Here is a 144,179-nt window from a genome sequence, read left to right on the forward strand (position 1 = left end):
TGGAATTCCAGGCCTCTGCAAAAGAAGGGTGCGTTTTCAAACAGTTCTCCAGGCTCTGCATCTAATATTCTATAGAATGTACTCTCTAGTAAACATTAGTAGACACACATTATGTACACATAGAGATATTGCATACATAAATATATATGATCTACAACTATTGAGCAGTTTTAAAAACTATGTGTTTTGTGTATTATATTAATATTATACTTAATATATATGAAAAAATTTTATATATCTTTTCCCAGGATAAGAAGCAAACAGTCCTGGAATCCTGAAAGCCCAGGAGCCAGCCACTGTAGGCTGTTTCTGCACAGCCACACCGTGTGGAGTCCACTCTATCTTACCCAGTTGAACGGGGCTCAGAGGAGCAGGTCTGCAGGTGACGCAGATACCTGGCAAGGATCTGGTTCTTGGGTGACTCGAGGGCAGCTACTACATACTGCGCAGTCAAACAAATGATTGAGTACAAGGGGTTTGGGTTGTCATGATTAGAAGGTCATGGTGCTATGACAATCTTAAACACGTGTCCTTTGTTCAGATCACTGGCCAGTTGGCTAAGCAGTCAAGGGAAAACTCTCCTCAGTGCAAATGAAATCCCCTAAGGTCAACATTTTGCTGTAAAAAGAACTAAAGTAAGACAGAATATCTGTTGCCATTTTTATGCCATGTTCTAGTTAGTTTTTAGTGGCAATTTGACGAAGCCTGTAGTCATCTGATGGGAGAGCCTCAAGTGAGGAATTGCCTAGACCAGAGTGTCCTGTAAGCCCATCGTGGGGGATCGATTTCATTATTAATTAATAGACGATGTCATAGCCCACTATGGGTAGTCCCAATTCTAGATGGGTCCTGGGCTGTATACAAAAGATAGCTGAACAAATCAGAAGCAACTGTCCTCCATATTTTCTTCCTTACATCCCTACCACAAATTCTCTCAAAGATGAACTATGACCTGGAGTCGAAAACCAATAAATCCTTTCTTCCTGTGATGGTTTGTATATGCCCCACCCAGGGAGTGGCACCATTAGAAGGTGTGGCCGTGTTGTTGGATTAGGTATGGCCTTGTTGGAGTAAGTGTGTCACTGCAGGCATGGGCTTTGAGACCCTCATCCTAGCTGTATAGAAACCAGTATTTGACTAGCAGCCTTCAGATGAAGATGTAGGACTCCCAGCTCCTCCTGCACCATGCTTGCTTGGATGCTGTCATGTTCCTGCTTTGATGATAATGGACTGAACCTCTCTGAACCTGTAAACAAACTCAAACTAAATGTCCTTTATAACATATGCCTAGATTTTGATGTCTGTTCATAGCAGTAAAACCCTAAGACACTTCTCTTTGATTGCCTTTGGTCATGGTTTGTCATATCAACAGCAATAAAACTAGATTTTATATTAACTTTCAAATATCACTTAGCTTCCCAACGAGAAAAAATACTATATAAAGTATAACAGACCCAACAGGCATGTTGATTACAAGCTGTAAACAGACTGTCTTCTGTGGGACCAAAGAACTTAGATTCATGTGAGAGTTCCTCAGTCAGCATAAACATGGATTGAGAACACAGAGGAGTCATGTATGTAGAGAAGCATTCTGGTTTCACTCTCTTACTGTGACAGATTCTTCAACTGAGGCTCCCTCTTCCTGGATGGCCCCTGGTTGTGTCAAGTTCATGAAAACTAACCAGCACAATCTAACCCTTGTTACACTGACACAAAAACAAATCACTATTAAACCATAACCTTTCCTTTCCTGTTTGTCCCCAAGATCTCATGTTGGTATTATAATATAAAATACAACACAACTTTAAAAGTCCCACAGTCTTTTAAAGATTCTGATGCTTTCAAAATTCAATCTGAGCAGATACAGAGACCCACAGCCAAGCATGAGGTGGAGCTTAAGGAATCCCACAGATGAAGGGAAGAAAGGATTGTAAGAGCCAGAGGGGTCAGGACACCAGGAGAGCATGGCTCATAGAACCAACTGAGCAGAGCTCATAGGGGCTCACAGAGAATGAAGCAGCAATCATGGAGCCTGCATAGGTCTGTGTTACGTCTTCTGCCTATATGTTGTGCTTATTCAGCTTGGGATTTTTGTGGGAGTCCTAAAAGTGGGGGTAGAGGGGTGTGTCTGACTCTTTTTACTCCTTTTGAGACTTTGTTCTACTGGGTTGCCTCATCCGAACTTGATATAGGAGTATGTGCCTAGTCTTATTGTAACTCGTTGTGCTATATTTGAAAGCTATCACTGGGAAACCTGCTCCTTTCTGAAGGGAAAAGGAGAAGTGAATCTGGGGAAGAGAGCTGGTGAGGGAGGACTGAGAAGAGTAGAAGGAGGAAAAAAATGTGGTCAGGGTTCATTAAATGAGAGAAGAATAAATGAAAAGGAAACTTCAATCTGTCTCTAAAAGCCCAAAGTCTCTTTAACTGTAGACTCCTCTAAAATCAAAAGCAAGTTAAATACTTTCTTATTGAAAAAGAGAGAAGCCGAGTATAAAAACAATCTGACTTATGTAAAACTGAAGTCAGCAGTGAAACTCCAAATCATGTAGTTCACTGCCCAACATCTCCTGCTAGCTCATGACTTTCTGGGCCTCAGGGGGCAGGGGAAGTCGCAGGTCTTCAACTCTGCAATCTGCAGCACATATAGCTGGTTCTTAGGCTCAGACTGGCTCCTCTCTGCACTTGCCACTGTCTTTGACAAACGTCCAACAGTCCTGGAATCTCCAGTATCCTGGTGTCTACACTGTAACTGAGCCTGCATCTTCACCAGTAGTCTTTCTGGCCTCTGGGGACCTGACCCTGAGACATGGTCTTGAATCCCAGCTGCTCTCCATAACACCCTTAATATTTCAACTCCCATACCTCTGGGATACTCTCACATGTTGTCAAGTTCAGCATCTAGTTTCAGATGCAGCCTACACACACACACCACACACACACACACAGAGAGAGAGAGAGAGAGAGAGAGAGAGAGAGAGAGAGAGAGAGAGAGAGAGAGAGAGAGAGAACCACAGCTTCCGTGTGCTGACTTTGAGAAAATACTTCTCAGAAGATTCCGTCTCGATGGTGTTGGTCTCTTGTCAATCTTAGGTGATTTTTTTTTCAGCCCCAGCTGAGTATCAAATACCTATTCTTAATCCAACTTATCATATGAAATACCCCCAATAAAGTCTTAGCTTCTCTCTGAAACTTCGCAAATTAGGACTCTATTGTCTAGATTTTTCTCAGTGTTCTTGTCTTCCAGGATTCTGCAACAATAGCTCAAGTAAGCTCAGAGATCCAAAAATATCCACAATCCTCCCCAAAACATAGTCAAGTTCATTGCGGAAAAGTCCTATTCTTGATACCAATTTCTGTCATTATCTTTTTTTGTGTGCTATGAAAAACAGCAAAAGAAGCTCAGGGGGAAAAAAAACATTTATTTCAGCTTGCACTTGTAGGTCACAATCCATCCCTGAAGGAATTTTGGACTGGAACTTAAGCAGGAACTTTAAGCAGAACACACGGAGGAGTGATGCTCACTGCCTTGGTTTCTGACTTGCTCATCTAGCTTTCTTATACAGTCAAGGCCTATCTGCCTAGGGCTGGTGTCACTTATGGGGCTAGGATCTACACATCAATCAATCATCAATCAAAACAATCTCTCACAAATGTGGCGGGGCCAATCTGATCAAAGAGATTTAACTAGGTTCCCTCTTCCCATGTGACTCTGAGTTGTGTTAAATTCACAAAAACTAACCAGAGCAACAGGAAACTCTCAGAAGAACGAGAACAGAGTATGAACAGTGACCCAAGCTCCAAGGCACAGAGACAAAGTGAGGTAGCAATGGATCCTTAATAGGTGATGTGGAGAAGGCTAGGAGTAGGCAGATAGGCGCCACAGCCTTCATGAGGCTGGGGCTGGGAATCTAAAATGTGTGTCTATCTCAAGATGGTGTTGATACTCTACTTGGTTGACCTGCAGGGTGAGATCCCCTGGGAGCAGCCAGGAGCTGCCCGCCACAACCTGAAAGGCCATCTCCTGAGTGGAATGCCATAGTACTAAATGTGATCCAACAGAACAGATGCTCCATCAGTGGTCTTTGTAAAGAACTAATGGGAATCTGGGAGAAACAGATCCTTCCAGGTTTTCAAAAAAGAGACTCTGTCCCCCAAAGGACAACAGAAAAGTATAGGATGTACACTGCATTGCTCAGACCGGATTGGGCTATCAGAGATCCCAGGAGAATGAAAGAGGGTCTGGTGATAGAAATTGGCCTTCAGTTCATCAGATGCACATGCTCATAACTTAAAAACTGACTAAATATAATATTGGGAGAGTATCATACTGCAGTGTGTCTCAGGCAAACTCTGGACCCCCAGTTCTGGTGCCCAGATCCACATAAGATGATTTTGTAGCCCTAATATGGCTTCTTCCTCTAGATTTTCTCTGTGATGCTTAATCAGCTGGGGTACGGAATTGCTGGGCCTGCTAGAACAAAGTACCAAGATGTAGACAGTTTAGACAATAGCTGTTATCCACAGAGCACCAGGGGTGGCAGGGACATGTGAAGCCAAGAGTGGGCAGAGCTGGTTCCTTCTGAGGACTTCCCTTTGCTTGAAGACACTGTCTTTTCCTTGGGTTCTCACTCAGTGGTCCCATGGTGTGTGTGTCTATGTCCTGATCTCCTCTTCATCCTTAATGATACCAGTCATGTCTGTATTAGGCAATCCTACCTACATGACAGCCTTTAAACTTAGTTATCCCCTTAAAGCTTATGTCTTACAAATTCAATGATCCTTCAGTACACTTGGAAATGGGTTTCAAGACTCCCCACTTGATGTCAAAATCCTCAGATGCATGTGTCCCTTGTGTAGATAGCATGCTGAAAGCCATGACATCTGCACATCATCCTGTAAATCTTAACCTCTGCATTACTTGCAATGCCTAATATGATATAAATACTATGCAAATGACTGTTATATGTATTGTTAGGGTGTTGTCTTAGGATTTCCATTGCTGTGAAGAGACACCATGACCAAGGCAAGTCTCATAAAGGCAAACATTTGATTGGGGCTGGCTTGCAGTTTCAGAGATTCAGTCTATTATCATCATGGCAGGAAGCATGACGGTGTCCGTGCAGACATGGTACTGGGGAAGCTGAGAGTTCTACATCTCGACCTGAAGATGACCAGATTATTCCCCCAAGATAGCTAGGAAGAAGGGTCTCTTCTGCGCTGGGTGGAGCTTAAGCATAGGACTTCAAATATCACCCCCCACAGTGACACACATCCTCCAACAAGGCCAACTTTTCTAACAAGGACACACCTCCTAATAATGTCACTCCCTGTGGACCAACCCTTAAAACATGAATTTATGAGGATCAAACCTATTCAATCACTACAGGTGTAATGACAAGTATATGTGTGTGTGTGTGTGTGTGTGTGTGTGTGTGTGTGTGTGTGTGTGTGTGTGTGTATAAGGGCTCCATGTTTTTTCAGTACTGGGAACTGAATCAAGTACTCACACATGCTAGGCAACACACTATCACTGAGCTTTTTAAAGCTCTCTTTTTAAACATCCCTTTTTAAAGTCTGAGACAATATTACTAAGATGTCCAAGTGTTGTACAGCAGTTTCCTCCCAGACTGAAACATTCCATCCTGCAGAAGGAGGCAGAAGACAGCTCAAAATAGCTTCATGAAGTCCCTGTCACTGACCAGATTCCCTAGGCCTCTCCCTTCAGAGTGTACAGAGACTCTCACTGTCAGACAAACCGAGCAGTAAAGAAGACTGACAATGCACCAGCTGCCTGCAAGAAGCAGAAACCAGAAGGGATGCTGGATGAGGTTTAGACCAACAAAGTCACTTGAAAGGAACACTCTCCAAGTTGGTGAGTTGCCCGCACTGTGCTCCAGGTTCTTAGCTTTTGTAAACCGTCATCCATGCTGGGGTGGGCTTTGGTGACGTAGCCGTCCTCGAGGAGTCTTTGCTACTGTGAATAACCTCTCACCCACATCCTGTAAGTAATCCCAACAAAATTCATTGGTTCACCAAGTTCAGTCTTGGCAATATCCATTCTTTTGGTCCATCATGTGCTCCATATCTAGGATGAGTAATGTGGGTTATGTATCCCCAGGAAGTCTTGTCACACAACAGCACGCTGCTCTTGGACTTAAACTGTAGCTCATGAAGCCCTTGAACTTGAGATCCTCCTGGATAGATAGGATCATAGACCTCCACCACTGGACTGTCAGATCCCATTTTAAAGAAAACTTCCACATCTTTCAGCTTCAGGACCCCAGCTGGTGCGGATCCGGGCAGGCCCTGTGTGTGATGCCACATTCTCTGTGAGTTCACATGTTTGCTAGCCTGGCTGTGTGTAAAAGGTCTTGATTCTTTGGTGTCCTCTACTTTCTCTGACTCTTACACTCCTTCTGTTTCCTCTTCCACAGAGTTCCCTGACCCTGAGGGGATGGATTTGATGGAGAAATATCTTTCATGATTGATTATTCCACGATCTCTCACTCCTTACGTATTGCCTGGCTGTGAGTCTCTGTATTTGTTCCCGTCTGCTGCTAGAGGAGGCTTCTCTGAATCTACGAGTATGGAAGAATGCCATTCAGAGTCGTTCTATTTCTGTGTTCCTTTAGCAGAACAGTATTTGGTTTTCACCTATGGCCCTGGCCTACCTAGTCTCAGGTACTTGGCCACCCAAGTAGTGTTGGGTATGGGCTCCATCTCTAATCAGATATTGGTTGGTAACTCCTATAACGTCTGTGTCACTACTACACCAGCCTCTCTTACAGGCAGGTCAGGATTTTCAGGATTTGGAAGGATTTGCAGTTGAGTTGGGGTTTCTCTTTCTCTTTTTTAATAGTCTTCAGAGTACCTTCCAGTACCATGACGACTACTCTGTAGGGGTGAAGGTCTCTGTAGGTGCCTCAACTTCTCTATGTTCAATGAGTCATATAGGTCTTATTTTTAGCAATAAGGACTTACCAGGTTTTGGAGAGCTACCAATAGCCTTGCCAGTAGCCTAGGTTGTCTCAGGGTTCCTGTGGGACCCCTTTGGCCAAGGACTTGACACCTCATTCCTAACCCAAAAGATAGTATTCCAAGTGATAGCCACTTGCAAAGGGAAACTTAGCGTTCTAAAAGGAAGCCTCACTGAGGAAACAAAGCACACTTCAGGGAGGAGGTCTCATGCCCAGAGATAGATGGTCAACACAAAAGGAATTCAACAGTATCTTTGGAGTCTCTTTGTCTCATAATGTTGTCAGGAGATACATATATATACATATATATATACATATATATATATACATATATACATATATATGTGTGTGTGTATTTTATATATAAATATAAAATAATATATATTATGACTTCTGGGTTGGGATTTTTATGGGATTTCTCTCTCTTCTCTCTCTCTCTTCTCTCTCTCTTCTCTCTCTCTCTTCTCTCTCTCTCTCTCTCTCTGTTTGAGGGTGTGGGTGTTTCTGCATTTGTATGCATTTCTTATGCCTTTTCTTTGGTTCTTTTTCTCGTTTAGTTGTTTTGACATATTCTGACTTGTTTCTTATTTATTTTTATTGTATTTTTTATTGTTTTTTAGATGTCTCTTTGTTTTCTAACAAGAGACAGGAAGAGTGTGGATCTGGATGGAAAGGGAAGTAGTGGGGGACTGGGAGGAGTAGGTGGAGGGGAAACCTTAATCAAAATATGTCGTATGGAAAAAATTATTTTCCATAAAAGAAAAAAATTAAAAAGATAAAAAAATTCTAATCCTCCTTTGGTTGAGCTCGTGAATGCAGTAATGAAGGCTCAGCCATGAAGTCACACCCTGAGTTATTAGAAGCTAAGGCCACAACATGTGACTTGAGAGGCACAGCTCAGCTCATGAGAAGTGGTCATGTGAAGTGACTCAGAGTGACGAGACACTGTCCATCCTCACTAGAAGCTCGGATGAACGTTGGAGTCCTGCATCGGTGAAGCACCAAGCTGCAGCTGGGAGGTGCAATAGTTGCCACAGCAAGGCGTGTCCTTCCTGTGTAGTCACAGTCCATTCTCTAAAGGATGTCTGGCCTCATCACAATGACCTGCTCTAATGAGTTCGAGCAAGATTCAGCCCTGCGGTGTCTGGCTGTTTGCACCAACAAGCTCCCAAACGCCGAAGGCAGAAACGTGCTGAGAACTGACTGTCTGATGAATCTTTTTTGTTTTGTCTTTTTGTCCCCTGTTGCTTCGGTAAAACACCCCCACAAAGCAACATGAAGGGGGGGGTCATTTCACTCACAACCCCACACTACAGCCCACCATAGCAAAGAAACCATAGTGGCAGGAACTTCGAGGAAAGGGTCCGTGCATCCTCAGCCAGGATCAGAGAGCGATGGATGCCAGCATACTGGTGCTCGGCTCCCTGTCTCCCCATTCCGTCCAGCGCCCACCCCAGGACGGAACGCCGCTCCCATTCAGGGAGGCTCTTCCCACTTCAGTTAACCCAATTAAGAAAATCCTCCACGGATACTCCCATGGGCCAACGCGACCCAGACAGTTCCTCGCGGAGACTCCCCGGTGCTTCTAGGTCCTGTCAAGTTGACAATTGAAATTAACCATCGCAAGCCTCAGACAGATTGCTGCTAAGCTTGGGAAGGATGTGTAGGAGACTTCCTGGCTCTCCACAAAGAAGGCCCACCTTTAGCCCCTTTCCTTGGCACCATCTGTGGCATCCGCCAGGCAGAGACTGCTGGACAGGAGCTCACAGAACCCTCTCAAGATCTTCCTTTCCAGCTGTCCTTGCCACACTCCGTGTCTCTCTCTCCCACCTCCCATTTCTGGTTACGGTAATTGTTGTCTGAGCCTTCTGGAGCAGTCAATTAGCGGGCCGGTTTAGGATAGTTGGTTTGTTAGTAACTGAGAGAAATCAAGCCCTCATTGCTGGGAATCCTTGTAGCTTCCGTCCCTGTGCATCAGGAAATACAGTTAACGGAATGGCGAACAGACTTCTCAGGGCACATTCCCCATCCCCCGCCCCCATTCTGGTTACAGTAATTGCTGTCTGAGCCTCAAAGGCCAGAACTCGTTTTTCATCTCATGCATGAAGAGTTTCCATCTGATTGATGACAGCTACGGAGCCCTTCCTTACCCACGGAGCTGCACTAATTTGCAAGCTAAAACAATATTAGCGAATTGCTAATGGCCCATGAAACTGCAGCAGAGTCCTTAAGTGCTATGCTCTGAGCTCTCCCACCACTTCAGCTGCATACCTGGGTCCCTGTGGCTACAGCAAAAGGAAAAAAAAAAAAGGTCCTTGCCCAGTCACTGAGGCAGAAGCGTCATTGCAGCAAAGTCCTGGGCAGGGCGGAAACAGCAGGTGCATGGGCAATTGCTTCCACAGCACGGACAGGCGCTCCAAAGCTAGCAGGCTGAGATTCTGAGTGGAGTGAAAACTAGCTCGGCATTGCACATGAACCAACTGGAAAAGTTGTGGGCATGTGTTGATGGCAAGTCTACAAAGGAGGACCTGTGTTGCTCATCACTGCCCCGGTCACAGCCTGGAACAACACATCCTGCCACGGTGCTACCGAATGATATCTTCAATGACCCAAGCCTGGATGCTCCACCAGCTGGTGAACTTACGGGACCCATTGTCCCTGAGCCACAGAGGATGAGAAAGGATGTCACACCGGGTAGTGGGTGATGGCTGGGTTGGCAGCAGGCTTCCTGGCAGAGGATTTTGAAGCTTTGGAAACACAGCATGTAAGAGACACAGGCTCCAAGGGGGCTAATGACTTCGGAACAGCAAGGTCAAGAAAGCTGCAAAGTGTGACCATGAAGTCCGGGCACTGTGAATTTAAGTGATGTGCTAAATGGTGTTGGGAGACAGGAGAGGCTGCCTTCCAAGTCATTTTCTGCATCATGGAGCTCTTTGTGCAGAGGCCAATACTGCTCCAAAACCATGCAAGGGCTCTGTGCTGGCACTCTCTTCAGATGGACAGGCTGGAGAATAAAAATAGCGCTGTCCCTTTACAAGCGGACTACAGTTTATGCAGCTATAAGGGGCCACCTATTCCTCACCCTGATCGTCCTCTGACAGATAGATCACCCCGAACCCAAGTCTACTTCAGGAAGACAAAATCCACATCCCAGAAATGACAAAAGAGTTTCGCTCAGATCCCGAGAAGGGCATTGTAAAGAGGTTTTGTAGAGAGTTTAAGAGTGTGTTAAACCCACAGAAACACTGATTTGAGGGATTGACTGTGCAGAATCAGGTGACGACATGGAGAAGGGAGATGGGAGTTTCTTCTTCCTGCTAATGTATAACTAGCTCTGGTCTCAAAGAGGCCAGAAGCTCAAACTAACAGGAGCCTGCCACCCTAAGAAATCCCATGCTTCCAGACTGAGCATGTGCTGTGCAATGTGCCCTGGAGCCCAGACCCCTCATACTTCCCCGTAGCTGCCATCTGCACATGGCCAGGGATGGGTAATACAGCTCCATCTTCTGCTCAGGGAAACATCGTGGGGAGCACAGGAGTCAGAAACTCCCCTAGGAGCCAACCACAGCAGAAGATAAATGCTGTGTGGATACCCTGTCCTCAGATGCCTAAAGACTCTGCTTCCTGGATGGTTCGGTTGCCCTGTCATTGACCCACAAAGGTTGGAGAGGGCTAGTGAACGTCCATGCCTTAATCATTGCGGGTTACTATATAGTAAAGGTGCCATAAACTTGATTACTAAGCAACAGTCCCTGAAGCTGGTGGTCCAAGATCCAAGTGTTGGACCATTGGGTGTTTGGTACAGCTATTTTCTGGTTTACAGTTAACAACTTCTGAGTCTGTAAGTGGTATAAGGAGAAGAAATTATGATCCTCTTGTTTAAAACATTCACTCCATCCTCAGGACCCCAAATGACCCACCTCCTAATTCCATCATGACAGGGCTTAGTATTTCAACACGTGTATCGAAGACACCGACTTCCTGTCCACAATAATGATGGTCCTGAGTCAGGGTTCCAGAGACTGAGCCAGCAGCTTGATCAGGTAGTAGGCCACCTGACCCTCACTCAGGCAATTCCACACCCCACAATCACATCCCTTCAGCCCCAGTGGGGCTAGAATTATCACCCTTGTCATTCTTGATTAATGACATTAAGACAAAGCCCAGATGTGTTTGCACAGGGCAGATGCTGTAATAAAAAGGGTCATTTACTGAGAGCTGCCTCAGGCCAGGAGACTCCATCACACTTTTTTCTGACTTAATCTATCACAAACAAGCTGGAGATTATAACACAACTGTCTCTATTTTGCTGCTGAGGACATAGAGGCAGGCATGTGATAGAACCGCTTGCCAGCATCCATCTGGTAGTTTAATCTATATGCGCCAATGCTGGGGGTATGTCTCTGGGTCCAAGTCTGCAGGATCTGGCTGTCACCATGGCTGGTGATGCTGTGCTCTAGCACCATCCTTGTGGGCTGAGCCAATTAGCCCATGGTGGTTGTCCCCCTGATAAGAGCCCATGTGGTTCTCTCAGTTAGAAAGCTACTGATGCCCATGCACAGTCTCCCCAAGGGAAAACATTGGGGCTTCACCAAGGCTTGAGGGGACATCTGCAGAACGCTGGGCAAAGATTACATCCTCACCTTGAGCTTTTGTTCAACAAACATGCATGGTCCTGGATCACAGATGGGGAACAAGGGCAGCTGCCCAACGGAGGACTGGACATTCCCAACATACTCATGTCAGGACCCGTGGGGTCTGGTCAGCATCTTTAAGATCAAAGTGTCACTAGTTCCATATGCACAGAAAAAGGTATTGTATGTCAAAGTCTGAACTGGGATAGGTGCCCTAGGTTGCAAGTACAAAGTACCACAAGTCAGGAAGTTTAAAGGAAGAGCGGTGCACTTTCATTGAGCTGGAGGCTAGAAGTTAAAATGAGATGTGATTAGTCATGCCCTTCTGGGAGAACTGAAGGGTTAGGATCCCTTCTTCCTCCTCCAGTTGCAGGTGGTTACCAAGACCTCTCAGCTTATAAGTCCATCACCCCACTATGTATTCAATGGCTTCTCTGTTTCTTTATGCTCTTTGAAGAAGTTGGTCACTGGGTTAACACCTCTTGCATTTGCAATGGTATCCACAGCATTGGCAAAGACCCATTTTCAAACATGGTCGTGCTCCCAGGAGCTGGGCACTAAGATGTCAACATATTTTCAGATTCACCCCATGATACTATTGAGCATGCACCTGAGGTGCACTTGGAACAACTTTGACACCTGTTTTGAAGTCCCATGATCACACATCACCTTGTCCTGCTTCCATTTAAAGCCTGTCGCATGGTGCTTTCTCCAAAAGAATGGCCAGCCAGAATTAATTGGCTATAAAATCAACAACCTCAAAGATCTGTGTGAATCATATCAAAACTTAATTCAAATGATGAGGAATTTAGTTAATTTAGACAATAGCTTAGCTGCTACCTCCTGATGAACGAAGATATAACACATGTTTGGATATAAGATAAATCCAAGAGTTGGGCAACATCACAGAAATAATATCTGCCCATAGCCATCCTGCCATTTGCAACCTGCTCCTCGTGCAATCTTAAGTCTGCTAAAGACAGTGATGGACAACAGCTCAACGGGACTGAGCCCACTCATTCATCCTTTCATTTATTCAGTCTGATGCCACCTGCCTCTTTGACTGAATAAACCATACAGGACCTGGGTCCATTGCAGGAAGAGTGAACCAAGGTGGTCATGGTGGAGCCTGCATGAGGCAGGGAGGAGGATGGAAAGAGGAAGAGGAGGAGGAGGAGGAACAGGAGAAGGAAGGGGAAGAGGAAGAGGAGGAGGAAGAGAAGAGAGCGGCAGAAGAAAGAGAAGAGAAAGCAGGAGCGAGGAGGAAATGGTGGCAGAAGCTGGGACACTTGGATTACAAGAGATATCATGAAATTTGAATATGGACTCTGTGAGCTTATGTTTAATCCCTATTAATGGGTACAGAGAAAGTAGAGGCAATCCAGCCATGCTGTCCATCGGTGGGACTTTTATAAGAAGACTGTGGCTGGATGGAGTTGCCAAGGTCAGATATTAGTAACCTTATAAGAGATAAAGCAAGCAGAAGGAACACTACACACACACACACACACACACACACACACACACACACACACACACACACCTGCTGCTTGAAGATACTGCAAACAAGAAGGTCCCCATGCAGGGACCAAACTTATGAGGACTACACTCTCTCACAACCTCTTTCTGTGATTCTGACACATCACAATGTAGCCAGGCACTTACAGAATAGGAAAGTCACAGGGTCTCAGACCCTACAGAAAGCGCTGGTGATATTTAAGGACTTTGAAGTCGTGGGGGTTGGACAGGAGTCAAGACAGGGTAGACAGGGGTCAAAACAAAAGGTGCTGGCTGATGCAGAACAGGTCACTATGTCAAGTGGAGAGTGGCCACTCGAGGGCAGCTCTGCCATCATAAAAGAAGCTCGGGCCCAAAAGGGAGGCAAGGGCCCCTCAGAAGGTTCTGATTCAGGGGACACTGGACTGCCCAAATACACATGACTGCCCTAGAAAAGAATCATTTGAGATGCCCCAAAAAATGAATGGAATGACCCAAAATAAGCATCCAGGGGCTGGAGAGATGGCTCAGTGATTGAGAGCAATAGCTGCTCTTGCAAAGGACCCAGGTTTGATTCCCTGGTGCCTGTAACTCCAGTCCCGGAGATCCAGTGTTCTTTCCTGGCTTCCTCAGGTACTGCACACGCAGTCATTTATGCAGAATGACACACACACATACACACATAAACTTTTTCAATGAAAGTCAAGTCATACCCATGCCCCCCCAAAAAATCTATGAAACCTTTATGAACAATGATCTCGAGGAATCACTGGTAAATTTAATCCAAACACACCAAGACACAGAACAACCCCATGCAGGACTACTTCAAAAATGAAATATAAAATCACAATAATGAGCAAGAATGGGCAGAATTTGGGGGAACACCGCCCTCACATGTAAAAACTAGAATTGTCAGGAATCAGGAAGGTGTTTGGGCACCGGTCATAGAAAGCCAAGGCAGAGGGGGAGAAAGCCCTCAGAGTCACAACTAAGGCAGGGAACCCACATCGCCAGAAAACCAACCCAATTCAGGCCACAGATGGGACTTTCAAGAACACGCAAGCCTGGATCTTGGAAAATAACTTTCTAGATGAAGCATAGCTCGAGAAAGAAATCAGAATTCAAAAGTGCTAAGAAGTAGCATGTTGGTGGGGGTCAGAGTCAAGGCAATGGGATATTTTGAGGAAGAGTGTTGAGCCTGCACCTGGAACTAAAATAGAGGGAATGGTGATGCAGAGATTATAAAAAGAAAAAAAAAAACACTAAACAGAAATATGCCAAAGACACCAGGAAAGAACAACACACTTCAAAGAACAACACAGAAGGGTACAGGCATTCCTGACTTGAGACAATCAGGTAAATATACGCTGTTTTGATTGTTCACTGTCATGTAGACACAGTTGTGCAGCAGATCTGTAATTTTGCCCTCTTCCTGCATCATGTGGTACATCACCCCTATCGGCTGGGCACTGGCAGTGAACTACAACCCCAGTCAGCCCCATAATCTCAAGGGGACTAGGTGAGCCCCCACAGTGCTGGGTAGGATGTTTCACTGGGTGAAGACTCTCAACTTAACCCTGTGATAAATTTACCAGGTCAAAGCCCACAAATCAAGGAGGGTCGGTATAGTGACGCTGGTGTTCTGAACACACAGATGAGATAAACAGCCTTGCGATCTGACAAGGCAAAAATAATAATAATAAAGGAAATGGAAGCCATTGGTCTGAAGTGAGGAATGGGGGTGGGGAGGGAAGGCAGCTGATGACGTCTGATGGGAAGACAGGAAGATCAACGTATGGACAACATGGTGGAATCTATTTATAAACCCCCGTCAGTTTCCAGAGCTGCGGTATGACTTTGTTGGTGGAGTGCTTAGATAGCAAGCCTTGGGTTTGTCCTCAGCACTGCATTAGCCATGTGGGTTGGTTAATCCAGCATTATGGGGGTAAAGGCAGGAAGATCAGAAGTTCCAGGTCAACCTTACCTACATAATAAATTCGTCAGCCTGAACTACATGGGACCCTGCCTCCAAAACACAAACAAACAAGAAAATCACAAATTTTTCACACTTTTCACAAAGCCAAAACTAGCTCAAGAGAATTAGAAATTCTGATACTTTTGAAACTATTGAGCTTAGAACGTTTAGGGCTAGAGAGACGGCTCAGCAGTTGAGAGCACTGGCTGCTCTTTGAGGCACCAGGATTTGGCCCCTAACACAAGGTGGCTCTCAACCACATGTAGCTCTAGTTTTAGGGAATCCAACTTCCTCTCCTGGCCCCCATGGGCATTGCACACGGTGATTTAAGACATATGTGCAGGCAAAACGCCCATACATGTACATTTAAAATAACAAGCGAACAAAAAATATCTTTAGTGTCTTCTTAAAAATATCAGATCTAGGTAATTTTTGAGATAAATTCCTCAGCCTTCTGCATTCATGACAAACCTTTAACAGACTAGAAAATAAATCACATGCCTCCAAATCCTGTCAGCTAATACCATTTTAAAGGTAAAAGGTGAACAGTAAAAATCTCTGACCAAGAACACTAACAGAAAATAACTCAGTAATCTATTTCGGCATTACTGCCACTGTTCATTCTATCCAAGGAATTCATGAGTTGGTTTACATAGCAAAAAATACATAATTATCACTCAGTAAATTCATCTAGTTAAGGGGGGAATAATTATCCTAGCATGGGCAAAACAGCACTTCATATAATCCAGTATTTGCCCATTCTTCAGCCCACCACAGAGGAGAGCTCTGTTCAGCAGGCAATAGAACAAAAAGAGTAATAATCAACTCCAGCCACAAAGTTAAGGTGGTTAATTTGATGACTCTAAGACTCCCTATGACCGCTGCAACTGTTAACATAAGACCTGCTCTATCGGCAGTCAGTCAAGGAGGTCGGAGTGGCCCACAGGGCCTATCCCTTACCTCAGAACTACTAGCTACTGATAGGTGCTTGGAGAAGGAAGACAGCCATCCTTTCCTGTGTACCTATGACTGAGCCAACCAGACTCCAACAGACAATTCACGGTCACTTCGCCCATGGTTAATCTCACTGAGTCACCAAACAAGGCAAATACCCACGGACACAGGGAATGCTTCGTGGTGGGGCTCTCGGGTGTAGCAGGGAGCTGGGAGTGAGGATGGTCTCACGCACTGTGTACATGTGTGAACATGTCTAAGGGCAAATTTAATGAACGAAAATATATGCACGCCTGTCTAAGGACACCACGAATGATGGCAGCGTTGTAAACCCAGAAAGCTCGCAACAGGCAGCTAAGAGAAAGAAATATGGAAGATACACCTGCACCAACATGGAGAATCCGGACAGCTGGACAGGAGAGGTGACCTCTATGTTTCCAGACTTACCTCTCTGTGATTCTGTAGCAACGCTTTGGTACTTAAACCTGAGCTTCATGAGTAATGTACGTAGCTGACCAAGAGGGAGTTTGTTGACTCAGGATTTAAAATCCCAGCACTAACTTGAACTTGGGGTCTGCGTGATCCAATGATGCCGGTGCTCGGCATCTCAGAAAAGCAGTAGGAACTGCCAAGCGTGGCTCTTCACATGCCAGCATTATGGAAGGAGCTTCCAGATCAACACAAGCTATGGGTTCCCATCTGTACCCGGAATATTTCCCACCCCAGGACAGTGTGGCTGGGATCATTACACAGAGAGCCAGTTGTCTCTCCTCCCCGGGCCTGGGATTAGATTAAATGGTTAGTGTTAAAGAAGGAGAGGAAGCAGAGGAAGCAGAGCCAGCTCATAGCTGGGCAGGAGAATGAGTCACACAGAGGCAGGTAGGAGGTAGATAGGTCCAGAGACAGACTGGACAGGATGCAGAAACAGGATCGTTTCGGCAAGTCCCTTAAGTATCCAGGAAAGCTTTGTAAAATCTGAAATAGCTACAATTGCAGAAAAACACTTGGCCATAAAGTCAGTGAAAGCAACCCACATTACTTCTTCCAAAAGCAACAAAACTCGGGCGGGAAGATTAAACAAGATCTGTAGTCTGAGAAACATACGCGCCATCTATGTATGCACTGGAAGGCTCAGAGTTTACAAGAAAAACATTCCCTTCAAATTACTCCAACAGCCTTTTTTAAAAAAAATGGATACCGGAAATCTGGTGTGGCACCATTCTGTGAGGGCAGAGTGGCTCTAACAAGAAGAGCCTGCCTGTACCCAGGGTTATCAAGTACCCAGCCCCCAAATGCCATTCTTCCTTACCAGCTCGATAGGCAGCCAGAGTACAGAAGGTGTCATGACCTCAGCACACAAAAGATGAGTCCTGACATCGGGGGACTAGCGCCCCCGTGGTCTCGTGATTACCTGCTCCTAAAAGCAGTGACCAGTTATGGCCAAAGAAATGGACAAATCTACAAAACTGGTCCTGATGGTGCCATAGGCGGATTCTCGGCCCCCTCTTGCCACACCGTAGGGCTCACTTATAGCTCTCCTATGGACCTATGACGGCTGACACAGACATTCATTCCCTCCTTACAACAAGACTATTGTACCCAGCTCTTTGGGCTATGTCATGATTGGTCAGCTGAGATTGGAATTCTCTGCCCCCCAAATCATCCAGACACAGAAACTAACTAACCTTGAGATCCCTTGTTCTAAAACGGCAGTCCTCAACCTGTAAATTGAGACTCCCCTTGGAGGTCAAACAACCCTTTCACAGGGGTCACCTAAGGCCATGGGCAAACACAGATATTTCCATCCTGGTTTATAACAGTGGCAAAATCAAAGTTATGAAATAGCAACGAAAAAATATTATGGTTGGGGTCGGCATAACATGAGGAACTGTACCAGAGGGTTGTAGCATGAGGAAGGTTGAGAACTACTACTTTAAAACAAGCCCAGGATGATCCAAACAAAACTACCTCCTGACACCTGGTCCTGAGTTAAGGCTGACTTTCATCCCAGTCAGACTAGTCTCTCTTACTGTTCTCCCTCTGCTCTGACAACTTCCAGCCAAACTTGCTTGTAGATTTGAAATGTTCAGGGATGATGGAATGAAAAAAACAAACAAACCAAAAAAAAAAAAAAAAAAAAAAAAAAAAAAAAAAACCACAGGTCTCTATCTTACCAGGGGCTGTGTTGAAGGAAACACATCTTCCCTCTGCCCTTCAGCAATGGAAACAAACGCGTTATCCAGGGCCAGCACAGGGAATGTGCTTGTTGAATGCAGTGCTGTGTACCACACAGAAGCCAGTGTAGGCTCAGATCACTGATGAATCTCACAGACCCAAGCGCACACAGGGTGACAAGACCGGTGGGATGCACACATCGGTTGGATAGTTAGTAGCCTTCAAGAGCAACATGCCTCCTTAGGTATTGGGGCTCACCCCGGGCACACTACTTGTCCCCACAAAGCTGGGGACAGGTAAAGACAATCACATGGTCTCACAGCTCCCGTTTCTGCCCACTGACAACACTTCCTGCTTGTAAGTGGTAGGTAAAAGACTCAAAGACCTCCACCGTGAAACGCGGACATGATTAATTGTCTTTAAAGTCCTAAATCGGGGTTGGGGATTTAGCTCAGTGGTAGAGCACTTGCCTAGCAAGCACAAGGCCCTGGGTTCGGTCCCCAGCCCTGAAAAAAATAAAAAATAAAATAAAAAATAAAAAATAAAAATAAAGTCCTAAATCCTTCTCTCTCTCTCTCTCTCTCTCTCTCTCTCTCTCTCTCTCTCTCTCTCTCTCTCTCTCTCTCTCAGAATAAAGGAAAGGCATGGAAGCCACTGTGTGGTTGTGGAGAATGCAGGTCAACCCCCAAACTACTACAAGTGAAGAACCCTTCCAAAAGAAAATGAATGTTCTAGAATTACAGCTTCTCAGCATGGCTCCCTGAAGTTCATCCTTTACTTCAGTCCTGGGACAGCACCCAGCCGAGCGCCTCTCATAGGAACATTACTGTGTACATTGTAACAGGGCTAACCAAGCTGTAAAGTTTGCCCAAGTCTCCTCGCTCTCTGATGATGCTGTGCGGCTCATGTGCTGAGAGCCACCACCTCCTACAGCTCAGGAAAGCTTCAGCCCTTGAATGGGGATTCCATACCCAGGCCTGCCCGTGAACAGCCAGGTTCTGAGAGCGAGTGTCTTAAAAATAACCAGCTTCCACTGTTTTCCAAATCTGACCGCTTCATTATATCGGTCTGCAGCTCTTCGCTTCACTTGACATTCCTACCCTCATGCATATGACAATACCTCCTCTCCGCAGCCTTGCTAGCATTAATAAAACATGGCTAGCCTTTTAAAGCAGCATTCCCTTCGAAGAAGCAAAGAGGAAAAGCAAATGTGGAGCTCGGCTTTTTATTCGATGATGTCTCGATTATTTAAAGCCGGTTTTTAGAAATATGCCTTCCATCTTTCTTGTGGTTGGTTATTTATAGGGCGTGGTTATTTTCTTAATCACTTCAGGAAAAGTGAACCTAGAGAAGGGTGGGGAGGCTCCTCTGGGGTCTGGGGGGAAATTTCTCAGGATTCTTGTCGATGGGAAATGCCTGAGATGCTACTTCTCCATCCTTCTAGCAACCTAATTTCGCAGCAGAAAGCAAGCACGCTTGCCCTTCCCTCTTCCTCTTGGAAAACAATAATAAATTCAGTCCCAGCTTTTAGTTTAATTCCCTCTGGGGAAGTCGTGCGAAATGTGTAGTTTCTGGGTCTCCTCCATTCACTTTTCATCTCCTGTTCTGAGACTTGGATTCGAGCATCTCCTCAGGCGTGACGGCTGGGGCACCACGGTGCGAGCTGTTCCTTGCCAGCCTGTTAAGAGTGAGCAGCTGGGTTCAACTGTTAAATCATTCTCTTCTTCTCCAATATCAGATTCCCTCTCAGCCACCCAAATTTCTGTGAACTTTGGGCTCAAGGCTAAGAGCATGTTTTAGGTAGGCAGCCTCCAGGATGTTCTCAAAGTCTCTGTGGAAGTGGTTCACATGTGTGTGTGTGTGTGTGTGTGTGTGTGTGTGTCTGTGTCTGTGTGTGTCTGTGTGTCTGTGTGTCTGTGTGTCTGTGTGTGTGTGTGTGTGTGTCTATGTGTCTGTGTGCATCTGTGTGTGTGTGTCTGTGTGTGTCTCTGTGTCTGTGTGTGTGTGTGTCTGTGTGTGTCTGTCTGTGTCTGTGTGTGTGTCTGTGTGTCTGTGTGTGTCTGTGTGTGTGTCTGTGTTTTTGTGTGTGTCTGTGTGTGTGTCTGTGTGTGTCTGTGTGTGTGTCTGTGTGTGTCTGTGTGTGTACATGTGTGTGTGTCTGTGTGTATTTGTGTCTGTGTGTCTATGTGTGTACATGTGTGTGTGTCTGTGTACATGTGTGTGTGTATGTGTATGGGTGTACTGTGTGTGTCTGTGTGTGTGTGTCTGTGTGTCTGTGTGTGTCTGTGTCTTTGTCTGTGTGTGTCTGTGTGTCTCTGTGTGTGTCTGTCTGTGTGTGTCTGTGTGTCTGTGTGTGTGTGTGTGTGTGTGCATGTGTGTGTGTCTGTATCTATGTGGCTGTGTCTGTCTGTGTGTCTATGTGTCCATGTCTGTGTTTGTGTGTTTGTGTCTGTGTGTCCATGTCTGTATCTGTGTCTGTGTGTGTGTCCGTGTGACTGTGTCTGTCTCTATGTGTCTGTGTGTGTGTGTGTGTGTGTGTATCTGAGTCTTTGTGTGTCTGTGGAACCATAGCTGCTGAAGACAGCAGCTTCTATAGTCACTGGCTCTAGAGCAGACAGCAAGTGGGACGCTCAGGCAAGGCGCCCTGGTACACACAGCCTCCAAATGGAATTCCACTGGAGTTATTGGCTCTTTCCTGGACTAACAGGATGCAGCCCTTCAAATGGTTGAAGGTATCTGGATAAAGCTTTCTCTGCACCCCCTGAATAGTATTAGAGAGAGACGCTGGCCACAGAGGATGTCACAGCGAGGATAACCCATAAACTCTGCAGCCACTCATACATACACACGTGTGTGTGTTCATGTGCATACAGCTCTGCCTCTGGGCCAGCCAGTCTGCCACCAGCCTCCTGATGTTCTTGGCCTCATTAGCCATGACAAACAGTGACTTTCATGGGTGAGAAAGATATGACAAGTGGCCTGGGACGAATTTGACAGAAATTCCATACTCAACTAATTTTCCAACAGAGCAGTAACATGACAATGGTGGTCTAATTAGGACACTGGCCAGCGTCTTTCACTGGCTCATCTGAGACTGTTAGGGTTACGCTCACCACCAAGGCCATGAGGCCATTCTCCACTTGCCCTTTCACACTGGTGACAACCACCTGTCACTCTCCACAGCGTGATGCAGGTTAACTATTTCATGCACAGGAGGTAGTGAGTTAAGAGGTTCCGTCCAGTCCATAAGTGAATGTCCAATGACAATGATCTTGTCATGCTCTCTTGGACTTGCCTGCCACAAGGCCTTCCCAGTCCTGAATCTGTCATCTGAGTTCATCCTTCTAGGAGACAGTGAGGGGCAGGCTTCCTTGGCCTCTGTTCCACAGTGTGGACAAAGGGGAGGTGTCTGTGCTTACAGCCATGCATAACCTGATGGGACTGCCTTGGTGCACGCATCCAATAATGGCTGAAATGTCTGCAGGCTCCTGTGAACACTGCAGCTGAAGGCAGCCTGTCAATCGATGCCTTCTTCTTCCTCCTCCTCCCCTTCCCCCTGTGCTCCCTCCCTCTCACCTCCTCTCCTTGCCTTCTTCTTTAGCATGTCCTCCACAGCATATCTCCCAAGTCTAGAGCCCCTCTTCCTTGACACCCTTATCCTGTCTCGTGAAATGGTTCACACTAGCAGCCATGTTTTGCTTGCACTTTCCATACTCCGTGAAGAAAAGAAAATGAATACAGGTGGTTGCTTCCTTCCACAGTTGCCTGCTAGTGCTCCTTAGCCTCCCCCCAGGTTCTGTAAGTATCTAGCATGGACCAGTGGGGAGACCACCTGACAGCAAATGTTCCAGGACCTTGTGGACCCCTGACTTCTCTCTAGGAACCTCACGAACAAACCCCGACTTGCCCAGTCAACTCTCAGAGAGCTGAGGAGGTATTGCACTAAGCTCTCCCTCACTCACAGGAAGCGAGCTGAGGCTTGGGGATGTGGACATGGGGAAACAGTTTTCCAGCATTCTCTATTATTTGTGGTTAAGCATCTGGATGCTGGGGAGTTCTGAAGTTAGGGAACTATGTCAGGGCAGAGTGATCTTAGAGACAGCATGATGCAGAACCCAGAGAGAGGAACGCACAGGCAGGGTAGGGCAAAGAGGGCTTTGAGACAGGATCACAGGGAACCCAGAGAGACAGACACACAGGCAGGGGTAGCCTTGTGTGATGTAGACTTGTCTCCATGGAGATAATAGGCTCTTAACAAATGCAAAATCTTTCATTTGGTCCCAAGGAAGAAACTGTCTGCATGTCCAGCATGCCCTCTGTTCCCTTCAACAGGGGTGAGCACCATGATCCCGCATCCCTTGCCTTATACGAGAGCCACATCCCAATCTTGGTTGCTTCTCACAGGGCCCTTGGTTCACTTTCTGTGTGGCTCTCAGAGTCACTTAACAGAGACGCAGAGAAACAGTGATTTACTCCACCCGAGGATGCCAAAGAATTCATATATACAAGGGAAGCCATGACACTACCAGGCATGGAACTGCCTTTGTGCACACATCCAATAATAACTAAAATTTCACTTTGAGGTTTATGACACACTTGGTGGCACTGAAGTAAAGAAGCTTCTAGAACTCCTCACCCACCGTTACAAGAAGCCATAGGGAGCCACCATATTCACTCACAAGCGCATCGCAGGGGCCCATGACTTTGGGCCCGCCTACCTCTGGGAATCCGCAGAGCAGACTCGGTCATGGAATAAGAACAAAGGGATTTTTCAAAACGGAGCACAAAACAAGCAATCAGTCTTCCCCAGGGAGGAGCTCCTGATCGGTTATTGGCTATCTACTACCAAATGGTCAGCCCCAGAAATATGTACAAGCAGGCAACAATTAGTGGACTTTGCGCATTGTATTTATATGTAGGTCTTTAACATTCATATATAACAACAGTGGTTACCAAAGAGAAGGCCTTAAATTGAGAAGAGGTAGACACAGGGGGAAGGGGGCTTAGGAGGAAGGAGGGAAATAACGCAATTATATTTTTATTAAAGAAAGAAAGAAATGCTATATATATACACACAGAAACCTGAGCACAAAATATACATGAATAGTCGCAGGGTTGGGATAGGAGTATTTTGGCCTTTCAAAATCACTGGGTCCCATGCTCAGGCACTAAACTCTGGCCCCATTACTAACGCCATGCTGTGCTTGCAGACAGGAGCCTAGTATGGCTGTCCTCTGAGAGGCTCTACCAGCAGCTGACTGAGACAGATGCAAATACTTACAGCCAACCATTAGACTGAGGTCAGGGACCCCTCAGTTGGGGGAAGGATTGAAGGAGCTGAAGTGGAAGACGACCCCATAGGAAGGCCAACAGTATCAGCTAACCAGATTCCACAGAACTTCCAGAGACCAAGCCACCAACCAAAGAGCGTATATGGGCTGGTCTGTGCCCCACCCCCAGCACATGTGTAAGAGGATTGCCTTGTCTGGCCTCAGTGGGAGAGGATGCGCCTAATCCTGTAGAGACTTGATGCCCCAGGGAAGGGGGATGGGAGGCTAAGGTGGGTGGGCGGGTGAGGGGGTTGGGGTAGGGAGCACCCTCTCAGAGGCAAAAAGGAGAGGAATGGGGTGAAGAACTCTTGGAGGGGGGACCAGGAAAAGGGGCAACATTTGAAATGTAAATAAGGCAATTAAAAGTTAAAATAAAATAAAAATTACCTGGGTCCAAGGAGAGGGCTCAGGAGGTAAAGACAACTGCTGTGAAGCCTAATGATTCAGGTTCAACCACCAGGCCCCACCGGGTAGATGGAGGGAACCAGCTTTTTCAAGTTTCCCTCTGACCTCCATATATGTAACATGTTGCACATGACTGTACCCACACACACAAGCTTTTTTTTTTAGAAAATGATGTGTTCTTCTAAGAAGTTTTGATATATATATATATGTATATATATATATATAAAGTGTATGGCTGTGTGTACTAATACTAATGTGCACCTGGGTGCAGGTGCATGAAGAGGCCAGAAGAGGGCGACAGATCCCCTGATGCAGGTTCTAGAAACTATATTCGGGTCCTCTGAGAAAGATTTTAATCACTGAGCTATCTCTCTCCAGCCCTGCCACCTGACCATTGGAGAATCCTGTCACGATCATTAGTGTCTCATTAACAGCTCAATTGTTGCTTTTCAAAAGTAGATGCAAACTGAGGAAAACACACTCAAAGGAGAAGCATCATCCCACGGGTGTGCCTTACGCCCGACAGCATTTCACTCTGGCAAGTCTTACAGCTATTTGTTCAGAGAAATCAGGTGATCTTCACAGAATCAATCCCTAAGCATTTTTCTGTGGTTACACTTGGATTCTTTAAAGAATAATCCATATCCCGTTTATTCGTCCTTGTCATATAGAAGCCCTGAGAGTTTTGCACCTTGACCTTGTGACATGAAGATAACCTGCCCCCTCTTCCTCTTGACGTGGTTGCATTTCTTGCTTAGCTTTTGGGGACTTGCAGATTCCCAGTTCTGGGGGAGGCACTGGTCATGGCCACAAGCCTGATGTTAACTGGGAGACCCCCAGTTTGTAGTAGGCTGAAGTTCTACAGATTAATGTGGTTCTGTGTAGGTATGAGTTCAACTTCGTCCAATTCTTTTTCTACAGTTGTTAATAAAATTAAATTCCTCCTCTCCTGTGTTCTGTTACTAAGATGAATAGTTTGCTAATTTTATGTGGGGTGTTCTTGGGGTAGGGGTACCCACGTGTGTGTCTCGTGCACTTACCTGTATAGTCATGCGAAGGCCAGAAGAGGTTACAGGGCAGGCTACCAAGAGTCTCCCTCTGTGGCTCTACCCATTTTTGTTTAAGGCAGGGTCTCTCGTTGAATCAGAAGCTTGCTGTCTGGCTATGCTCTCTAGCCAATGAGCTCTCAGAATACACCTGTCTTTGTACCCTCCCAGGGCTGCCATGTCCGGCTTTTTTGGGGGTGCTACTCATCAAACTCAGGGGCTCATTCTTGAAGAATTCCTGGACAGTCCCAGCTATTAGTTTTTAAGCATTGAGCCCACTCTGACTTCCTGGATGAGAATCCCTTGTCCAATATGGACTGTTCGGATGTCACATTCTGTAAGTTCTTCTTGCTGCTATATGTTGGGTCCCTTCTACTTCCGCCACCCTGGAATTTACTCTCTGTCTTTGATGGGGTACCAAGGATTTCGACGATCTCAGGAGACAATTAGATGCATCCTTTCCCCCTCTGTGGAACTGGGGTCACTCATGTCAAGTACTCTTTTAAATTCACCCACGTAATCCCAAGGGTCTAGAAGGAGGGTTCATTTGTTTCTTTAATGGACAGTGTACTTGATCTCAGAAGCCTCTTGCCTTGTTGGACATATATAAATTTCCCTAACATAGCCATGCATTTTTTTTCCTATCATGGTTCTTTTCTTTTTCTGTAGAATATTTTTTATGTATCATCAACCCTTGGCTCATATTTTATTTATCTTCTCTCCTTAAGTTTGGATTTCTTTTTTCATTCTCCGTGTGCTTATGCTGAAACTCAAATTACCAATTTTAAACAATCTTTCTTTTCTACTAGTAGCACTTAAAGCTACGAGATTTCCTCCAAGCCCTGATTTATCTGCACTCCTGGAATCTTAATACTTTTATTTCTCATTTTATTCAGTTGAGATGGGCCTCAGTCTCTCATGTGGCTCAAATACTGTTCTAGTGCGCTTGCCTATAGCTTGATGCTGGTCTGCACTCAGCCGTCATGGCCTCCAGTCATGGTTCCTAGACCCACAGACCCTGACTCTGCTTAGCCATCTTACTCGGAGTTTCCCATGGTAGAATTGTCTTATTTTCCACTTTCTTGGTGGGGTTTTACACAGAGATACTCATTGAGACCACACTTTCCTTAATTAGTCGGGTTATTCAATGTCCTGAGCACACTTACTGCTCCACTGACATTTCTGTCTGAGAAATCCAGCTCCTGAGCTCTCTTTCCTACTGACTCCTGCATGCTGTCCCCTTTATGCAAGTCTATGCTGTCCCTCTCATGAATGTCTAGCTCTTTCCTTGAGCATGAAGGACAGTCGACTGAGTGCTTCGCAGGCACCACACTGACTTCTGTTCGACACTGAGGAATGCCGGGTTTTCAGGACAAGTCTCTCAGTACTTGCCCTCCCTCCTCCCTTGAATCCGTGCGGACTCGGCCAAGTGCATTTTTGTAATGGATTTAGAAGAGCACCAAGTGCCTCCCGGCCCTGTAAGCAGACAAACTTCAGCCTCTAAGTTGCCTGGCCTGCACATGGGACTCGGGATCTCTGTAGTGTCATCTGGTGAGCAGAAGAATCAGCAGGTTCTCCCCACTTGGGCTACAACTCTGGAGCTGCCAGCATCATGAGCCACTTCCCTGTTCCACTCCCCTGCCCGTGACTCTCCCTCAAATAGACACTTGTGCTGTTGTGTCTAGCGTGACTCCCTACATGGAGGAACCCTTGGCTCCCCCAGTCCCACCCCCAGGTCACTTCCCTCTGTGACACACACTCCCAACCCTTCCTCAGCCCAGAGGTGCCACCGCTATTCACAGGCCTCCAAGTGTTTCGTAAACTGTCCCCAGTAAGCAGGCTTTTGTGTTCCCTTAGGGGTAGATGTAGGGCAACCTGAAGACACGCAACTGGGTGACCCATGAGGTACTCGAGTGTGCAGGGCAGGGGCAGGGTGGGCTCTACGAAACTAAGCAGAAGTGTGCCCTGCAGAGGCGTCCTCCTTGATTTGGGATGGCAGAAACATCTCTGCAGAAGACAGGTCAGAGGCTTCGCTGTGTGCCCTATGCCTGTGGACCTCTCTGGTTACACAGAGAAATGAAGACTAACTCAGAGACACAAGCAGGGCAGTCCAGACAGGTAAGGATGAAGGGGAAGCCACAATCCAGAGACATACTTCCAGCAAAGCCACACCTACTCCAGCAAAGCCACACCTACTCCAGCAAAGCCACACCTACTCCAGCAAAGCCACACCTACTCCAGCAAAGCCACACCTACTCCAGCAAACCCTCACCTACTCCAGCAAAGCCACGCCTACTCCAACAAGGCCCCACACCTCCTAGTAGTGCCACTGCCTGGGCCAAGCATATACAAACCATCACACAGTAGAGGAGACACCCTCAATGGGATGTGGCCTCAGGAACTCACAGAACAAGTGCTTGTTCTCCCTGCCAGACTCTGGCAGAGGAACCCCTCCATCCACCCTCTCTATCTGCCCCCTTCATCCCCCCCAATTCCTCCAAACCCTCCCTTCCCACACCCCCAGCCCTCCGCTGGGAGAAGATGGAAGGAAACCTGTTCAGATCCATGGAAGCTGCGTCCTCCCGGCTCCCAGCCGACTCTTGAGCAGCTGTTGAGGCAAAGCTTTGGTCTGCTGGTGACACATGGCAAGTGGATGCCTGAGAATAATTTCACACACAAAACAACAAACCAGCCACCCGCGGTTTGTCCCGTTTCCAAACTTGAAATTCACAACAGAGGCTGTTTAGGGTTTTAAGTGGCTTCCTTTGAAGCAGTCGCTCATTTGGGGACCGGAAAAAAAAACTAGCCCACCATCTGGGAGACTGAGATTAAATGAAGCCTTCACCAAGGCAAGGAAGGGTTGTCCACAATTAACCTGAAGCCAGTCTTGCCATGGAGAGGACCATGGGTCCAGTTTGGCCAATGGGATGCATGGTCAGGCCTGTGGTGCAGAGGTCAGAAGCAGTGGCAAGTCAAGTAGGCACTGGGAAAGGGCTCCAGATGCACTGGGATAGCCCCAGCCTCCAACTGCCACGCCCAAACTCATACAGCCATACCTGCCCTGCCCGGCCGATCTGGGCTCCTCAGTGTGCTGGTGCTATGTGGGAGAGTCTGGCCTCCAAAGGTAGTTCTTATGGATAACTCGGAGGCCCTAAGTGAGGGCATAGAGTCATTAGGGCAGCAGAAACCTGTCACACCTCATTATTCAGCTATTCAGCGAGTTCATGCCTCTAACTCAGCCTGCTTCCACATCCCTTTGAAATGCTAATTTTCTGATTAATTACACTCCTCACTTCTCCAGTGGGTCCCCACCCCCATCCCCAAACTTCAAGAGGCATCGTTCTGTTCCAATATAATGTCAGCAGCACTCTGTCCCACATTCTGGGTAAAATCACCCTGAGACACCGCCGGGCACATTCACAGCCAAAAATGATAGGGCTCTCCTAGGAGAAAAATGAGCTGAGGCCCTTGAAGGGTTTACTGGCCTGCTGTGGACCCAGCAGGTCTGTCACCCTGCTATGAGCCTGGCCCAGGAACAGCTACCTTCAGTGGTTGATACTTGGGGAGCATCGTCTGTCAGAAGTGGGTCAGATGATGCTTGTGATCCAAGGCACCAACTCAAGCCAGACTTCAGCTTGGCTTTACTTTCACGTTGATTTCCAATAAAACTACACTTGGGCATGCGTGGCAGGCACACTCTTTTGACAACTTCCGCCATACCATTGATGGCACTCAGGGATAAGGCAAGCATCACACCCTCACTCTGGCCAGCCTACCCTTTAAGAGAACATCTACCCAGCGTGGGAACTGAGCTCCCACAGAACCTCCCAGGATTCCCAGGTGGTCACAGGGTGAGAATCAGCAGTTGCGTGGGAAGTGGAAGGAAAACACAGGAGGAAGCAGCACAGCCTCAGAGAGGACCGTGGGTTTGTACCATGACTGTTTTCTGCTTTACCCAAAGATATAAATGTTGCCAGGTAGCCCTTAGAACCAGCACTGGGCCGCCTCATCTGCTGAACGTTTCTAGCTTTTCAGATACTCTCTGGGCTCCCTACAAGTTCTCCCTGGCTCAGGAAGCAGACCTAAGTTTGATATCTTACTACAAATCGCTTACTACAAATCGCAGCACTCGGGATTACTAAGGCAGGGGGATGTCAAGTTTGAGATCATGCTGTAGCAAAACTCCACATCAAGAAACAAAACACCAACTAGGAGAAAATAAATAAGTAAAACAACTCAGGAAAGACAGCCCTGGAGACCCAACCTCCTGCTGAGCAAGACCCCTGAGGGCTCGGATCCTTCTCTCTGCCTGCGCGTTCATCCCAGCCCTGGGATGCAGATGCTGCTTCTGATTTGCACCCTAAATCATAACTGTAATCGTCCTGCTTTGCTAATGAATGCAAATTGCGAGCACTCCTATCGGAGATCAGAGCATTCCAGCTTTTTCTAAGCAGTCATCCATCTTCCCTGCTTGCCTATTGGACATCCAGCTTCCTCACACAATCCCCACGAGTGGCAGCCAGCCGTACATTCACCTCCCCCTGCCCAGCAAGGTCACCGATACCGCCTGGTCAGGAGAAACACCAGTGAGTTTGCAAAAGCCAAACACAGATGGCATGGGAGGCAGGAGTGCATTGTGAAGGGTCTCCCTGCTTGCTCTGGGATTGTAGTCTAAATGGGGGGCACGCCAGGCTGACCAGGCTGCAGGCTGGCATGTGTGCCCCTCCCCAGCACTGTGAGGTATGGCTCAAGCCAACAGGCCCCAGTATCCAGTCACACTGGAGGGAGGGATGGCACTGAATCCCAGCTCTGTCCTTTCTGGTTGAAGGTAAGGTCACATCTGAAAAGCTCTGGTCTCTGACTCCGGCTCCCTGACAGATCTTCAAAGCAGGAACTCCCTCAGACTGGCCCACGGCACATCAGCACAATGTGTAAGTGAGGCTTCTGAGCCATGTATGCATCAGGCAGATGCACTGTCCCTGTCCCTAGAAGGTCCGAGGAGCCATGTTTCACTCTGACATACTTGAGACAACTGAGAGGAAGATGTAAGAGACCAGCAACAAAAGGCCAACCCTGCTCCCTGGCATCAAGACCCAGTCCCCCTTCAGGCCCAAGGAAGCAGGGATCAATTCTTATCTCATCTTTTCTACCTCCTGGACTTACCCCCCCCCATGGTCACTTCATAAACAAGACCAACCTTGGTCTTCAGAGTGCAAGAGACAGGCAGAGCACTGGGGCAGGCTCAACAGGGAAGTAAGGGTTCAACACATATTTCTACCTATTGACCCATGCAGCTCTGCCTCCGGTGACGTCAGCTTCTCCGTATTCTTATAGCCCATGTTCTTAGTGTCCCACTCCACCCTCCTCCTCTTCCTCTTCCTCATCCTCCTCCTCTTCCTCCTCCTTCCTCTTCCTCCTCCTCTTCTTCTTCCTCCTCCTCATCCTCCTCCTCCTCCTCCTTCCTCTTCCTCCTCCTCCTCCCTCTTCCTCCTCCTCCTCATTCCTCTTCCTGCTCCTCTTCCTCTTCCTGCTCCTCTTCCTCTTCCTGCTCCTTCCTCTTCCTCCTCCTTCCTCTTCCTCTTCCTCCTCCTCCTCTTCCTCTTCCCCCTGCTCCTCTTCCTCCTCCTCCTCCTCCTCTTCCTCCTCCTTCCTCTTCCTCCTCCTCCTCCCTCTTCCTCCTCCTCCTCATTCCTCTTCCTGCTCCTCTTCCTCTTCCTGCTCCTCTTCCTCTTCCTCCTCCTTCCTCTTCCTCCTCCTTCCTCTTCCTCTTCCTCCTCCTCCTCTTCCCTCTTCCCCCTGCTCCTCTTCCTCCTCCTCCTCCTCCCTCTTCCTCCTCCTTCCTCTTCCTCCTCCTCCCTCTTCCTTTTCCTCCTCCTCTTCCTGCTCCTCTTCCTCTTCCTCCTCCTCTTCCTCTTCCTCCTCCTTCCTCTTCCTCCTCCTCTTTCCTCTTCCTCTTCCTCCTCCTCCTCTTCCTCTTCCCCCTGCTCCTCTTCCTCTTCCTCCTCCTTCCTCTTCCTCCTCCTCCTCTTCCTTTTCCTCCTCCTCCTCCTCTTCCTCCTCCTCTTCCTCTTCCTCCTCCTCTTCCTCTTCCTCCTCCTTCCTCCTCCTCATTCTCCTCCTTCTCTTCTTCCTCCTCCTCATCATCCTCTTCTTCCTCCTCCTCCCCTTCACATCTCCTCCTCCTCGATCTGGAGATGCCGTCAAGAACACACCTACCACAGCCAGCAAGAAAGAGGAGAAATGGACCCAGGAATCAGAGTGCCTGCTAGGAGAAGGCAAGGTTCTCCCCTGTCGGGGCTGCCTGGGGTTTCAGTAGACATCCTACAGGGAAGGTGGCAGATGCTGAGATGCCCCGGTCATGTGTGGTTCTGATGGCTGCTCTGATAGCCTTTGACTTTCATTACCAATCAACCTGGCTGAGGGTTGGGACTGGAAAAGGTCCAAGGTAAAGATCCCGTGAGCTGCAGGGTGGTGGTCAGGACAGTGTACAGAGGCCTCCACAGGGGTCCTAGTTTATTGACTTCGGCAACTGTATTGTTATTTCCAAGGTTTCCAGCTGCTTATTGGGGGGGGGGAGGTAGTATTGCTGTTTCATGGATGGGGTACACTTTTCCAAACACAGTAGGGGTAGCTGTCAAAACTCTCCCACCTCTTGCTTACACTCTATAGCTTACAGCCCAGGGCCCTCGCCTTAAATATTAGGAAAAAGAAGAGGGAAATCAACTCTCAGAGCAAGGACCTGTCACTTCAGGCAATCAGTCCCAGTCATGCTAATGTCCCCACCCTGTGCACCCATGTCAGTGAACATCTCCAGGAACTGCTAGCCTGGTCAGCCTCCTCAAACCAGCCTGTTCATCCAAGGTTTCCACCAGAGATGGTCTGTGTCCTGGATGGAAAGAGCATCTGAAAATCTGTCTACACCATTCACATGAGCCCCTTTCTCCCTTCTGCCCATGGTTCAAGACTCACTGGGTACTATCGCCTCCTACATAAGGACTCAGGGGTCTCGTTCAACTAGGTAACAGCGATTCCTTAACAAAATCTTTCCCCAAAGTTCCCAGTCCACCAAGAACCCCCTCCTTGTCCACAAGTTCGACAATGCATCCGCACACATGAGTTCTCTGGTGAACCCATCACAACTAAGTTCACAAGGAGAATCTGTGTCCGGTCTCAGGACATGAGAACACTTCTGAAGGACAGTCTATAAGTAAGAATCAAGGTGTCCACACAGATAACTCTTCTGGGCATGAGTTGAACCAAGTAAATCACAGACTACCAAAGACGTGGGCCCATGTTTCAGTTTCTGTGAGAACCAGAAGTTTGTGCAGGTCTCAGAGCACCAGCTTTGTCTCAGGCCTCTGAGCTCCAAGCCACCTCGGCCCTGGACTTGCTCTGGGAAAATTCATCTACCTGCCACCCAGGTCCTGGTTCTCTTTGGTCTGCCACATTCTTCCTGGTGTTGGTCTGAGTGAGAGTGTCCCCCAGGGGCTCAGGCATTTAAACATTTGCTCTCCAGTTGCTGGTGCTGTTTGGAAAGGTTTAGGAGGTTCGATCTTTCTGGAGGAAGTCCATCACTGGGGGAGAGCTTTGGGGGTATATAGTTTGTCCCCGCATTTGATTCTCTCTCTCTCTCTCTCTCTCTCTCTCTCTCTCTCTCTCCCTCTCTCTCTCTCTCTCTCTCTCTCTCTCTCTCTTTCTCTCCCCTCTCTCTCTCTCTCCCCTCTCCTCTCTCTCTCTCTCTTCTCTCTCTCTCTCCTCTCTCTCCTCTCTCTCTCTCTCTCTTTCCCTCTCTCTCTCTCTCTTCTCTCTTCTCTCTCTCTCCCTCTCTCTCTTCTCTCTCTCTCTCTCTCTCTCTCTCTCTCTCCCCTCTCTCTCTCTCTCTCTTCCTCTCCTCTCTCTCTCTCTCTCCCTCCTCTCTCTCTGCTCTCTCTCCTCTCTCTATCTCTGCTCTCTCTGCTCTCTCTCCCTTCTCTCTCTCTCTCTCTCTCTCTCTCTCTCTCTCTCTCTCTCTCTCTTTCTCTCTCTCTCTCTCTTTCCTGCTTGTGGCTGAGGATGGAAGCTCTCAGTTTCTTGCTCTCAGGCACCATGCCTACTGATCGTTGCCAAGGCCTCCCTACCAGAATGGACTCTTGGCCCGCTTCATTCTGCAAGTCGCTTTGGTCATGGTGTTTTTACCACAGCAGCAGCAGCAACAACAAAATAACTAATATACTCACCGAATCCCGAGATTGGTTACAGGTGCTTGAGGGACTCCAAAGCATGGGTCTCACTTGTCGCTTGGTAAACTATCACCTGCAGAATGCCCTGGCGCATTGTAATGAAGCCTGTGTTGGTGTGAAGCTGTCCCCATCCTAGGGGCAACAGTGAGTGTCTGTGAGCAGCAAGTATCTCTATCTTACCCCAGAACTGCCCCAGGAGTCTACCCGGGTCATCCTTTCCAGTACAGGGACCCCAGGCATGTGCTGCTTCACCCGGACTTTATGTGGGTGCTGGAGATTGAACTCAGGTCCTCATGCCTGAACACTGGTAACTTTACCCACCGTGTCATTGCCCCAGCTCTTCCATGCTCCCTTCATTTCTTAGAACAAGAGCGCCACTGTTAAACACTCGAAGCAACAGAATAAGCAAATCGGCAACAGCACAGCCTGAGAATGAAGGCCAGTGTGGACTCACCTGTGGCCACCCCAGTCCAGATGGGAGCCATGGAATACATCCCAGCTGACCCCCAGGTGCTGTCTGCGGAGGCCCTTGACCCCCGGCAGGTGAAGTGGCCTTTCACACCCTGCGTATGCGAGATACTTCCATCCCAGTGCCTTCTCAGAGTCTACTGGTGGTTCTTCTGCTCCTAACATTCCTAGCCGTTTGTCATCAAGGTCTGGATGGTTTCTGTGTCCAGCCACACAGCTCTCTTCTCTCTTCTTCTTACTTAGGCAGTATTAGGAGCAGGGTCATGTGTCCTAGTCGCTCATGTGACCTCAAGCAGGGAAGCTCCCTGGCTTTGAGTTTCTTTATCTGCAAAGCAAAACCCTTAGCACACGTAGGCTCTAAAACTATAAATCTGAATAACAGAAAAGTGACAACCCAGTCTACAAAGTGCCAGTGTTGGTTGTTCTTGTCACCTTGACAAAGGTAAGAGTCACCCTGGAAAGGGGACATCAACTGAAGAATCGCCTCCTGCAGACTAGCCTGTTGGGCATTTTCTTGAGGAAGTTGATGTGGAAGGAGGGCCCAGCCCTAGGCAGGGTCATACCTGGGCCGGTGGTCCTGGGTCGTCGTGTAAGAAAGCAGAGTAAGCCAGAGGAGCCAGCTAGTAAGCAGTATTCCTGCACTGGTTTCTGCTCCAAGCTCCTGCCCTGAGTGAGCTCTTGCCTTGGCTTCCCCGAACAATGGTCAGAACCTATAAGCCAAATAAAACTCAGGTCGCTTTAGTCAGTGTTTTATCACAGTAATTAAAAAGCCAGCTAGGAGAGCAAGCTTGAGGACTTGAGTTCAGTCCCCAGCACCAACAGAAAGACCCAGGCGTGACGGCATGCACTTGTAATCCCAGCACCGGGGAAAGCTGGGACGGGAGTGTCTCCAGTTCTAACTGGTAGGCCAGCCCAGCCTACTGGATGATCTCCAAGCCCGTGAAACTTTATCTCCAAAAATTAAAAGGAAGAACACCTGAGGTTAACCTTGGTCCACTACTTACATATACATATATGCACACATGCACGCACACACACACACACACACACACACACACACGCACACACACACACACGCACGCACGCGCATGCACGCAAGTACACACAGGAGTGGGACATAGGGGAACATGCACACACATACACAAAATAAATAAACAATAAAAAGGTTTTATAAGAAAACAAAGAGGTGGCTCTGGACACAGCAGAGGGTCCCTCTTTGTGACCCCAGCTTTCTTCCCTGCCCAGGCTCACAGGAAGTGTTACCCCCGGGGAGTCAAGTACTAGGCGCCACCATGACCTCACCCCACGCACCTGCTGTCCTCTGTGAGAGAGGAATTCAATGGGCCTGCTGAGAGTTAGGCCCCAAGATTTACTATTCTGCACTAGAAAAAAAAATTCTGCTTTTACAAGCACAATAAAAATGCAAATTCAATTATAAACGAATCAAAAGAAGATGCCAGTCTTTCCAAAGTACAACCCCAGTTACATTCCTCGTGAACGCCTCCAAAGACCGCCTCTAAAAATGTTATTAGACCCATGAATGTCCTGGACAATTAATGGGTTCTCTGCCTACATTAAGCCAAATAACAGCATCTCACCGGTCAAGAAAAAGACGTTTGTGCCTTTTGGCTACAATTAAGTCCGAGGCTGGGTTTGCACTTCGCTTTAATTACTAATAGATTAATCCAAGCCGAAACGACGATCTGTAATTAGCATTTTGTTGATTGATTTGTTGCAAAGAAATGACCCTGGTTCTGTTTTAGTAATCAGTTTATAGCTAATTGGCTTTCTTTCATTAAGATATAAAGAGCCACCCATACAGAGTGGTCAAGGTGTGGGGGTCACAAACATCAGGCAAGCTGTCACTTGTCCGCGGTGGCCTTCTTTGATTTTTATGGAAATCTAATTATTGAGTAAATTAAGAGATTTGACCTCTGAGGAAAGGCTGTCTAGTGACTTCCAGACATTGGTCACCCAAGGGGAAGGCCAAGGACGAACAACGCTTGGTTGTGATGATGTCATCTGTGGCCCCAGGGAGATGTGATTTATCGTTGACAACAGTGACAGATCTGTAGACAGTAATTAAAAGACTTACCACACGGCTCAGAAAAAAGCAAAATATTCAGAGATTGCAATTAACTCCTTGGCAGGGACAAAGCCTAATTAGGTGTGATCCTTCTCTCTCCAGATAAAAATAATCCCCCAAGAAGTAAAACAGGGAAGAAAAGTTTCATCTTCTCTGTGGAGGTCGGCTGCTGACAGATGGGTTGTGCTCCTTGCCGCGTCTGCATGATGACCACCAGAAGTCTCCACTGGAAAATAATCACTTGGTACCGCCGCATCTTGGCAGTCCCCTACCTTGAGGACTGTGGGACCAAGGAGAATACTGTTTGCCTCAGACAGTAGAAAGCACTTCCTGACCCAATCCTAAAGGGAAGCTAGTGTGGGACAGGATGCTCCAGGGGGCCTCATCCAGAGCCTGGGCCACCAGTTCAGCACCAGCCTTGCCAGGTCTGGGTCTGCCACTTACATCCAGTGGCCTAGTTTCCTCCACTTGCAAGTGAGTGAGTTGTCATTTTCTCCTATTTCTGCTACAAGTGCCTGGGGTTAAAACAATAATATGTTTTCCCTCCGGTGATGCCTGGAGAGGCAAACAAAACAAATGAAACATCCCTTTGTCCCACCAACTGGAGTGCCCAGTGTGGGGAGGGGGCATTATGCAAATTATCGAAGGGGTAGATAAATAAGTGACAGAAGAGTGAACCAATCAGAAGGCAGGTTGGCCCTTCAGTCCTCAAACCCTTCAATTCCATGCTTTTCTGAGGTAGCCTCTCTTTGGCTCTAGAAATGAGGGACTCAGTTGAGTAGAGAGAGACTGTTGGATGAAGCTTGGTTCCTACAAAATACAGAGGTGTGAGAATTCAGGGGAGGAGATGTCCAAGGGCAGGAAACGAACGAACAAGACTCGTTCTGGAAGAGCTGCTATCCTCCTTGCCCCATCCCAACACCACTGTTGGTCCGACTCTCTGGCCAAAGCACCTGCCTGCCCTATACAGCCGCCCCCAATGCCAAACCCAGTTCATATTGCATTACATCCTACAGTCAGGGAGAATGCCGGGACCAGAAGGCTCGGATTTCAGGGGAGCAAACTCAGGCTTCCTGTGTGAGGATCAGCACAATGGCCACACACAACATGTGTCACACCATGGAGGGCCAAGTAGCCTCTGAGCTGAGTTGGTGACAGTAAATCAGCACTCCTCAGCAGCTGGGCTCCCCGAGTCCTGGGTTGGCGGGGCCTCGGGGTTCTGCGCAAGGACATCAGAGGGGCTTCATACAGGTCAGCCCTTGACGAGGTGGCTCTTCCTAAACTGATGTCAGAGGCCTGAATGACCACTTAAAAAAATGAAACATAGAGGGCAAGAAATAGCACAGTCATCTCCCCAGCCCGGAAGGAGCTGAGGAGTCTTTAACATCCAGGCACTGGCCCAGCCTTAGAGGGAGGAACTTCTGTGAGCTTTTAGTGACAGCCTGGAGCTACCCTGCACACAGGGTTGGTGCGGCACATGCAGGAGGTACGGGCACTGAGCCCCTGGTGGCCACACCTGTTGTTCTCCCTCAGTCTATAAGGTCTCGCCTATCTTCAAGCAACGATGGGCACAGGCCAGGCCTTGGTGGAGCAGCGGGGCAGCATCTGACATGTTCACTGAACAGACATCGAGGTCATTGTCACATAGGGTGGTATCTAAGGCTGTGTTCTCTCTGAGTAGCCCTAAATGGACAGCTCACCAGGGAGCCTTAAAGGAGAAGACGCTGGCACTGAAGTGAGGACATCTACATTTGAAAAAGAGACATCCGCATTAGACAAAGAGCACACGCTGGGTTGAGGCCAGCATCGCATCCAATACAGTTGGTATAAATGAAATATCCATAAGAGATATGGCTGTAGACGATATAAATTAGACAGATATAGCTGATACAGATAATATAGACATAAATGATGTATGCGACATCAATACAAACGGCAACGACAGGTATAGCCGTATGCAGATATAGATTACAAAGATGGTATAAATAATGTGAATGATACAGATATCAAGATATAAATGACACAGACGTAAACGTAGGTGACAGATGATAATGCGCATAGATGACCTAGACATACACATAGATACACATTATACAGATGAAAATGGATATAGATGTAGATTATATAAGTGTAGATACAACTAATACAGAAGTATAGACAAACTATTCATCCCTGGACCTACGGCAACATTTAATCTACCTATCCGACACAGTAGGGGATTTATAACAATAACTAGTCATAAAACAGAATAACGGATCACCAAATCAACACGGAGGCTAACACTAAGTAGGATAAGAGAGTTCCTTGCACACTGCACGGAGCAGCCAAGCTCCTCCCTGAAAGACAGGAGAGCAGTGGGACAGCCGAAACAGCATTAACTCATTGGACAAGGGGGTAATTCCCACCAGGGCCCGGTGGGAGGGGCCAAGGTTTCCTCCCCTCAGGCAGAGCGGTACTCACTTTAAAAGTTACAAAGTACTTTCCGTTCGATATTTTCAGAGCCCAGTTGACTTTGTGCAGTTGAATTACCACATAACAAGGCTGTAGTGTGGGCTGCTCCACCACCACCCTGTAGGTCTGGTCTTTCCCTGCCATCCTGTGGCAGTTGGTGAGTTCCTCAACAGCGCCGCCTGGCGGTGCGAACAGACAGCCCCCACTGCATGTCTATTTTTTGCTTTGTTTCCACAACCCAAGTAAACAGGCGTTTCCCATCCTTGTTTTTCATAATGCTCTTGTTAGGAAAGGTTGCTAACATCGTCATAGATTTTTCAGGAGCCATTCATACTGTTTTCCTTTGGATCCTGGGGTGGACTTGGCTCATGTGAGCTGCTGTCTTGATTTTCTTTTTCTGCTCTGTTTAAACATGGCTGTGTGTTTTATTACTGGCCCATCTGCTCATTTGCTTGTGTTTCTTTGCAGCATCCTCACAAGTGAGCCTACAACGCAGATTTATTCTTGTTTTATTTTGGCATTTGTTACCTTCTGCTAGGTTTAAGTAATAAAATGTAAACTTCTGGGTAACAACTTTTTTAGATTTATTTACTTTATCTTACATATATGGGTGTTTTATACACACATACACACACATGTATACATAGAGATGCATACATACATTCATACATACATATATACATACATACATACATACATACACCACCTGTATGCCTGATGTACAGGAGGTCAGAAAAGCACATCAGATCTCCTGGAACTGGGATTAAAGATGGACGTGAGCCACCATGTGGGTGCTGGGAACAGAACCTATACATCCTCTGGAACTACAACCAGTTCTCTAAGCCACTGAACTGTCCCTCCAGTCTCAAAGTATAAACATTTTTCATAAAATAATTTTTGTCTGTGAAATAAGATGAGTTGTGGGGGAGATCTCAATAGTTCAGCCAGTTCTGAGCCCAAAACCCTTCTATGCTGGCGAGGACTCGCCCTACAGCCCTGTGACCATCGTGGCCCGGCTCCAGAGGACTGATTCCTCTCAGCCCTTTCTGACAGCTTGCTCACAGGCTCTGATTTTCCACAGGCGGCTGAAGACGTAAGATCTTCCTCAAAGGCGTTTCTCTCTTCAGGCTCGCACAGCTGCATCCCGACACTGTGCACTGTAGCTCAGCACAGGTCTATCCCTTACGACATAGCTCAGCGTCCCTTACAGCATCTGGCCCACAGCTACAGGTGGGATGGGCTCGAAGCTTTTGGGTTATCTTTTCTGATAGAGCTTTTGCTTTTGTCAGATTTAGCTTTATCCTCTGAGAATGGACTTTGCCTGTTTAGGGGTTATTCCTCCTCCTCCTCCTCCTCCTCCTCCTCCTATTCCTCCTCCTCCTCCTCCTATTCCTCCTCCTCCTCCTCTTCTTCTTCCTCTTCTTCCTCTTCCTCCTCTTCTTCCTCTTCTTCCTCCTCCTCTTCCTCTTCTTCCTCTTCCTCCTCCTTTTCCTCTTCTCCCTCTTCCTCCTCCTTCTCTTCTTCCTCTTCTTCCTCCTCCTCCTTCTCTTCCTCATCCTCTTCCTCCTCCTCCTCCTCCTCCTCATCCTCTTCTTCCTCCTCCTCCTCTTCTTCTTCCTCCTTCCTCTTCCTCTTCTTCCTCTTCTTCCTCCTCCTTCTCTTCCTCCTCCTCCTCTTCTTCTTCTCCTCCTCCTTCCTCCCTCTTCTTCCTTCCTCCTCCCTCCTCCCTCCTCCCTCCCCTTTCTCCTCTTCCACCTCCTCTTCTTCCTCTTCCTCTTCTTGTTTGGTTGGTTTTGGTTTTTTGGGATTTTTTTGGCTTTTGGTTTTTGGTTTTACTCTCCTAAGACTGGGGCTGAGTTTCTTGTTTTTGCTAGCCTGTTTTTCTCCATTATAGTTGAGTCATCTAAGATGTGTCACTCGGCATGTTCTTCCTGTGACACACAGGCATGAAACGAGGGCTCCTGTCCCTTTGTATAATTGAAGTTAAGCTTACTCATCTGACTGGCACACAAGAGCATAGAAACTATGCATGTTAAAGGCATACCATACGATATTTCCGCACAGGAATACACTGGGCGAAGCATAAATCAAAGTAAACCTATCCATCTCCTCAGACATCATTTGTGTGCACTGGGACACTTGCAAGCCTTCTGGCCTTTCAGGATGAATAGCACACAACCGCCTACAACACCTTGCCGAGCTTCTGGCTCCCATCCAGCTGTACTCCGACACCCACTAATCTATTCTTCCTCCTCTGCCCTCTCTTACTTTCTTCCTTGACCTTGGCTCACCCTTTTGAACTGCCTCATCAGCTCAAGGATTACTATTTGCAAACTTTCACCCACTGTATCAGTCAGAACAGATGAGGCTTGCTGTAGTAACGAACAGGACCCAGACCTCGGTGCTTACTTAGCATGGTGGGCTTTAATTGCCTTCTGAGAGAAGCCAGCTTGCTGCGGGTCACCACCCTGCTAGGCTACTTCAGTTCCACAAATCACCACGGTGAGTACTTTGTCCTGCAACCACTACAGGTGGAGCCAAGACATGAGTCCTGTAATGGCTGGTCACATGTCCCTGGAAAGAATACAGCACCTCCTGCCTCACCCTCCCTGCTTGATGTCACCAAAGTAAACCACCGGGCCAGGCATTCTTTTCAACATGGGACACAGGGGAAGTCCAGAAAGACAAGAGAACAGGCATGTGACATCACCACGTGACATGGTTATCTCTATGCCATTGCTTAGGATCTGAAGCACAGCCTGGCTTTATTACATGATGTGTATGTGTCCCCCTGAGGATCTCATCAGTTTGGGTACGTTTTTATGGTGCTATAAAAACCCACACTGATGCCCAAGGCATGTAACCACTCTATTCTGCACAATTATTTTGCAACAACTTTGCATTCTGTATCATCTGATAACATCTCAGCTCCCGCATTTCAGATCGCAATGACCTATGGTATCTTTGGAGACCCCTTTATTTATTCTCTCATTAACTATTAACAGCATTTCACCTGTGTGCAAAATGTATACGGAAATGCTACTTGGCCACGAGCGGTGCACAGTAACCAGTTAATAAAGAGACTATCACAACAGCCCAAATGCTCCCTGTTCTCAACCCCCCCACCCCCGGAGATACATGACATCATAATTTTCATCCGCTCAGCTTGGTTTGGGGCATCATGTGCATCCTATTTGCAAGGTCAAGCGCACTGCTGAGAGCTGTCACAGATCATTCTACTGTGAGCATATTTACCCTTATCCAAGCTCTTAGTTCCCTCTACCACTGACAGGCCTCCAACAGCGTCCCTTCTTAGCCTTTATAAAGAATACTGCTCTGAGCAATGCTTCTAGAACTGGGGTCTTACAGATGGCACCAGTGAACCTTTCTACTGTCTCTATCCCTAGAAATAGGCTTATTGGTCCCAAAGTATGCATTCCTATGTGAGTTCCCTGTGCTTGTAGCACCATGCACTTTGCCGGTCCTGGTGAGAAGCTGACTCTCTGGAGCCGCTCTAAGACTCATACTTCCAACCATCAGGGAAGTCCCCGGAAGATAAATCTCCCCACTCGGGTCATCAACAGTCAAACCCAAGAAATGAAGTGCAAAGAATGCTTGTTGGTCCAGAAGGTCACAAGAAAAAGGAAGAGGAGCACATCTTGATAATTACGACATATATGTTTTAAATTTTCTATTTTAGGGTGTGTGTGTGTGTGTGTGTGTAAAATATGTGTGTGTAGCACACACGTGTCATGGCCATCATGTGCAGATCAGAGGACAACTTACAGGAGTAGACGCTCTCCTTCCACTCAGGTCATCAGAGAAACTCAGCAGGTATCTTAATCTGCTGAGCCAAATCACTGGCTCTCTGACTTACATACCTCGGAGATAATGCATCCAATCAAGAATATGCACAGCCTAAAATAATCTGAATGCCCTGCAAATTTTATACAACTTTGATGATGTAACACTGAAAGATTAAAGACTGAGGGTAGAAGCCACGTACCATATGAACACTAATCCAGGAAGCTCGTGTCACTCCATGTTAGGCGAGAGAACTGAAAACAAGGAAGACTAACGGGAAACAAAGGGCATTTTTGTGGTGATGGAAGTGTTTGTCTGCTGTATAACTCAGTTCCAGATGCAGGTGCCTGCTCTAATAACGGTCAGCCAAAACTATCGGAAAAAAAAATACAGGACTAAAAATCAGGCTTAGCGAATCAACAGAGTCTGGTAGGCCTCTTTAACAAGTCTCTGAGCAACCAGAAGTGAATCCTTTGAGGAAGTAGCCTCGGGGTGGACAAGCTAAGACCCAGTGGTTGGACTGGCCCTCCGCCTGCCTTGTAAATAAAGTTTTGTTTAAACACAGCAGCGTGCATTGTTTATGGGTTTCCAACGGCTACTTTTGCACTATAGTCATAGAGTAGATTTCCTTGACATCTCCATCTGTCAATGCCCCCCCCCAAATGAAGGCCTGCAGACCCAGTTAATGAAGAACAAATGTCCTTGGTGACATTGTCCTCTGCGAGTGTGCGGGGTCTATGCCCGGCATAATCTTCTCCCTTTCTGAGACATAATAGACACTTTAAATATTTGCCAAACAGACCACGTGCACCATAAAGATGTCTCTGCATGCCCAGGAGTAAAATTATTCTAAGTGTCATTTTATCTACAGGAGACTTAACCTAGGAGTCAGTAAGTTACGGATACGGAGTTGGGGCTTAAGCAAAACACTACCGAATAGCCCACAGGTCAAAGAGAATTAGAGAATATTTCAAACGGAGGATAATGAGATGTACTATAGAAAGAGCTAATGTTCAGAAGGGAACTCAGACCCTAAAAGATTCTTAATTCCAAAGAATGGGTGACAGGTCAATCGCCCGCCTCCACAGCCACTCGGACAAAGAGTGCAGAAGCCAATGAGAAGGAGAGAAAGAGAAAACAGCCAGGCACGGGAGAGCATTCTCCAGGCCTGAGCAGGCTCTGTGTAAAGTCTGCTTCCACCAGCTCACCAGCACGGGTAAGACAGAAAGGAAAGAGGTGGTTCAGCAAAGCAAGGCTGAAAGCTCGCATCTCCGCCACTGACCCGGAAATCACCAGGCAGATTTGAGGAGAAGAGGTGATGGGCACAGGCAGCCTCACAAAGTTTGACAATTTGGATGAAACAAACAAAAGAGAAAAACAATTTCTGAGCACCGGCTACTAGGCTGAGAGAGAAAGAAATGGAGAATCTGAGGCCTTGCCTACCGGGCAGGAAAACTTCCCTTGCAACTCTGCCAGGCGGATAGCTCCTCACTCCTTCAAAGGTAGGTAGTGGCAGGAAGGTCCCGCAGCCTCCCCAGGAAAGAGGAAAGGGCTATAAAGAAGGCGTCTGGTCCACTTGCAAAGCAGAGAGGCCACAGACCCATTTTTCTCAGGAGTGCCGGTGAAAACTCCTAAGCAGGATATTAGTAAATTGAATTCTGCAGTTTGTAAGATGCATCATGATCAAGCAGGTTTAATTCCAGCGATGCAAGGGTAATTTAACTTTAAAGGAATTAATTAACGCACTCTACCCCATTGACAGCAAAGGAGAAAATCCAGCCCGCCGCTGTCTCCACAGAAGATGCAAGGCTCACTCCATAAGGCTCGGCCTCGTTCTTGTTAAAGGCTCTTAGCTAACTAGGGATTGAAGGTAACATATTACAGGCGCCTGGTAATTAAGGCGGCTTGATACTGCTGCAAGCATAGAAAAGAAGCTTCGATTAATAAAGCGAAGGTCCTAAACACTCCTTAACTTATGACAAAGGTGACCCCGTGGTGAATAAAGACGTGCGGCCTCTTCACTAAATGGAGTTTGATCGATTTGAGAAGAAAGTAAATTCTTACTCTTCCTCCAAGTCACCCTCAAAACTTCCTTCCAGATGAACCAAGATCCCGGTGGAAAGACAGGACAGAAGCTATGGAGAAGGACATGGCAGAATATTCTGCAAGAGCTTTAGTTGTGCAGAAATCTGTAAACTGTCCCCAAGCCACTCTGAACAAACAAAGCCAACACCCAGACACGGGGTAGACACCAGCACAGCCCTTCCACCAGGAGCAGGGAAGCCTCATGAATAAGGAACTCACAATTCTGCATTGGCCAGAGGCCTGGGGCCAAACGGAAAGAACCTGAAGGACTAAGAAAGGAACAGCCAGAATGCTATTCTGAAAGAGCCCTTCACAAAATAACATTTGCCTAAAACACACACACACACACACACACACACACAAACACACACACTCACAAACACACACACACAAACACACACTCACACACACTCACACACCACACATCACACAGACACACACACAACACACAAACACACTCACACACACACTCACACACACACAAACACACACTCACACACCACACATCACACAGACACACACACAAGCACACAAACACACAACACACAGACACACACACAACACACACACTCACACGACACACAAACACACGCACAACACACAAACACACTCACACACACACACTCACAAACACACACACTCACAAACACTCACACAAACACACACACTCAAACACACACACACTCACACACCACACATCACACACACACACACACACACACACACACACACACAGATCCTTGGGTTTGTACATCTCTAGAGGAAAGCGACCCTGAGACACCAGCGCCTTCCCAGAGAGCCACCACACCATCACACACTAGACAGAAGCCACAGCCCCTGGACTCTTGTGTGCCCTCCAGCAGGCTCAGCCTCTTTGAAAACTGTTTCTGGGAAGTTCCAAAGATCAAAACATGCCTTCCCCTCGTGTGCACTTGCTCTGGGTACTCACATGACCCTTGCACATCCCTGCCCCATGACTCAGAACAACATTCACAAGAGCTAGCCCTAACGCGTCCTAGTGCCATGGGCACACCGGGGGAAAGGCCCAGAAACATCAGGAGGTACTTCAGCAACAGGGAGCAAACACCTGCCCTGCACACAGCGTGCGAGAGCTTCCAGATCGAAGCCAAAAGTGCTGTTGTTCCACATCAGGTGTTTGAAGAGCAGGTGTGTGAGAGACAGTAGGGTCCCTGTGTGGGGCTACAGCTGTAGGACCATGTGAACCGGCTTCTCCGGTGATAAACATGCTCCTCTCTTACCTAACTGGGGCTGTGTCTCTGCTGCCCTCTATGGACCCTCCCTGGCCACTCACTATAAAGACTTTTGCAAAGGCCAAACATAAAGAAAAGACACTTTCTACTCGCTCTTGTGTTGTGGTTTGCCTTGGGGTTTTCTCTGAATTTGTTAAATAAAGGCAAGAGCGTGAGATTTGGGCAGAGGTAGGAGTTGGGAGTGAGAGGGGGATTAGATTCAGAGGTTAGGTTGACAGTTGACAGTTGGAGACAGTTGAGCGAGTGGAACCTGAGGAGGGGGGGGTGAGGATTGACAGTTGAGGGAGGAGGGGTTAGAGAGGGAAGCCAGGAGGAAGAAGAGGAGGAGTTGGAGAGACGATGGGGAACTGAGAGGAGTTAGAGGTACCAGGGGGGAGAAGAAGCTGGAGACTTGGTAAATAAAAGGTGCAGGGATGAGTAATTTGGGAACTGGGATTAGGACAGTGTAATGTGGATCTGCCAAATCTAGACGCTGGATTGCTTTAATGCTAAATGAGTGTGTTTTTTTTTTAAGAAAGAGTCTCAATTTAAGTAAGTGTGGCTGGGCTGAGTTTATGCCAAGATATCCAGCAGATATCTGGGGCACTGAGGTGTGGAACCCTAGCAGGGAAAAACACCCTGAGGGAAAACATTCCACCCCCGGTTTTCGTTTATACATTTTTACTTTTACTTTATTTTTATTTATTTACGACAACATATGGCGCCCAACTAAACCATTAGAACTCAACTAACCTGAGATAAAAGTTTACTTCCCTCTCAACCCCAGAATAGGCAGGAGTACTAGTGGATTGGGAATTGACTGGGTCTGGAGGGTCTACGAAGAATCGAGAGGACTGCACGTATTCTGAAGCAGAGGGAGAAAAAGGTACAAGGGGCTTCAGATCAGATACTACTTTGATGTAAGAGAGATATATAACTTTATGATACTTAAAGATGAGAAACATAATGAATATCTTTTGGGCCTTATGGAATGATATTTTGAATGGTCTGACAGTTGAGAATTTTGAGGAAAAAGACACTTTATCATTTACCAGTATTGCAATATTCATTCTTCTGATTTACTATATCTTCTCAAAAGACAGGGCCCTAAATAACAAATTTCTAGCTTTAGAACAGAAGATACAGGTAATTATGGAACAACATGAACGACAGAAAGAGAAAATTAAATCTTGGCAATATAGCCTAGAAGGAACACTAGAATTGAAGACACAGAAAATTATAGATCAGAATAAGAGACAGAAAGATGAAAATGAAAGTGATAGACAGAAACTAGGAAGGATGTTAGAACAGAACATACAACAGCACACAGCCCTAAATAGCAAATTTCTAGCCTTAGAACAGAAGATACAGGTAATTATGGAACAACATGAACAACAGAAAGAAAATTAAATCTTGGCAATGTAGCCTAGAAGGAACACTAGAATTGAAGACACAGAAAATTATAGATCAGAATAAGAGACAGAAAGATGAAAAATGAAAGTGATAGACAGAAACTAGAAAGGATGTTAGAACAGAACATACAACAGCTCACAGATCATACTGAACAGCAGAGAGAAAGTAATGAGGTTTGGAAGCAAGACTTGGAGAATAACTTTTAAAATTAATCAATCAAAAGATAATGGATAACAAATTATTAGAAGTACAATATAAAAAAAAATTCAAAGTGTGGAAGCAAAACCTTGAACAGAGAATTCAGGAACTCAAAGAACAGGGGGAAAGACAGAAAGAGAAATATGAAGCACGGATACAGACTTTAAGAGAGGAATTTAAAATTACAACTAAAGAAAAAACTCAGGTAGAGACAGAAGATAAAATTAAGGAAAGCCAACCTAAGGTTTTTAGGAAACAAACTTTAGTCTATCCAGTTAGTGTGCAACAAAGGCCTCCAAACGATGATCATCCACAGGGTTATGAAGAATTTGAATGGCAACCCATGGATGTATTAGAATTAAGGAAATTTAAGGAAAGTGTAACTAATTTTGGAATGCATTCGCCATTTGTAAAACAAATCTTAATTTCTTGGGCTATTAAAAAATAGAGTAATCCCCAAGACTGGAAAAGATATGGTAAGAGCAATTCTAGAGCCTGCTGAAAATTTGCAATGGATTTCATGGTGGAGAGAAGAAGGAGGGAGATAGCAAGACAAAATAGAGCTAGGGCAGAGAGATTTCCACAGATCAACTGCTTGGTGAAGGCCGCTTTGCTGAAGTAGAGGTGCAGGCTATATATGACGAAGAAACTCTGTCATGGTGTCGATTGTCAGCCTTAAAGGCCTGGGACAAAGTCGCAGAATCAGGGAAAAGACTTGAAACATTCACTCAAGTCATACAAGGTCCTAAAGAAACCTTCCCTGACTTTTTACAAAGGCTTACCTCAGCTGTGGAAAGGAGTGTATCAGATTCAGCGGCAAGAAAGGCGATAATTGAGTCTTTAGCCTTTGAAAATGCAAATACCAAATGCAGGGAAGTAATTAGACCACTAAAGGCAAGGTCCGCACCAATAGATGAGTGGATTAGATATACAGCTGATGTTGGATCTTGTTCTCCTGATACTACATTGATAGGAGAAGCTGCCACTGGACAGCTAGAGATGACCCAAGATTTCAAATGTTTTAATTGTGGTGAGCAGGGCCATCTCAGATATTACTGTAATAAAAACCAAAGTGATACAAAAAAGGGACTGTGCCTCCTAGAATGTGTCAAAGATGTGGCAGATATGGACATTTGACTAGGAAGTGTACAGCAACAACAGACAGATGGGACCGCATCCTGACAAAAAACTCCCAAGGGGGCCTCTAAGGCCCCAATACCAGGCAGGAGAGTTCTCCTCCTCAGAACGATTAAACAACAAGACTTCAAAACGAATATTTTGGCTAACGTCTATAGAGGACCAAAGGCCAAAACTAAATATACTGGTAGATAATATCGAAATTGAAGGAATGGTTGACACTGGAGCAGATGTTACCATCATCTCTCCAAAATCTTGGCCCATTAGTTGGCCACTTCAAGGAGTGGATATGCAGTTTCAAGGTGTTGGCACTTTATCCCAAATAAAACAAAGCATCAGGTGGCTTAAATGTATAGGACCAGAAGGTCAGGTAGGAAAATTAAGGCCATACGTGGCTGATATAGCCATTAATTTATGGGGAAGAGATCTACTACAGCAGTGGAAAACTCAAATTAATATCCCCTCAGTTTCAGGTTCTGGCCCTAAAATTCATCAGACTCCTAATAAAAACTTTAAATTAGTCAGGGAATGTTATCAAGGACAGTTAGAGACTGTCCAAGCTGTCCATAAGCAAGATACAGCAGAGGCTGACAATTTAGTGCTACCCCAAGGAGCCACTGCTGTTAAAACAACAACAGCCTTGCCACTAAGGTGGCTGACCACCAACCCATCTGGATTGATCAGTGGTCCATGACAAAAAAAAAACTACAGGCATTAGAGCAGCTAGTCCAGGAGCAGCTGGAGGCTCAGCATATAGAGGAGTCCACCAGCCCTTGGAATTCTCAGTATTTGTCATTAAAAAACAGTCTGGCAAATGGAGGGTATTGACAGATCTCAGAGCAATTAATAAGATTATTCAGCCGATGGGTTCCATGCAGCCTGGGATCCCACTGCCTTCTTTGTTGCCTAGGGAGTGGCCTATTATAGTGATTGACTTAAAAGATTGCCTTTTCACTATTCCTCTACATGAAGGCGATAAGGAAAGGTTTGCCTTTTCGGTGCCTACCCTTAATAGAGGTCGCCCCATAAAAAGATATCAATGGAAAGTCCTTCCACAAGGAATGTTAAATAGCCCAACCTTGTGTCAATATTTTGTACAGCAGCCATTAGATATAATTCGCAAAAAATTTCCCCAATCTATTATTTATCATTACATGGATGACATTTTATTGTCTGATTCAGATATAAATATCCTGGAAAGAATGTTTGATGAAGTAAAAAAAAAACATTACCATGCTGGGGATTACGAATCGCCCCTGAGAAAATACAAAGAGGGGATTCTATTAATTATCTAGGGTATAAAATAAGTGTACAAAGAATTAGGCCACAAAAGGTGCAAATCAAAAGAAGCAAATTAAGGACACTTAATGATTTTCAGAAACTACTTGGAGACATTAACTGGTTGAGGCCTGTGATTGGCTTGACCACTCAAGAGTTGAGCAATTTATTTCAAACACTACAAGGCGATAAAGAATTAAATAGCCCAAGGAAACTATCAGCTGAGGCTGAGAAAGAGCTAGCTTTGGTAGAAAGGAAACTGCAGGACGCACATCTGGATCGTATTGATCCAAAGATGGCCTGCATATTAGTCATCTTGCCCTCTACTCATTCCCCTACAGGAATTCTCATGCAAAGGGAAGATTATATCTTAGAATGGATATTTTTAGCACATAAACAGAGTAAGAAACTGAAAACCTACATTGAGAAGGTCTCTGAATTGATACTTAAAGGAAAATTGAGACTTCGACAATTAGTTGGAATGGATCCGTCTGAAATTGTGGTACCTTATACTAATGCAGAAATTAACTCTTTGTGGGTACAAAATGAACATTGGCAAAGAGCATGCAGTAACTTCTTAGGAGACATTAACAACAAATACCCTAAAAGCAAAAGACTTCAGTTCATAAAACGAACTAACTGGATCCTCCCTCGTATAGTAAAGGGAACTCCAATATCTGGAGCCCCTACATTTTACACTGATGCCAGTAAGTCAGGGAAGGCAGGATATAAATCGGAAAATGTAAACAAGGTGACTGAGAGTCCCTATAAGTCAGTTCAAAAATCTGAACTGTATGCAATACTCATGGTGTTGTCAGATTTTCGAGAGCCTCTTAATATAGTAACTGACTCTCAATATGCAGAAAGGGTTGTTTTGCACATAGAGACTGCTGAACTTATTCAGGATGATTCCGAATTGACATCACTATTTATTCAGCTACAACAAAAATCAGAAATAGGAGTTACCCACTATATATAACACACATAAGATCCCATACAGGTCTGCCAGGCCCTCTGACACAAGGTAATAATGAAATTGACCAGCTACTGATAGGAAGTGTACTAGATGCTTCAGAATTTCATAAAAAACACCATGTTAACAGCAAAGGCTTAAAGAAAGAATTTTCTATCACTTGGCAACAAGCCAAAGAGATTGTGAGGCAATGTCCTACTTGCTCGTTATATAATCAAACTCCATTGCCTACAGGAACTAACCCTAAGGGTACCCAAGGAAATGAAATTTGGCAAGTGGATGTTCTCCATTTTGCAGAGTTTGGTAAGCTGAAATACATACATCATACTATAGATACATATTCAGGATTTCAATGGGCAACTGCCTTAACGTCAGAAAAGGCCGATTCTGTAATTACACATTTGTTAGAAGTTATGGCTATAATGGGAATACCCATACAAATTAAAACGGACAATGGTCCAGCATATATCTCTAACAAGATTAAGCGCTTCTTTGACTATTATAATATAAAACATGTTACAGGTATACCACACAATCCTACAGGACAAGCGATTGTGGAGAGATCTAATCAAGTCTAAAGGAGATGCTTAACAGGCAAAAAAGGGGTCAACAAAAACTCCCAGAGATAGGATACATAGTGCTTTATTAACCTTAAATTTTTAAATGCTGATGAACAAAAACAGCACAGCTGCTGAAAGACATTGGATTGTGGAAAAGACTACTGAACTAAACCAGCCTGTTTATATTAAGGATATTCTGACGTCAGAATGGAAAATGGGAAATGTGTTACGCTGGGGAAGGGGTTATGCCTATGTTTCTACAGGAGAAGAAAAGCTGTGGGTTCCTTCCAAGCTGATAAAAATCAGAAATGACAGGGGGAGACCTCCTGAAGTCCTTGGCAACACAGAAGAAAAAGGAGACTAAGACGATCAACAAATAGGTGATGTATATATGAGGTTTTTTAGGTCTCCGTGTATGAACTGGCTGAGACTGAAATGTCTATAAACAGCCAGTGATATTTTGAGTGCAAATTCCTCATAACTTGTAATACGTATGTATTACAAAATTATGTTACGGTTTGATTATATGATTAACCTAACCTGAAAAAAGGTAGTCATTTTTTTTTTGATCTTTATTTACTAAACTGTGCACCCTGCTTATCCCATTTGAAAATGCTTATAGAACTATATAATGCTTGTAAAGTTTTGTGTGCTGCAGGATGAAGGAAGAGAAAGATAGCTCTGAAATGATACACACTCTGGGATGCTGAGATTCCGGTACTTTCCAGTCCAACTTCGTGTTTGATTCTCCCTTAATTACACTGAAGATGCTTGATTTAAAGGCCTGCTTTCAGAACTTTCCCAGAATGGACATCTTACTTATCCAGCCCTTCAGACTGTCATAGTCAAGATGTCAGCTAAGCGATGAACTTTCTCAGCACAGAATGACTGGCAGGCAAATCCCCGCTAGCTCTACTTCGACAAAGCCAACTTTTCCTAATACCCCTTGGGCCCCAGAAGGGAATTCTTCGCCCCAATCCAGCTAGAAGCAGACAAGGAAGATCGTCGTCCCATTTCCTTATGTTGGGGTGGATGGTTCTGTTTATTTTAAGAACTGTGGATAAGTTTTCTTTTAAGGGATACAATACAAATGTAGCTTTGGGCAGGGGAAACTAGAGAATGTAAACTCAGGGATTGCTACTTTTCCTTTCCTTTTTTGTATCCTTCTTAGATATAGTAATACATAGAAATTAGAGAAATAGACAAACAGATAGATTGGCAAACTTACTCTTAAACAAAATTTTACCGCTATATTTTACATTGATAGAAATGTTTGTAATTGATACAAAGTTGAAGCTGTAATCTTTTCATTGGTATAGAATGCATTTTACACAAATGCGAGGTTTTCAATGGTATACTTTCTTGTTGATTTATAATTGAGATTAATATTGCTACTTTAACATGGGCATTGTGCCTCCACTATGCATCTAAGAATACAAGTCTTAGACCCGGTCCTATAACTGCTGTTATACATTATTTTTAGTTGATTAACCAGTACCAGCTAAGGGTCAGATGGCAAGGTTATGGTTCTAAGTCAGTTTAGATGGGTTTTGTAAATACTTCGATTAGAGAGGGCCAACGGTACTCTATGCTTAACAGTTCAGAAACGCCTATGTAGATAGGAAATCTTCAAGGGCATCAGAAGTCCAAAGAATAACCTGTTTATGGACATTTCTTCATCTAGATCATTTTACTGGAGACTGGCCTGCCCCTGACAGGGCCCCTTATACTCGAAGAAGAACTTGAGCATCAATGAAGTTGCTCAAATCGTGGTAACGAATACCACTGAGCAAATTGCTTCAATTCATCTACAGACAAGACACTGTCCAGAAAGGGACAAATTATGCAGAATAGTCGACTGATAATCTCTGCCGAGGCAGGGTGATCAGCCCTTCAAAATCTGCATTGATAAGGTCTGTCAGATGATCCTGGGCCAGAAGGCTGAAGACTGATGCTCCAGCATATTAAGGAATAAGGGGACTGTCCAGGTGATCAGCAGTCTTTATAAAATTGGCTAAGCTTGGAAGCCATGTTTTGTGCTTCCTATGTTTTCAGGTAATATTAATCATTCTTGGATTTCTGATGTGGTTGGAGACTAGTAGTCTCATAGACAACCCGAATGGTGTAGTATTGAGAAAGATGATAAATCTGTTAGAGTAGTTTTAGGGTGGCATAGGATCTAGAACCAGGATATAGTCAAGTATAGTTTTTAGTATAGATGACATGGTTAATGAACAAAATTGATGGACTGGGTGATCAGCGTATTGTTGGTTTTATAAATTGCAGAATGGTAATAATGATGCTTAGTTCACCTATGTATAGGAAAAAAAAGTTTTTTAACTGGACAAAAGGGGGAAATGTTGTGGTTTGCCTTGCCAAGATGTGGTGTGGATAACATGGTTGGTGAACAGAGTTGGTGGACTGGGTGATCAGCATATTGTTGGTTTTATAAATTGCAGAATGGTAATAATGATGCTTAGTTCACCTATGTATAGGAAAAAAAGTTTTTTAACTGGACAAAAAGGGGGAAATGTTGTGGTTTGCCTTGGGGTTTTCTCTAATTTGTTAAATAAAGGCAAGAGCGTGAGATTTGGGCAGAGGTAGGAGTTGGGAGTGAGAGGGGATTAGATTCAGAGGTTAGGTTGACAGTTGACAGTTGGAGACAGTTGAGCGAGTGGAACCTGAGGAGGGGGGTGAGGGATTGACAGTTGAGGGAGGAGGGTTAGAGAAGGAAGCCAGGAGGAAGAGGAGAGGGAGTTGGAGAGACGATGGGGAACTGAGAGGAGTTAGAGGTACCAGGGGGGAGAAGAAGCTGGAGACTTGGTAAATAAAAGGTGCAGGGATGAGTAATTTGGGAACTGGGATTAGGACAGTGTAATGTGGATCTGCCAAATCTAGACGCTGGATTGCTTTAATGCTAAATGAGTGTGTTTTTTTTTTAAGAAAGAGTCTCAATTTAAGTAAGTGTGGCTGGGCTGAGTTTATGCCAAGATATCCAGCAGATATCTGGGGCACTGAGGTGTGGAACCCTAGCAGGGAAAAACACCCTGAGGGAAAACATTCCACCCCCGGTTTTCGTTTATACATTTTTACTTTTACTTTATTTTTATTTATTTACGACAACACTCTTGCTCCCTACCCTGAGACCATGTGCACTGTGACAAGTTCCCTGGCTGTTCTCATGTCTTAGCTCCTCCCACAATGCAAAATGGAACTCCTCTAGGATCTCTCCACATCTCCCATTGCCTGTGGTGGGACCCTAAGGTCATGCCCATGTTTCCACATAAGCAGTCGGTTTGTGTGTAATTAGAACCTGCCTGCAGACTGTTAGATAAACACCGTCTCTGATGCCACCTTCCACACGGAGCTGGTGAGGGGCAGCCAGAAGTTCCCACATCTCTCAGCTGGTTTGGAAAGAGGAATCTTGCCTTGCTGTTCCAAGGAGGACAGGATCCCCATGCATTTGCCCAGTACATGCTCTGGTTACCTGCTCTCCAACATTTGGGAACGTGCTTTCTACCTTTACAGCAATGGTGCTTTCTCCAGGATGCAGGAAGGAGCAGGATGCAGATGGCAGCAGCGTCTATCCTGAGGGAGGTGCCAGGCCCAGCCTTCCGGGATCCCAAGGCATTCAATGTATAAGCACCTTCCACACTCCCCTGCTGGCCTCTTTGCCCCCTGCTAGACATGAACACACACACACACACACACACACACACACACACACACACACACACACACCACTGATGACCTCATTGCTGTGGCCATTTAAAGGTGAAATTAAATGGATTCCGAGCATTCGTAACAGATTGTAATAGGACAGACTACCTCTTAATGATAAAGAACGCTGATGGAAAATATTTCTTTGTAAAGTGAGCGGATGCGTGCGGGGAGGGTTTGTAGAACACAAGAGTGGATTTTATCTACTGAATTAGAATGAATATTGATTGCGCGGCTGATAATTAATGATAGCAATTTTTGATTAAAAATGAGTTCATTTAGCAGACAAGTGGAGTGTGGTAACATATTATGTCTAAAAATAGCTCTGAGAAGAAAGGGTCCTTGCTACACCAGCAGGTTCACAATGAGAATGGAGCCCTGAGGCTCATGCCTGTGGGCTTGAATACTGCATTTCAACCCAAGCCAAGGCCTGCAGGGGGCGCGTCTGCATCTTCTGGTGAGAGCTCAGGCTGGTAGTGCTACAATTTGACTCCGGGGATCCTCAGGACCCAGGACAGACAGAAGCCATTTCCCATTAGTGCTCCTGATGTTACTTGAACTCCTTTCCCCTGAGGACCTGCACAAATACAACACAATGGAACAGCAGCTCTGTCAGTACCTAGACCTGCTGACCTGGGTGGAGCCTTGCTTCTTGATCCTGGGGCAGTTTCATTCACATATACATTAAAAAATAATAAAAGAGAATATTAAATGGCTACCCTGTTATGAGGCAAGGGGATGAAATGGATCTTCTGGTTCAGAACCGTGAAAACAGGGACAAAACAGGAAAACTCCATGTATCACTGCAGTGCACACAAGAGAGTTATGACAGAGGTGCCCCAGCGGAGACCAGACTGGGGACAGTCAGCCCAGCAGGAGAAAACAGAAGTCAGGGTCACCTCTGCCCTGAAGCCATATGGTTTCAGCTGCAGCGTTTGGGCAGGGGCAGGACCCTGACAGTGGGAGAAATCAGAATGCAGCTGTCCGAATTGAGCTAGGGCATTGCACAGGGCAAGGGGTTAGTGAGAAAGCTAGAGAATCACGGTGCTCACAGGCTAGGACCACTTCTCCAATAAGGCTCTGGGTAGAACAGAATAAAAACACTCCCTGTCAGGTTCCCACTCACAGAGGCTCCACGTGTCAGCAGCCCCTGCACAAGCCGGTTGAACCTAGAACTCACTGGACAGCCTACTCTTCAGTCCTGAAAAGACCGGGTATACAAAGAGAGCTGAGCTGGCCCTGCCACCAAGCAATTAGCAGAGGCCACACAAAGCTCACCCGGAGGCCTGCACTTCACACGTTGTTCAAGAGAACATTAGACTATAATTAAAAGTCACCAAACTCTGAGAGAGAGAGAGAAAGAAAAGCCACCTCCGGTGAGTCAAGGGAAGAAAGAAATGCAAAATCAGGGCAGCAGAACCTGAGGACAGGAGTCCCGATCCAAACTCAAACGTGGGCAATGACAGGAATAGCACAGAGCTGAGTGCCAAAGCCATCGGGCATGTACAGGAAGCACGGTGACTCCAGATACATAAACGCAGAGACACGCCCAGGGCCACACCCAGTGGTGCTGCTAGGTGACCTGCCAAATCCCACAGCAGTCACAGAGGGCGGAAGGAGGTGACTCCAAGCAACCTACGATCCTCCAAGCAACACAGACAGCCACCAAGACGGAGCGGGAAACCACAGAAGTATTTTTGATAGGGAGAGAGGAAGAGGGGGGTATGTTCAAATGAAGCAAAGCAGAGCTAGTTTATAATCAACAGACCACTAACTATTCGCCAGGTGATTCTGAGCAGGAGGAGAGTGGTACCTACAGCTGAGACAGAAGATACTGCTCAAGGCTCCACAGATACCCACTCAGAAATACCTCAGAGATTTGCTGCGCTAGCCTCAGCATCCCCTCAGCCTGCCCCTGGTGCCTCCGGAGTTCCTACCATCCCCGTGCCCAAAGATGTAGAGAGAAAGCGTTTTAGCAAAGAAACCTCCATTTAAGCATGCTTGTCCACCAGCCCCCATGCTTGGTGCCGTGCTATCTGTCTCCCATCTGCCCGTGGACAACAGGGCGCTAGGTTAACAACTTCGTCCTGTTAACAACTACCTCTGTTCCCTGGCACTTCCTGGGTGTGGAAAGTCTCATCTTCAAAGGGATTCGCTATAAAATTGATACTCACGTACCAATTATAACAAACCCAAATCCAAACACTGTGTGCACTTCCTCCAGACTGACCATTCATGAAGACCTAGGCCTTAGTCTAGACTCGGGAATGGAGTCCTAAGAGCCAGCCTGAGCAGACTTCCCCAGGTAGCAGGGCAACACAGTCCCAGACGCACATGCGCAGATGAGTGAACCACACATGGCATAGGCTGTGAGCCTCCCCGCCAGCTCCCCACACTCTTCCCATATCAGGACCCAATATGTCTGCGCTGTCTCCCATGATCAAACTCCTCCAAACTGAGATCCAACAGAACTTACCCAGAGCCCTCCAGAAGACAGGTTGAGAATGTGAGCATGCGCGATCCAGGCATCCTCACATCGGGGTGAAAGGTACCATCCGGTGTCACATCCTCAGCAGCCTAGAAAGCAGGCAGACTATCACTGTGACTTCTATGCTTGTGTATGTGCACTCATGCACATGTGCACACACTTGCACATACATGTGCATGCACAGAGAGAGAAAGAGACAGACAGAAACAGGAATGGGGGACACATAGGTACACAATGGTATATCATGATGTCGAATCCATACTGTGGCAGCCCTTCCAGTGTGCTCTGCCAAGCTGAAAATAGAGATGACAAACTATATGGGTGGGTTGGGTGAATAGCTAACTGGATAGGTGAATGGGTAGAAAGGTGGATGGATGGATGGATGGATGGATGGATGGATGGATGGATGGATGGATGGATGGAGAGCAGGCTGGGTAAGTGTGTGAGTGGGTTGGTGGATAAATAGATGGATGGATGGATGGATGGATGGATGGGTGGGGAGTGTGTTGAGTAGTAAGTAAATGTGATATTGAGTAGATGGATCTATGTGCTTAGATGGTGGTGAATGGACAGATTAATGGATAGATGAACAGTTGTGTGGGTGGAATAATAGACAGAGAATTGGATGGTACAGTTCCTGTTACTGGACTGGACTGATAACAAGGACTCACTAGCCCTGGAGGAAGATACTACTTTCTGTGGAGGTCCCAAAGGGTTCTTTGATCCTCCTTGATGTGGTTGGAGGTTCACGGAGAACACTTATCCCTGTTGCTTTTGACTTCTGAGAACCTCCACACCATTCTCAGTACACATTGCCCTTCCCTTTGCCTGAGTCTCTTGTTTTATCTCTGCTTGTCTATGATTCTTGATGATTTTCGTGGCCTTTGCCCTTCCCCAAAAAAGTCTTTCATCTCATTTCTAATTAAGCATCTCACATGTACCCGGAGTTCTGATCTAAGATGGGGCCCGGTCAAAGGGTTCACTGCTCTCTTTCCACAAGTGCCCGTCAGCAGCTGCAGGTGCCAAGGGAGGGCTTGACTGGTGAGGGGGTGCAGGAAAGAGAGGGGATGCAATTAATCTGGACAGGCTGAGGTGCAGCATCCCCCGATCCTCTGTCCCTCTAACTCTTCTGTGTGCACGTCTACCGTGGATGCTTGGTCACTCTTGTATATCTGGAGTAGACCGGGTCCCTAGGTATGTTTGTGCATGCAAATGAACTTTTAAAATTCTTTTTCTGTTGTTCCCAAGCAATTCAATCGCTTTTCTAGGGGAGAAAAGGAAAAGGGTGCATGAAGGAAGGTGATTAGGAAGCTATGAAAGAAATCGTAATGAGGTGAGACAGTGAATGACCCAATTGGCTTTGAGGATGGAGGGCTTTGCATGGTACAGGAGCCAATTTTTCAGGAGGTATCCGATAGATACCGCAAGCAGATCTGTGCATCCCGTGTGTATGCTCCCATGACCCCTGGTGGAAGTGGTTCACAGATGTCAGGGGAAAGCATCTTCCAGAAAAAAATGGGAGACTAAAAGCTTAGGACTAATTGAGAAACAGGCTTTTTGTGTACATCTCAATAGGGAAATAGTCAACTGATTCTCTCTGTTCTGCATCAGGGATGGGCCATTGCACATGGCTTTCAAGAGAGCGTTAGGAGAAGCAGCCCTTCTCCTACCCTAGAGTCTCTCAGCCAAAACCTCCTGCAACAGAATCAATGAGGTGCAGGCTTGTCCAGGCTTGGCCAAAGATTCTTTTTCAGAGGCTTCCTGCCTTTTTCCACCTGAGATTCTGGGCAGAAACAGTCTCATGGGTGGTGACCACTGTGGTCAGAGATGCTGCACCACCTCCTCCACTCTTGTCTGTATGTATGTGTACTCACACATGTCTGTGTTCATGCATGTACACATACCTGTGTGCGTAGGTACCTCTCTGTTTGACTTCATGTGGCATGATCAAGATGTACCTCATGAAGAAAGAAATCTCTGGCAGAAAGGGGAAGAGTCCTGAGGGACACTGCAAACAGGTACCAGTGAGCAGGGGGCTACAGCATTTTATGTATTAGGACATCAGGAAGGTTTATTAGTAAGGGGTGACCCCTCCAGTTGCATAAGTGTACACAATCCTAAAATGTCTTACATGCCAATGGAGATGATTAAAGTAAGATTGTTAGGAAGGCTGGCTTGTACCCTTGAGACCAACAGATAGCACAGCTCTGTGAAGCCCTGGTACCTACTGGGTCTCAACTACTGAAGTGTATCAGTCAGACTGGCAGGCTATCATCCCTGCTCAAGGAGGTATTCCTAGACCCCAAGCGTCAAGAGTTCCTCACACCCTTGTCAACTCAGTTGAGTGGGGGATGCTAAAACTTGACCATATATAACTCTGTCATTTATCTAGAAAAATTGTGTGACCATAGAATGTGGAGCTGGGGAGGGCTGGTCCTTTCTAGGCTTAAGGTGACTGGAAACCATGACATCTATGTGCCTGAAGGATATATGGCAGTCAGTAGAGAGGGACTCCAACCAGCCAGGGAGGGACCAAAATGTGCTAGATTTAGTAGCCCCTGAGATGGCTCACAGGACCAGAAGAGTAGCCAGTCATTCAGGATTCCCTCGTAGGTTACTACAGTGAGAGTCAGACCCAAGTGTTGTTTTATATAAAAATAAAATCATAATTCTGGGTGGTTCAAGGGCTGAAAAGGAAACCATGCACACTCTGAAAGAAAAAGTACCCAAAGCAATGGCAACATTTGTGCTCATTCAAAGGTCACACGCCATAGAAATGAGAAGAGAACGCCAGATTGACCGCAGCTTCACATGCAAAGGGGATCAGGGTCACTAACCTGGGAAGTGTCCTGAAAAGTCCCAACAGAAACACAAGGACAAAGACACACCACAGGAAAATGTTGAATATGAAGCAAGATTCTCTCAAGGGAGCTGAAGGCAGAAGGCTCTGTTGGAACACGGGAAGTTTTCTCACAATGGGAGATCCATGGGGGCCCCAGGCTGGGTGCTCTGTGGAGACAAGCTCTAACCATACTGCCAGTCTAGATCCAATATCCCCTTAAAGTGAAGATGTTTTTTACTGACAAGCCCACTGTTGGAAGCTTACTTTAGATGTGTTTTCACGTGTGCACAGACCTTTGTGAAGGCGGGCCTTGCTACAGCATCTCCATCGAGGAAGGGTCATCAGTATCCCCCAGTAGGGAAACTGCTAAGTCAATTACTGTGTGGACCTCCAGTTGTGATCCATGCCAAGTCTACACAGACTGCTCTGGAAAGACACTCAGCATATGTTATTAAATGATGACCATCGTGACATAGAATACTGAGCTACTCGAATAAAAGTGTGCTTTTGGACATGCGTAAACATGCAGAGGTGTCCCATCCTTGCCAAGAGAAAAGCACAGGTGTCACTACGGCAACAAAACACTGTTTCCCCTGCCACAGCAGTGACTGGAAGTCCTATGCCCGCCAGTCTGTGCAACTTGAAAACTGATCTTGTCCTCTGTGTCCCAAGCAATCTCACTGTCAAGGTGCCAATAACTGGAGATGTTTCTCTGTGCATGTCTGATATGAAGACAATGATGCCTTGTATGTCTTAGGCTCTTTTACTGTTGCTGAGATAAAATACCCTGACACTTAAGGAAGAAAGAGTTTATTTGACTCCCAGTTCAAGGGTATCATCCATCACAGTAAGAGAGTCTGGCAGCAGGAGCTGGTGAAGCCGTTTCTGCAGTCGCATGCACAGGCAAGAAGCAGAGAGCAATGAATTTCTGCTGCTGCTCATCCCCCCTTACTTCAGCTCTGCAGTCAGGGATCTCAGCAGGAGAAAGGCCAGCAGCAAGAGACTTTTCCCACCTCGGTTGGTACAATCACAAGAGTCTGCCTCTAGCATGCCCAGAAGCCCATCTCCCAATGAGTCTAGATTTTGTCAAGTTCACAATTAACTCTAACCACCACAATGTACTGTGCTGCTCTGTGTTATACCATACCTGTGCTCTGTGTGTTTATCCTGAGACAGTGTTGTAAACTAATGTATAGCTGTGTTTTATGTAACTAAGCCTTGCCTCTGTGCTGTGCATCCATGATGTATGTAGCAGGGTTTTATATGTGATGTGTGTGTATGTATGTATACGTGTGTGTATTATGTGTGTGTGTGCGCGTGCAGTCTATGTGTTGTATGTCAATTACTTTGTTTATCAGGGTTCTACACATATTGTATGTGTATATGTATGAAGGTCCTATATGTGTTTTGTGTCCACGCTATGTATGTCAGGGTTCTACATGTATTGTGTGTGAGAAGTCTATATGTATGTATCTCCATGCTGTGTATGCATGGGCTGTATATATGTTGTATGTCCATCTCGATATGCCTCAGGCTCCTCACTCTGAAGCCAACCCTAGCAGACATGCATGCTTCCCTTGTGAGCAGATGGACGGACAGACAGAAGCATTGAATGTGACCAAGAAGCAAATACCTGTAGCAAAAGTGTGGGCCCTGGGAAGCCTGGCAGAGGCACTCGGGTAGACCTGACATACCAATCAAAGCCTTGATCCATCCCCTGACCACACATCCATGGACTGTTTCTTTGAAGTGAAGATGGTACAAAATGCTATAATACGTTTGCTGCCTGGCCTTCTGGCGGGATGGTGCCAAGTCCATCAAAGAGCTAGGTTTGAAGTCAGCCCAGGCTTTCTTAAGGTTGACAGTGGCAGCCACAACTATGAGCATGAGAGAGGTGAGTGGGAACGAGACACTGAGGTCTAGGTGATGGCACTGCAGTTCTTCCAAGGGGTTTCCCAGATAGACACCGTGGGAACTTTCAGTGATGTAGCCCCAGGGCCATCTGCTCTTTTGAATCACATTTGTGTTGTCTAGAATCTCTAAGAAGCCTAACACAGACAACTTCTGAACCCCGAGCATCCCCTACACAGTGTTTAGGCATTCCTGTTACCTTCCCCTCCACAGGTAAACTGTGTCCCTGAAGAATGAGAAGCCAGTGCTTGTACTGACATTTAAAAGACCTATACCACCACCCTTAATGGCAGCCATCCTTCTTTTAAGGTTTATTTTAGTGCGTGCGTGCGTGCGTGCGTGCGTGCGTGCGTGCGTGCGTGCGTGCGTGTGTGTGTGTGTGTGTGTGTGTGCGTGTATAGTTGAGTATCCTTGGATATCAGATCACCTGAAGCTGGAGTTAGAGGCAGTTACAAGCCACACTATTTGGGTGGTAGGAATCAATCCCCAGTCTCTACAAGGGCTCCTAACTGGTAAGCCACATATCCAGCCCCCAGGTCATATCCTTCTGTTTGTCTGTTTGCTCCCAGCTTGAATATTTTCTACCCAGTTTATGTGCTTTCCAGGAAGACTCCGGATTTGTTGGAACAGGATAGAGGTGCACATTTTGGTTGTCCTAACTACAATTTACTGGTATATGCAGATGCTGTGGCTACTCACCCTTCCAAAACGCCCATCACCACCTCCCCCCTTCAAAGCCTCACACACATTATCCATCACAATTAGAGTCAGACTGTCGGCCAGCCTAACTCATCAGTCGGAAATACCGAGGAACGTTCCAAACATTCTCTAGCGTTTTGTGGTGTCCGTGAGTCATGCTTGGAGAACACAGCTCCCACATTGGCTCTGAAGTTCTTTCTTGTTCCCACATGGGGGACCCTTCCCAAAACCCTCAGGCCAGAGGCGCTGCTGCTCCGATGGAAGTATAGCCCTGGCCAGTACCACTCCACCTGGCTCGCCCCTCTGTCTCCACAAGGACAATGCTGTTTTTATTTCAACTCCTCTGAATTCTATCCACATTGCCAAAACAGAGTGGGAGGAACAAGAGGGAGGAAGAAAAAAATAACCTCTCTTTAAGCAAATGAAGCTGCAGGGCCTTGGGAACCTGCCAGCCCCTTTCGACGAGGGGTTGTTCTGTCAGACTTCTCAGCAAGGAAGAAACAAGGAAATTAGTGTGTACTTTAATCGGAGACTAAAATTAGCCATCTTGGAAAACAAATCTCTGATAAATACAACCAGGATTTATGGCTAAAATTACAGGCGGCGCAGATGGCATTTGATAGCGCCTCATCTCAAGGGGGGCAACGTTCCTTTTCCAGTAGACCATCAGCAATACGGCTATGAGGATTACTCGGGGTGTCTTCAACCAGGCTGTATACATAGCCAGCAACCAATGGGCTGGAAGATGTCAGGATCACAGTGCCCTGCAAGGTCATTCCAGCCAGTCCCTGCAGTCTTTGGGTTGGTTCCTAGTTTCCTTTGCTCTAAGAAAATCTCTCCTGGTTTCCAGAGCTCCCAGTAAGGGAGCCCCATAGGACTTGCAGCATCTCCTTGCTCTCAATGAAGCAGAACTTGCTTTGTTTGCTGTTGATGGATAACGCATCCCAGCCACCTTTGCACCTTGTCACCTCCTCTGATCATCTCTGGCCACTGTTTTGAGTGTAAACCTTGAATGGCTTCAGGTCCAAGAGAAATCCTGATGCACCAGGCAAAACTCGCCAGCAAACATTTCTCAGTTGGCCTGGGCTCCCATGGTGGTTAACATAGACTACCAACTTAGCAGGATCTAGACTCACCTAAGAGCCTGTCTATGAGGGAGTTTCTAGCATAGATTAATTGATGTGGGAAGACCCACTTTGAGTGTGGGCAGTACCATCCCACAGGCTGGACTCTTAGACTTCTTAAGAAGGGGAAGCCAGCTGAGCACCAGCGTTCACAGCATCTGCTTCTCCACCACAGATGCAATGTGGCCAGATGCCCAGAAGCCCTGCTACCTTGTCTCTCTCACCATAAAGGACCGTGCCCTCAGACTGTGAGATGAGACAAACCCTTCTGGTCTTAATTTGCTTTTGTTGAGTGTTTGTTTGGTTTGGGTTGGGTTTTTTGCAGCAACAAGAGAAATAACTAATATGGCTCCCACTGATTCTTTTCTAAAACAAACTCCCAGCAGATTAAAGGCTCTCTGGAAGCATAGCCCCGTGCCCTGTGGTTTACAGGGTCCCCAGGATGCAGCAAAGGGTCCTGAAGTCTTTATCTGTGGTGACACTCATTTTCCTGGTTAGTGACAGACACAGCCAGAGCTACTGTGGATACAGGACAATGACGGATGTCAAAGTCGAAGGGATTCTAACCCAGGTGCACTTACCCTGTGACTACCACCATCTCTTTTTCACAGTATAAGACTCTTGAGGGCTCAGGGACTGACCACATGACCATACTGCCTATAGCCAAAGTGGGACAGAAACCTATGGCCTTAGAGAGTCATCAGGTGGCTTCAGGACTCCTCAAGTTGCCTCTATGTGTTCTAGAGCTTGAGATACCTATTAGTCACTCTCAACTCCCTCAAATCCAAAGTTCCTCTCAGAAACACATTGAAGAAGAAGCCCAATAGCAGGCCCTTAATCGCTATTTTTCCCATCGGTTCCTTGAGGCCCCAGGGGCAACCAATAAATGATGTCTTGTCATGTCATGCCTTTGTGCTTGGAGATCATTGAGGTTTTCAGTGGAACTAAAAGACAGCAGAGCCCCTGGAACCTTTCCCAGCTTATGCTTCAGTGACAGGCCACACGGTGTATATGCCAGATACCTGCATAGGAACCTCTGACCTGCCTTGTTAGTAGGAATGAGGGATGCCACTCAGATGTCACGAGCACTTTACCCAAGTCCAAATGTCCTTGAGTCTCCTCCAATTCTCAGCAGTGGCTGGACTATCCGAATAGAAATCAAAGGAGAAAAGGGGGAAAGGTAGAGATGGTGGAGGGCTGTGCTCTGCCCCTGTGCTGTATGGACTGCTGTGTTTCGCCTACATGGTAAGTCTCCCATCTTGGGCTTGAGAAAGATGCCTTTGGGGGTAGCAAATCTCCTATCCCTGAGATAGCTGCTGAGCCTCCAAGAGTCAGCCTGGCCTGGTTGTTAGGGTTTCCATTTCTGTGATGAAACACTGACCAAAAGCAACTTGAAGAAGCAAGGTTTGTTTCTGATCGCAGCTGTCAGGTCTCAGTAACTTCTACTACTGATGGAAGACAGGTCAGAAGTTCAAGGAAGGAACCTAGAGGCAGGAACTGAAGCTAAGGCCATGGAGGGGTGCTGCTTAATGTCTTGCTCCTCATGGCTTTCTCAACCCGCTCTCTTATACAACTCAGGACTACATGTCCAGGGGTGACACAGCCCGTAGTGAGCTGGGCTGGCTGCCCTCTCATCACTGATCAATCAAGACAATGCCCTTCAGGTTTGCCCACAGGCCAGTCTAGTAAGGGAAGTTTTCTCAGTTGAAGTTCCCTCTTTCAAAATGACTCTAGCTTGTGTCAAGTTGACACAAAATAGCCAGCACACAGTTTTCCCATTTGGTTGGTCCTGTTGAGCTTCTGTTGCCCTCTTTCCTTTCTAGATTGAGCCGGCCATTGGAGGTGAAGCCACCAGTCTTGGGAGAGCAGAGAGGATGTACGTAAATGGAGACCATCACTGAGTGCCTGGCAGGCTAACCCGGCACCTGCCCAGTGGGTCTCTTCTGCAGACTGTGATGGTTCGAATTGGCTTGGTCACCACAGATGCATGGGTTTCAATGCTTGGCCATAGGGAGTGGCACTATTGGGAGGTGTGGCCTTGTTAGAGAAAGTGCGTTACTGTGTAGGCAGGCTTTAAAGCATTCTATGTTCAAGCTCTGCCCAGTGTGGAATTCCAGTCCGCTCCTGGCTGCCTAGGGAAGATAGTCTCCTCCTGGATGCCTTCAAGTCAAGAGGGAGAACTCTCAGCACCTCCAGCACCATGTCTGCCTGCACGCTGCCAAGCTTCCTACCATGGTGATAATGAAATAGACCTCTGAAACTGTAGGCCAATTCCAACTAAATGTTTGCCTTTATGAGTTGCCTTGGTCACGGTGACTTTTCACAGCAATGGAAACCCTAACTAAAGACACTGTTAACTCGATCATTATGATGGTTTTCTGCTTTTCTTGTTCCCTTCCCTTTGTGTATTTGGAATTATTATGGAAGGCATGGCCAGTGATCTGCCACCACGTGTTTCTAAGTGAAATGGGTTCTTTACGTCTGGATAGACACTCCCCTCCACCACCCTCCTGCACCATTTTTATGGCACTCACTCTCTGATTCTGAACTCCAGCTTACCTGTATCTTCAGCACAACCTGACAATCGGCTGTTGCCTGTGTCCCCTCCTGGCCCCACCCTTCAGTCTGGCCACTTCCTTCTTCATGCAGTGCAGTAGTTTTGTCCTCAGGTTCACAGGAACATGACACCACAGTCAACATTGTCCCTTGCTGTGCCGGTTAAGCTTTGCCAACTCGACCCAAGGTAGAGTCATCTGAGAAGGGGAGCCTCAGCTGACCAAAGGAATCCATCAGACTGGCCTGTGGGGCGTGTCTGTGGAGCATTTCCTTGTTCATGATTGATGTGGGAAGGACGAGAGCACTGTGGGCGGGGCCCCACATAAGTAGGTGATCCTGAGTTGTATTTGAAAAGCAAACTGAGTAAGCCATGGGGAGCAAGCCAGTAAACAGTGTTGCTGTGTGGTTTCTGCTTCAGTTCCTGCCTCTGGGTCTCTGTCTTGGGTTCCTGCCCTGACTTCCCTCAGTGATAGACAGTAGCTAAAATAAACCTTTTCCTCCCCAGGTAACTTTTGGTCGTGACGTTTATACACAGCTGTAGAAAGTAGTGTAGGACACCACGTTTCCATCTCCAGGTAGTCTGAAATGACCCCAGCATAGAAGCACAGTTATACCCTCCCTTCTTGTGTTTTGCTGTTCCCATGCACCAGGAACTTGAAACACTGGAGTTGAGAGCCGTATAGGCCTGGGCCCTATCAGCTGGAAGCCTCATGATGTGTGGATGAAGGCTGCTTCTCTACTGAACAGAGCAGTGTGGAAAAGCTCCTCAGAACACCCACCTCCAGGCTGCTATGTGAACATAAAATTTAACCAACTTGGGTAAAAAATAAAATCTAAGAGCAGACATCTATTCCTCCAGCCAGCCGGGAATGCGAGTTCCACATCTCTGTTAGCCGTTGAAACTGTCATGTGATTTGGGTTTGCTTTGTTTTTTCTCCTCCTTCATCTGTAATTGACTTCTGTTTTAGTCTGAGGGCGTCATTTGTTTTCCTCAGCTGAGAGGTCCACTAGTGGTTCAAAACCATGTGCATCCAAAAGCCCCCTTCCTGTTTGAACCAGCTAAAGGAGGGAGCTTCTCAAAGCAGCAAATTCTTTGCTGAGCAGTTCTAGACTCCCTGCTCCAGAATGAGGCACTAACTACTCCTGGGTTATTCTAGAAGTCAGCCTCTGGGACTTGGAGGTCCTCTTCCTCGCTCCCTGATGGTCTTGTAAGCTCTAGGTATCTTACTGGCCTCCCTGTGACTGTCTCCTTGCCTCACTACCTGAAACTATATCCTAGAAGCACAAGTGATGAGAAGAATGAGCAACACCCACAGATTCAGTGACTCGGGGACACGAGAGACGTGGGGACCCTACCTGCTCTTCATGGCTCTACAGCACGCCGCCATCACTGTGGTCAGAAGGACCAGTGTCTCTGATGCTGCATTATGCTTCATACCCAAGGCATGGAGAATTGATAGCAGGAAAAGAGAGAGCCAGCAGGGACATTTCATAGCACATGCCACCACCTTAGCCCCTGCATCCTGGGTCCTTCCTCACAACTGTGAGCTAGTCCCTTGTGACCTGTGAGCCTGCCTCTGCCCCCACCTACTGATAGGCTGTGGGCCAGCAACACTCACAAGGTGAGGGCACAAAGGAGGCATCCTTTACAGCAGTGGGCATAGAAGTAGAGTCTCAGGAAATGCTGGGAAGACAGGCCATGGAGATGAGGCAAAGTGCAGATCTGGGCAGTCTTGATGGCAGGACCTGAATGAAACAATCAATGGGAGAGGGGCACCAGGCCTGGAATGCAGAGTGCCTAGGGCAGGCTATGTGGTTAGGAGAACTGGATCCACACAAGGTCCCACAGGCCATCCTAAGATATTTTGAATGAGAATGGTGTTCAAAGGTCCATATATTTTAATGCTTGATCCCCAGTGGGTGGAACTATTTGGGGGGAGTTAGGAGGTGTGGCCTTGCTGGAGCAGGTGTGTCGGTGGTGAAGGCATTGAGATTTCAAAAGTCCATACCATTCACAGTGTCTCTTTCTCTGCTTTGTGCTATGGATCCTGATGTCTGCCTACCTGCTGCCGTGCTCCCTGCCCTAATGGAACCATGAGCCCCAACTTCAATGCTTTCTTGTATAAGTTTCCTTGGCCATGGTATTTTCTCACAGCAATTGAAAAGCAACTAAGACACTCCCATCAGCAAAGGCAACCCCATATCGGACGTGTCAACAACCCCATCATATCATTGGGTTCTGCTTGGGGTGCCCTGGCCCTCTGGGAATGTTTTGATAGCTGTCTCGGGGCTGCCACCTCTCTTATCTTCACCACAACCACTGCCCCTCCTTGTCTAGCCAACAGGGCACCCTTCCTTGACTTTCCCACAAAATCAGTGTCCCCTAGAGCAACAAAAACTAAGTCCTTGACACCATCCATGGCATGGAGTTTGCTTTGCAAATGATTGTGGTGAGACCCATGAAGAGAGCCCAGGAGCTCCCTGCAAAGATGGACTGACTCAATCTCCATCCTTACTTGTGATGAGCATTGTTTTTTTTTTACATTCAACTTGTTGAGAGTAGAGGAAGAAACCTACTCTACTTGTGCCTGGGTTTGCGTACAAACGCTGGGAGAGAGGGCTGAAGGAGCCCAGGAGAAAGAGAACACCTGTAGGGCCTAATTTCTTCACTATGACGTCTTGAGCCCCCAAAAGTACATTTCTATTTCTGTCCACTTCAAAGTAGGAGACGTAGCGTAAGAGCCTACCTGTGCTTATGAGGGTCAGGAAAGGAAGACAGAGGCATGGGAGGCCAGTGGGTGGGCAGAGGCATCTGGCAAGAGAGCAATCTTGAAACAGTGGTGTGAAAACACAAAGCTATAAGAAAGCTGTTTAAAAGACAAAGACGCCGTGGGTTTGGAGAGAGGAGAAAATGCCCTCTGACACAATTTGCCATCGTGTTTAAGTTTGCTCTGTGGTGGCTTTTAAAATAAACACAATTCGCACATCAATATAGATGAATTACTTCAATTCTATCTTCAGAGGCGTCTATGAATAAGCAAGTTATCTGGATGCTGTAACACGGGGTGATGAACGCAGCCGCTGCTGGCTGGCAGGGTTGGCTTTGATTGCTTTGATTTTGACACATGGCAATATATTCCCAGAGAGAAGCCAAGAAAGATATCTTTTCAAATTACAGAAATTCATAAATATGCAAATCCACCAAACAATGCCACGTCCAGTGTCTCTGCTTCGTTTTTCATTGTTTTTTAGATTTTTTTGTGTCTAACAGCAGATTCCCATCAGTCTCAGCGATTCCACATGTAAAGCAGATGAGCCCCATCCCGCAGTCAATGTGTAAGACACTCTCAGTACTTGACAGATGGTGCCCCTGGAGACTGAGGGATGGACAGCACAGTACAACTTGGGGAATACGAACCGGGTGACACTAGGAAGTACAATATGCAAGAACCTTCCTTCTAATAGCCAGAACCCAGGTGACTTTAACAATAGTGATAAAAGTAAAAAGCGCTGAACAAACTCTCGGTTACTTACAGGGGTGTCTTCCTGAGGCATACCTGGGGCCGTTAAGTTCAGGGTGACAACGGTGCTTGACCCATTCCTCCAGTAGACTTGGTTTTCTCCTTCAGTGGTTCCAGGGGACAAAGGGTCAGGGTATTTTGACAGAATCCCCACCACAGAGCACTTGCCAGGCCTCAACAGATGTCTCCTAGCCCCAGGTTCCATCCCAGAGCACCCATCTCAGAGATGAAGAGTCTCCATCTTGGTTTGGTGTTTACACACGCTGGCATAACTACCAGCCTTTTCTCATGACCCATTGAGGCATCTAGTGTCCAGCATCTGAGTGTGGAGAAGCAGGTTTAGTAGGAAACACTGGCCTACACAGTCCACAATCTTGCCTGGCCTACACAGTCCACAGCCCGGCCTTTAAGTATGGTAGCACATATGGGGATGCCTCTCAGTTGGTATAATGCTTGCCTAGGGTGCAAGAGGCCTTGGGTTGAGTCCCAAGTACCACATGAATTCGGTGTGACAGGACGTAGCACTTGGAAGGGGTAGAAAGAGCTTTGGAACAAGTATGAGGCAAGATGGGCTATGGTGTGAGACTATGTCTCATTTAAAAAAAAAAAAAACCAAATAGGACTGTGGAAACAGGAGTGAGCATCCCTAAAGGTAAAATGGCCCCTCACAGTAGGTCGAGGTTGACAAGAGTCAGAACACTCTACAGTGAAGGAGGCATTGGCAAATACCCTGAGCATCCTCAGAGGGCTCACAGGCAGACAGAATTCTAGACATTCTTGGACAAGACACAGGGGGGGGGTGTGTCAGTGGAATGTACAGCTTCAGTTTAAATATAGAAGCACCTTGAAATTTGGATTTTTAAATCCACAGGAAACTCATTGTCCACTTCCTGGGATCCTACCAGTGTGTGTGTATGTGTGTGCACACACACACACACACACACACACACACACACACGTACACACACACGTACACACACACACACACCAAATATTTTGACACACAGATATGTGTTTAGTGTGCTCAGTAGATAGACAGAATGTGGGGTTCATGGTAGTCAGCTAGTGCCTTGGGCAGAAAAAGAAATGAAGATGTGTAAGATGCTCCCTCCAACCCTCTAAGGCCTGAGGCCAACAGAGAAGGTATCATCCTGGACACACAGTTCTCAAAGGCCAGACTCAAGGCCATGAAATGGTAATATGGTACAGAGAAAGCAGGAACGCATTAATAGTGCAGCCAAGATTCCTTCCCATGCCTCAGTAGCAAAGCCTGTTAATTCACACAACGAGGCCAGACACATATCAGTGCAAATGTGCACACATGTCGACACAGGGACACACACACACACACACACACACACACACACACACACAGTAACTTGCATCCAGAAAGAAGCTAGAGGGCACCTCTTTGAAAGGGACTGTGATCTCCACCTCCAACCAGCTCTACCTTATGAGAATACAAGTTGGCACCAACCCACTTAAGGATGACCTTCCTTATTTCAGGATTCTTGGTGGGGAGAAAAGAGGACACAGGAGAAAAATTCTGCAAAGGAAAAAAGTGTAAAGCTCAAGAGAGGGAAAAGAAAGAACACAGCACTTTCTTGGAAGGAAGTAGAAGGAGACAGAGGAGGAGGAGGAGGAGGAGGAGGAGGAGGAGGAGGAGGAAGAAGAAGAAGAAGAAGAAGAAGAAGAAGAAGAAGAAGAAGAAGAAGAAGAAGAAGAAGAAGAAGAAGGAGAAGGAGAAGGAGAAGGAGAAGGAGAAGGAGAAGGAGAAGGAGAAGGAGAAGGAGAAGGAGAAGGAGAAGGAGAAGGAGAAGGAGAAGGAGAAGGAGAAGGAGAAGGAGAAGGAGAAGGAGAAGGAGAAGGAGAAGGAGAAGGAGAAGGAGAAGGAGAAGGAGAAGGAGAAGGAGAAGAAGAAGAAGAAGAAGAAGAAGAAGAAGAAGAAGAAGAAGAAGAAGAAGAAGAAGAAGAAGAAGAAGAAGAAGAAGAAGAAGAAGAAGAAAAGCAGCAGCAAATGGGCAGCTGCATTAGAGTGACTGAGATGGAGAAGAACCCACAGACTGGGCCAGAAAGGACTTTGGAGCAACATCCTCGGGTAATAATTGGACAGCAGAGGTGAGCTGTCTCCTGTGACTGAACATAGGGAAAATATAGAAACAGATACCAGAAGCTACAACTGAAGATACCTGGCGTGTGTCTGTCTGATGTCTTGATGCCCTGATGGAAGTCAGACTACAGTGATTGCATATTCATCATTCATGGTGATCATGGTGACCACGGTCCACTTTACTCTTTCAGTTGAATGTGTTCATTATTGAAAAAGAAGAAGGAAGAGGAGGAGGAGCTCCAAATACCCAAGCATATCAAGTAATTTTCTATGAGCATTGCTTTTTTATATGATGAGGCCCATTTTGCAAGCCTTGCCTACCCAAGGCACACACAAATGAAAACACATTGTTAAAGTCCTAGAGCATCACAGGGTAGTGTGGATTTGTCCAGATCCTTCCAGAATGCCCTGAAAATTTGGATTTGGGTGAGAAGAGTGGATGATAAGACCCCTTCCAACAAGTTTTCTTGTTCCTCTTATTTATCTTAGTCGGGAGAAATGAAACATATGGTCTATTTTATTTGAAAATCTCTAAGCAGTCAGGTGTTAGACAATCTTTTTCTCATGCATTTGTTAGATGGTTGGTTTCCTCCTTTGCCAACTTTTTAATAATATGGCGTGTTTCTTGGATATTGTAAATAATAATCACAGTCTGTCATTTGTAGTAAGAGTAATCGCCCATATATCACTTTCATAGCGATCATCAAAATTTTTTAATTTCTATTTGGACACAAATGACTTCCCTTTATGGCTTCTAAATTCCTTACTAAGAGTTACTCCCTCGTTTGTAGATTACATACAGGCCTCCAAGACTGGCTCCCCTGTGTAACTGTCATTACAATGACCGTCATCTCTGAGGCGGATGCTCCATCTGGATTTGTGATTCTGTCAGGTGTGAGGCTCCACTTCCATCCATGCTGGGCACTGCTGAGCTGGCAGCACCTCCATGTGTTGTACAATCTGGGGATGGAGGGTCCAAGCTCTCATCAGGACTTGGGAGCAGAGACAGGAGGATCAGAATTTTGAGGAAAGCCAAGGCTGCCCCTCCATCCCCAAAAAAGAAAGAGAAGGGATTTAGAAGTACAGAAAGAAGAGTAGGGAGGGTAGGAAAGAGGGAGGGAGGAAGAGATTGAGGGAAACAGGGAGGGAGGAAGAGATTGAGGGAAAGAGGGGGAAGAAGGAACGAAAGAATGAAGAGAAGGGTAGACTGGAGGAAAAGTGGGAAGGAATGAGGAGGGGATGGGGGAAGAATAGGAAGGAAAGGAAGAAAGGAAGGAAAGAAGGAAAAGGAGAGAAGGAAAAAGAAGGGGATGAGTGTAGGGAGCGACTAAAGATGGCGCTGACATCCTGTGGTCATTTGTGGTAAACACCCACAGCACATGTGTTGACATACCCCCAACACCTACAAGGCCAGGATGATATTCATGTTAATAAGGTATTTTATACTCCACCAATCTCCAGTGGACAAATTTATAGCCACAGTCTGTTTTGTATATAAGGCAAGTGTCTTTGTTTCTCAGGGTTCCCCGTATCAAGAATAAGGTGTTCCTACAATAAAGGCTGTTGAGAAGAACCCAACGGTGTCGCGTCTTCCTAGATCATATTTTGTCACTGTCATGTGAAGCCACTGTATCCAGAGACGGACAACTTTCCTCAAGCTCGGACCAACCTAAGACACGGAGCCCGGTGGCGATAGGGTTATCCAACGACGAGAAAGGCCGAGCTGCCGAGAGAAACGACCTAAGACAGAAACAATGACAATATTGACGTGACACCCTGATCTAGACCAGTCATAGACAGAGGTGGCTACACCCCGTTTGAACATACAGGCTAGTCAAATGCTCCTCTGCCCAGTTTCTCCCTTAAGTAAACACATGCGTATAGCCCAGAACGGTGTGTTACAACATAAGTTCAATTTAGCCATTAGGGTGCAGTCCTAACTACAAGAGTGGCTCGCCATAGCCGAGCTAGACACTCTGTGAGACATGTCTGACCTCTCTCAGACCACTACCTCCACCTAATGGGTTCATTTTTAGAAAACAAAAAAGAGGGAGATGTAGGGAGCGGCTAAAGATGGCGCCAACATCCGGTGGTCGTTTGTGGTAAACACCCACAGCACATGTGTTGACATACCCCCACCACCTACAAGGCCAGGGTGATATTCATGCTAATAAGGTATTTCATACTCCACCAATCCCCAGTGGACAAATTTACAGCCACAGTCTGTTTTGTATATAAGGCAAGTGCCTTTGTTCCTCGGGGTCCCCCGTATCAAGAATGAGGTGTTCCTACAATAAAGGCTGTTGAGAAGACCCCAACGGTGTCGCGTCTTCCTTGCTGGTCGAGGTGGGCACTACAGATGAGGAAAAGGGATAAGAGAAAGAAGGGAGAGGAAGTGGAGGTGATGGAAAGGGAGGAGGAAAGAAAGAAGGAGGGAAAGGGAGGAGGAGGAGAGGAAGGAAGGAAGGAGGGGAGGGAGGGAGGGAGGGAGAGAGAGAGGGAACATAGGAGGGAAAAGAAAGGGGAGGAAGGGAGGGAAAAGGGAGGGAGGGATGAAGGACAGGAGGAGGAAAGGAAGGAGGGAGAGACGGATGAAAGAAGGGAGGGAGGATAGGAGGAAAGGAGGATAGGAGGGGAGAGAAAGGGAGGGAGGGAGGATGGAAAGCAGGGAAGAGGTAGGACTAGCATTCTTCCCTTGTCTGGATACCAGCCCTCCTGTGTCAGACTCCCCACATTAGCTTCTGGTTCCAAGCTCTTTACATCTCCGTGCAGTACTTTTCTAGCCCTGGGCTAGAACCATGTTGATTTTATTCAAGCAGGGTAGGAAGGAACTGCCATTTGGCACCAAGTGATGCTGCAATTATTCGCTCCCAGTTTCCCTGACTCTTCTTAGGAATTTGTCGTTTCCTGCCAACCTTCAGACCATTCACAAGCCGTCCCCTGAGGGTTGTGTGGCAGAGTGGAGTCTCTGGCTCTGGTATCTGCAGGGTGAGTGGAGCACATGGCTCCCATGCTCCCCACATCCTCTGATGGAATGATGGGGTGACCTACCAGGCGGGGTTGTGCCTCCACAGGGAAGTAGTACTTTGCAAAAAGTATTTTACTTCCTTTCACTTTCTGGGTATTTTTTTCCTATTGTAAGCAAAATTATTGGTTTCCCTAAACTTATCTCATGTCTAGCTGTCTGGCCAGTGTTTTGTGAACATTTCCTTCTGAGTCAATGCAGGTAATTTGTATTTCCCCTCACCATCAACTATTTCGTCTAGATTTCAAGTTAGGGTATTGTCTGGTTGCAGAGAGAATTCCATGTTAAAATGTCTTTTTCATTAATCTTAGGCAGCCTCTACTGGAGAACACTTTACATAGTTACAACCCTTCTGAAATCCATAAAACATGTACAGTCTCACTCTTACTTTTCTTTGGATTAGATTTTCTAGACATTCATCTATTTTATTAGTCTATTAAAAGAAATCGTTATTTAACTTATTTATAAATCCTCTCCTTGCCTCTCTTCCCATGGACTGTTTGCAGCTCTTGGTCTAATTTCCCAGGAACACTCATTTCTTTGATCTTGCTTGGTCCATTTCCATCTCCTTTAACTCAGTACTGAGCTCTCTCCTCATTTTGTTTTGTCTTGAATGCTGAGAGGTTGGAAGATTTGATTTCTCACCCAAGAGAGGGGACCTCCTGCCTTTACCATCAGAAGGTCATTCACACTTTGGAAGGAACAGGTGTCACCATGATTATCTAGGTCTGGCTTGGGTGAACTGTCTATTAAGGCCTGTCTTCCCAGCATACTGGAGGTACCTCCAGGAGTAGAAGAAAAGGTAATCTCTTCTCTAGCAGGCTTCAAGAAACATATCGCATGACTAGAAGCAGACCTTTAGCATGCTCTGGGACAGACATCAGTGTTGCATGGCTGACTCCTCCAAATTGCAACATTCTCTCCTGGAGAGAAGCTCATAAGACTCAACTAGTAAATGAAATATATAAAATTTAGTATGTATAAGAAGTCCCAGGAAGATCCTGAAACTTACAAGGTACACAAGGCACTTCCTTGAATCTCCTACTGGCCAAGCTGCCTGCAAGTTGTGCAGGGAGTTCCAGGGAAGTATCTTTTGGGAGTCATCATTCATGACTGAGGAGATGCTGCTGCTGCTTTTGAGCTTCTCATGTTCCCATAGGTAAGACATCATCTATGTAAGGGATCACCTGTAAGGAACCTTAATAAACACACTGGTTCACTAAGCTAATATTTTTACCCTGTCATCAATACTTTCTCTAGGGTGAATAGACATTTATTCCCCAAAGACATATTTGTATAAATAGACATATTTCCCCCAAAGAAAGTCTCACAACAGAGAAAAGGCTTCTCCTCCCATGTTCCCATCAGTGTTCCGTGGGGCCAGGGACATGTGATGAATTTTGTGCTTTGAAACCTACAATAGTGTTTTATTCCTTTACTTACCCTGGAATCACAGCTATTACAAGCCTTCCTAACTCATATCCTCCCACTCCCCTTTAACAAGAACATCCTCTGACCCAGAGCAAATGCCCCTCCTTGTGGGAAGGACATTTCTTATAAGATTCCCAATGCAAGCATGCACGCCAATTTTGGAGTTGTTTATCTACTGTCGATTTTATTGATTCAAAGAAAGTTTGCATGTCTACACTTGGCCCGGCGTGTCCATGTGACATGATCTGTGAACAGCTTCTTGGCAGAGAGCCAGCCACCAGCCACCTCCACCACAACCTCCTCTTGAAGCTTCTTTCTTCTCAGGACCAAGGTCTGCACCTCAGGTGTCTAGAGGGTTCCAGTTCCCGATGTTTGCTATCAGGAGCCAAGCTTGGTGCCACTGACGTGGCCACCATGAGAATTAGTGGCTTTTCTTGTGGCTGTGACGAAATCTCTGACAAATGCAACTTAAGGAAGCGAGGGGGCTTTTTGTTTGTGGTTCAAGGATGTAGGGTCCTTCATGGTGAGGGCATCATTGCAGCAGGAACGAGAGAGTAGCTGGCCAAGCTGCATCTGAAGAGACAAAGCGGAGAGTCGATAGGAAGTGAGGCTTCCCCTTACAATCTCAAGGCCTACCTCCTGCAACAAGATTCAGCCTCCTAAAGGTTCCACAAGCTTCCTAAACAATGCCATCAACTGGGTACTATGTGTTTATCCTCCGAGCCCAAAGGTGACATTTCACATCCAGACCACAACACTCTGCCCTGGGCCCTCGTCAGTTCACAGCCGTTTTTTAGTGCAAATTGTGTTCATTCTAGTTTCAAAAGTCCCCATCTTCTTTAAAATCCCAACACTGTTCAGTTCAGGTCCGTAGTCTCTTCAGAGACTTGAGCTACTCTCTTGACTGTGACTCCTATTATAATAGCATTAAAGAAGTTACATACTTCTAATGAGCAACAGACAGAGTCAACAGTCCCATTCCAAAAGGAAGTGGTGAAGATGTAAACAAGGAAATATCTACCAGAGCAAAGATAAAAGCCAGCAGGGCAAAAATAAACCCTGAAGTTATATATCTGGTACCTTGGGCTTGTGATGGAATCATTTGGGATCCAAAGGGCTTACGTAGAACCACCCCCCTAGCTTTGCCTCCTGCAACACATACAGCATCTCTTCATTGCCTTCTCTCTGTGCCTGTGTCTTTCCTCAGTGAACGTCTTAAGATCTGTCATCTCCAGTATCCTGGGGTCTCCATTGCTATCTAGGTTTTGTAGGGCTTCATTCATGGCTTTGTAGGGCTCCCCCTGCAGGGAATCCAAATCCTCCTCACATTGCCTGTCCTCTGAGGTTTTCTTTAACTTTGGTGAAAGCCTTCACAACCCACTTATTCCGACATTTTTTTCCATGCCTGCAGAACCAGCACCATGTGAAGAATGTTGCCAGCTCAGAAGTAACTCAGCCTCCTTGGACCATAGCTTAAGTGGCCTCTGAGGACCTTGGGGAAACAATTCCTTAAGTGTTCGCTTTCTGCAGGGGATCTATTTAGCAGGATTCTCTATTTAGACTCTCTCCTTTCAAATAATATGCATTTTCATTAGATGAAACCTTTTGTAAATAGGGTCTTGTCTTAAGGTACGCTTCCTATTGTCCCAGTACAGTGGACTAATCACTTCAATAGTTCCAGCTACTTTCAAACGTGCCTTGCTTGTAACATTAAACTTACACACATGCATTTCTTATGAAACCAAATGTCTTTCATATCTTCATGAAATGCTCACTGAATGAGATAGATGGGATTGGTGTGTGATAACTGTGCTAAGCCTAAATGCTATCCTATCTAGAATTTTTAATTCATCCTCATGCAAGTTCTCAGGACATGGACAAAATGTGACCAGCTCCTTTGCTAGAATGTAACAAGAATGGCCACTGGCCCAGTTCCAAAAGTAAGTGGCGAAGATATTAATGAGAAAATATCCAATTGGAGCAAAAAAAGAAAGGCTGTTAGTGTTTATCTCAGAGTTTCTAACTTCAAGACTCTTTTAAGCTCTGCTTAAAACTTCCTCAGAATCTTCCACTCCAAATTCCAAACTCTGCCACATCCCTCCCAGAAACAAGTTTCAATGGCCTAAGTAGCACACACTCAGGGTACTTACAGCAATGGTCCACATTTTTTACATTGGCTACTTTTCTCATGTCTGTGACAAAATACTCTGGCAAAAGCAACTTGGGGAAGAGTTTGCTTTATCTTATAGTTCCGGGGGGGAACAGATCATTGACTTGTTGATAACAGAAAGAAGTATAGTTAAATAGATGATAAAAATAAATATGGGTCATAGAAATGTTGATTAATTAATTAATAGACAGAAAGACATAAATGTTAGAAAGATAGATTCTTGTGATGACTAATCTTAGCTATTAACAACATACCTGGGGAGAAGGGACTGTCAACTGAGGAATTTCCTCCAACATCTAGCCCTAGGGGCATATCTCTATGGGCTATTTTCTTGATTTCCAACTGGTGTATAAGGATTCATCTCACCATGGGTGGTACCATTCATAGCCGGGTGAGCATAGAATGTATAAGAAAAGCAGCTAAAGATGAGCCTTGGAGCCAGCGACTAGCCAGAATTCCTCCATGATCTCTGCTGTAGTTCCTGCATCCAGAGTTTTGCTTGAGTTCCCACCTTGACTTTCCTCTATGAGAGGACTGTAACCTGCAAGATAAAATGAACCCATTCTTCTCCAGATTGTTTTTGGTCATGGAGTTTATCACGGGAAGAGAAATATAACTAAGATGATGGTGATGGTAATAATGATGGCGGTGATGGTGGTAGTAGTGGTGGTAGTGAAGATGATAAAGATGGTGGTGGTGATTATGATATGCTGATGCTGATGATAATGAAGATAGACATAGATAGATAGATAGATAGATAGATAGATAGATAGATAGATAGATAGATAGATAGACAGACAGACTGATAGATGATAGACACATGGCAGATAGATGCTAAATGGTAGATATGCAGAAAATTTATATAGATATGCTTTCCCTGTGTTCCCCTTCAGTGAAGAGGCACTCTAATGTAGTCATAGTTGAAATGATTTAACATCCACAATATGCCTTAAAATATTTGAAGAAAATCATCAAACAAATACATGAAGAAATGTTAGTGAAATGTTGGGGTTTTGTCTTTTAAAAAATAGTATACTGTATGCCCTGACATTTATGATACCTCTCTACTCTGAAATGTTTTTATAATAAAAGGCTAAAGTATTGAATGAATAAAAGAACAAGCTAATGAATTTCCACAGGCTTCACTGAAACATCTACCTTGAACATAAAGCCTGGGGAACTGGTGGATATGATGTCATTAAAACTGTACTATTGAATAAAAAAAATGGGAAGGGACAAATATTGCTATAACAAACACAGAGCTATTACATGGGGGAGAGAGGAACGAACAGGTTGTGCCTTGACCTCACTTCTATCACACAGTGTGCAGGACTCGATGGCACCAAGTCGTTTTATTTCCCACCATCCATCCACCGATTGTAAGTGTAAAGGACCAGGGAGAGCTCCCAGGACATACTTCCGTTAACTGTAAGAGAATAGAATCTGAGACTTGCAAATAAAAGACGTTGACGTTTCGAGGAACCTGGGTAGAAGTGGAAAGATGGGTAAATCAAGACCATATACTGAAAGCTAAAACTCTGAGTGAGGAATTTAACACAGCCTACTGTACTTCGGACATGGGGTTGGGTTCCAAAGGCATCCCGCCTTCTAAATTGGTGCCAGCTCCAGGAGATTATGTGTGCAAGAATCAGAGCCGTGAAGGGGCAGGGTTCCCAGCTACTCACCACAGTCTCCCCTGCTCACAGCTTACATAAGATGCTCAACAGCATTCGACGAAGGCTGGAGTAGCCTTTGGTATGTGTGGACTCTGCAGACTTCCAGGATTCCATTGATGGGGCCGAGTTCATTCTGCTCAGAAAAGATTAGGAGGACACGTGAAAGAGCCCTTCAAATATCTGAAGGGCATTCAAGTGGAAATAATAGTTTTTGAGTACACGTTCCCAGGTGTGCATGTGTTTTTCAGAGGCTAACATGAGGTCTAGGAGCGTCGAGAGTGCGAGAAAACCACAACCCCCTCAGGAAGACACCTGTCTGTGTCTCTGCTAGAGGTTGTTTCTGATCACTGTAGCCACACAGTAGTAACAGGTCCGCCCCCGTGGGGGCACACAGCCCTCAGAAGCAGATGCCGAGCAGAGCGGACTCCACGCAGACATTCGAGAGTGGGGTCAGACTCTCCAGCTTGAGGTTATGAGACTCTTCCCCCAAAATCAGGGTACTGGTCAGTAACAGTTTGTGTGCACAGGGGATGGGAGGAGGGGAAGAGGAGGGGGAAGTGGGGAAGAGGAGACAGAAGGATTATCTCTTTGTGCTCTCTGGTCAAGTAAGTCTGTTAACACAGTCCCCATATTGATATGTAAAGAGAAGCGTGGAGATCTGCACCAGAGGCCCAACAGATCAATATGTACAGATAAAACCCAAGGCTTGTTCTTAAGGCCCTTTGACACAGAATTTAAATGCCCATAGAAACCATGGGGAAGTCCCTCTTCCCATCTGGAAATCTAGGGTGCCATGTTTTGCTTCCCACTGTTTTGGGGTGGTAAGCGCTGCTGGTATCATCTCGTTTCTTGTCTGTTATATTAATAAATAATTGAGCGCAGTGTTCTGGCTTCAGTACTGGAATCCCTAATGCTCGGGATAATAAAGCGAGCAGCGTTACACACAGATGCATTATTAACTGGCAGCCACCAGCTCAGTAATATTCTGACAAGCGCTAAAGTGCAAGGAATTAATCGTACATAAATTCTTTGTTCTTCAATTTTTCAAGATCTCCTGATCAAGCCTCAGAAACAATACTCAGCCAGAGTCCCTCCTAGGGTTTAGCTTGGCTGAGCACATCCTGCCCAGGTTTCCATCTAGGGGTTCTGTGTCCCTTGAAATATGGAATTGTAACTCCTGTAGAGAGCCTATACCTCTCTGGGTGGGAGACCTGGGCTGAGAGAAGCATCCCCCACCCCCAACCTCAACCCCACCCCCAACCCCGCTGCTGCCACCACCGCCACTGGCCTTACTTAGGGGTGGGATCACTCTTAGCCTTGAGAGCTGCACTCAGACTCTCCTGAGCCTAAGAATCAGTGAGACTGCCAGGTCCACTTATTCTTGTGGGTTTGCTCCTTTGGAGTCTGTGTCACTCCAGTGTCTCCCACAGCAGCTGGCCACTCAACACTCTACTGGGTGACCTCCCAGTAGGGACAGAGCTTGCAGAAGTAGTAGCTTTAGGGAGAAGAGAAACTAGCAAAGCTGCCTATAAGGCACCTATTGAGAACGAGGCTGTCGGCCATAAGCAGAAGGGAAGGGAAGACAGGACAGGATGGGTGTTCCAAGAGGAAAGTGGGGCAGCTACCTGACTTGAGCTAGGAAAACTAGCAAAGAGTGTTCTGCTGTAGCCAAGGCCTTACTTTGCCTTGCCTAGTTTGAGTCTGACCACTGGAGAAACTACCTTGGGAGGTGATGTGCCTCCCAGGTGAAGGGTGCTACTCCTGTGAGGCCCAGAGAGTTTGACACATCGACATCAGCACCATGGACAGCTCTCTCCCACCAGCTAGAAGCTAAGGGTTTCCCAACCAAGAACAAAGCAGGCTTGTTGTGACACACGTTTAAAATCCTCCACTAGTAGCACGTGGCACACTGTTCACCTCCATCTACTTGACTCTCCTCTCTCACGGCACGTCTACAGTCCTGGCAGGAAGAACAATCAAGAATCTTCTGTTCACCTCCATGGCTGGATTGTGAGGCTTCATCCCTCTATATACATCACCACATTCAGAGCCTCCTGCGGTGAAGCAGAGCCTTGAAGTGATTTGGAGAGTAATGGGGAAAAGTTGGTCAAGACTTTCTGAGAGGCTTTTTCATGACATCCATCCTGAAGCGTTTATTAATTTAGTGGGGCTTCTTAATTAAAGGCTCAATGAATAATTGAAACATAGTTTTTGATTATACCGAAGTTGGTGCCATTTTGAGTTATAATTGTAACTAATAAATTAGTTAAATAGGTTAGATGATGAAACCCTTCTCGAGGGAACACTCATAATTTCAAGAATTTATCTACATGTCATTCAGAGGATGTATGCAAGGGGAAAAAAATAGATGATCAGAAGAAATCCCAGCTTAAAACTGTATTAATCAGTGATGTCCACTCTTAGCACTGAAGTTCACGGGCTACTCACTATCGCTGTGAGCAAGAGAGGGATGAGAGATTCCACAAGCTGCACCTGGGATGACTTCTCTCCAACGAGAAGAACTCAAACCTGGAAGTGGGCATGGCTCCAGACCGTCTTTTGCCCCCAGGAGCTCTGTACAAAGCCTATATGTAAAGATAGGTCACATCCAAGTGGCTGATCCTTGAGTCATCTTTCCTCAGATGATGCCATTGCACCCTGATAACTCTCTTTCCCACTCGTGTCAGTCAACAGAATTTGTCAGGCACCTACCGAAGTGAGGCAACCACCTGGGGTCTCATTATGCAAATGCCAGGCAGAGTCCTCTGACTGAAGCCAGAATAATTTTAGGCACCAAGGAGTCAATGAATCTATGGGGCCATTCCCAGTGTTCCCAGTGTGCACTTCAGTGACCCAGTAGAAAATATGGTAGAAAAGGCAGAGAATGCACTCCACCCTCCAGCATGGAGTCCTCTGGGAAGGGACATCTGCATAGAGTGAAGAGTGAAGAGTGTCTCCATTTCTGCTCAGATCTTGTGTGGAGTAAGAACCACAGGGTATGACCTACCATCTCCATCCATTCATTCACTCAGCCACTCTTCAAACAACAGCAAGTCAAATAATACATAAACACCAAACCTCCCATTAGGCTCTTGGTTTACACGGAGTAGAAAAGGACTCGCCTAGGGGCCTAAGGATGGCAAGACTCATACCCACTTCTTCATCCTACTGATGCAGAGGCAAATAACTTCTGGGAATATCTGTGCCTTTGATCCCAGTAGATACCACCCTAACCAGTGTCTCTCAAAACTCTGTACACTCCCCTCCCGCTCTGCTCCCATCCCCTCATTACCCACCCCTTCCCACCACCTCCCACCCCCCTTCTTTCTGACCTGCTCCCTGCCTGACTCTCTTAGTCTCTTGTGTTCTCAGAGTCGCTGTTTCAGTCTCCATCCTTCAGTCAGCCAAGGATGTTGCTATCTCACCACACATTCTGGGACCTACCTAGGGGCTAGGCTTAGGCCTGGAAGATATTTATAATAGATTGAAGAACCAGACACAGGCCTCCTTTACCAGGAATGAAGATTCAGGGTTGGGGGCTGTTCATCTCCCTAGAAGAGCAGCTCTCTGGAAACACATCACCACCATGAGCAACAGGGACTTGTCCTGGAGGCAGAGAGCAGCTGGAGTCCTCACCCTGGCACCCCATGTACAGTAGGTGCACAGCTGACCTTTCCCAGACTCTAAATGCTGCACTTGGCAGATCCCTGTCTTGGCTGAGGACTGTGAAGGGTCATTTTGCAAGACAGAAGGATAAGAAAAGTCCTAGTATCCCAGAGCATGACAAGGTAACCAAGGTTGGGCATTGTGGAGCAGGTACAAACAGGTCTAAGATAGATCTAACCCATCACCTGGGAGCTGCTATATATCAATCCAGCAGCTTATCCCACGAGGATTTGCTGAAGGTCCACCCTGGATTAAAAAAACCACCCCAAATCCCTGTCCTGCTATAAACCGTACTTCTGGGAAGGACAGACAGATGTTAAGGAAAGCCCAACGCATACCTCTCAGTGTGTGAAAACCAAATACCACATATAGGTAAGATTAAAAGGCAGAGAGCACATGAGGACAGATGCGGTGAAGGGAGTGGCAAGAAGGGGACATCTGAAGAACTCAGATGTAGGAACTCCCTGCCAAGCAATGCTCTCTCTGCACTCAGCGCGCTATCCCAGTGGCTGCACACACAGGTGCAGGGTGGTGCAGGTGAGCTCACCTCCCGATCCTTCCCTGGTGTGAACAAAACAGGACATGCTGCTGCACTGAGATCTGGTACTGGAAGGGCTCCAGGACTCCAGGGCTTAGCAAGCCTGTTCAAGCCAGAACAGAACAACAAGTGGGCTCCTTACCCTGGCCAGCAGTTAACTGGACAATAAATGCATGCTCTACAAGCAAAAAATCTTTTTCTCCAAACTCCTGGGACTGACACATAACCCCCACTAAGCAGAGGTCCTGTAAGAGCTACCCCCATTTCCTCGGCTAATGAACAAATTCTCCATTGGCACCTACCGTGTACCCTGGATATGCACGGCACATGTAACATGTACAAGTGCACATTGGGATTTTAGCACTTGGAATATATTAAAAAGTTTATCTTGCTCTTCCTCTCAGCCTATCATTCTTGAGCTTCCAAGCATCTGCCTGTCTAATAGCAGACACCATGGAAAGATTCTGTTAGCAGTAGCAGTACTCCTCCAAGGTCAACAAGAAGGGTGGCAGCATGTAATCCCAGCATGCCTCACAGGGCTCAACTGGCTGGGTTGTGCCAGCCAGCAGTTCCCATGCTACCAGTATCAGAATCACCAAAATGGTCACAATTCTGCAGCTCCCCTACCCCAGACGGGGTCCCAAGTCTCAGAACCAGAACTCCCTGAGAAACCAACAGCTCTTACATACACAGAAGTCCGGGACACGTTGACACAAAGGATCCTTCTTGCAGAGCTGTGACTTTGCCATGGTGGGCTGCTCTTCTTGGTTCCACAGTACAGTGTGCATCCTGAGGAAGCATGGCAGGGACCCTGTACCTAGTCAGACCTCTAGGACAAGACTTCACGTGATCTTGCAGGCAAAACATACAGGTCCAAGCCATATTATGCTGGGATAGAGAAAAAAAGCCATGGGATCAGAAAAGAATGCTCCACACATGGGTGTTCTGAGCTCCTCCTTCAGAAAAGAAAGCTTAAAAAGTGTCTCACAATTTTTTTCGGGGACAAGCAAGTCCATCTCGAAGGTCTCATTACCACCATGCTCTGCTCCATAGCCCCATGGCTCCGTGGCTCCGTGGCTCCGTGGCTCCGTGGCTCCGTGGCCCTCACCACAAGAGGTCAGTATTCCTGGAGCCGACAAAGGAATTTACAAATCCACCATAGTCCTAGAAGCAGCTAAAGCCACATTGTAGATGTCAGCTGCCTGTCCACCATCGTGCCTGTCAGGTGCCTGTCAAAGGGAAGGACCAAAGAGCACTCGGGACCAGAGCACGGCTGTTTGCAACCTTGTTTGGTTGATACTAAGAAACACCTCAAAATCCTCAAAATTGTACTAAGTGTCTGCTTTATGCTTCCTGGCTGTGATTAAATATGTGGCAAGTGCAACTCAGGATTTATTTTGGCTCACGGCTAAAAAGTATGATCCCTCATGGCAGGAAGATGTGGCAACAGGAGCTGGAGGGAGCTGGTCACATTGCATGTACAGTCAGGAAGCAGAGGGCAATGACTCTCGACGCTCAGCCTGCTTTCTCTTTTTGTATAGCCCAAGACCCCATCCAGCCCCTGGGGTGGTGCTGACTGTCTCTAGGGTAGATTTCCCCATTTCAATTGTCTAGAAAATCCCTCGCAGACATGCCCAGAGACTACCCTAACCCAGACAACCCCTCATAAGTGTGCCCAGAGGTTTGTGTCCTGAGTCCAGATCCTATTGAGCTGATAGCATCAATCATCATGGTGTCTCATCTTTTCTTCTCTACGTTCTACGGCGTTAACCTGGGTGGCTAGCGGGTTTTCCAACTTCTATTTTTGCATGTCGTACTGCTAGATTTGAAGCACTTCGTGGTTTGGAATGTCCTTCCTTTTCACATGCTGTGTTTTCCAAGGCTCTCTTGGTGGCCAGAAGCAATCTGTTTGCTTTGCAAATTCAATGGGTATTATAATATGTGTTTTTCCTTCTGGGTAACATAAATCACGAGTTATTGCTTGTTGTTCGTATTTTTGTCTGTGTTCATTTTTATTTATTTTCTTCCAAAAAAAATGTGTATTTCCAAAGGCTGTGCTCTTGAACGCTCCGTTTATATTTGTTCTGGTTTCTGCTATTCTCGCTTTTCTAGAAGTTTCTGCTTTATGCATCCAGTCATCTTGTTGTTGGTTGCTTAGCATTTTAGGTCAACTCAAATTTCTTACAAACTGGGCATTTTTAAATGATTTGTGTTTATTTTGTGTGGTATTTTTGTTTTTTAATATGTGTTTAAGTGAGGGAGTCCTATGCCCGGAACTAGAGGTATAGATCGCTGTGAGCTGCCATGCAGGTGCTGGGAATTGAACTTGGGTCCTCTGGAAAAACAGCCAGTGCTCTTAACCACGGAGCTATCTCTCTGGTCCTGTAATTTTTATAAATTAATTATGATTCCAGGGTTGGGGTGCAGGTGCATGCGGGTGCCCGCAGAAGACAGAGTGCATCAGATTCTCCAGAGCTGGAGTTAAAGGCAGTTGTGAGCGACCCACCCGATGTGTTCTGGGAATCGAACCTGAATCCTGTACACACTTAACCACTGAGAAAACTCCTCAGCCCCATAAATTGGATACTTTATTATTGTAGCCTAGCTTGCTACTCTTTTGCTGTGATAAAAATATAACCAAAAGCAACTGGGGAAGAAAGAGGTTTATTTCAGCAAACAGGTTATAGTTCACCATGGCTAAAAGTAAAAGAGGGAACACTGACAGAGATCATGGAAGAACACATAGCAACCAAAGAAATGGCCCACAGATATACTTCATCTGCATACTCTCCTTCCCTGCCGCTGCATTTCATATGTTCTTCATAATACAGGGCTGACTCGGTGAATCAGTTGATCACCATCTGTCATTTAAAGTAGAACTTACTCCATTTGCATTAAAGTCACTTCCGTATCCCTGATTAATTTCTTTCTCTGTGCTCCTTTAATTAACTCTCAGGTTTTGGTAATCTGCTTTCTCCCTTCTCTAATATTTTACCGAGTGTTTCCTCATTATCTTTGTCTCTTTTAGATTTAGGAATCCAGAGAGAGAGCTCTACCAGACCATGCTGACCACATGTTATGAGCAAATGTCTCCAAGAACAGGTCTGGGTCAACTTTAAGGGAGATGTGAGACCGAGGGACGTGGTCACCTGCCTAAATCAGCAGTGTTAGCTAGACCGACAGGAAATTAAGTATAGCTCAAATGAGAACCACAAACACGGCACATCGACATTGCTAACCTAGAGTCCTGAGCAGAGCCACATGTGCACCTCACTGGGGAGATCCGCATGCTCCTGTGCACCTCCTTGGGTGCCCCCAAGGTGCCCCATGCTCCTGTACACTTTACTGAGAACTCCCCATTGCTCATTGCATAGCCACGTGCAGCAAGAATTGACCAATACACTGTCCACTCAATTCGACATGACCAATCACACCTGTCTTTTCCACTGTGCTCTGACAGCCTAAGCATCAAAGACCTTACTGGAAAAATCAATTCTACAGTCTGCTTATAAAATAAATTCAAAGAAAAATGCCTTCTTTCTTGTCTGTACATGGAAAATTAAGCGAAATATCAATTCTCACTCAGGTGCCTGGTCAGGCAGCCCTCACTCCAGACCTGAGTTGGTTTTGACATTTTACAGCTTCATCAAAGCAATGAAATAGTCACAGCTTTATAACCCATAATTCATAGCATCGCAGCCCCGTTTAGCTGTATTTAGGCCGTTTGAGAATATTTGATTGAGATTTAAGGGCTTAAGGGATTTGTATTGGACTCAGAAAGTCAACAAACTTATTCACTAGGTCCTTTTCTGAACGAGGCTAACACTAGTTTAGGCACAAGAAAGGTGTGAGGTAGAGATTATGCTTGACTCGAAGCCTCCAAGTGACTGTGAGGTGACAGTTTTCTAGAAAAGTCCTCAGGAGTTCCTTTGGCACTAATAGGCCACAGTCTGAGCTCCTCCCGGTACAACTTCCACACTAAGAACCTGTGGCCACCAGCTACCCTCCAAAGAACCACACTGTTTAGAAGCCATTGTATCATGCCTGTGCGTTCCTGTTATCCTGTGGGTTCTGAATGCCATGAACAGATGGGTCCCACACACAAAACCACAATACAAAGCATTGTGTAAGCATCTCTGTAAGCATCTGAAGCCCTAAAATATGGGTAAGGACCAAGAGATTTCAGGGTACACGTGATGTCTGGAGTTGGAGCCACACAGGCTCTCAGCTTTGAGGAAGAGAAAAGGCTATGCTTAGCCAAGGGCCACCCATGAGTAAGGGAATGAACGTGTGGCATTGGTGATGTTAGATGGCAGATGCCCTCTAGTAACTACTAGGCATCACCGGTCTATGCTGGTCCCATCTCATATGTTGAGGTTAATCTGGAGCCTCCAGGCCTCGTGGCTTCCCCAGGTATAGACACTTCTAAGCATGCCTTGATCTTACTTCCCTTACCCCAACACCACACAGGCACCAGGGCCACTCCCACCCACTGGCAAGCCCAAGGTCTTGGCTCCCTTAACTGTCACAAGTCCCCTGATCGGTACTCTCAATGCAACCCCACACACACACACACACACACACACAGCCTGGGCCTCTACCAACTCAGCTCTCTCTCTGTCCAGCTCTCCTATTCCACGATCTTTCTGTCTGTGGCCCCAGCTTGGATCCACTGATCTCATGAATCTCTCTGCCTCCCTTCCACAGAACTAGAGCACAGTAGGGTGAGATTCTGGTCCTGCTTCTGTATGTGCCATGCCTAGGCCAAGATCACTTTGTGAGGGTTTTCAACAAAGCCTCACCCACGTGCAGAACCTTCAGAGGATACATAGTGATCACAACCACCCTTGGGGCGGGAGGAATGGTAAACAGGAATCTGAAAACCGGGGACTAGCTGTGTCCCTGTTCTGTCAGCTGTCACTCACTGGGGCACCTTTCTGGGACCCACAGTTCAGCCTCCTCATCTATACAGTGAGGAAACCCAGCTGGGCCATTAAAGAAAGGCAAGTGGCAAGCCCCCATGTTCCTCCCCTACTTGGAAGGTAAACATAGCTGTCAAGCCACATGTTGTACATGACTTGCCAAACCCAACCTCCAACCGCTAAAGGAACAGCCAGGGCTTAGGTCTTTGGTTCTTGCCCTCCATCTAATGTGCCTATGTGGGTGTGATTTCTCAGCAGGCAGAAAGGAACAGAATGAACCCCAGCCGGAGGGAAATAGGAAGAAACCTCTGAGTTGACCTAGGATTGTACCCTAACTAGAGTCTCCTTTACACCTGGAGGTACTTCAGACTACAGCATGTGCCAATGGGGTGAGGCAGGGTAAAGAGAATAGCTGTGCTACATCTGAGAACTCTAAACCTAGAGACTGGTGGATCCTGAGCAGCTCAGAGCTGGAAACCACCACCCTCCTCCCTTACCAGGCTTGACCACATCAGGGAAGAGTAAGATCCCAGCTCCTGCTGCTCAGATACCACCTACTGTTGGTCATTATCATTCCTCGTCTTCCCTCTCTGCATGGCTGGGGCTGGGGCATGTTCAGGGTCAGAATGGTTTCCATAACTAGAGCAGCATCTCTAAGCCCAGCATTCCACCTGTACACAGCAGATGCTCATGAAAACATAGGAGAAAGAGGCTAGAGAGATGGCTCAGCGGTTAAGAGCACTGACTGATCTTCCAGAGGTCCTGAATTCAATTCCCAGGAACCTTATGTTGGCTCGCGACCATCTGTGATGGGATCTGATGCCCTCTTCTGGTGTGTCTGAAGACAGCTACAGTGTACTCACATACAAAAAATAAATAAATAAATTTTTAAAACATACGAGGAAGATGGAAGATCTCAGGTAGGGTTGCCGTGCACAAGAAGCAGTGATGGGTGGGAGGAGTGTGTGGTGAGTGGCTGCCAGACCCAACAGATCTAGGATGGGAGCCACGATGACCTCAGTCAGTCCTCTGCTAGCTGTGCTTCAACAGGAGGCACTGGAAAGCCAGTAGAATGCTGTCTTCACCATCATCCCTTGGAACTTCCAGAACATTTCAAACCACTCTCCTGTCAGACCATCACCAAACTCCATAGGATAGGCTCACTGACTCTATCCTGTCCTCACAGCCCTGGGGGACATAGCTACAACTGGAAGCATCCATGGGCTTATCCATCTGAGATCACTCCGCATTTATTTCTGGTTCCTACTTAAGGTGCTGATTCCTTATTGGTTAAGTTATAAAATGATGTTATAGAAATAAGGTGAGAAGATGACCTGGGACCGGAGGCCAGGGGCTCCCCTATAAAGGAAATAAAATGCAAGATTACAGGGTCCTCATACTTTCTGGTAACAAGGCTGTGCTTGGGGTTGTTGGTAAAGCTCTAGAGATATAAAACAGCCAGGCATATGGCTGCACCACTCTCCTCAAGGGTCAGAGTTTCACCCCAGCAAACCCCCATCTCTGGAACAGTGCCTCACAACCCTACCAATGCCCATTTCTGGGTCACAGCAGCCAACCTGGGCATGCTGGCTCTACTATCTCCTGACTCCTGGAGACAGCAATGCCCCTGTGGTGTCTTCACAGAACAGCTCCTACATTTGGTACTCCCACTCTAGTCCTTCAGAGAGGATGGTCGTGGGTGCAGATGAGCTCAGAATAATCAGTTGTGCATAAACTGTGCTTGCTAGAAGCTTCCAGTCCTGGGGTACTCAGTAAGGCCTGCAGGAAGGAAACGGAAATGCTCACTCAGAGTTGAGAGAGTGTATACAGATGATCATGAGAAGCATGTGTGTCTGACTGACACTCAGACCTTCACAGGCTTAAGGACAGACAGCACACACGACCCTCTCTGTCAGCCTTTAGAAGGGCTCATTGTCAACCACTGAGGACTTAGTTGTGCAATACATCTTGGCTTTGCTGAAATTGACGTGGAAGTTGTTGCTTACCTTCCTGACTGTCACTGGGCAAAGCTTCTGGCTTCCTGCAGACTTTCTGAAGACTGCCTCCCTGGGCTAGGTAGCAGATGGAAGACTGGTTTTCTGGGCAGGTTTTCCCCAGTGTGGACCATGTCACTCACAGCAGAGCCCTTCTTCAGCCCTGCCATGAAAAGCAAAGTTCAAGACTTACCAACCTTCCCACAATGTCCCCAGGCTGGCTATTCTCACCAGGGCACACCCCCAAGGCCAACATGAACTGCTGTTCCCGATCACTCACTCACACACGCCTGTCAGAAGTCTCACAGAGGTGATCTCCATTCTGTGGACTCTGACATATTCATCAGACTCTCACATAAGACCATCAACTATGGAAAACTGAATGTGGGTTATACTTTAATAGGATTTTTTTTTAATCAAAATACCAGATGATGAAGATTCTCAGGAGACTGAAAGTTTGAGGCAATTGTGGATAAAACCACGGGGACCTGGGGACGCTCTGGAACTAATGGTTCCCAGCAACGATTTCAATTGCTTCTGTAATTATTGCTCCACTTTGATTGGGGTCATTTGGCAATTTGCATTTTTTTTCCTGGAAATCCACACTTCATCCAGATTTCACGTAGAAAAGGGCACCCAGTATTTCCTACTCTCACGCTTCCTGTCAGCGTGCTTCAACTGACACAGGTCGTCCTACTTAATCGAATTATTGAAAGAACATACGTATTTCATTCTATATGACTTAATATGTAAGTTGTTGTCTGAGCAATGGCGTGTTTTTATTTATAATTACACGTAACTGTGTTACTTGTGGGTAAAATTTGTAATTAAACTACACCTTAATAATTCCTACCACTGTCTTTGATTTTAACACATACTCAGTCTTCTCTTCAAATGCTCAAGAGGAAGCTGAAACCGAGGAACCAGGAGCTACACCATCCAGGAAGGCCCCACAGGGAGATCTCAGCCTCCGGAAGAGGCTAAGGTAGGCCCTTGCCTACAGAGCCTGTCATCATGACATTTGTAAATGACAGCATGGCATTTGGCCCAGAGCTCCTCCTTCATGCCTCAGTCACGTCTCAGTTGTCCATTCGTAGGAGCAGCTGGACTTGAGGCCAATTTCTCTTGGTGTTTCCCTTCCACTAGGGGTCAGTGCCCATCCTGGGGAAGCATGTCAGTGAGAAAACTTGAGGTTTGACAAAGAAAGGGCAGTTTCCTCCTCTACCCAACTGTGAGGACAGATCTCCCCATCCAGGGCTATGAAGACTTAAAAGGAACCCAGTTGCCCACAGTGTGCAACTTGGCCTTGGTAATTATGTTAGCTGATCTTTCTTTCTTATTTATTTATGCATTTATTTATGTGTTTGTTTACTGCCAACTTGACACAATCTTGGACGTGTCTGGAAATCTAAGAAGGAACTGAGAGAATACCCCCATAAGACTGGAGTATAGCCTTGATGGATGATTGACTTGGGAGAGCCAAGCTCACTGTGAGTAGTGCCACCACAGGCAGATGGTCCTGGATGGTATAAGAAAGTAGGCATAAGGGACAAGTCAGTAAGCAGCACTCCTCCATCTTCTGCATTAGTTCCTGCCTCCAGGTTCCTGCCTTGAGTTCCTGCCCTGACTTCCTTTGGTGAGGGACTGTGATGTTACCCAAGCCAAATAAACCCTTTACTCCCCAGGATGCTTTTGGTCATGGTGTGTCATCACAACATGGCAAGTCTAGCTAAGGCAAGACCTTTCTCTTTCCTCTGCCTGAACTGCTGCAGGCATGCTTACTTCCAAGCACTGGGATGAGACCTAGCTTGACACAGAAGCCAGAGAGGCAGGGAGAGTACATGCAACTCTTCCTAATGCTATCCTAGACGGTTTCACAGTGAAGACTCCCTGCACTTACCAGACAATGTGTCTACAGATGAAGAATTGTCTTTTGCCCCTCATTCAACAAATATCGTGGCTCCCGGAGCTAGGAGGCCTGAAAGTGGAGCACAGGGAGAGGTGGGAAGTCTGACCTTGGATCTGGAGGTGATATTGAGCCTCAGCCGGAATTCTGGAGTCTGAGAAGATGATATACATCTGACGAACATGAGGGACATGGAGCGGTTTACTTGTAGATTGTTTGTGGAGATTATCCTGATTATACTAATTGAGGTGAGAAGACCTAACCTAAAAATAAAAGGCACCTTTCCCTGGGTCCTGGACTCAATAAAAGTGAAGAATGTGGACTGAGCGCTTAGCATGCACACACACACATTCATTCTCTCTCTGCTCTTGACTGTGGGTGTGATGGGACCAGCTGCTTCAAAGTCCTGCTTCCTTGACTTCCCACCGTGATGGGCTGTGACCTAGAGCAGTGAGCCAAATAAGTCCTCTGTCCTCCAAGTCTTTCTTTTAGGGATGTGTTCTCACAGCAACAGAAACTAAGATAGGACCAACTCACTAAGTGCAGAAACCAAGGTAGACACCAGTTCTTGGTGCCCACTGGGTTACATAAAATACATTCAAAGTCTCCCATACGTCAATGGACTGAATCCAGCTCCCCTCAAGAACCTGCCAACAGCCTTCCTAAGCCACAGTGCACTGTGATACCAAAAGACAGAGTTCCCAGCGAGGGCCATGGCCTCCTGGACCATGTGCTGAGCATGTTGAAGATGAAACTCATTCAGCACCACAGTGTCCCTGAGTGGGACTGCCATTGAAGAAGACCCGACTGAAGTCAATCCCACTGTTAAAAACAACATCTCTAGCGGAGGGAGACATGACATAAAATGTGACAGAAATCTGTTCTTTCCAGTTTTGCTCTAAACCTAAAGTTCAATAAAAACTTAATTCTATTTTAAAAATTAAAAAAAAGAAAAAAAAGACTGGATTCTCCAAGGTCTTCCATTCCATATGTCTTGTCCAATTGTGAGTCCCTGTATTAGTTCCTATCTAGAGCAAGGGGATGGTTCTGAGATGAGGTTTGAATGAGACACTTATCTATGTATAGCGGAAGATTGTTAGAAGTTATTTTATTGTTATACTCCTTTACCTGAACAATAGTGTTTGGGTTTCTTCTGAACTCATGTTGTTTATTACCCACGCAGTTTGGGGTAAAAAAGTTCCACTCTTTCACAGGCTAATTTCTTGGTTTTTTGTTTGTTTGTTTGTTTAAGAGAAAACAGCTAAATAAAAAAATCTCTGGGGAATAAGAAGATGACTCCATTGATAAAGTGTTGATCTAGCAAGCATGAAGGCTTAAATTCAATCCCAGTATCCAGACTATTCTTGTTCCCTTTCTGTGAGAATGTGTATGTGTATGTGTATGTGTATGTGTATGTGTATGTGTATGTGTATGTGTATGTGTATGTGTCTGTGTATGTGTGTGTATGTGTATGTGTATGTGTGTGTGGGTGTATGTGTGTGTGTATGTGTATGTGTGTGTGTATGTGTATGTGTATGTGTGTGTATGTGTATGTGTATGTGTATGTGTGTGTGTATGTGTATGTGTGTGTATGTGTATGTGTATGTGCGTGTGCGTGTGCGTGTATGTGTATATGTATGTGTATGTGTATGTATATACACAAGCCCTGGGGAAATGGACTTGTACAGTCTTAATGCCCTTTGTAGACTGATGCTGAAGGAGTCTGAACTGTCCTGCTGGAGATCTGAGGTGTCCATCCACTAACCAGTCACTGTCAGACATGGTGAAGAGGCCTCCTCAGCCATCAGCCTGCCAGCAGAACCTCATAGCCATCCACAAAGTCATGAGGAATAACAACATATATAGCTTCCATCACCTGTGTAGGGGCTGCTTGTTACACAGTGCTGATAACTTAGACACTAGCTGTATAGGTTGGGAATGAACAAGCTATGGGCTGTCTGGGCTTCATCAGGGACTGACTGTCCACTGCCTGGTCTCAAAGTGGATTCCATTGTCACCCACAATAGCCACGGTCTATGTGAGACAGTTTCAAATCTTCAGATCCCAGCAGCTTTGAACAAACTGGGGATCTCTCTAACTCACCATCAGTAATGAAGTGCCCACTTGTCCTAAGAGACTGTTCCCAGGCATGGTGGCAAGCAGAATGCTCCAGAGATATTTTCAAACATACCGGCAGAAGCCCCGTGATTGAATGTGTCATTATCCAATGATGGCTGGTGATCGTCAATTACTTAACTGAGAGAATCAGAGTACAAATTGCTGGGTTCGCTCAATTACTGCTAAAATGGTATAAAAGCATTTTAATTGTAATCAGAACGCACCCTCTCCAGTGTGGATATTAAAGACAGTAATGAGCAGTCATAAATACAGTGACCCATTTATCTCCTTATCCACCCACCAAACAGAAACACCGCGTCCCAGTAAACTGACGCAAAGAGCAGAACGGAGTTAATTAGCTTTGCTGAATTAGTGGAACATCTAAATTGGGTTCTATTCCAGGGTTGGGCTGAAATTCATCTTAGTTCGGAACTGGTTTTCTAGCTGAAAAAAAACAGTGACAAGTGAAATAATGAACTTAATACAAAGTGATTTGCTTTGAAAAAAATTAAAGAGGGGAAAACGTATTTCATATCTTTATCCTTCTACAAAGGTGGTTTGGGAACACCAGGAGTGACTTTTAAGAAAAAAGTCTGGTGGACTCCTTGCTACAGCCTCAGGGGCAAAGGAACAAGGCCAGTCATCTGGGGTTCGGGATACTAGATTAGTGATTTACTAAATGAGAAGCCTTGTCCTCAGGCATGGGCTGTCTCAGAAAGCCAGGCTCTCCAGTGGAACGTCCTCACTTTTTGTGCTTTGTTTGGGCACTTTGTTCCAAGCTTTCCCAGAAGGCACGGTCAGGCAAAGGCCCCGGGCTGCTTCTTCATCACATCTTGACCAGTCCCGCTAGAAGGGGCCTCTCTCCAAGTTCCTCACTGCTACCCTAGATGGGGACAGATAGTAAAGAGTGCCACATTGGACCTGACAGGTCATGATTAAGAGCAACTTGACCCGTGGACCCAAAAAGCATTAGGGCCACAGATCTCCAACCTGGGTGAGACCAGAACCAATGTGGTCCAGTGAACAGACCTGCATAGGTGGATGGGACTATAGGTGGATTGTATTAGGTAAGGCAAACCTATGGGATCTCTGTTTTACTTTTATTGTCAATTCCATTTGGATTTTTGACAACTTCATACATGTATATAGTTTGGTCTACTTTTTTTTAAAAAAGTGGAAATTTCATTCATTGTCATGTGAAGACGCAGACCATGGGTGACTGTCCTCACAAAGCTGCCTGTGTCATCTCCATAAGCAGGCAAGTCTACCTGCACACAGCGCTGTCACTAACACAGTCTCAGTGTGTCCAGCTCACGTCTGTAAGGAGATAAACTCCAGGGCACAAAGAGCTAGGGATTAAGGAAACAGCTGGCTTTTTGCTAGGCAAACAATATCAAGGCCTGGAAAAACTGTCCAGTGCCCTAAATCCAAATCTTCTCCCAGACGCCTGGCCTGCACATAGTGTTGTTGCTCTCTGATTTCATGGGAGTTAGTAACAGGGTCCCCTGACTGTCATTCAAGAGTTTCTATAAAGGTGTACAGTAGAGTTAGGAAGCACTGAGCTGGTGGAGTATCCAGTTTCCTGTGAAGGATATGATAGGTCTATCCACATTTAACCGTGACGAAAAGAACACAAGGTTGTGGGCAGCAGGAAAAATCAAAATGCAAAGTCCTAAGAGCTGGAGACAGAGACAAAACTAGAGGGATAATCTCTTTTGCACTGTGTCAATAAAATATAATGGCCAATGAGCCTGAGGCAGAACTAGATGGTAGGACATCCAGAGAGAGGAGGATTCTGGGAAAGAGTCAAGTGTGGGAAAATTCCCCACCCAGACTCAGGGTGATCGGATGTATAACACTGAGGAGAGGTAACTAACCTTGTGGCAAACATAGAATAATATAAATGGGTTAATATAAGTTACAAGCTAGTTGATGAGCAAGCCAAAACTTGTGCCCTAGGCATTTAATAATGTATTAATTAATTAATTAATTATTAAGCCTCTGAGTCATTATTTAGGAATCGGGGCACAAGTAGAAAAGCCCCCAGTTACATCAGACAGTGCCAGACTCTCAGACATGCTGTGAGAGGCAGATTCTCTTGAGCCAAGGTCCAGAAGAGGAGATAGAAATGGAGAAGTGGAGAGACAGCTGATGGGGAAGGGAGAGAATAGATGATAAAAAGATAATTGAAGATAGGTAGATAGATAGATAGATAGATAGATAGATAGATAGATAGATAGATAGATAGATAGATAGGGGGAATTAGTCCATGAAATTTGGGAGATTGACACATCCTAGTTTGGAGTCTGAATGTTGTGATGTGATTATTCTGAAGCCCTGAGGACCATGGGACAAGATGATGCAGGTCCTACTTTAAGGGGAAAAAAGAAAATGAGATGACCTTGTCAAACTGGGATGAATGGAAAAGGTAAATTCCCTCCTCTTTAGGTTGACTTAGGCCTTATTGGATTGGATATCGCTCATAGGGAGAGCATCTACCTCACTGAATCCACCAACCCAAATGCTAATATATCCTGAACACCCTCATAAGCACCCAGAATCACCGCGTAACTGTGCCCCCTGCAGTTCATTCAAGTTGACACAAAATTAACCGTCACAGACCAGACATCAAGTGTCCATTCATGCACACATTCCACACAGTGAACCTCAGTTTCCCACCTGAGTAAAGGGAGTAAGAGCATCCAACTTACTATGAGAACCATCTCCAGTCACTATGAGAAGACATGCAAGTGAGGAAGCGTATGTGGGGTAACAGTCAATTGAAGGGTAACCAGAGTGAGCTGCAGATGTCCGTGACCCGGAAGTGATACCTGAGTCAAACGTTAACTCAGGCCTTCTGATAAGGGGCAAGAGCTGAAGGTATAGATTTTCATGACTGAAGTCATCCATGAAAATCTAGCTTGAGACCTTCAACCTGGAACCCAGTCCTAGAGAAGGCAAAGAAATCATTTCAGAGAGAGACTTCAGGGAGCAGAGAACACATGGTGTTCCTGACAGCCACACCCACAGATGGGAGAGACTACATAGAGTCCAGATGCCTCTCACGGTCTGGTTATTGACTGCTTAGCCTGCAGGACATCCCCAATGAAGTTCTTGGCAAAGACTGTCATGGCTTCTAGGACTAGAGATGTTGGAAGATACACTTAACATTTGAGACTGCCAGCAGTCTCAACATTTCAGCAGCCAGCCCCATGAGCAGGAGGATGCATGCCAGGGAACAGAGTAGATTGTTCCTCAAAATCTGTAAGGGAAAAGTGGAGGAGTACTACACACAGTTGCTAGATCAGAGACCCTAGGAAGCCATTTAGCCAAGAGGATAGTAAACAGAAAAGCCTAGCCCATAGTGCACACCATAGGAGAAATGTGAACTAGGTAAGGTAGTACATGTCACATTGAACTTGTTTCAGGGACAAAAGGAGCATAAGTATGTCCAGTGGGCACAGTGTGTCTGGGAACATACAGTATACTCCATGTGGAGGTATCAGGCTTTTGACATCCAAATCACAGATGATAAGATTATTTTACCTCAAAATGTACATCTTTATAGACATGATCAGCAGCAGCAGCACCACCACCACCACCATCGGCAGCATCACCAACCACCATCACTGTCACTGCCACTACACATCATCACCACCACCACCACCACCAGCAGCAGCAGCAGCAGCAGCAGCAGCAGCAGCAGCAGCAGCATCCCCATTGCCATAATCACATCATCATCACAATCACCATAGTCATACACCATCATCAGTACCACTTGTATTAGTCAGAGTCCTCTAGAGGAACAGAATTACAGAATGTGTGTGTGTGTGTGTGTGTGTGTGTGTGTGTGTGTGTGTGTGTGTGTGTGTGTGTGTGTGTGTGTGTGGGAGATTTGTAAGAGTGGCTTACAGGCTGTGATCCAAGAGGTCCAACTATAGCTGTCTACCAATGGAAGGTCAAATAACCCAGTAGTTGTTAAGTCCATGAGGGGAAATGTCTCAGCTGATCTTCTGTATTCTCCAGAATCCTGGAAAAGTAGACCATGGTTCCAGTGAAGGAAAGGACTTGCCAGTGAGAGCAAAAGCTTGCAGGCAAAGAAAACGAGCTTCCTTCTTCATGTCTTTAATGTAGGCTGCCATCAGACGGTGTGGCCCAGGTGGTTAAAGGTGGATCTTAACCTCTTCAAAAGATCTGGATTAAAGGTATTATCGACCCACCTCAAAAGATCTTAACAAAAATTTGATCTTCCCACTTTAAATGATTTAATTAAGATAAAAAAAAATCCCCCGCAAGTGTAATCACCTGCTTGGGGTTTAGTCAAATCTAGATATAATCAGGTTGACAACTGAGAATAGCCATCACACCACTACCATCACCATCACCATAACCAACATCACCATACATACTACAATCACCATCAACACCACCATCATCACAATCATCATCACACTTACCACCATCAAATATTATCAATATTATAATCACCATCATCATCGCACATCATCACCATCATCACAGTCCCATCATGGTCATCCCTATCATTGGTCATGATTAGCATCGTTACCTTCACCATCATCTTGGCCATCATCAACATTATCAACATTATCCCTGTCATCATCAACACTACTATGACCATCATCATTAACATTATTACTATTATCATCATGACCGTACAATTACCATCACCACCAGCACCATAGTGATCTTAGTCACCACCACCATCGTCATCACTATCACCATAACCATTAGCATCAACATCTTCATTGCCTCTTCCACTAGAACCATGGATTAACAGGTTTTAATCTACTATCTGTGGATACATATAATTATTCATTACAACATTTATCAACCCTAGCACCATCAAAACTTGGAGACTGAATTTCTTTTTGGTTGTAGGTGCCATCCTGTGCACGATAGGCTATATAGCAGTAACTCTAGCCTCCACCCAATAGATACCAGTAGCGACTGTTGCCTCAGTTATGAGCATAAATACTTTCTCCAGCATTGCCCTGTTCGAGTGGGAAGCAGAATTGCGGCTGGCTAAGATCTACTGCTTGAGGACCATTTGATGCTGCTACAAACTAAGTCCCACTCCAGCACTCATAACCTCATGTCGTATCACAAAATTTGTGTTGTGTCATCTGCCTGTGGTGTTCACGTGAGCAAACGCATGACTGATGTGGGCTTTTATGTAGCTTACCGGGGACATCGTGCAGCAGAAAACATCACATATATTATTTTTTTCATGTACATTGAAATTGGAAAATGTAAATCCTGATGACACCTCATGAAAACCCAGACAGATTCGCCAACACAAGCCTGCTCAAAGGACAGAAAATTGTAATGACTTGTCTCCTTTTTCATTACTCTAACTGACGAATTGAAAGATTCATTTTAACCACATGCCAGACACAAATTCCAAAAACACACTCACACAAAACCCTCCCCTCCACTCCCTTCAGATGTCCCAAGATGCCTCTGTCTTCAGTATTAGCTCCACAGACCTCTCTGGTTACACAGAACTCCCATTCTCCCTGGTGTGTGGCAGTTAGAAGAAGAGAGTTAACCAGCTTTGCCCCCCTACCCCCTGACTAGGAGGATATTATGAGATGGCACGGCTGTTCTGTAGGCATAAAACTGTCCTAAAAGATGTGCCTGAACCAGAGGAAAGGCAATTGAGCTGCGAACATCAGAACCCACCGGGAGGTCTGCAGGAGCTCAGATCCTCAATCTTCATTTTCCACCTCTCTGGTCTGGGTTTTGATTAGCTTTTCATTTCTCTACCCATTTGCATCTGTCGTGATTAATTTACAAGAGATTTCCTGGTGTCCTTAGTCAAGCCATTCCCTTCCCTTGACTAGCCGTTTCAACAAGTCGCCCCTGTGTCCAGTCTTCCTTCATGCAAGGGAGAAAAGGTGGGGAAGCGAGCAGGGATGGACCGACAGAGGGCATGTCCACATCAGATAAGGACTGACGCTGACAGCAAAGTGCAGCTCTCTCCCTGAGTGAGGGAGATACCCTATTCTGCCATTTGTACAGCTTCTGGGACACACCAACATGGCTGTAAACAGTGGAGAGGAACAGCAGTGACTTAAGTTTCTAAGCTAAAATGGAGGCTTGGGATGATGCACAGTGGAAACACACCTTCCCTTTTCCAGTTTCCTTTGTATTCTAGGACTGCTGGCCTCCTGTTCTCATTCTGGTCCTGACCTGTAAGCTTTCAGCTCTATGCCTCCCTACCCTGCTGCCACCTTCTCCCTCGTCTTCTTCCTCTCCCTTTCCTCTTCCTCTTAAAGCCTAAACCTCTACCCCTCTCAATTCCACAGTAAACCCACCCTAATAGGTCAAAACTTCAGAAACCACGGGCCTCATGGCCACATGGCCTTGTGTGCATTTCATTAGATTCTTCTAGAATGAGAACACATGGGCTACCACATTGCAACACAAGTCATAGACACTGATTTCTTGTAGGATTTCTTTTTAATTTTACTGTATCTAAAAGAAACAGGGAAAGAGGAAGGAAAAAAGAGTATGAGAAGCCCTCTTAGGAACTATACCAATTAAAATTATTTAAAAATACATAGATATATTAGATAGATAGATAGATAGATAGATAGATAGATAGATAGATAGATAGATAGATGGATGGATGGATGGATGGATGGATGGATGGATGGATGGATGGATGGATGGATGGATGGATGGATGATTTAGCTAAATAATGATGCTAGATGTTAGATAATAGATAGATAGATAGATAGATAGATAGATAGATAGATAGATAGATAGATAGATAGATAGATAGATGATAGATAGATACATAGATACATAGATACATAGATACATAGATGATTGATAGACTTAACAGGCAATCTATTTAACTCCTTATCTATATAATCTTATACAATCTTCCCTGCCAATTTTTAGAAGCTGAGTTCTAATCAGACTTCAGTGAGGTTTCCTTTGGCTTCTTGGGGTCAAAGCCATCTACTCATTTTAGATAACAAGTTTCACTTCTTGTCAAGTTTTTGTTTTTGTTTTATTTTTTTAATCTTAAGATCAGGTTGTGACCTGGGCAGAGTGTTAAATGCAGTCACTGGATCAGAAACCTAAAACACCTAGTATATGTGACTTGGTGGATGAGGAAGGACCCTGCCCCCTAACTGAGTTACCTTAGAGCCTGCAGAGCTCTCTAGCTACCACCCAGAAGTAACTTTTCTGCATACCCCACCACGCTATAGCCTCCCACTTTCCTTGGGCCTCAGAAACTGAGCACTTCTGCAAAGTCATGGAACCAAGCTACTTAGGGGCAACCAATGTGAAGTGGGACATTTGATACTGTTTCACAGATGAGATTTTTGCACTTTCCATCTCTTTTATAAATGAAACAACACAATAGCACCCACATGGCCCAGCTTTCTTATGGCCCAGCACCCACGTCTCTGCTCCCTTTGGGCTCAAGGGTTCACTTTGTTTCAATTCTCTCACTTGAAAATAAGACCAAGTGTCTGGGGACAAGTGGCCTTGACAAACTAGGCCACTTGGTAGATCATTCATCTACCAAGAGAACTTCTTCATCCCTGCTGCTTTTCATCTACAGAAACAAGGACACCCTGAACCAACTTAGCCATGAATGTTGAGATAACACATAAGGGCTTGGTGCCCAGAGATATAGACTAGGAACTATATTTGCCTGAGTGAGAAGCAAGCTTTTGATCACCGGCCCTAGACACAGAGGTTGCTCCTCACTGGGATGCTCCTTGGCCATCTTGACTGCATCTACATCAATATGTCTCATGTCTCATCCATTCCGTGCCCATGGTGAAGCTATTGAGCCAATGCTCTCTGTAGTCCCATCCTCTGGATGAGAAAACTGAGGATGGAGAAATGTGATGTCACGCAGCAGAGCTCGAGTTCCCTCTAGCAGTGTGCGGTTCTCAGACACCCTGCAGTCTGCCAGCCTTTGAGAACATCAAGCCCTCAACAGCATTCATTTATTATTCTCCTTTTTTCCCCAAATATCATCAGTTGTCCAAGTGCCATGAAATCTCCAGGCTATACCCAACACATTATCCCAACTCCAAATCCTGCAGACCACCACCATAACAAACCAACGTGCCCCAGATTGTTCCTATATCCCTGACAGTTGAAGTGTTAATTATCCCAAGGTTTTCTCAGAAATGAGAGGTCAACCAAACATTGAGACCTGGTGGAACCGGAAGCCAGTGTTCACATGTTGACTCTGCCATCCCCGCCAATTCAACAGGCTGGCATCTCCCTTCCCAAATGGTCTACGTTTGGCAAAATTCAACTCGATTTAGAAATCACTAAGCATGTGCTTACAACCTGTAGAATCTGTGGACACTAGTCAGAATCATATGCCTCATACCAGATGGACGGCGAGTACACATATGCTCAGACAGTATAGCAGCTGCTCGTAAATTTGAGGACAAGGAAGAGAAACAACTCTAACAGTTACAATAATGATGATCACTGTGGGAGTGATGGTGGTGGTGGTGATGGTGGTGGTGGTGGTGGTGGTGGTGGTGGTGGTGGTGGTGGTGGTGGTGGTGGTGGTAATGACAATGACTATAGTGATGATGGTGAGAATGGATGGTGATGGCAATGGATCATGGAGATGATGATTATGGTTGCCTTAGTTTTATTGATGGTGATGGTGGTGATGATGATGATGGTGGTGTGGAGGTAGAGGCAATGGTAGTCATGATGGTGATGGTAGTGATTGTGGTGGCTGTTCTTGATTGTCAACTTGACTATACCTGGAATACAAATTCTATCTTGTTACAAAGCCCAAGCTGCTGTGTGTACTTGTGAAGGATTGTTTTTCTTGATTGGAGATGGGAAGGCCCACCCTAACTCTGGGCTGCATCTTCTGGTGGCAGCCTATGTAAGGGACATGGAAAAAAGAAGCTCTCGTTCTTTGTCTGCTTGCCCTCATTCTTGCTAACAAGTTCATTCCTTCTTTGGCATTAGAGACTATTTACCTATCATCTATCTATATATCATTTGTCATCTATCTAATCTATCATCTGTCATACATTTATCTACCTAAATAAAATTCATCAGAGATGCTCACAGTCTGTGGTCTGACTATTCCACTGGTCTTACTACTCCAATAATGGAAAGACTAAGAATCCAATGGTTGTTCAGTCCATAAAGCTGAATGCCTCAGACGGTCTTCGGTATACTCTGAAATGCCAAAGATGTAGTCTCTAACGCCCTGTTTGAGTTCCTGTTCTGGCATCCTTTGGTGATGAAGAGCAATGAGGAAGTGTAAGCTGAATAAGCCCTTTCCTTCCCAGCTTGCCTTTTGATCATGGTGTTTCATCACAACAATATAGAAATCCTAACTAAGACTGATACCATAAATTTCTATCGACTGACCCAAGAATACCCTCGCCCCTTTGTGAGGCAGCTCAGACAAGGATGCCCCAAGTTATATGCTAGCCTATCCAAACTCAGAGCATCCATGAGAAATGAGTGAAACACTCTAAGGCTTCTTGTTTTTTCTTTCAGCAAAGAGATCCCTTACACTCCCTAAGTATACCTCCCACCCCAACTTCTCTACAGTGAGGGCTTACCCATTGTTTCTTGGTGCCTCTAGGTGGCAGTGCCGAGAATGGCTCCTTAAGCTATTCTGTCCACTAGGCTTTGGGGTCTTGCAAGGTCCAAGCCAGTGTCTCCACTGCAACTAGAGGTTCTGATGCTCAATATCTCCCTTAGCAAGCCTGGATACTAGGTAAAGCAAACCATAGCAAAGGCTTAGAGAATACCAGTTTACTACCATTGACCACACGGCCTTGATCTACCCAAGGCTGAAATCCAAGTTCTAATCTCAGATCTCCTCTTTATCATTATGATCATGAACTCGTTTCCCCTTCTGTAAAAGGGTGTGTTAATTTGATTCTCACAACTGTGACACATATCTAAGAACCATCTTAAAAAGAAGATAGGTTTACTTTGGCTAGTGATTTTTAAGGTTCCATCTATAACATATTGATTCCCGTGTTTTGACCTTGAGGGATCTCAATACATCTTGTTGGGAACATATGGTAGAGAACAACTTTTGACCACATGATAAAAGAGATTGGGGTGCCACATTCTACTTATAGGGACATCCAATGACCTGATGTCTCCCATTTTCTTCAAAGTCATCTAAGAAAATGGAAGCAAGAGTCAATAGATAGCTTGAAGTTTTCCAGATCTGGCAGTTAGAGTGGACTGTGTGCACATGGAGTTCAATTTGATTTTCACCCAATTTTTCATCAACAACCCATTTGGTGATTTGAATATGCTTGGCACAGGATGTGGCACTATTTGGAGATATGGCCTTGTTGGAGTAAGTGTGGCCTTGTTGGAGGAAGTGTGTCACTGTAGGCATGGGTTTTGAGAGCTTCCTCCTAGCTACCTGAGGATGACAGTCTTCTGTTTGCCTTCAGAACAAGATGTAGAAGTCTCGGTTCCTCCAGTGCAATACCTGCCTGGATGCTGCAATGCTTCTCACCATGATAATAATAGACTGAACCGCAGAACCTGTAAGCCAGCACCAAATAAATGTCCTTTATAAGAGTTGTCTCTGTCACGGTATCTCTTCACATCAATGGAAACCCTGAGACATCCCATAATGATATGCCAGTCAAAATCGGATCACCTGTACCACTGTGACCCAATAAGATTATAAAGGCACCAAAATCATCTCTCACCAAAAGCCACCAGGGTGTCACCTTGCCACACATTTCTTAGATACTTGCATAGATGTTGATGCCCTCTGCACCACCAGATAACAACGCAACCCAGAAGCTTTTCATAATGTAATAAGAGTGGGAAAAGTTTAAGATGTGGTTTTCTCCCCCCAGAGATTTGGCAGCATGAATGACTCTCCATGAAAGCCAGGTTAGATGTGTCTTACTGATCACTCAGCCTCCAAAGTTAGCAAGTCATGAAATGGGCCAACATTCCTGAGAGGGGCCACTGATCTTGAGGAACTGCAGGACCATAGAGCCATCCTGCCCCACCCAGACATCCTTGGAAGACCTCAGTTGGAACTACTATGCCACCATAGTAGGTCAATCTGTGTCTGGTTCCTGGGATGGACCATAGCTGCCTCTCCCATCCCCATGATTTGTAGAACCCAACAGTTAAGAAGCACAGAGCCCCTTGCTAAGGCAGCCACAGTTGATTAGTTCCAGATCCCATGGCAAATGGTAAATTACTTGAAATGGAAGACAAAAAACATGCTCTCGGTGTAGAATGGGAGAGACCTGCCGCAAAGGAATGTGAGGAGTGCCACCATCATTCTATGACATCACAGCCTACGGCCAACTATTTGGCCACGGGCTTCTGTTACTGAAAACTGCCACACACAGCCCCAAGACGGTTCTGGGTCCCCCGGCTAGGACATTCAATCATGAAGTGATTCCGAGCACACTAACAAAGAAACACTTCACTTGGCTGCCAGACAGAGTGATGTTTTTCTGAGGGACCTTCACAGATGAGATCCTCGGATCACAAGACGTCAACAGGGATTGGGGCAAAGTGTTGGTGCGACCGCGCCAGGTGGGAACAGAGGGCGGCAGAGGGTTTAATTGCGAGCGTTTTATTATTATTTAGCCATTCTGACATTTCACACACCATTTGCCTCCACAATTACTTCTAACTTCATTTTAGAGCCGTTTAGGGAACGGACGGATGATGACTCTCTTATAGGAGAGATGTCTTTGTCAACAGACAAGTGGTAAGTGACTCTTTCTGCACTTCCTACACTCACCCTTCCTCCTCCCTGAACATGTGATCCGCCCTGGGATGAACGTTCATGTCCCACCCCAGCTAAATTTTATTGAAACCTAAGACCGGTGGAAGTGGTCTTCGGAGGTTGAAGAATGGGAGGTGGTGGGGTCTGGAAGCTGGATCCTGGTTGTTCGAGGTGTGGGTCAGAATCCAGAAGGCAACCACTGAGATTTCCAGGTACTTGTGTCCTGATCCAAAGAACTGGGCCAGGAATAATGCTGGGAAGCCTGGTGATGATTGAGCAGGTTTACTAAGAAAGAGAAAGGTGATCCTGAAAAAGTGGGCTAGAGAGCTAGAAAGACTGTAAGCTCTCGTGGCCTGAGTGGTGAGTCTTTGAGGGTTGTGTACATGGCACACTCCTCCTGTGTGTACAGCTCATGGCTTCTCCACAGATGCTCTGCCCCTCACAGATAGTTCTGGTGGAGAGATATTTCCTGTCATCCTGAATACTAGAATCTTTTGTGTTGGTCTTGTTGCCTGTCCTTCCAGGCCCGATTCTTCAGCTCTGAGGTGGACAGTGATGGGTCCAGCGTTCCTACCCCTCCCACCAAGGGAAGATGCCGTTGGTCAACCAAGAGCTGAATCGTGCTGTTACGCCAAGTCTACCAGAGCTTTCAGTCTCCAGAACTGGGGGAAACAAACGTGGTATTAACATACTGCTGGTCTATGGTATTTTGTTACAGTGTCAACTGAGGAGACCAAGACATCTCTGCAGCTGTGGGCATTGCGCAGAAACTCAGTTTCCTTCGACTGTAAGAGGATGCTGTGTGCTGTTTCTAAAAACCATCTTTTTTAAGAGCCCGTTTTAAGAGCCACTTTAGCATCCCCTAGTGGCCCACACAATCACTCCTGTCTTTCTTTCAAGGCCTAGATGCCTGTGATAATGACGGCAGTTCTGGAAGCTTCCACCTTCTTATCTAGCAAATCCAGGCTAGACAGTAGGCACCAGTGTTCCCGAACCAGGCTGAGCAACTGACTCTGGCTGGACCAGTCCAAATGCTGGGGTCTATAGGATAAAACAAATGAGTTGGAAAATGGTTCTTTCGAGTCCATCCCTGGACTGGACAGGTCCCTGGATTTCATTTGCATGATTTAGCAGAAGGAAACTTGAACTGAAGTGCACATCGTAATGCTAGGGGTTTGCTTTGGATAACACAGCCTGGCACACACATCCCAGCTTACTGCCTTTTTGCCTCCAGAAAACACCACAGCAGTTACACAGACCTCAGTTTAAATAGCTCCTCCGAGCTGCCAGTGTTCCAGGGTGACAATGCAATTGTGCTGTCATTTGCATATGGTGTTCTGGTTGAAGGTATGTTCCAGATTTATTGGGCATTTTTATTTACCTTCTGTGGCTGAGTTCTAAAACTCACTATGTGCGACTTACAAAGAGAAAACTTGAGCAACAAGAACATGCACAAGGATGCATTGTCATTAGCCCTGTCGGACACAGCAGAATGGACGACTCAGGGGCACAAGCTTGTGCTGTGATGAAATCTACGGTGTGTCTCTAATACGCATGGAGCAGTTGACTCAAAGAGTGGGAGTCCACTGAGCTGAGCTTCACGAGACTCTGCAAAAGACAACCTGTGTTCCTCACCTTCCATCCCAAGCCGGCCAGGAAGCAGGGACCTGGCAGGTGAAGAAAGCGGTGCTGATGTTTTCAGAAGGCGTGCTACCCCACAGTACAGGACAGCAAGCATCATCCACCTCCTGAGCACGGGGAGCACAGTCTCAGCAGATCACGTGCACACACATAAGTGCACGCACATATGCGCACACAGACAAACTCTTGCACACTCGCCCTAGGGAAGCTGCTGAGTGATGGGGTACACATGCACATCCTTAGCTAGTCTGATGAGTGACTTTGTCAGGTGACCTATGACTTTGCTGACTTCCTCAAGATTTAGAGATCCTGGATGCAGGGCTATAGAGATGACTCCATAGTTAAAAGCACTCATTGATCTTACAGAGGATCTAGGTCTGGTTTCCAGCATAGGTGAGAATTCCTGGAAAGAACCTGTGTCTGCAAAGATGGATGGATGGATGGATGGATTAATTGATTGATTAATTAGAATTGTAACTGCAATGATGTGGAGAGGTTGGAAGGTTGCAGGTTTAGAGCCTGGTGTTAGCTGACATAATTACCATTCTTTGCCAGCCTCTGTATCAGTGATAACAACCTGAGATTAATAGATAAAAAAACACCTTTTTAAAATTTATTAAGTAAGCAGACCAAAGTAGCTTGCTTGCACAAACCCTAGGGATGTCATAAGATAACTTATGAGACCTATAGGAGAGACTCCCAGTATCTCTGTAAGTACCTCTCTGATGTACACACCAGTGTGTTTTAAAATTGCTTTGATTTATAATTTCCACCGTTGCTGCTTCCACGTTGGAATATGGAACCTGGGGTTACCCAGCTATGTGTTTCCTGGGATACTGTCACTCAAGTTGGCTTCATAATAAACTATCTGTTAACACAAAAGCCACAGCTCCCATCTTAAAGAAAGTAAGAGCTTATTCTGGAGCCATTTTGAGTGACCATGATCTGGGAGCACAGACTTAAGTTACCCTAAATTCTACGTCCCAGCACGGAAGCACTTGTGTGACATTTTATAGTTTTAAAGAAGAAATAAAGCCACTAATCAAGGCAAATTTAAAATACATTGGTGGGTACATCTGAGAGGTGGTAACAGTGAGGTGGGTGAGGCTTTTTATAGGCCTTGAATGTTCTCCGCTGACATTCATAGCTTTTGGGTTTGTAAAAGGCAATGCATCTAAGGCAGTCGGTTCCAAAGGTTTTTATCTATTGATATAGGATGTTGGTCAAGGAATGGTTGTTCCAGGGACTAAAACTAGCCTAAGATAAGGAAGCTAACTTCTGGAAGTGCAGCATTCCAACTCTGAACAGTACTGAAAATCTGTCAGCCAGTTCTGCTTACAGCTTCTTTTCAGGAGTTTGTTCAAATTCTGATCACTCCCTTTGAGGAGGGAGCCATGACTTTGGCATCAATCCCAGCACCCCACTTGGTGGCACAAGCATCTAAAACTTTAGTTCCTAGGGATCCCATGCCTGCTTCTGACATTTATGGGAACCCAGAAACACAGACATAAATGCAGGCAAACATGTACATGTATAACGTTGATTTGGTTAATTAATTAGCTAATTAATTAAAATTAAATATGTTGGATATGGCTTTCTAAATCAATCTCATAACTTAGTAAGTGGCTATGACCCAGCTGTTACCATCCCTGCTCCAGAGCCTCCTCCTGATAGTATGAGCACTGGGGTCACTCCCAAAGATAGCATCCCTTTAAAACACATGAAATGTACTCATATATTGAAAGGAAGGAAGGAAGGAAGGAAGGAAGGAAGGAAGGAAGGAAGGAAGGAAGGAAGGGAGGGAGGGAGGGAGGGAGGGAGGGAGGGAGGGAGGGAAACAAAGGGGGTGAGCAGAACAGGAGAGCCAGTGTTTAGCTCCAGATCACTCATGGTAAGACTGGATGCTAGTTGCTACACACAACCTATAGAAGAAGACCCTGTTCCCAGAGGACGGGTGTCTTAGAGTTTCTGTCAGGGTTTTATGTCACCTTACACTTCCAGGCAACAGTCCATCAAGGAGGAAGGCAACGCAGGAGCCCTCAGACATGATCTGAAGCAGAAGCCATGGAAGAGTGCTGTTTAATGGCTTGCTCCCTGTGGCTTTCTCAGCATGTTTTATTATAAAAGTGAAGCCAGGAGTGGAAGCATCTACAGTGATCTGGGCCCTCCTACAGTGATCAATCAGTTATCAAGACAACGCCCTACATCCTTTCCCACAAGCCAATCTGGTGGGGACATTTTCTCGTTGAGGTTCTCTCTTCCCAAATAACTCTAGCTTGTGTCTTATTGCCAAAAACCTAATCAGGACAAACTGACCCCCTTGACAAATTGACAAACTACTATGTTACTATTAAACTATATCCTTTCCTTGCTTTTGTTTACCCTCAAGATCTCATATTAATATCAATATCTAAATATAAATTGTTGCAACCCTCAAAGTCTTTAAATTTTAAACCTAAAAGTTCAGTCTCTTTAAAACATCTAAAATCTCTTTCAAACTTCAAAGCCTCTCTAAAATATCTTAAAAGTCCTTCTCAGATATTCAAAATAGCTCTAAAACATCTAACACCTCTCCACTGGCAGTTCTTACATAATCAAAAATAAGTTATATGTTCTCTTACTCCAAGAAGAAATATCAGAGCACGGTCACAATCAAGTCAAAGCAAAAGTAAATCCCAATTGTGTAAATAAAGCTCAGTGTCAGGCATCTGGGACTCACCATCCTCTGGGCGTCAAAGGACTTGGGCAGCTCCACTTCTCTGGCTATACCACCAACAGGACACATAGCTTATGTTACGGGCTCAGGCCAGCTCTGTTGCTGCTGCCCTGGTAAAACATCTCATGGTGCCTGCATCTCTAAAAAGCTGGGGTCTCTACTGAAACTGGGCTGCACTTTCATCAGTAGCCTCTACTGGGCTCTCATCAAAGACTCTTATCCTGTTACATGTTGCCAAGTCTCAACAAAAGAAGCAAAACACATTTAAAATGTAAAACTAAAGTGGGAAAACATAACATTTTTTAATTGAACAGCTAAATATTTTAAGATGTCAACTTCCCCTAAATTGACTTCAAGATTTAACAGAGCTACATAATAATGTGTCTGGATAGCTTTAAAAATAAAAGTCTGAAACCTAACTCTGAAATGTACATAAAAACGTAGACAGCCTTTTATGGCCAAAAAACATGATTTTTTAAAAGCAATGCTGGAGCATACTATAGTGGTTTGATCAGATTGGTAGCCACAGGCTCGTATATTTGAATAGTTGGTGCCGAGTGATAGAAGGGTTTGTGAAGGATTAGGAAATGTGGCCGTGTTGGAGGAAGTATGGACTTGGAGCAGGCTTTGTGATTTCAAAAGCCCATGTCAAGTCAGACTAAAGGCCACAATGCCTTTAGTCCTAGCACTGGGGAGACAGAGACAGGAAGATCTCTGTGAGGTCCAGGCCAGCTTGCTCTATGTAAATAGTTCAAGGACAGCCAGAGCTACGTAGTGAGACCCTATCTCAAAAAAAACAAAAACAAAAACAAACATAAAGCACTATTCCCAATTAGCTATCTCTCTGCTTCCTACTTGGTGATTAGATGTAAGCTCTCCGCTCCTGCTTTAGCACCACAACTGCCCGCCTGCTGCCAATGGTCCCCACCGTGACGATCATAGACTCTAACCCCATAGGATTTTGAGTAGCAATACACATTTTCTCCTTTAATTTGCCCTGGCCATGGTGCCTCTTTGCAGCAATAGAAAATAACAGAGACACTTACACATGCTAGATTTTGAGTTTACAGTAACACTAAAATAAATAAAACTTGAGTACAAAGATGGGCAGATATGTCAATAGAACAGGAATCCAGAAACAGAAAAATAATCACAGTGTCGATTGATTTTTTTTTGACAAAGTTATCAAAGCAATTAAAAGGGAGAAAATATTCGAACTGCACGATGCTCAATTACCTAGACAAACACATGCAGAAGCAATGAGACACTTCTAGTAGCCAATCCGTGTGTGATGAACATAGATGTCACCACTCCTGTTGTAGAAAAAGAGAGAAAGCAGAGGTGCAAATCAGCAGTCATAAACTCCTCTTGCCATGGGGCCAACTGCTGCCCAAACCAGAGAGCCAGACAGTGGTACAGGGAACCCTGATCACCACAGCAGAGACCACCACAGGAACCTGAACTACAGTTGTAATTTTAACATTGTTGGGGGCTCCATTCAGACACATCCAGGACTAAAACCCCAGGGGGACCCTGCTATAGTGTGAGGAGTGTTGTTGTGGTTTGCCTTGGAGTTCTCTCTGAATTTGTGGAATAAAGGCAAGAGCGCTAGATTTGGGCAGAGGGAGGAGTCAGGAGCGAGAGGGGGATTAGATTCAGAGAATAGGTTGAGAGAGGACAGTTGGCGACGGTTGGGCCAGTGGAACCTGAGCAGGGGGAAAAGGATGGGACAGTTGAGAGAGTGAGGGAGAGGAGAAGGAAGATAGGTGGAAAAGGGGACAGTTTAGAGACATGATGGGAAACTGAGAAGAGTTAGAGGAGACAGGAGAGAGTGAGGGAGGAGAAATGAAGATAAGTGGAAAAGGGGACAGTTAAGAGACACGATGGGGAACTGAGAAGAGTTAGAGGAGACAGGAGATGGAGAGAGGGGAGAAGCTAGGAGTCGTTGTAGGAGAAGGAGAAACTAAAGCATGGAAGAGTTGATATAGTTGGGAGAGTGAGTAAAGAAAAGATGGAAAGAGGGGAGAAGCGAGGAGTCGTTGTGGGAGAAGGAGAAGCTGGAGACCTGGCAAATAAAAGGTGCAAGGGATGGATGGTACCGGGCTTTGTATGTTTAAGTGGGCAATTATATCTTACCAATCGGATCTAAGATTATTGTGTTGTGTGTTCATTTATGTGAGAGTTTGAGTGTAGGAAAGTGTGTGGCTGGGCTGTGTTTCCGCCAAGATATCTAGCAGATATCTGGGGCACTGAGGTGTAGGACCCTAGCAGGGTAAAAGACCAAAAACATTTACCAGTTTTACTTTTATATAAAATTACAACAACAGAGTGTGACTTTTGTGAGTTCGCTCTCCATGACCCCATTAAGATTCTTACAAAGGGACCAGCAGAAAAGCTCCCATGGTTCCGGCAAGGATAAGGGGTAGCCACCATGAAGAAAGGAGGTACGTCCTCTTCCCAGCAATTCCTGTTACTCTTGTTTGCTTGCTGCAGCTATGAAAAAATAGTATTCTAGTCAAAAACAACTTAGGTAAGGAAGGGGTGTGTTTAGCTTATATTTCAAGGTCACAGTTCATCACTGAAGGAAGTTAGGGCAAGAACTCAAGCAGGAACTGAAGCACAGACTGTGGAGAAACATTGCTTACTGGCTCACTCCCAAGCTCATGCTTAGGTAGCTTTCTTATACAGTCCAGGCCTACCTGCCTAGGGAATGGTGCCACCAACAGTGGGCTGGGCCCTCCCCCATCCATCGTCAATCAAGATAGACTCCAACAGACCACAGACGTAGCCTGAATACAAATTTCCTTGACTCAGAAGGCTTTAGCTTCAGAAAAACCTGAAGTAAGATGACTGAGTATATTCTAAAAGTAATGACAGATAGCAAGAAATAGACCCAGGAAGCTAAAATAGCACCAGATGGGACAAATGCCAAAAAGTCTGCATCCATCACATCATATCCAAATTACTTAAAGTCAAAGACAGAGATAGATTTTGAAAGGGGTCGAGTAAGGTGCAGAATTTAATGGAGCAAGGAGAGTAAGATGACATCAGACTTGTCTTCAGAATCCATGTAAGCCCAGAGAGGAGGTTCAAGAGTCTCACAGGTATGGAGCAGTCCTGCCAACCTTGAATTGAAATTCCATTAAGTGTACTTTCTCGAAAGTGAAAGAGAAATAAATACGTTTTCATATGCCCAAAGATGGAGGGAATTTGTTGCCAATAGTCTGTTCTATTCAAAAATGTTAAAAGAAATTCTTCACAGAGAAGGGAATTACATAGGCCAGAAATTGGATTGATATAAAGAGGATTAATAAAGAATAAATGGTACTAGGGATCTAGCTTACTGGATAAAGTGCTTGTCTGGCATTCCCAAAGCCCTGAATATGATGCTAAGCCTCACATAAAACCTAGAGTAGTGGTGCGCACGGTAATCCCGGTACTGAGGAGGTAGAGGCAGGAGGATCAGAAGTTCAAGGTCATCTTTGGCAACAGAGAGAGTTCCAAGCCAGACTGGGCAATATAAGACTCTACCTCAAAAATCAATCAATGAATTCATTAATTATTAATCAACTTAATTACCGTTCATATTTTATGAGGTAACAGACAACAACTTATTCAAAGTAATAGCAGTAACTGGTTAGTTCAGCTTACACACAAGTAAAATAGTTGCTATCAATACTCATAGGAGGAAGGAACAGACTTAGATAAGACTTTTGTGCTATATCTAGTTTGTTTCTCTTGTTATGATAAAACACTTTGACCAAAAATCTATGTGGGAAAGAAAAGACTTCTTTTCTCCTACAACTCCTAGGTCTCGGTCCCTCACTGAAGAAAGTCAGGGCAGGAACTCAAGGCAGGCACCTGCAGGCAGGAACGGAAGTAGAGAACATGGAAGAATGGTGCTTGGTAGCTTGCTTCCGGACTCACATTCAGCTTATTCCCTTTCTTATACCACCTAGGACCACTTGCCCAGGAGTTGCACTGCCCACAGTGGGCTCAGCCTTCCCACACCAATCAACAATCACAAAAATGCCTCACAGACATGTCCACAATCTGATAGAAACATTTCCTCGATGAGGTCACCTCTCCCTAAGCAGAGCAGCCCTCAGGTGTCGTCTATATAACAGTCAGTGTCATTTCAAAGCGGACTTGAATTAATTACGAAGGAATATTTCAAACAAACAATATTTCAAGCCTTAAAAATTAAAACAATGTGACTGGCACATTAAGAAAGAAAAGAGAGTAGAATCTGATAATACACTCAGTTCAAACCAAGGAAAACCCAAGAAAAGAGTCATAGACAATGAAAGGAAAAGAAGGAGGGAGGGTGGGGAAGAGAAGAGGGAAGGAAGAGAAAGAAAGGGGGCATTTACAGAAGACATTAGCTATTTAATAAAGTAATCCAGCACATCAACTTTGAATACCCATACTCTAAATATTCCAGTTAAAAAACAGACTTTCCAGAGTAGATGGACAAAAAGTCAACCATGCAAAACAAGGGCCAACTGCATGTTGTCTACCAGAAACCCACCTTGGAGAGATGGGGATTAAGTAAACACTGGAGGGAGGGTGTCCCGTGCCAACACTGATCAAAAGAAAACTGGAGTAGAGTACATAAGTGAGTTTCCAACAGAGCACACTTCACGGCAAAAAACCAAACTCATGGTGGTGAGGCGATGACAAAGACATCCATACAAAGACCAGCGGGTCCCTTATGTCCATAATGAAGCATCAAATACAGGAGGCGAAGACAGACTGAACTGCAAGGGGGAAAATATCCGCCTTCACCCTTATGTCACACAGCACATAAAGATTCATTTGAGATGCAACACAGAAAGACACGCAGAATATCATCGCGACGGGGCAAGTGGAGATCTCCTACCCGCTGAACACAGACAGCACAAACAACAGCAGGCAAGGTTGATAAATGAGAATTGCTGAGATGAAGAATTTCTGCTCATCGGCAGACGTGGCAAACAAAACACGCGGGCGAGCGGAGAGGGGGCTCGTGAATACAAGCCTGACAAAGGACGCCGGAGGATCTTATCAGGATAAAGTGTGTGTACTCTTAATAATAAGAAGACAAACACCCCAAAGACAACAGACAAAAGTCTAACCGACAGGCACTCCATACTGGAAGCCGTGTGAATGGCCAGCCGTCCTGAGAGCTATTCTCGTTAGAGATGCAAAATCTAAGGCTAACGGGTCACAGCACAGACTCACTACCAAACCGGCAAAGCTGGTAGAAATTAAAGTTCCCAAATGGAAAGTTCTAATGAGAACACGAAATCCCTCTACCACCCTGGGAAGATACAGGTATTTCATACAGGTATTTCTTACACCATAAATATTTACTTTCTGACCTACAATCAACTGCTAAACACGTAACACAGAGTAGAGGAAAGCAATAGAAAGGAAGGAAAGAAGGAAAAAGGAAGGGAAGGAAGGAAGGAAGGAAGGAAGGAAGGAAGGAAGAAAGAAAGAAAGAAAGAAAGAAAGAAAGAAAGAAAGAAAGAAAGAAAGAAAGAAAGAAAGAAAGAAAGAGGATATCTTGCAATAAAAATTTTTAGGCCAATTTAAATTACCATGTCGAATGTCTACCCAGCACACTTGTCTATGAAAAGAACAGATAAAAACGTAATTTAAAGTGTAGAGCTCTGACAAGAATGTGAGAACAACTGGAATTGTGTGTGTACCTTTGGCAGAATTCTGGAACAACTGCTTTGAAAAATAACCCGTACTTGTCAAACGAGGTAAGTTCGGGCATAACTTACGTCCAGGCAATCCTGTGTCCTGTCCTAAGCACCACACTCTCCTGTCCATGGGCATCAGGAGATGCCTCTGGGAATGCTCAAAGAATCCTGTTCTTTAAGCACAAGACTGAGTGTGCTTAAATAGAACACATTTATGTATTTGTGCAAAGAAATGTTCCATACTAATGAAAATGTACTTCAGAGGCAGGAGACACGTCAGTAAATGTCAGAAGTTTAATAATCTCTACAATATAGGCAAGCCTGAGAGCTGTTTCCCTTTAATGCAGCATGACTCTGTTTTTACGAAGCTTCAGAATACATGAAAATGTATCTACGCGCCGAAAACGTGCACTAATTGCTTTGGCGTCACTGTCGGCAACTTCAGGAGAGGAATTACCTATTTCGGTTCACGGTTTGGAGGGTTTAGGGCCATGGTCCCTTGGCCCCATGTCCTTGACAAGAACACTGTGGTGACAGGACCCTCTGGTAGAGAGTTGCTCACCGCATGGCTGCTGTGTGACTTTTCACTGTGCCTGTTCCTCATCGTCCCAGAAAAAGAGCGAAGCAGACTAAAGGAATGTTTCTCTCCAAGGGCAACAAGTAAAACAGTGGCTCACTGGGATTACACAGAGAAGGTCGGGTGACACAAAGGTTGCACAGCCCAACGGTGCAAGGGGAGGTTGACTCACAAATGCTGAGAAGAAGGCCGGGAAGGAGTAGTGAACCTCCCTCACCCACAGCTCAATGGCCTCAAGAAAGCTGAGGGGCTTTGTCTGGGCAAAGGAATGTAGGCTTGCCCGGACTCTCAGAGAGAACACTGTGTCCATTTGTCCTGGTGCACGCTCCACACAGCTTGGAGTAAACTATTGCTTCCACTTCCTGTTAAAAAGGCAAATGCCCACCATCTGGCATGAAGGGGGCATGGGTCCCAGCCTCGCCCACCAAAACTTCCTAGGTCACCTACTAGTATAAGGGTTGTGTCTCTGGGTTCCCAACCCTGATCTCTGGACCCTGTCTGCCCTCAGGAAGGGCTACATCAAGCTGCTTGTCAGAAACACAGGCTCCTTGAGTTTTGCTAGGCAGAAGAGCTATCCTAACCTGGGGGTGCACGTCACAGGGATAGAGAGGGTCACACTGGTGTGGTTCAGTGTCTCAGGTGTGCACCGCAGCTGAACGCAGCTGCCGACACACCTGCGAGCCTCGAATCACAATAGATGTTTACAAACACAGCACGTATATTATTAAACGACTTCATACATGAGTGCCAATCTGGGCATGCATGCAAACTGAGCCCTGAGAAGCCTTTCTCCACCAGCCCCTGGATTAGAGTCATGGCTCTTCAGTGGGGAGGCTCTGTCACCTGCTGTCTCATGGGATTCACCATAACTGCACGGTGTCCAAGTCCACTCATGAGGCTGGACGGGACATGGACTCACATGGGCTCGAGACTGGACCACAGTGCCCAGGACATCTCTAGTCCCTGTCTCTGGTTATGACACCTCATCACCTCTACATGCCCTCCTCTAAAAAGATGTCTCCATCAGTAGCCGTATTAGTTCTAAGGCCAGGGGAAAGTCTGGCATCACAGAAATGGCGGCATTCAAGAAGCTACATCCTGACAACCGGCATTTCCTAAACTCCTGTTACTTGCTGAAACTCTAGAAACATCTGTGCCCGAGGTCTGGCATGAATCCATCTCCTCCTCATGGCTCCAGATCTCCGGTCCTTTGGGCCTCATTTTGGTACCCTGACATGCCCTTGTTACCAGTACTCAGGCCCCCTGCTTTGACCCACCCTGCTCTGACCAGCCGCCTACCAAAGGAAGCACCCCCTCTGCCCAAGGAAACCATCCCAGTGTATGTCAAGAGTTCCTCGGTGGCAACATCAGGACAGCAAAGCAGGAGGAATTACATCTCTCCAGCAGAAAGCTCCACCCCGACCCCTACCTAGCCAAACCCCCAGACCCCCAGGGCAGTGCCCGGGCCCTCCGCACAGTTGATTTTCATTCTTTAAAACTCCTCTGCGCTGAGCTCAGTTAATTACAAAACTAGCTCACACTTGTGATTTTGGTCTGCAGCCACCTCCGCACCAAGTAATTAGACTGTGGCATTCAGAAGCGGTGGAGCGTGACCCGGCTCAGTCTGGTGAAGCCGCTGACAAGCTCAGCCAGACCCAAGCTTGAGCTCAGCCTGAGGCCCTACCACATTTAAGCCTGGGAAGGCGGTACAGGGACAGAGCTCCACAAATTAATTAGCAATTAAAAACTTTATTTACAAAAATCAATCCATGGGTGCACGCCTTGTTAAAATGCTAACTATTATTTCCAGACGACTTTTTAAATAAGAAATGAACAGAAATGCTAGAGGTTGACAGTGCGTCATGCGAGAACATCTTCAAAAACAATTTGCTGAATATTAATGAACTGAAAATGTCATTTCTGGTCCAATTACTAGAAGTAATTAGTTTTTTTAATTATGGAGGAAGTGGAATTTTAATAAGGTCAATTTTACAATTACAGTTTAAAAAATACTAATCGTATTGTCATCACATCTTATATAATAAATGACATTAACTTGCTAACATCTGTTGATTTTCATGTAAATAAAGCAAAAATATCATTGCATTGGGTTCCTCGGGGAGTAACATTTTAATGAGAGAAAGTCTGTCTCCGGCACAAGAGGACAGGGGGACACTAACGGCTCCCAGGAGGTGGTCTGGAGGTATCCCCAAAGACCTGAAGCCTGCCCCGGAGAGAGGAATTCCACAACACATTTTACACCTGGCACAAGCACAAGGCTTTGCAAAACCCAACCTCAGACTCCTAGTGTAGCCAGGGTGAGCGGATTGTGGGATCCTGCTGTGACACTGTCTCCCCCTGCTGGAGGCAGTGTAAGCCTGGCAGTACAAGTCTATCCATCACCAACCTCACAGCTGAACCCCTCCGCTGCCCTTCCTGTCCAGCCCTCTTTCCCAGATCCCCACCATGCCTTCCTGTCACAACCACAGGTCCCTTGGGCCAGCCCACCCCCTTGCTACTGATCACTGACCCTCCTACAGTGTGTGTGTTCAGGAATCTCACCCAAATGGTTCACAGAGCCTGTTGGCCCCATGGCAGAACCTGGGCTGTTATGCCTTACTCGAAGCTATACAAAACTGACACCCACTAGATGACCAAAGTCCAAGGGCCTGTCTTCTTGGCTTAGACATGGTTGAATGTCCAGAAGTACATATGCTAAGATAATCCCAAGAGTTAGGTATTGGGGGTGTAGAAATTTGATCCAACCACAGTGTTTGGAGGTGGGGCTTTCAGTGATATGGATAAAGCCAGCAGAGTGGCATTCATGCATGCATCCTGGGAGCTTTATGAGAAGAGAGAGGGGGACCACAGGACCCTGCATGGGATGCCCTGTGGCTCCTCCAGACTCTACTAGAAAGAAGCCAACGCCTGATCCAAAATAAGCCTCATCCCTTTGTCACTTATTTCGTCTGTGGTATTGTGTTGCTACAGCAGAATACAGACTAGAACACACGTGCTGGTAACAGCCCTGACTGAGTGCTACGCCACTCTTACATGCTAATGGCAGTAGCACCGTACTGTATCCAATAGCAACAACCAAAAAAAAAAAAATACAGTAAACAAAGCATCTTTAACATCCACCGCGCACCCAGCTGTCAGTGCTTCTAAACACACTTTAGGCTCCTGCGGACGCTCCAAGGGCTCACACACAGAGACAGACACGGAAATGAGCAATTCTGCCTGAGCACGCAGCTAACACAGTTCGGGATGCTCTGTAAAGGCATTGAGTCTAAAGACCATCGGGGCAGCACCTGCCCTTCGCTTGCCAGCAGGAGCTAGCCACACACATGTCTCTCCACTCCCTGCAGTGTCACCGTGGGCAGGTGGGTTTTGAGGGCAAAGGGAATGGAAGAAAAGAGGGCCCAGTGGGTCCTGCTGGGTTCAAGGATAGTTTTGCATGGGGTGTGTCTGGGGCTGCTGCTCGCACAGAGCTTTAGAGAGCAACGCTGAGACGAGTAAGGGCACAGCGCCGGCAGCCCCGTCCATCTCTGATTCTGACAGCTGTAGGAGATGGCTCCCCTACAGTTCTTCACTTGGCTGAAAAACGTGTGGCCTGAATGTTCTGCAGATGTGAGAGTCCAGGCGTGGCCCAGGGTTGTCCCTGACCCCTCTCCACAGCCACTTGGGGGAGAGTGAATCCACCTCTGGTTGACCTTGAATCCTGTCTGACCCCTGGCCCGAGTCCTAGTCCAGGCTAGATTCCCATACCTCCTTACCATGTGCTCCTGAGTCCTTCTGAGGAACTTCTCATACCAAGGCTGTCCTCCCAGCCCAAACCTGGGCCTGACCAGGTATCAGGGCAGCCTTTTGTCCCAGAGCTGGTTCACCTTCTGCGATTCCCATGTCCTGTAAGTGCTTTCCACGACCCCAAGCTCATCCCCCTCTGCCCAACACTGGCACAGGCACTGTCCTTGGCAGGACAGATGGTTCTGACCTAGGCTGTTTTCTCTGTGGACGCCGTCATCTCACAAAAGGAGCACTGCCCTTGGCAGACTGTGTGCTCCCTGCAGAAGCCCTTCCCTCAGGTGTCTGAGTGCTCCCTGAAGAAGTGCTCTCCTGGCTCCTGGTGAGGTATCTCCCTGCGGAGAACAGCTTGTGTCCATTAAAATGGTTTGTGGGCTTTTGTTAGATACTTGGGAGCATCCTATTGAATTTTAATTACCCAGATTAAGATCTAGTGATATAATTATTGAGATATATAAAAGTTTTATTTGAATATGGGCATCCTAGAAATCAAAACTTGCGGGACAGTAAATGACTTTGCTGTGTTTCACTGGGAGTTATCTGTGGGTGCCAGGACAGAGACTCCCAGCTCAAGGACATCCTTGGGCCTACCTCTCCTGGGCTGTCTTGGAAGGTTCCTCAGGCAGAGACGTCTCCTGCAGAATGAGGAATTCTCTGCTGCAGAGGGGCAGGGGCAGGCCACACCTATCACAGGCTCTGGGCCTCTGACATTCTCAGACTGAGGAGTAACTGTCTTCATGTTCACCGAGCAACCGTCAGAACTTAAAGATTATCACCAAGGAACAGTGTGCCTGAGGCTGGAACCCTCAGACGCTGCCTGAAAGTGTGTGTTCACCCACCACCCACTGCACCAAGTCAGGCCCCATTGCATCTCAGTTCTGTCTCTGACCATAATTCAGCTGTCCCGGAATAAGCATGTCTTGATAGCTATAAGGCTTTAATCAACTTCTAAAGTCCTGAAGGCATTTGCCACAGTTCTGACTCCTCGTGGGTGTAGAGACTTCCCAGGCTCCTCAGTTAGCTCATTGCACATCAGCCCCTATCCCTCAAAGGTTTCCTTGACTACTGCCTCTCTCTCTCTCTCTCTCTCTCTCTCTCTCTCTCTCTCTCTCTCTCTCTCTCTCTCTCTCTCTTCTCTCTCTCTCTCAGAGCCCTGCACCAAGCTTAGGGGCAGCAAGAGACCTTTATACACCCATGGCCACCACGCATCAGGAATTCGAAGACAAAGTACCAGATTCCATCATCACCCCAATTCTCTAAATGAACCCTGGGGCTACCTTATGAATTAATAACAAGGACAAGAGATAGAGATGGGACAGGTAACTTAAGGATGAGGACTCAATCTGCGTCCTAAGCATAAACTGAGAATGCCCTTGTCCCTTGCCCTGGCTAGAAGCCAGTGTTTGGTGGCTCTGATCCCTCATCGGTTCCTAACGATTTTGGCTTAGCTCTTAAAAAGGAAGAGAGATATCTTCTGAGGAGATACATTAGGGGAAGCCATTTCTCAGTCCTGGAGGAATTGGGGGGAGGGGACCCTAACAAGTCAAGCTACCCAAAGCATAACAAAATTAATCCGATTGGACAGGTTAGTCATCTGGCCAGGGACCACCCCTCAGGAAGGTGGGTTCATCTTAAAACCATGCTAAGGAGTAGGAAGGGATAATTATCCCTTTAATGAGATGACATACTCTTCTTTCCCAGAATTCCGAGCTCCCAGCACACTGACTTACAGAGCCTCAGACATGCAAGCTCCATAAGTCACCCAACCTTCTGGAATTGCAATTCATAGTTTTTGCTTTTCTTCTATCTCGTGCCAAAGAATGTTTTCCCCAACACCATAAGCTTCCCTCATACTTTGAGCTTCTTTCTCGAAAGCTCCTCAACCCATGGTGTGGTTGCTTGGGACTGTGGGGTCGACCTCCCTGCTCTAATTCAAAAGGAATGGTTTTTCTCCTTCTGGTCTTCATCTTCTTCCAGGAAGCTGCCATGATTTACAGCTTGCCTACTGTGGGGTTTTCTTTTTATACAAGAAGGATTTTGTTTGTTTTGTTTTGTTTTTAAGGCAAGGTACACTGCCCACCAGTCTCGAGTCTAGGATCAGACCTAGAGAAGAGTTCAGAGGGTGAGAGCTTGGTCAGAAGTCATGTCCCTGTGATTCCAGGTCCCCAGTAGCTCCAGACATGGAACAGGAAGGTTTAAGGGATGCAGATGCAGTGGTGTGGGCTCCCAACTGTCCATCCAGACTCAGGCAAAGTCCCCAAGGACATTCAGAAAAGAACCAATTGGGGACAAGCACAAGGAGCTCAAGAACACAGGACACCCACGCCTCTCATTCTTATTCTGCCTTTTTCTTTCTGGTTCAACAAAATCAACGGCCTTAATGGCCGAAGCAGTGTGTTTATTTGGATGTGTCACAGGGACAGAATGGAAATCTCTCCACTTCCAGGGGAAGGCGATTGGACAATATTGAAAGTAAGTTATGGGCTTTTAGAGAGACGAGCTTAACAAGGTGAGAGCGAGCCCCTCTCAACCCAGCATAAAAGCTTTCGATTTCCCTCGTAGACCTCAATTCATCGCAGACTGGGCTTAAAAACAGACATCATTGAGGCCCAAAAGCTGTGGTCATTCACTTAAATAAATCACTTTGTTCTGGCTCTGTGGTGCAGAGCTCTCGCTGGGCTAAAGGTTTGATTATGCCCGGGGTCCCGCTAAGCCTCTCAGGTAGATTAGCATGCTAAAAAGAAAAGAGAAGGAGAGACAGTTTAAGGATTTTATTTTCATCTATTCTTTTTTCTAAGATCATTTCTCACTACAGAAAAGGGCTTCAGGGTTGAATGCACACACGGAATATAAGAGCTGCACTGTTGTAGCACACACACACACACACACACACACACACACACACACTATGCAGGTGTAAGGACACACCACACTCTGGCTTAAGATATATATGCACCTGTCAACAACACATGGAAAAACTGGAGAGGCAGCCACTGCCATTAGCTGGCTTCCTGCTCTTAGCAGAGGTTGGACCTGCCTCCCCGGGAGGAAGCTGCCTCTAAGGTTTACATCATAAAAAAGACAGAACCAGGGTTCTCAAAAGGGGCAGTGGTGGCACTGCCCAGCCCAGCCTCTCTTGCACTTAATTCTAATTCAGAGTACTGTCCAGCCTAAGAGGCGGCTCAAACAGATCTAAGGTGGGAAGAATTGGAGACACAGAGAACGAGGGTGCAGCTGAGGCCAAGTATGCCCAGGCTCCCTCTCAGCCTCTTTGGCCATGGGCTCTGAGCTCTGTTCTTTATGCTCTATCCTATGAAGACAGTCCCAGCATTGACTGTGTGCTGACCTCCTCCAGAGGTCTAAGCTGACTCTGAAACACAGCTCCTAACAGCTCTCACTGAGACACTAGGTCCCTGCCTCTAGTTTGGAGTCGGGCATCAGAGACAAAGTTTCCAGGCCTGGAGCCAGAACACCAAAGAGGTAAAACTGGACCTTGTGTTCCGATGCTAAGAGGAGCAGGAAAGGGGTGTGTGCGGCTTCCTGCAGATGAGTAGCTCTCTAAGGATGAGTGATGCTTCATGAGGATGTAGACTGCTACATGGATTAGATCACACGGTTCTCAAACACTTCTACTCGGGGACATGTACAGAATGCCAGGGTAGGCACTGCAAGAACCCATCTCTGAAACACACACACACACACACACACACACACACACACACACACACACACACACACACACACACACACACACACACACACACACACACACACACACACACACACACACACACAAACAAAAACAAACCAACTTGTAAGCCTTGAAATACAAAAGCGCTTCCAATCAGGAAAGCTGTGAACCAAAGCCCGGGAAGGCTGACTGAAGTCTTTGCTCCGGCCTAGAAGATGCAGCCTTAGTTGGCTGTACGAGACCTCTGTTCTTGAGCTCTGAGGGAGCAGAGGAAAATCTGTGACAGATGGCTGTGTACCTGCCTCACACGCCCAGGTCGCTTGAAGGACCGGTGCAGGGTGCTTCTGTTTTGCCTAACTTTTGAGAAAAGTGGCGGGAATTTGTTAAAAACACTGAAAGATGAACCGAACAACAGTCTTCAAGGTTGGCACAGGATCACAGTGGAGGCATCAGGAATGAGCCCTGGATTCAGGGAGGAAAAGGAAGAGTTTATTTGGAGGAATTAGGGTGTACCTCTGGGAGTTGTCACACCCAAGGCAAGAAGTTCAGAGAAGATTAGGAGCAACATGAGCTCCCCTCCCAACCCCCAGGTCAAATTCTACTCTACATACAGTACATTACACTGTTGCACTACACCACGCCACTACACTGCACTACACCATTATAGCACACTACACTACTATAGGACACTACCCTACACTATACTACACTACACCACACCACCACACCACACTACACCACACCACCACACCACACCACACCACACACCACACCACACACACACCACACCACCACACCACACCACCCACACCACACCACACCACACCACACCACACCACCACACCACACCACACCACACCACCACCCACACCACACACAACCAAAACCACCCACCCCACACCACACCACACCACACCACCCACACCACACCACACCACACCACAACACCACTCCACACCACCACACTACCCTACACTACACCACACCACACCACTACACTACACCACACCACACCACTACACTACACCACACCACTACACTACACTACACCACTATAGCACACTACACTACTATAGGACACTACCCTACACTACACTACACTACACCACACCACTACACTACACCACACCACTACACTACACTACACTACACACACCACTACACTACACCACACCATTATAGCACACTACCTACTATAGGACACCNCANAACACCACACCACACCACCACACCACACCACACCACCACACCACAACACCACCCATAACACACACCACCACCACACACACCACACCACACCACCACACCACACCACACCACACCACACCACACCACCACCACCACACCACACCACACCACACCACACCACCACCCCACACCACACCACACCACACCACACCACACCACACCACACCACACCACACCACACCACACCACACCACACCACACCACACCACACCACACCACACCACACCACACCACATCACACCACACCACACCACACCGCACCACACCACACCACACCTCATCACTACACTATACAGTAAGAGGAAGAAGCAAAGACAAGGAAGGTCTACAGGAAGCTTGACCCCAGCAGAGGGCTGGAAAAAGTTTATTTTGAATTATTATTATTCATTCATGTTTGTCTTTGGTGTGGGTATCACAGTGTATGTGGAAGTCAATGACAACTTGAAGGGGAAGTTCTCTACTTCTATCATGTGTGTCATAAGGACAGAACTCAAGTGGGATATGTGTGTGTGTATTTGTGTGTGTGTGTGTGTGTGTGTGTTTGCATGAGTGCCCATACACGTGCATGTATTACATACCCCACCTAATTGTTTGCCATGTACCCTGACACTGGGCAGACATCACGTAGCCCCAAAATATCAAATGCCTTTGTCCTAATGAGGCAAATAATTTATAAATGCCAAAAGTAGGGGTATTTGTATTTATCACCTCTTAAAAGATCAGTCAGGTATCAGATTTACACCTCTTTGGGCAGTCATCTTTTTCCTTTCTGGAATTGCTTGATATAAATTAAATAATAGTGACTGGCATTAGAATTCAACAACAAATTCGCTCTGTAACTCGGGGTGGATCAAGACAGGCAGAGTCAGATGATGATATGATTCAGGACATGTGAGTCTACATTGTAGATGCTTAAGTGTTTGCAAAGGTCAAGACAAACTGGGCTCTGAGATTCACACAGTGGCAGCCTCCAAGGAGCCTGTGCTGTCTGGAGACACTCATGTGCATGCACGGAAAGACATATACACACAGTATGTACATATCCCTGGAAGTACACTGAGACAACCTTGTAGGACCTCCTGTGACCTCTGCAGGACCAGGCTAAAGTCCTCATGGGGAATTTGGCTGCTCTCAGAGAAAATGTCATCGTGACACTAACATCTGTGTCCTTCTTTTAATGCCTGTTTCATCCCTTCCTCATCACTGTGGTCAAACACAAGGCAGAGACAACTGAAGGGACTTCTTTGGGTTCATGGTCTCCGAGGACTTAATCTATGGATGTCTGGCCCTGTGTTTGAGCAGAATCTCACAGTGGCAGTAGGGTAGAGTAATGGAGTTTTCTTCACTCCTGACAGGAAGAAGAGAGAAGAGAACATAAAAAAGGGCCCGAACAAGATGTAGCATCCCTCCAGGATATGCCGCCAGGCCCTCAAGGCCACATTCCCTACTGTCACCATCTACAAATAATGACAGAGTTATACTGTGACTCTGCCCAGGAATTGATTCATTCATTAGACTGGAGCCCTCAGGATTTAATCCTCCGGCACACTCAGAAACGTTGTCACTAGTCACGAGAGCATCTCTCAGCCAATCAAGCTAACGGTCCAGAGCAACCATCCAAGTGCCCAGGCTGTGCTGCTACACCTGAAGCCATAGTTTCCAGAGGACTCTACATACAGCTGACTTACAGGGTCTCTGCCAGCCGAGCCAGGCCTCTCTGGTGTTGTTTGGTACACAAAGGCCCAAGTCCTGAACCATAGGACTGACTCCATGTTAGTGAGAAAGAACAGAATAAGCCAGGGACACTTGGACAGTGTGTAATGTCAGCTTCCCAAGACCACAAAGACCCTTCACCAGTCACCTCAGTGGACCTACTCTCTGGGACTCACAATCATCCTGAACAGAGGGTGTGGCTGGGTCTCAAGTGTAGCTGGTGCTACACACAACTCTGTAACCAGAGACAGAATGTTTGCCAGATTCCTGGCTCTCCATGGCATCGGAAAGAAAGGTGACTCTTGGTCCCAGAGCATTAAGCAGAAACCCATCAAACTCCCGGTGGCAGCAGCTCATCCCAGAGTGGCAACCCGCAAACTCCTAGCCAGCACGTATTTTCTGTGCATGTTCCATTACAGGCCAGCCTTGCTCAGGGGTCCAGTATGTCTCCTTCTCTATGCTAACTTACCTCAGCTAACTTCTTGCTATTGCCATAGACTTTCTAGGGCACGGGGCCAGTCATGTTCCCTTCACTCTTTTTCCCTCTTGGGACAGCCTTTCCCTGCATGCTCAGAAATGTCAATGAGGGATTGCCCCCTAAAATATTATGACACCCCCCGCCCCAATCCATCATGGCAACTAACGCATCCATGAAGTAAGTTGAATGTTTATATATTCCACCCTCTACCCTTTGCTGACTCCACGTCCATGCATTCAATCACAGATCGAAATCACTTTCCCCCCACCCCCCCAGAAAAATCTGCTGAAAATGTCCATTTTCATCTTTTCTAGCCTGCTCCCTAAATAGTGTACTATAATGACTATGTCGCGTTGATGGCATACCACATGTCATCCAAAGGAGACAAGGTTCCCAGGAGGAGTGCCCAGGCCATGGTTAAACACTGTGCTAGTTTACAGCTGGGAGCCACCGATTTTTATTGTCCTCTAGAGTCCCCGGATCCAGTCGCCTGCAGAGCCCGAGAAATCAATCTCGTCTCTCTCGTCCCTTGAAAACTTAAAACTCTGTCCTTCACACCCAGATGTGAAAGACTCAGCGTGCTGGAGATTTGTATTCCGAGACACCGCCTCTCTCCGGTCTGTGGTTAGTTTGTTGCTGCGGCATACCGAATTAAAGCTCCCTGCGGCCTCCTACAGAGGTCACACGTGAGGCTCCGTGCATCAGCGGCAACTACGCACGCGGCTTTAGTAATGGAGTCTGAGGTGGAAAGTAGTCCACTGAGGCAAAGCCTGCAAGTCATTATGACTCCTTCCCAGTTTACCCGCCACCATCATGTGACTTTCCTGGAGGAACAGTGACCAGTGTCCAGATATCATATCTAAGGATCCTGTCTGTCTCTTAATCTTGGAGTCCAGGGCTGGACCCTCCTGCCGCTGGCCAGCAAGTGCAGGACAGATGAGAGGCTTGCAGAATAAAGCTGAGGAGGGGAGTGTCCATACCCACTTCCCCAGACCTCAGCAGGACCTAGGCAATAGTACCCAGCACTCCACAACACGGATCTCTCACCCCATATGCTATCCCTGCAAGCCTAGCCCAGGCCCAAGTACCTTCAGGTAGCACGTATCCTAGATCCGTTTCTGCTGGACAGAGAACAATGCATTTGGGGGGCTTGGGGGGGGTTATTTGTTTATTTGGTTTTGAGACAAGTTCTCTCTATGTGGTCCTAGCTACCCTGGAACTCGATACATAGACCAGGCTGGCCTCTAACTCACAGAGACTCACCTCCCTCTGCTTTCCCAAGTGCTAGAAAATTAAATCAAATTGAATTAAAAATTAAAGGCATGTGCCACCACGCCCAGCTCCTCCCCTTCTTAAAGTGTTCCCTTGTTGTGTCTTACACTTACACTTAATCTTACACTTCAGTATACACTTTGCAGCTAGCATTTTCCCGGCTTCTCCTGTTGCTTTATGTGTGATGACAGTTTTCTTCCTGCCATGGTAAATATTTTCTTATGGAAATAAAAAAAAAAAAAGAAAAACATTTCTTCCACTTCTCCAAGTGTCGTGTCCACAGAGGCCCTGACACCTCTCAAGAATCCTGCTCGATCATTGGTAGAAGCCTACTAGCTGCTCCGTAGCTGGGCACAGCTGACCCATTCCCACTGAAGACCCCCGCAACTACTCTGCCTGGTGAGCCTGTCACACAGCATGACATTTAAAGGACTACGTAAGGCCAGGCATGGAACTGTGAGGGAGTTACTTCATACGCACTAGACAGCAGCCAATTTAGACCTATGTAGATGCACGTGCTTACCGAATCTTGCAGTCCGTGGAGATAGATCACAGGGCCCTGGCATCAGAGTGGGGGGATTGAGAACTGGATGGGACATGAGTGGGTCTGTGACAACCCAGAGACTTGCTGATGGAAACCCTGCAGAAGGGCGGACTTCGCTGGCCCTCTACCTGCAGCTGGGAGGAGTGGAGAAGAAAAAGCGAATATGGCTCCTCTCTTCCGGTTTCCTTCTGCTCTGATCTCGGTGAGGTTCCCTTACAAGCAGGAGCAATCAATCACGCTGCTGGCCCTTCTCGGCAAGAACATTCCTCTCTGCTAAGGATGTGTGCTGTTTGACAGAGCTCGTCAACGCAAGCCCCTGGAAACCAGCCATTGCAATCCCGTTTATCTTCAGGACAGACGCTGCGGGATTGGGGGAGGGGAGCGGATGCTTGGCTTTGTGCCAGTCATCTCATCCTGGGTGCTGTTGGCCACCAAACTGCACAACCAAGTGGACTTCAAAAGAAAATGTTTATTATAGCTCGAGACATTAACCAGGTACTGGGTGCGTGGTGGTAGTGAGAGATAGAAGCCTGACCCTCACTGCCTCAGGAGCCGCTCCGTGGCCAGGACAGCAGTGAGTGCGAAGCATAAGCTTCTCTTCCATCACTGTAAGTTTGTATTCTCGCTTTTTTAATTCTGTAGCTTTCTAATCTCCTAAGGCCTTTGGGGTGGGGTGATGCTAGCCTGAAAAGGCCAAGTTTGGGGACAAATCTGAGATCTAAAAGAAACAAAACCGAAAATATAACCCTTAGTGGGAGCACATGAGGGGACACTTAAGCAGAAAGAGTCTCAAATACCAGGACATTCTCACCTGACCACAATGCCTGGTCACAGTTTGCACACAAGTCCTTGCCACCAGAGAGTCAATTGGCTGTGGGCTGGAAACACTTCAACATTTTTTTTCCTTCGCTGAACAAGAACCTTGAACTTTTTCTTGCGCTAGTCCCTATACGACGTAGTCTGGAAGCTGTTGACAGAATGTATGGATCTCACTTAGCCCTCCGAGAGGTCAAAGGAGACTTAAAGCACACAGAGGCACATGTGCAGATCAGTGGAAAACACTACACTTCACAAAGAGCCCACCCACCGTGCAACACCCAGAGAACATCTTAGAAAAGAAGCGGGGAAGAAAGAAAGCGTCCGAGGGTGGGAAAGAGTGCTGTGAGATGCTGGGTTCTAGAGAGGACAGCATGACTGTTAGACATGTCAATCAATACACTGCTGCTATGGTTACATGCACAAGGTCAAGCCAAACAAATGCACAGCATGAATTGAGGAGGGGCCCCGTGAGGCCACGCCCTTTGTGAAGGAACTATTTGCAATTGAGGACTGCTGAGGGAGAAAGAGTCATTCTCCTCTGGGAACGTGGCCTCTGGTACATTGCCTGAGCCCTGGTGGATAGCCCCACACCCATACACATCCATGCAATATTAACTGGATTCCAGGAGTATTAATAACAAAGCAGAGAACACGAAATTGGGAGGGAGATGGGGTGAGGGGCATTAGGGGGAGTCAGAGGAAAGTGATGGAATAGACATGATCCAAATATGTTGCATAACGTATTTTAAAGAGAAAACACTACATTTAATGCATGGATTGATAAACTGAATTTTGCACTGTGCTGGTCAATTTCTTTTTCAACTTGACACACAAGCTAGGGCCATCTGGGAAGCAGGAACCTCAACTGAGAAAATGATCCCATTAGATTGGCCCCTAAGCAAGTCTGTGGGGAATTGTCTTGATTGATGATTGATATAGAAGTGTCTAGTTCATCACCCCTAAGCCTGTCTTGAAGGGAAGTCAGAGAAGAGGCACAAGCAGAACCTGGAGGCTGGAACTAAGGCAGAGGTCATGGAGGAGTGCTGCTTACTAACTTGCTCCCTATGGCTTACTCAGCCTGCTTTCTTATACAACTTGGACCCAGGGGTTCCCTCTTCCCTGAGGTCCCTAGCTTGGTTTTCTTTGGCATTGTCCAACAGAAATGAATCAACTGAAATGGAGTCTAGCAACCCTAGCTTGAACACTGGGGAGAAATCTTGCCTCTTGTTGATATTCTCCAAGTTAAAGAGGATAGCACAGTGTGCCCAGCTTTGACATCCTACTAGTGTGGCAGGCCATCTAAAGATGGTTGGTACTTGAGGCAAACACAGGCAAGATGGAAACACTGTCTCATTTCATGTAAGGGCATTGGCATCTTGGGAATTTTGTATCCTTGTGGGTTTCATTGTGGGAACAGAACCCTGGGAGATAAGGAAGTGCTATTATACACAGAAACCAATGTTATCCTGTTATCCATATAAGAAGCTGCTAGAAGCAAGGAGATCTGTCCTCTGTACTTGGAACCTCTCAGACCTGCATCCCCACCTCAGAGTCAGTCAGAGGCCCCAACCTAAGACAGCCACTGCCTGGTGTAAGTACTCGGGGTGGGAACAACCAAGACAGTCAGTCATTAACAGAATGAAGCATTCATGTCGTGCACATGACTGATTACACAGTTGTCGATGGAGATGGATGAGCGCAGAGGCTTCTCGTAAGCGTATGCGTTGAATACAGATCCGGATGATTCTCACTGGAAATATGAGAGTAAGATTGGCACATCCTTACACTAACTAAAATTTCTTGACTCCTCAAGAACAGGCAGATGCAGAAAAGACAATCGAATCAATGAAGGGCCTCAGACAGAGCTGGAATCACTCTGCCATGTGAGAAATGTAAATTTGATAAATATAGATTTCAGTTAAACATACCATTAAGCAAATTGATAATTAAGCCAATTAGTTTTAGGCAATTTGACAGTTAGTGATGTGGCTCGGTCCCAGCAGGAGAAGCAGCAGTCAGGCCTGGGGTGACAGGGGACAAATGCAGGGAGGGGGTCTCTTCAATAGATTCCGAGAGTCCTAGCTGTCCCAGGTGGGGGACATGTCTTCAGAGCCCTTTATCAAGAAGATAGGAATGTTGTAGTACCAGCTATGCCCCACTTGGTGAGGCAAGATGCAGCTGAGGCCTCTGAGGGAAACTTAACTCTAGCAGGGTCTTGAGAACACAAACACCATGCAGCCCCATGCTAAGCTGTGGGCAGCTGTGGTACACTAGGCCTTTAAGACTAGTGTTTCCTTTAAAGTAACACAGCAGAACGTGGACCCAGCACTGCAATGCTCCTGACTCCGGGACTCAATCCCAATCCAACCTCTCTTTCTCCCCACAATTATCTTTGTATTAACGTGTGGAGACTTCCATTTCTGAGCATGGCAGTTGGTGACTTAGCCATTGAAATCTATCTCCGGGCCTGGTGGCTGCAAAACCAAGAGAGAGGTGTGAGCAGGTACCTCCCCTGAGTCCTCTTGTTGGTTTACAGAGCGTCACTTTCTCACTGTGTCCTCACCAGGCCCTTCCTCTGTCAGGACACCCTCGTGCCTGTTTCCATTTCTGTTCATGTGAAGACCGCATCTATGCATCCCTGATCAGAGCCTCCAAGATGACGACCTTGTTCATCTCCTCCTAGGCACAGACCCCAAATATCATCCTAGTGGTGGCTGGCACTCCAATATGCAACCCTGGGGCACAGTTCAGTCCACAAAGCTCTCACCTTGTCACATTCCCAGTGGAGGAAGTCTGGATCATTTCCCACTGCCCTGCCCTAGCTATGCATAGACAGGAACAGAAGAACGGCCCTGAAGATGGTGACAGATGGAGAACTGAAGTGCACCCAGCTCTCAGCAGCGCCATGGCCGGGGGCTGTCAACTGTTCCTTATGGCTTGAAAGTAGCATTTGGAATAAGTCTCACTCATAACAGCATAAAACAGGCACTCAATCCCAATGGCCAGAGGAGGTCAGGCTCCTATTGGACATCTACCCCTACATGGACACAAGCACATACTCCCACATGTATAGTTACACAGGCATGTGTGTGCACACTCTGACACACATACTTATGCATGCACACAAGTGCACACACACACACACAAACTCCTGACTTTTTCTTTCCATTCACTGGTGATAGCTGAGCACACATTGAAGTTAATTTTACACCTTTAATTTGCTTCTCAGCTTTAGGTCACTCTATCAGTAGAACATTGATAATGTTAAAACAGACTCTCCTGAAAGTGTGGCCTGCCTAACTCAGTCAGCCTGTAGAACTATATTATAGCAAGAAGTCTAGCAGGACTCGTGCTGAGTAGAAAGGATGTCCCTGGTCCCCTTAGAAAGGAAAAGGCACACGTGGTGTCTCAGGGCCTGACCACAGGCCAGGAGAAGCACTGCTTGCCCTCCAGTGCTGAGGAATGCAGATCCACAGCACGGAGTCATGGTGAATTGTCAGCGCTGCTCTGGGTCCCTTCCGGCATCCAGATCTTCATGTCTTCAGGTACCTCACCCTTCCTATGACATATCTCTGGACCAGGGGGTCCTTCTCAGCGATGATGGACATGGGATGTTCAGGCCTCCTAAGCAGCCGCGTCCCACTCTGATACCTGGGTCAGTATCATCCCTCACAGCAGCAAACTCTTTTGTAGGTCTTTCATAAGGAAAGTTCTCATATCTCGTATCTCAGTGTTCAGAGCCAGTTCACCGGCCCATTTTCTCCCAGCTGTTGCCCAGGGCAATAGTGACCTGGATTGAGGTGCCCAGCACTGTAGCCTGCAGAGTGGCATTTGGCTTCGTGTCTCAGAACTCTCATAGCAAGCCCAGTGGGGACAGACTACGGTTGGCATGATATCACCTATAAAATCTTAACCCACTCTGGATCCAGCCTTGTGAGAACAAGAGAGAACTCAACCCACATCCAGAGGGGTGGGCAGCTGGAGAGTCCATGGATTTATCCAGCCTGGTATGTCTGGACAGACTCCATATGTCTTCAGGACAGAACTGTTCCCTCATGTCCACCATTATAAGGGAACGTTGGGCCTCAGGCAGCATGGGTACAGCTCCCTCTCCTCACTCTAACAAGGACTCCAGCAGCTAGGGGATGAATGACCTTGAAGAGAAACTTGGCTTTGAAACACAAGCATACACTACTCCATTACTTTCTCTTTCACATAATTTAACTTACATTTAAAAATCAAAAGCCCTCTCTCTCTCTCTCTCTCTCTCTCTCTCTCTCTCTCTCTCTCTCTCTCTCCTTATTTAAGGGACAAATCTTTGTTTCTTCTCATTTGAAACAAAATAGTAACCCATGCCGGCCCCGACCTCCTCTTCTGCCTGAACTCACTGGAGTAATTGTCTTCATGCTCCGGAACTCTGCATCAAATTGTTGTACCTCAGAGCCCCTGACCACTCACGTCCAATCAAGGAGGCAGGAGGCTGCCTCCCTTGTGACTGACACAAAGTAATTAGTTTGTGAGACTGTTTCTGTGTGACAGGAGGGATTGGAAAAAAAGACAAGCAAACGAACTCAGGAATGGCCTCCTGTGCAGGCGTCCTCCCCATAACCCTCCTCCTTCCTGGAGCAGCATCACACAGAAGCCTCGCACAGAGGCAGAGGGAAAAGAGCAGACAGCAGGACTGGCCATGGCTTACCAAAGTGCCAGACAACAAACGTGGTCCAAAGCCTCCTCCACTGAAAGATTTGTTTGTTTGTTTGTTTGTTTGTTTGTTTGTTTGTGTTGGTTCAAGATCCATACACGTGGGATTCCTCCTGTCTCAAGCCTGAGAATTAGCCTGTCTCCACTTTGACTGGGGCAAACAAAGTCCAAGATGTGAGCAGGGGCCCTCTTCTATAACCGCCATTTCGTGGGAGCTTTGACCTGTGCTATAAATGTGTAGAAAGCATATCTAAGTCTAGCAGAAGAGAGCAAGGCATGGCTCTGAAGGCAGGTTCACAATGACATCCGGAAAGGCACAGTGCTATCTGGGAAGAGAGAGCTGGTGGATACACAGATGAGGAAACGGGCTTGCTGGCAGAAAGATGCTCATTCTGACTGGCCTGCTGCTCTCTCCTACTCATGCCCTATAGACCTCGGGCATCAAATCTATAGTCACTGACTTGATAGGCAAAGTGACAGCTCCACTCAGGGATGCCATGTTTTATGTCTATTGAGGCAGTGCTTCCATATCTCTCCCGTGCCATTCGCTGCCACGTCTGTAGTTTCGCCAACGTGGCTCGGCTCTGCCATCTTTCCTTCTAATTTTGTGAAACCACTTTTTTTTGCATAAAGTATAAATCATTTATTGTGAAACCACTTTTTAAAGCATCTGCTGTGTTTTAGTCATTCTGGAAATACAGATGTCAGGTATCCTTGGTTCTGCTGTAGCCAGAGGCGGTGTGGATGGCCTTGGTCTCTGCTCCCATGGGAGGCCACATTGATATCAATGGTCCAGGTTACCACTGAAGTGACCTTGATAGTGACCCAGGCCCATGATAGTGTCTATGGTCCCCGATGCCGCAGAAAGCGGTGTTGATGTTCATGGTCTGTATTGTCACTGGAAACCATGCTGAGGTCATGTCTGAGCTGACATCGGAGGCCACGTGAATGCTCATGGTCTATGCTGTCACCGGAAACCATGTGGAGTCCAGAATCCATGCTACTGCTGACCTTAAAGGGCACCACAGCTTCTTTTGCAGTGGTTTTGATGACTGCAGACTCATGCCTGGGAATGAGAGACATAGAAAGCGTCTGTGACGACCTCTCCCGTCACCCAACCCTCCCTCCACCAAAAAAAAAAAAAAAAAAAAAAAAAAAAATCCTAGATAGGAAGTCATTGAAAAGAACTCTTTAAAATTATGATAAAGACACTGAAGTGTCTCTAAAATTGTGATGCCAAAGTGTAGCTCTTCGCAGTGATGGCTTCTGGGGAGGGGCTGGGGAGGACTCAATTATTTTTATGGGGCCGGCCACTGGGAATTGGACCGTGCTCTATTTAGTATATGAACAACACAAAATGGACTTGAATTTTTCTTTCTTTCTTCATTTTTGGGGGAGGAGGTCACAAGGTAGAGTGGATCTGGAAGGACTTCTGGGAAGTGAGTATGATTGGGGTACACTAAATGAAATCCCCCCAAATAATAAAAATATCATGTTGAATAAAAAATAGTCACTGGCTCTCTTCCCTTTTTAGCCAGCAGCCAACAGGTAGTCTACAGCATGAAGGGTTGGGGCCTTGCCACCAGGGATGCTGGCACAAGTCAGATCTCCAGCATCTCTGTCTTCTAGATAGGTGTGACTCTAGATAGGTGTCGTATCTGACAAAGCCAGAAAAGAGGAATATGAGGCGGAACTCAACCACTGCCAAGAGTCAGCCCTATGATCCAACAAACCTGCTGGAATGGCCTGCCCTAAACAGCATCTTGTGAGCCAAGTAGTCATTCAGGTTCTTAGAAGGCCCAAAAGTCTTGGAGTAGGAGAGGTTAGTTCATTGCCAACCTAGGAAAGTCCACTGGTTCTGAGGGGAGTCTAACCCGTGGCCAGGATGTTGAATCCACCAAATGACACTTTAATCAGCTCCTTCTGGCTGACATAATTCCAGAAACTTATATCTGCTTAGCCAAAAGCCCTCACCAACACCATCATCATCTCCATCATAGTCAACACCACCGCCACCACTGTCTATTACCAACATCATCACCATTAACATCACCACCCTCATCATTGTCATCATCATTATGATCATCCCCACCATAAGTACCATCATCACCACACCATCACAGTTATCACTAATCATCATCACCATCATGATCACCATCATGATCACCATCATCACCAGCATCACCATAATCACTATCACTATGATCACCATCTCCATGATCACCATCACCACCATCATCACCAACATCATCCTATTCTTCATTGGCACTAAGTCCATAATCACCATCCTCACTATTATCTCACTTCCCATAAGTCCATGAGTAAAAGGACCCAATCCTCTTCAAACTGCTTTAACTCTCCCTAACCCTCAGCAAGAACCTAGTCATGCAAGACACCCAAGCCCCAGTCCCATCTCCAGTGAAGTTGTGGCTGTCCACTGCCACTGTAAGCCTACACCCATAGGCAAAGAACCAATGTCCACGTCCCCTGAGAGGAGAGTAGGGGAACAGCTCCAAGATACTATGCTGTGTTTGCATCCTACAGAACACCCAGCACACTTTGTGGGAGTCAGGCTGAGAAAGAGCAGAGACTGAATTGTGTTTTTACAGCACACACAAAAAGGCTAGTGTGAAAGAACGGCAGTCGCAAAACCATTTCGCTAAAACAAGCAAAAACTATAAATCTGACCTTTGCCACACTAGAATTCATTGCTATCGAAAATAAGGAAAATGGATGAAACTCCAGAAGTCCCTTTTATTTTATTTTATTTTTAAATTATTCACCCATTACAAGTAAAAAGCCTTCACAGCTTGGTCCTTGTCTGGGGACATCTGTGGGGTTCCTGGGATAGGTGGGGCTAACAGCAGATGCCACTCAGACAGAGACTAAGCCAACTCTTCGTCCTCAAGGTTCATGCAGTCTTTGCAGACACCTATACTCCATCTCATTCCTGCAGTGGCCTCGGGAGTGCACGCGAACACACACACACACACACACACACACACACACACACACATACCATATACAAACCACACAAACACATACTACTTGGAGGTAGACAAAGGCATGTACCACGCCCTGTAGAAGGTGACCTTGTTCGGATAAACTAGGCAAGATCTGAGGCCATTCTGGGATAAGGAACGATCTTACTCCAATGTGGCTGATAATCAGGGAACCTTAGAGAGATGCACAGAGACAAGGCCATAGAGTAAAGCCTGGGCTCAGGGAATGTGTTTCCAAAACCAAGAGGAGGATCCAGGAGCAGCCAGCCCTGACAACTTGAAAGGGATCCTTGGCATACTTCAAACCTGCAACCTATGGAACTGAAAAGAACTCATTTCTATAGTCCAGTATGGACCTTCTCATAGCTGGGGTCCTTTGTTAAGCAAACGACACAGCTATTGAAGATACAATCCTGGCCGCTGAGGTAGACCTCTAACGCTGACTAGAATACCAGTCACCCATTGAACCTCCTCTTTCCACCAATCCTTAGCCCAGGGACTGTGGTAAAACACAGCTTTAAAAAAAAACAAACCCACCCAATGGCACTCACTGGACTGTGTGAACCTCCAGTGGAATGCAGAAGTTATCAAAAGCTGCTGGCTGGCAGGAAAATCGGTATTCTATATGTAAATGTTTGTCACTTCCTTGCCAGCCCAAAAAGAGGGAAAAGCAAGCTGCCCTGGGTGAGGTCACAAAAGGTCACATGGCCCTCAGTCTGGCCAAAAGGCAACAATAAGGGATGAACTGGATTTAGTCCGTCTGCTGGTCAGCTCAGAATGAGAAAGCTGTTAACTTCTCCTACTATGCTAATAGTTTTGTGTGTGTGTGTGTGTGTGTGTGTGTGTGTGTGTGTGTGTGTGTGTGTGTGTGTGTGTGTGTGTGCAAAGAGTGTGGCTTTTAAAGTAAAATAAAGAGCTGGCAGCTAGAGCTGGGGCAGAAGGACTGGCAGAACAACTGGGCAGAAGGAGAAGCAGCAGCAAGTAACAGAGGCATAGACCTGAACAAAGGGGGCGGGGCGGCGGAGGGAGACGCAGTGGCAGAGAAGTGGGGTTAAGTTATAAGCTGGCTGAGACATTGCCCCGCAAAAACTCCAGCAGACTTCCATAGATGGCTTTATTACTGAACCTCAAGCGGGACACCCTGCCTACCATCCCCCCACCCCACGACCCCCACCCCTATGCCTACCTGGCCAAAGCCCCACAAAAAAGGCAGAAAGCCTGGCTCCAGCCCCAACCTCAGCAGTGTGCTTAGCAGTCTGCACTGGATTCTAGCTTCAGGTCTACGCAGACAGCCCTGACCCAGTTTCCTAAGCATCCTTATCTCTACCGGGTATCAAATCATGTGAAATTCTCTTTCTGTGTCTACCCCGGGGAAAGAATGTGATGTCTCTTTCTACTTTATTTCCTTGTGGTGGCAAATGACACTAATTTTGAGTGGCAACACAAGTTTACTTCTGAGAGAAGCCCCGCTTGTGTATAACATTGTGGTGGATGGATCTGATGGGTTTGCACTTTGTTGACCCCTCTGTGCGAGCTGGATGCGCTGGTCTCCGCCATCTTGAATCCACTTCTGTGTTGGTATTGCTATTATACCCGGCCTTAAAGAGAGGGTCAGCTCCCCTTCTTGTCTTCCGAAAGACACTGTGTACTGTAGACGTTATTTCTTCCTTAAGTCTTAGAATGTTCTAGTAGCCACCTGAGATGGAATTTTTCTCCTTACAAATATTTTTTTTGTTTTAAAATTTTAGGCGTTCAATTTCTTTAACCAAAGAGCACTACTTTTGCCTTCTGAGGATTTGAATAATATATGTTTTTAAAAGCCTACTTACTACTTCTCAGTCTTGGGATTTAATAGGAGAAATTACCCCAGTAGGTTTCAGTTAAGGAATTCAGCATTTTACCTTGGGTGGATTTTTTTTTTTAATCCCTTGATTCAATTTACCAATCATTTATTATTACATGTCTTTACTTATTTATTCATATAATGTCCATAAGGATTCTTTTTTACAATTTTTGTTTTGTGGAACTTCGAATTAGACATAAAAGATGGACTTCGTATGTTTAAGATTTATTTCAAACTGGGACCTTCCACGTGCTAGGCAACCTTTCCTCTTTACCACTAAACTTTAATCCAGCCCTCCTTTTAGTTTTATTATAGTTTATTTATTGTTGAAAATAGTGGTTTTATTTTTACAATATATTCTTTTGGTTTCCCCTTCCCCAACTCTTCTCAGATCCTGGCCAACCCTCCATTCACCCAAACCTTCCCCCCCCTTCCTTTCTCCCTCCCCTCCCTCTCCCCTCTCCCTCTCCCTCTCCCTCTCCCTCCTCTCCTCTCCCTCTCCCTCTCCCTCCCTCTCCCTCTCCTCTCCCTCTCCCTCCCTCTCCCTCCCCCCCCTCTCCTCTCCCTCCCTCCCTCTCTCTCTCATTATAATACAAACAGGCATCATAAAAAAAAATAAGAAAAAGAGCCAGAGAAAAAGCATAAGAAGATACGGAGACACACGCATTCACACCCAGACAAATATCATAGAATCACAACACACAAAAAACCATAACAGATATGCCCAAAAAAAATCCTATAAGGAAAAAAAGAGGTCCAAGCAAAGCATTATCAGGCAAAGAAATTCCCAAAATGCCTCCGAGTTTGCCTTGTGCTGGCCATGTACACCTGGGCATGGGAGCCTGGCCTTCAGAGTGATTTGCACACCCAGTGAGATCCATTGGAGAAAAATAATTTTTCCTTTGCAAGCAGTTATCAGTTGGAGATGACTTAGGGAGGAGGGCTTGTGTCATCTTCCCCTCCCAGTTCTGGGACCCCATCTGACTTAGACCTGTGCAGGCCCTTTGCACGCTGCCACCGTGTCTGTGAGATCGTGTGTGCTTCAGTCTTGCTGTGTTTGGAAGGCTTTGTTTCCTTGGTGTCCTCTGTCCTCTCTGGCTCTTGCAATCTTTCTGCCTCCTCTTCTTAAAGTTTCCTGAGTCCTGGGTGGGGGTGGGGCTGACGGAGAGACATTCCACTTAGAGCTGACTGTTCCAAGTTCTCTCTGCAATATTGTCCTGTTTTGGTCTCTGTGTTTGCTCCCTTCTAAGCCTCTCTGAGGCTAGATATACAAGGTACTGATCTAGGAGTGCAGCTGGATGGTATTAGGAATCATTTTACTGTTACGTTCCTTTAGCACAAGAGTAGTGTTTCCCCTGTGTCCCCAGCCCACACAGTCTCAGGATTCTTGGCCATCCAAGAATCGTTGGTTATGGCTTCCATCTCATGGAGTGGGCCTTAAAACCAATCAAATCTTGGTTGGTTACTCCCATAAGCCTTGTGCCGACATTGCACTGGTATATCTTGTAGGCAGGTCACAGCTCATTGCTGTAGATTCGAGGGTTTGTAGTTGGGTATGTGTTTAGCATGCAGAGTACCTTCCGGTACCATGAACTTTCATCAGTAGAGGCGAAGACTCTATGCAGACACCAGCTCTGCATTCAGTGAGTTGTGTAGATGTTTCCCTCAGCATCAGTTGTGCAGAGCCACCAATAGCCTGGATTGTTTGTGGGTGTCCATGGGGCACCTTTGGTCAAGATCTCAATTAGAGGTAACCCATTCCCAGGACTGGAGGTTTCATTTAGTTAGGAGAGATGTTTAGTTGGGCTTTGTCGCCCCCATTGTTTTGTAATTCCATGGATTACTTAACAACTAACGTCAACCAATAACCAAATACATATTTGTCTTTTTGGATCTGGGTTACCTCATTATGAATGATTTCATGGTTTCATCTTTTTAACGGTTGAGTAATATTCCATGTGTAAATGTATGTTTTTTTTATCCATTCTTCCATTAATGAATGTCTAGGCTGTTTCCAGTTGCTGGTTAGTGATAACAGGGCAACAATGAACATCTTGAGCAAGTGTCTCTGTAGTAGGATGGACAGTCTTTGGGGCATTTGCCCCCAAGAGTTGTACAGCTGGATTTTGAGGTAGATTGGTTCCTATCTTCCTGAAGTACCACCACAGCAACAGATGGGTGTTGCCCTTACTCTACATCTGTGCCAGCATGAGCTTATTCATTTGTCTTATGCATCTTAGCCTTTCTGACTGGTGTAAGGTGACGTCTCGAAGACTGAGATTTGCATTTCCCTGCTGAGTAGGGATGTTAAACGTTTCTTTAAGTGCCTATCAACCATTTTTGTTTCATCATTTGAGAATTCTACACCCCATTTTTAGCTGGGTTGTTTTCTCGATGTCCATTTTTTTTTAGTTCTTTATATTTATTAGATATCAGTCCTCAATGGATATGTAGCTGGGTAAAAATCTTTCCCCGTTCTGCAGGCTGCTGTCTGTCTGAATGATGATGTCCTTTGCCGCAGAAGCTTTTCAGTTTCATGAGATTCTATTTTATTAAATGTTGCTCTTAGTGCCTGGGCTACTGGTGTTGTGTTCAGAAAGTGTGCTCTTGTACCAAAGAGTTCAAAACTATTCCTCACTCTCTCTCTTCTGTCAGACTCAGTGTGTCTAGCCTCGTGTTGAGGTTTGTGGCCCATCTGGAGTTGAGTTTTGTGCAAAATTCAGGTGTCCATAGGTGTATGATTTATGTCTGGGTCTTCGATTCCATTAACCAATGTGTCTGTTTTGATGTCAATAACCATGCTTCTTTGATAACTACAGCTCTGTAGTAATATTTTACCTTCAGAATAGTGATACCTCCTACAGTTCTTTTATTGTTCAGGATTCTTTTAGCTCTCATAGTTTTTGTGCATATATGTTTCCATGTGAAACCAAAAATTGTCACTTCAAGCTCTGTGAAGAATTGTGTTGAAATGTTGATGGGCATTGCATTGAATCTGCAGAGTGCTCTTGGTAGAATAGCTATTTTTACTGTATTAATCCTACCGATCAATGAACATGAACCATCTTTCTATCTTCTGGTATCTTCTTCAATTTCTTTCTCCGGTGTCTTAAAGTTTTTATCGTACAGGTCTTTACTTGCCTGGAGTTACCTCTAGATATTTTCATATTTTTAGGCTGCTGTGGAAGGTGTTGTTTCCCTGGTTTCTTTTTCAGTTTATTTGTTATTTGTATATAGTGGGACTACTGATTTTGTGTGCTAACTTAGTATCGGGCTGCACTGCAGAAAGTGTTTATCAGCTGTAGAAGTTTTCTGATAGCTTTAAAGGA

The sequence above is a fragment of the Rattus rattus genome, chromosome 1 (assembly GCF_011064425.1).
Source record: "Rattus rattus isolate New Zealand chromosome 1, Rrattus_CSIRO_v1, whole genome shotgun sequence".
Taxonomy (NCBI): domain Eukaryota; kingdom Metazoa; phylum Chordata; class Mammalia; order Rodentia; family Muridae; genus Rattus; species Rattus rattus.